Source organism: Oncorhynchus mykiss, chromosome 13 (assembly GCF_013265735.2).
Source record: "Oncorhynchus mykiss isolate Arlee chromosome 13, USDA_OmykA_1.1, whole genome shotgun sequence".
NCBI lineage: Eukaryota > Metazoa > Chordata > Actinopteri > Salmoniformes > Salmonidae > Oncorhynchus > Oncorhynchus mykiss.
Window position 1 is genome coordinate 30793885 of NC_048577.1, and position 144179 is coordinate 30938063.

The 144179-nt window shown below is 42.3% G+C and overlaps 5 protein-coding genes and 1 long non-coding RNA gene across 17 annotated transcripts in view; 2 read left to right on the top strand and 4 right to left on the bottom strand.

Moving 5' to 3' along the window:
* Nucleotides 1–4215: 4215 nt before the first annotated feature.
* Nucleotides 4216–26917, bottom strand: LOC118938263 (calmodulin-regulated spectrin-associated protein 3-like). The gene is made up of 2 exons (XM_036940738.1): nucleotides 26357–26917; nucleotides 4216–4470 (listed from the first exon to the last, which is right to left on the bottom strand). The coding sequence occupies exons 1-2, from the start codon at nucleotides 26487–26489 to the stop codon at nucleotides 4262–4264; spliced, it is 342 nt and encodes a 113-aa protein (XP_036796633.1). The 5' UTR covers nucleotides 26490–26917; the 3' UTR covers nucleotides 4216–4261.
* A 4202-nt stretch (nucleotides 26918–31119) lies between these two features.
* Nucleotides 31120–56589, bottom strand: LOC110485139 (pre-mRNA-splicing factor SYF1). The gene is made up of 19 exons (XM_036940739.1): nucleotides 56429–56589; nucleotides 55975–56123; nucleotides 51653–51776; nucleotides 51242–51439; nucleotides 49103–49237; nucleotides 48843–49007; nucleotides 48355–48499; nucleotides 46841–46992; nucleotides 46245–46364; nucleotides 45999–46130; nucleotides 45451–45582; nucleotides 44598–44711; nucleotides 44130–44292; nucleotides 43455–43645; nucleotides 34326–34448; nucleotides 33662–33827; nucleotides 33288–33414; nucleotides 32887–32993; nucleotides 31120–31414 (listed from the first exon to the last, which is right to left on the bottom strand). The coding sequence occupies exons 1-19, from the start codon at nucleotides 56462–56464 to the stop codon at nucleotides 31347–31349; spliced, it is 2547 nt and encodes an 848-aa protein (XP_036796634.1). The 5' UTR covers nucleotides 56465–56589; the 3' UTR covers nucleotides 31120–31346.
* A 106-nt stretch (nucleotides 56590–56695) lies between these two features.
* On the top strand, nucleotides 56696–58720 carry LOC110486099. Its single transcript, XR_002468032.2, has 2 exons — nucleotides 56696–57002; nucleotides 57203–58720. It is a non-coding gene; the product is annotated as an uncharacterized LOC110486099 (long non-coding RNA).
* A 4395-nt stretch (nucleotides 58721–63115) lies between these two features.
* On the bottom strand, nucleotides 63116–84392 carry LOC110486100 (syntaxin-binding protein 2). 3 transcript variants are annotated; one of them, XM_021557449.2, is made up of 18 exons: nucleotides 84277–84392; nucleotides 80370–80419; nucleotides 80149–80230; nucleotides 79698–79774; nucleotides 79493–79568; nucleotides 79187–79290; nucleotides 78852–79000; nucleotides 76868–76952; nucleotides 75571–75701; nucleotides 75161–75268; nucleotides 74806–74929; nucleotides 72730–72810; nucleotides 71240–71381; nucleotides 70783–70889; nucleotides 70537–70635; nucleotides 68379–68464; nucleotides 65681–65838; nucleotides 63116–63980 (listed from the first exon to the last, which is right to left on the bottom strand). In XM_021557449.2, exons 1-18 carry the CDS (start codon nucleotides 84311–84313, stop codon nucleotides 63901–63903), a joined length of 1776 nt encoding a protein of 591 aa, XP_021413124.1. In that variant the 5' UTR covers nucleotides 84314–84392; the 3' UTR covers nucleotides 63116–63900. The 3 variants fall into 3 exon arrangements, with proteins under 3 accessions (XP_021413124.1, XP_021413123.1, XP_021413125.1); XM_021557448.2 differs by having other exon boundaries at nucleotides 65681–65841; nucleotides 84277–84391; XM_021557450.2 differs by lacking the exon at nucleotides 72730–72810 and having other exon boundaries at nucleotides 65681–65841.
* An 8000-nt stretch (nucleotides 84393–92392) lies between these two features.
* LOC110485140 (protein PET100 homolog, mitochondrial) lies at nucleotides 92393–103540 on the bottom strand (the record flags this gene model as incomplete). Its single annotated transcript, XM_021556209.2, has 4 exons — nucleotides 92393–94358; nucleotides 97199–97231; nucleotides 97610–97696; nucleotides 103517–103540. Coding segments are annotated over 4 exons (240 nt in total), but the record flags the coding sequence as incomplete, so codon positions are not given.
* A 7373-nt stretch (nucleotides 103541–110913) lies between these two features.
* Nucleotides 110914–144179, top strand: part of LOC110485141 (bromodomain-containing protein 4) — a 57522-nt gene continuing 24256 nt past the window's right edge. For 3 of the 10 annotated variants that reach the window (XM_036940741.1, XM_036940743.1, XM_036940744.1), the window contains exons 1-5: nucleotides 123903–124600; nucleotides 136648–137083; nucleotides 141669–141806; nucleotides 142149–142284; nucleotides 143708–144096. In XM_036940741.1, the coding sequence (XP_036796636.1) occupies nucleotides 124497–124600; nucleotides 136648–137083; nucleotides 141669–141806; nucleotides 142149–142284; nucleotides 143708–144096 (1203 nt within the window). In that variant the 5' untranslated portion in view covers nucleotides 123903–124496. Of the gene's footprint in view, nucleotides 111059–111090; nucleotides 111846–111871; nucleotides 112168–118199; nucleotides 118349–118939; nucleotides 119013–123901; nucleotides 124601–136647; nucleotides 137084–141668; nucleotides 141807–142148; nucleotides 142285–143707; nucleotides 144097–144179 lie in introns of those variants that run through there. The other 7 variants (XM_036940745.1, XM_036940748.1, XM_036940746.1 and 4 more) reach the window with 7 other exon arrangements.

Consider the following 144179-nt stretch of genomic DNA (forward strand, 5'->3'; position numbering starts at 1 on the left):
TCTAAAATCTGCATAAAGACTTGTTATAAAAATCAGTGCATGATGACGTAGTGCATTTTTATTTTTCACTTAAGTTTTCATGTACCTAATAACATTTCAATATGTTTCCATTGCATTTTCAACTCTACCACTAAGTTTTCTTTAACAAAAACTGTTGCGTTAAATAGCAAATGTGCCCAATCGGGTCTTGGCACGTGCACTCCAGCCAACAGCTCGTAGTTACAGTGCGGGTAGGCTAGTCTATATGATGAGATTATTATGGATAAGAGTCAGAATATTTGTATGTCAAACAGCAGTCAAGCATCGATCATCAAGCTCATCACCTTGTACTTTCACCACTCTGAAGTTCATCATAACATACAGTGCCTTCAGAAAGTTACAGCCTGAATTAAAAATGGATTAAAAAAAAATGTCTGACCCATCTACACACAATAACCCATAAAGACACAGAAATACTAACTTACATAAATATTCACACCCCTGAGTCAATACATGTTTAGAATCCCCTTTGGCATCGATTAAATCTGTGAGTATTTCTTGGTAAGTCTAAGAGATGTGCACACCTGGATTGTACAATATTTGCACATTCTTTTGAAAATTCTTCAAGCATTGTCAAGTTGGTAGTAGATCGACATTTTCAAGCCTCGTCATAGATTTTCAAGACGATTTAAGTCAAAACTGTAACTAGGCCACTCAGGAACATTCAATGTCATCTTGGTAAGCAACCCAAATATTTGGCCTTGTGTTTTAGGTTATTGTCCTGCTGAAAGGTGAATTTGTCTCCCAGTGTCTGTTGGAAAGCAGACAAGTTTTCCTTTTGGATTTTGCCTGTGAGTAGCTCTATTCGGTTTATTTTTATCTTAAAAACTCAGTAGTTCTTTCCGATGAAAAGCATACCCATAACACGATGAAGCCAAGACCATACTTGAAAATATTAAGAGTGGTACTCAGTGTTGTGTTGGATTTTCCCCAAACATAAGGCTTTGTATTCAGGACATGAAGTACATTTCTTTGGCAATTTCTTTTGTGCCTTTTTGCAAATCCTCCAAAAGTCTTCGCCTCACTGTGTGTGCAGATGCACTCACACCTGCCTGCTGCCATACCTGAGCAAACTCTGTACTGGTGGTGCCCGATCCCGCAGCTGAATCAACTTTAGGAGACGGTCCTGGCGCTTGCTGGACTTTCTTGGGCGCCCTGAAGCCTTCTTCACAACAATTGAACTGCTCTCCTTGAAGTTCTTGATAATCCGATAAATGGTTGACTTAAGTGCAATCTTACTGGCAGCAATATCCTTGCCTGTGAAGCCTTTTTTGTGCAAAGCAATGATGACGGCACTTGTTTCCTTGCAGGTAACCATGGTTGACAGAGGAAGAACAATGATTCCAAGCACCACCCTCCTTTTGAAGCTTCCAGTCTGTTATTCGAACTCAAATCAGCATGAGAGTGATCTCCAGCATTGTCCTTGTCAACACTCACACACCTGTGTTAACGAGAGAATCACTGACATGATGTCAGCTGGTCCTTTTGTGGCAGGGCTGAAATCCAAATATTTTTGGGGGATTTGCAATTTGCATGGCAAAGAGGGACTTTGCAATTAATCTGATCACTCTTCATAACATTCTGGAGTATATGCTAATATGCTATTTGCCATCATACAACCTGAGGCAGTATACTTTGTGAAAATTAATATTTGTGTCATTCTCAAATATTTTGGCCACAACTGTCTTTTAGCCACAGAGTGATGAGTCCATGCAACTTGTGAAGCAAATTTTTACTCGATTTATTTAGGCTTGCCATAAACAAAAGGGGTTGAATATTTATATATTTTTTAACTAGGCAAGTCAGTTTTAACTTCTTATGGGCAGGTGGGATGTTAACTACAGAATTATCAATATTTAATTTCATAAAATCACAAGTGTAATACATCAAAATAAAGCTTAATTTCTTGTTAATCCAGCCGTTGTGTCAGATTTCAAAAAGGCTTTATGGCGAAAGCACACCATGCGATTATCTGAGGACAGCGCCCCGCATGCAAAAAATATTTCAACCAGGCAGGTGCGACACGAAAGTCAGAAATAGCAATATAAAAAATGCCTTACCTTTGATGATCTTCTTCTGTTGGCACTCCAAAAGGTCCCAGTTACAACACAAATGGTCCTTCTGTTCGATAATGTCCTCCTTTATATCCATAAAAACTCAGTTTAGCTGGCACGATTCCACCCAGTTTCCCTCCATCAAAATGCATACAAAATTATCCCCAAACGTCACTGATAAACTTTTCCAAACAAGTCAAACAACATTTATAAATCAAACCTTATGTACCCTAATACATAAATAAACTATAAAATTTCTCTCCGGTTATTGTCTTTACCGGAGAAAAATACCAAAGAACGCGCTCTCATTCACGCACTTGGAAATACTACAGCCAAAATGGGAGCCACCTAGAAAAACTGCAATTTCTGGCTCATTATTCCAAAAACCAGCCTGAAACTTTCTAAAGACTGACATCTAGTGGAAGCCCTAGGAACTGCAATCTGGGAGGACTTTGCGTTATAATAAAAGTGACATCAATTGAAAATAGTGGTCGGCTGAATTTTTTTAGGGGGGCATGGTTTGTCCTCGGGGTTTCCCCTGCCATATCAGTTATGTTATACTCACAGACATTATTTTAACAGTTTTAGAAACTTTAGAATGTTATGCATATCCTAGCTTCTGGGCCTGAGTAACAGGCAGTTTACTTATCATCCTGACGTGAAAATACTGCCCCCTACCCAAGAGAGGTTAAGAACAAATTCTTATTTTCGATGATGACCTAGGAACAGTGGGTTAACTGCCTTGATCAGGTGCAGAACAACAGATTTTTACCTTGTCAGCTCGGGGGATTCGATCTTGCAACCTTCTGGTTACTAGTCCAACGCTCTAACCACTATGGAGTATTGTGTGACACAAAATCTCATGTTAATCTATTTTAAATTAAGGCTGTAACAGAACAAAATGTAGAAAAAGTCATGGGGTGTGAACACTTTCTGAAGGCTCTGTATTGCATCTGTAGTCTAATAAACTGCATGGTTTCCCCGAGTCTAGTGGGAGGACCACACACACCATATCATTGTGTGATTCCATGTTTACTTCGATATGATGGTTATTATATCAATATTTGCACATAAAGTTGTTTCCACCGCTGTTTTTCACATAACACATTTTACCGACACAAACAAATCCCACCATGTCGAATGAACAAAGTATCTGTTGGCATTTATAAAATTGTACCGAAACCTCCTGTTTCCATCACAGCTGTTTTTTTTTTTTTTATTCGGTATGACTTTACTCGCATAAAAACAGTGGACAGAAACGTGGTGAGTGAATAAGACCAAAATATTCATTGTGAATGACTAGAGATGACAAACCAGTTTCTCTTGCTTCAGAAGCTGCATTGACAGCCAGCTACAGGGAGCTCTGGTTTCACTGGTGCTGCGCAGTTTGCCTATTGTTCTAATCTAAGGCCTAGTCAGAGCCACCGATTGTCTAGTAAACACTACCTTCTCCAGGCCTCCAACCCCTCCCTCCCAGTCCTACCAGAATTAAGACTGAATCCCAGCTGGAGTTGCTCTGACATCCCCATGGTCCTCACAGCTGGATCCACTCATCTTCAGGAGATCGGCTTGGGTGAAGGTGGGGGGGTTGGGAAGGACTAGGGAATGGGTCCAGAAAGGGGGTATTTTTTAATGTCGTCTAATCCGTGGAATCAAAGCATAAACAAGACCCACAGGCCAATCCCCTCCACAGCTTTAACATCCCCACTCCAGCCATGGCCAGCAGGCTGAGGGTGACCAGACAATGCCTGTGTGTGCCCAGACGACCAGATCGATCACTGCTGGATGGATTATTGTGACACCAGGACCGGTCCAGTGGCAGTTTCCAGTGCAGCTTCGATCTTCCCTCAATTGAACCTGTGTGTTGTGGCAGTCGTCCCCAGTCACCCCAATCCCATCCCAGGGGCATTACTAATACTGGGAGACTGGTGGCCAACAGTAAAACAGGAATCCTTCTCCTTTTACATATTTCCATAACTCGAATCATAGTCTCACATGTCAGACTAAAAACATAACACAAGACTTGGTTCTGGGTACCAAGATTACCCAAAATCACAATGGACTAAACCATGTCAACATGTCATATGCATATTCCACACCCACTCCCACCTCTTACCATTTTGATTGGTTTATGCCGGAGGTCGACGTCAGACACGGGGACGTCTTGATCATTGGGGACCACGCCCCTGTTGGCGAGGAGCTGCAGCAGGGTGGCGTTGTCTTTTGGAGCCCCTGACCCCCCCTGGTCCCCCTGCAGCAGACCGTAGGTGCGGCAGTAGTTCAGAGGAGAACAGGAGGCGTGTGACGGGGGGCTTCAGGTGCTCCTGCTCATACTGGTCACAGTAAAAGGGCTCCCGCAACTCCACTGGAACATGCTCTACGGACGGAGAAGAGGGACAAAAACAGTGAGTGAAATAATCATGTTGTGGGAGACGAGTACACGATTAATAGGTCAAACCAGCGCATCAATAGAACGCGTTTCCACTGAGGGAGAAAATACTAAAAAGATACCCATACTGCATCCAATATACATTTGAATTCACAATGCAGCTGTGCTGCTGCATGCAACATTTTGAGTTTCACGGTGCGTCGCTTTCAGATGGTTAAGCATCGCACCTGTACCACCATTACTGTACCTCAATTTCAACTCGCAAAGTTTGTATTTCATTCTCATTTAACTTCTCAAAGTATTGCCATACAGGACTTCACAGCTGCCATTGTTCCAACTGTTAACGACAATGACTTAGTCGTCGTGGAGAGTCGATTCCTTGCACGGCTCCTTATACGTTGACTCCCATTTCTGAGTGTCAAGATTCGATTCCGGTAGGATTCAGTATTTTTGGAACGAAGTACGAAGTTCTTCGAAGTTCGGCAACTAATCGAACACTCGCATCTTTCATAGCATGCTAGCGAGGGACGGAGAATGAAGGGAAGGGCACAGTATAGGCAGTAGGGTCGGGAACGATACTACTATCGTGATACACTACATGACCAAAAGTATGTGGACACCTGCTTGTCGAATATCTCATTCCAAAGTCATGGGCATTAATATGGAGTTGGTCCCTCCTTTGCTGCTATAACAGCAAAGTTTAATCTGCTTCATGTTTACATTTTTGATATGGAAAAAAATATTGGCATCATCCCGGCCCTAATGGGCATGTCGGCTACCAGCCAGACAGAATCAGAACCGTGGACTATTTGCAATCAAAAGCTTTATCTCACAATGGCATACTGTATATCGCAGATTTCTTGGCTTGCCATGTCTCGTAACTTCAGTAAATCAGGGCCTATCATCAATGAATAGGCTAGGATATTGAGATGAGCAAGATGCAAAACAAAGTATCTGTGCATGTGCACAGGTTTGCTTCAAGCTGTTCACAGTGTGGTAGCAAGGGCACCAAAGCTCTTAGTTGTTGCGAAAATTGACCCACTATGCTGTTTACTTTCTGCATTTACAAAAACATTAACAATTATAATTAGGTTTGATTTTTCTTAACATTAAGGATCACAATTTAGTTTTAATGTTTAAAATGTCACACCCTTAATACCAGAGGACTTTAAAAGGAATAGTGTGCCATTTCAGATGCAGCCACAATCTCTCAGCAGTGTGTTGTGGATATAGGTTACACAGAACATCAACGAAAAACACAGTTCAAAGTCCTAACAAGATCATTGACAAAACACAGTTTAAAGTCCTATTGTCAGATAAACACACATTCTGTTTATCTCTTAGTATATAATAGAAACAAACTTAAAGAAGTTGGTGTTTCCTCATCAGTTATACACAGAGTATACAAAACATTAGGAACACTAGCTCTTTCTATGGCATAGCTGTCACCTGGATTCATCCTGGTCAGTCGATGATCCTTTGTTGATATCAATTGTTAAAGCCACTTCAAAATCAGTGCATATGAAGGGGAGGAGACAGGTTAAAGAAGCATTTTTTAAGCCTTGAGACATGGATTGTGTATGTGTGCCATTAAGTGACGAGGTATGTCAGTAGGTGCCAAGCGCACAAGTTTGAGTGTGTCTAGAACTCCGACGCTGCTGGGATTTTTCCTGTGCGTATCAAGAATGGTCCAAACCCAAAGGACATCCAGCCAACTTGACACAGCTTAGGAAAGCATTGAAGTCAACATGGGCCATCATCCCTGTGGAATGCTTTCGACACTTTGTAGAGTCCACGCCCTGACAAATTGAGGCTGATCTGAGGGCAACAGGAGGTGCAACTCAATATTAGGAAGGTGTTCCTAATGTTTTATACACGCAGTGTATAGTGAAGGTATAGCGTTTAGTTACCTTGACAGTACTATGGGCATAGTTAGATATGGATAGGCAATGCTAGGCATCTGCCTAAGTAACTACAATCATCTGAGTGAATGAGCTGAGCAGGGTACATGTGAGTTTGTGTGCGCTTGTCGTGCATTTGTGTGTGTGTGTGGCATGTGTCTCGGTGTTGTTTTTCACAGCAAATCCACCCAGCCAATCATAGGGTCTGCAGGAGTCATAAAGTTACACATATAGGCACGATACACTGGTTACAATTAGATATTTTCTGGGGGCTTGTATCAACTCCTCCCTCCATTTCCCTGTCTAAATGTTCATTCAGCAGTTCAGGTCTCATGGTGAACGTGTCATTCTTCCCCCACGGGAACGATACTGTGGTGCATTCCATTTCCAACCCCACGCGTCAGTCCGTTAGTTGCGTCCCAAATGGCACCCTATTCCCTATATAGTGCACTACCTGGGCCATTTTGGATGCGGACAGTATGGAACCACATCATCAGTCTGGGTCAAGAGGAGCATATGAGAATTACCAGACAGAGCCCTGTGGTATTGATAGATAACCAGGGTTGTGTTCATTAGGCTTCAATTGGCCTATCAATTAAGAAAAGCTCAATTTCATTTGCCATTGTGTGCCCCGATGAACACGACCCCAGTGTTTTATTTTTAGCTGAAGGCAGTCTCTGTGGGAAATTATCTTTAAGGTGACTTGTTGGGGATTAATCAGAATAGTTGGGTAACATAGATAAGATGTTTTATTTTCATTATATGCTTGTGAGTTACTTATCATTTAGAATGTATCTTGTTGTACTATAGTGGTGGCCATTTGCAGTTATCTTTTCCTGTCCTGGGTTCAGTTACTTGGGCCGCAGAGAGGGGAGAGGTCAGGCTTGTCTTCATATGTAAACATATCTTTTAAACCATGTGAAGGGATGATTGAGGGGGAACCAATTATCTCTTGGTCCACAATGTCTGTGTGCCAGTCACTGTTGATGCCTGTTGATGAGGTTTTGTTTTATGGTCCTGAGTGGTACCAAGAGCGAGATAAGAACATAGTTTAGGAGACAAAGCTGAACGATAATTTATAGCCAATGCTGTTTGGCTATGTGTTTCTTTACTATAAAGGATCTCAGTTGCAATGTGTAAGCACTCTCAGAGAATTAATTTATAGACACTGAATTAATCTGGGAGTCACAGGGTTGTGATGGAGCTCATATAATTAAAGATAGACTTTATGATAACTCTGACTTGTGTGTGGTTTGCTCTCATGATTTGGTAAATACAGGACATTTCCACTACAGACTTCTGGACAGACCCTAACCCTAAGCTTTGTGGCACATTTCTTTCAGAGCAGCTAGGACAAGAAAGTAACCTGAACCTAGTTAAAGGGCAAACCAAAACACTTGCTGCATCCCAAATGGCACCATATTCCCTTTATAGTGCACTACTTTTGAGTAGCTCTGGTCAAAAGTACTGCATTATAAGGGGAATAGGGTGCCATTTGGGGCAGACACACGGTTTCCACCTCAATGGAGCACACAGCACCATGTAGGAAACTGAATACAAACATGAATCTGAAAACCCACATCCGACACACCCTCTTAACTGGTTTAGCGGTATTCAGAGTGGATGAGACTAGGGGGGCGCAGTGGTCTAAGGCACTGCACCGCAGTGCTAGCTGTGCCACTAGAGATCCTGGTTCAAGTCCAGGAGACCCATGGGGCGGCGCACAATTGGGCCAGCGTCGTCCGGGTTAGGGGCCGGGCGCAATGCACGCTGACACGATCGCCAGGTGTACGGTGTCTCCTCCGACACATTGGTGCGGCTGGCTTCCGGGTTAAGCGGGCATTGTGTCAAGAAGCAGAGGCTTGGTTGGGTTGTGTTGTGTTTCGGAGGACGCGCGGCTCTCGGCCTATGCCTCTCCCGAGTCCGTAGAGAGAGATATATATATATATATTTTTTTTTTTTAAAGACTAGGGCTGTTACGGTGACCCTATTACCGCCACACCGGCGGTCAAATTAGTCAAATTGTAGTCAAATTCCACGAGACCACGATAATTAGGCTTCTACAAGGTCTGATGCTGCTGATGGTCATACATAGCCTACTAAACTTGCTAACTGCCTGGTACTCAGCACTCCATTGTCCCTCTAATCACTCTGACATCAATGCAAATGTAATCGAAAATCTAATCAAACACTTCATGGAGCCCATGAGCTCATGTTGCGCAACATTTCTATAGGCTATGCAGTTGTGAGAGAAAATAGACTGATGGCCTCTAGTAAAAATAGGAGGATTCCCCCATCAGGTTTCTATAGGCTAGGCCTACTATATTTATTTCTCCTCTTTCCTAATATTAAGCGCATTGCTTCTCTTTACAACAGGAGTGTAGCCTGGCTGGCATGAAAATGAATCACGGGAAAAGTGTCCTCCATTCTCTATTTAAGTTCATAGATGTCATGTATTTTTTCCCCCTGCCCCTATTTCGAGACAGGTGCATGATAATGGTCCATTCTAAATCAAAACAAATTTCACATATATTATTTAGTATATGTAAAGACAAGATTAAAATAAGAACAGTCTGATGGGTGACAACATTAGCCTGTCACTTGTGAATTATATATTATCACTTATGAATGATGCCCAGCTTGGGTGCAGTAAGGCAAGAAACAGCACATGCCTATTTTTTTGCACATTTTTCAAATCATAGTCGCACACCTCATGTAGCCTAGCCAATTGGTCTATATGTTTTATTAAGGTTTGTATCAGAACTAAAAAGTGGCCAAATAACTTATTAAATTAAGCACATTCATCTGCTTTACAACAGCTTAACTGGCATGATTTCAAGTTTGATGAAAATAATTTGCACCATAAAAATGCACCTTTATAATAAAGCATAACATTTTCCCTTTTGGTCCCTTTTGAGAATGGTGTTTTCCTGCTAATTGATTGCATTATGGAACATTCGCCCTTATAGCCTACTGCCATGTGCGCATTGCTGCGCTTGGGTGAAGAAATAGCCTAATAGTTTATCAACATTTTAAGCGGAACATTCTGATCTGTTGCATCAGCCTCATTGCATAAAAAAAGTTACAAGTTTTAGGGATGGTAGTGGTAGTGCTAATTTGGGATCTATCGCATCCCACAATTGTCCCAGAATATGTTTGGAATATTACTTTCTCACACAGAGAATAGGTCAACTATTGTACTATGGCGGATAGTAGATTGATATACAGTGGGGCAAAAAAGTATTTAGTCAGCCACCAATTGTGCAAGTTCTCCCACTTAAAAAGATGAGAGGCCTGTAATTTTCATCATAAGTACACTTCAAGTATGACAGACAAAATGAGAAAAAAAATCCAGAAAATCACATTGTAGGATTTTTTGTGAATTTATTTGCAAATTATGGTGGAAAATAAGTATTTGGTCAATAACAAAAGTTTATCAATACTTTGTTATATACCCTTTGTTGGCAATGACAGAGGTCAAACATTTTCTGTAAGTCTTCACAAGGTTTTCACAAACTGCTGCTGGTATTTTGGCCCATTCCTCCATGCAGATCTCCTCTAGAGCAGTGATGTTTTGGGGTTGTTGCTGGGCAACACGGACTTTCAACTCCCTCCAAAGATTTTCTACGGGGTTGAGATCTGGAGACTGGCTAGGCCACTCCAGGACCTTGAAATGCTTCTTACGAAGCCACTCCTTCGTTGCCCGGGCGGTGTGTTTGGGATCATTGTCATGCTGAAAGACCCAGCCACATTTCATCTTCAATGCCCTTGCTGAGGTAAGGAGGTTTTCACTCAAAATCTCACGATACATGGCCCCATTCATTCTTTCCTTTACACGGATCAGTCGTCCTGGTCCCTTTGCAGAAAAACAGCCCCAAAGCATGATGTTTTCACCCCCATGCTTCACAGTAGGTATGGTGTTCTTTGGACGCAACTCAGCATTCCTTGTCCTCCAAACACGGCGAGTTGAGTTTTTACCAAAAAGTCATTCTCCCAATCTTCTTCTGGATCATCCAAATGCTCTATAGCAAACTTCAGACGGGCCTGGAAATGTACTGGCTTAAGCAGTGGGACATGTCTGGCACTGCAGGATTTGAGTCCCTGGCGGCGTAGTGTGCTACTGATGGTAGGCTTTGTTACTTTGGTCCCAGCTCTCTGCAGGTCATTCACTAGGTCCCCCCCGTGTGGTTCTGGGATTTTTGCTCACCGTTCTTGTGATCATTTTGACCCCGCGGGGTGAGATCTTGCGTGGAGCCCCAGATCGAGGGAGATTATCAGTGGTCTTGTATGTCTTCCATTTCCTAATAATTGCTCCCACAGTTGATTTCTTCAAACCAAGCTGCTTACCTATTGCAGATTCAGTCTTCCCAGCCTGGTGCAGGTCTACAATTTTGTTTCTGATGTCCTTTGACAGCTCTTTGGTCTTGGCCATAGTGGAGTTTGGAGTGTGACTGTTTGAGGTTGTGGATAGGTGTCTTTTATACTGATAACAAGTTCAAACAGGTGCCATTAATACAGGTAACGAGTGGAGGACAGAGGAGCCTCTTAAAGAAGAAGTTACAGGTCTGTGAGAGCCAGAAATCTTGCTTGTTTGTAGGTGACCAATCTACTATCCCCCATAGTACAAAAGTTGATAGGCTAGTGCTTTTGCTGTTTGTAAGGCCTACTCATCTTGTAGGCTGACGAAAACTAAATGTGGACAGTTCTTCCAATATCTTAAATGTACACCTCGGAATTGGAGAAGGACATATGCCGGATGTTTTAAGGGGTATTACAGCCACACAAAGGGGATGCAGCTGGGAAATTCGAGGCATAATCAAGTGCTTGTCAAATTGTGAATGAGAGACTGATGAAGTGTGAAAAGCCTGCGCAAATAAAGCAGAGCTCATGACTTTTTCATGCAAATCTTCATTAATCGCATCATGCAGCCTTAGAATGTATTAAAAAATAAAACATATAGCCCAACCTTTGTATCACAACTAAAGTTACATAAATAACTCTAAATTAAGCAAATAGGAGTACATGTTTCGTTGTTAACAGCTCAACACAGAATAGCCGCATGTGCGCACTCCCTCAAATCGTTTGGAGAAAATATACTTTCCATTTTATTCAGCTATGTTCAATTGTATTCTTCATATATTCTTATATAAAATAAATTATATAAAATAATGGCATGGGGGGGATAGGAGGGACCCCATGTGCGACTGACGTGTTTTCCGTTTGCTCCCGTGGTATTCTTAAAGTTTGTGAATTTTGCAGCAGAACCTATTTATTTTCAAATATTAACTTGGTGATCCCTTTCCGTAAAAACCAAGACTACTTTGCTTCCGAATGTCAGCATGTCGACCAAACATAAGGCCAAAAGCATGACTGAGAAAACCCGGCCTACAAAACCCGCTCTCATCACCGCCCTCTCTTGAGTCTGAGGGCCCGGGGACGCACACTTTACCCGGGGGGTGCGGCTTGGCCTGGCGTCGCTGAAATGAACATTCAAGGCCATCAAACTACTATGCTCTGAGATAGTTGAAATGAAAACACAGATGGTTGCTACGATTGAGGCCAGAATACAGGAGGTTTCTGATACTTTAAAAGCAGATTTAACCATCCTGCGGAACGAGACTGTGCCAACAATCACATTACTCAAAACAACAGCTGCATCACACACAACGATTGCAGCACTGGAGACCTCCGCTACTAATGTCTCCGACTTAACTACATCCCTGGAGGCTGAAGTTAAACGCCTAGCTGCGGATATGAAAAAGGTGAAGGAGAGCTGTGTGAGTTTAGAGGGATTCTCTCGCCGCAATAATCTGAGACTTGTATCGGTCCCAGAGTCAGCGGAAATGCACCGCGCCACGGATTTAGTTTCAGGGCTGCTGAAGGATGTTCTTGCCTTAGATGAAAAGCCCCTGATTGATCGTGCCCACCGGTCGTTGCGCCCAAAGCCCCGGGATGGGGAGAGGCCCCGTGACATAATTCTTCGAGTGCACTTTTTTCATGAGAAGATGGAGATCCTCCGACGAGCCCGCAATACCACACTGAGCTTTCAAGGACAGAGCTTCTCCATCTACCAGAACTACTCCCCCACTGTTTCCTGGCAGCGCACAGCTTGTGGACAGGCCAAACGAGTACTTCGGGACCATCCAAGTGTGAAGTATGGACTGCGATTCCCGGCCCGTTTATGGCTCTCATGAGGGTAAAGACTACACATTTGAATCTCCGGATGAGGCTATGGCTCACATTCAACGTCACATCAAGAAGTCTTGAACATGCTCACAGTTCAGCAACTGTTGCTTGCAAACTGTGGATAGTAAGTAACCCACCTGTGGTACAATTATGTTTAGATATAACAGCCTAGTCTTGTATAGTTGGTGAAACCATTCAGGCTTATTTGATGTGATCTAATGTTTTGATCATCTAGTGTGCGTGCCTTACAAGCATTCAGTCATTTTAATTTAATTGTATTAAGGTTTTACTTAACTCCTGTGTTTCTAGGCTGTCTCGATCACCTATTCCGTTTGTTTACACAGTGTCTCAAAATATTTTTGGTTATTTGTTTACTACATCCGTTTGCATTGACCCAGTAAACAGTAAATGTCTCCCGAGGCTACACGGTTTTTGGGGTCTCACTTCAATTTTTAAAAATTTGAGTGTCATTTACGCCCAGCAAACGTTTAACGTTGCGCACACGCAGTTTTTTGGTATTGTTTGTAAGCTGTCTCAGTCAACTAGACTACTATTATAATTACTATTATTTTTGATTGTCTTACTACGATTTCCTTACTTCAAATTAGATTTTTGGCTGAGAGCCTTTATACATTTTACTTATTTTCTCTCTCAATGCCTGTTATAAGACTGGGAATATAATTATATACATCTACAAGTGGTGCTTTTGTCATTCCGTTTGCACAAGGGATTCGCCTTTTTTTAATTTGAAAAAAAAAACATAAAAATCGTTCATTTTGCTTCTTGATCCACTAACAAAACGCAACTTTCAAGAGCGGGACTGTGGGTTTAGGTTTAAGACCGCACTCTCACAGACATACTCTGCGAAGAGAACATGTTCTATTTAGGCTTGTACCTCATTTGGGGAGGTATTGTCTGGGATGGGGGGAGGGGGTGGGGGGGCAGGTTGAATTGTTCAGTTCTAATGTTGTCATTCTGTCTTTTTAGTTTTTTTTCTGTACTTTTTCCAAACATCTACCACTGTACATTATTACTCTGAGACAAGTTATTCTGGGGGTTTTGGGCACTCATTGCTTTTCCATTCTATGCTCTAATGACAGGGATGAATAACGGGAATGCCAGAGGGGCCGAAATAATGTGATAAAGTACATTTCATGGAACACCAAAGGGGTTAATAACCCGGTGAAGCGTAAGAGGGTGTTGACACATTTAAAGGGTTTGAATGCAAATATTGTATTTCTACAAGAGACTCACTTGAGGACTGGTGAGCATTTTAGGATGTGTAAGGACTGGGTTGGTCAAGTGTTCCACTCAAACTTTCATAGTAAATCAAGAGGTGCTGCTATTCTGGTTGATAAAGCTACTCCCTTTGTAGCTTCTGAGGTTATTGCTGATCCTAAGGGACGATACGTCATAGTAACTGGTTTTCTAACCCTCTTGTTTTGGCTAGTGTTTGTGCTCCCAATTGGAATGACAAGTTTAATTTCTTCCTTTCTGTCTGCAATTCCCAATTTAGATTCTCATTCTTGTTGATTTTAGGGGGGGATTTCAACTGTAAAGTGTCCCCAGTTCTTGACAAGTCCTCACAAACAAATACAGGCCCATCTAAATGTGCCCTACTTATTCAATCCTTTCTTCAGAAATATGCTATGTTTGAGGCCTGGCGTTTCCTACATCCTACAGATAGACAGTAATTCCTTTTATTCTCATGTTCATCAAACATACTCCCGGATTGATTACTTCTTTTTGGACAAAAAAAACTTCTGCCCAACCTTCGGCAGTGTACTTACGAGAGTATTGTTATCTCTGACCATTCACCATTAGTGCTTGAACTAGAGTTTCCCCAACGACCTCCTATGTGTTATCAATGGCGTCTCAACCCCATTTTACTCTCAGATAAGGAGTTTGTCAATTTCATTTCTTCTGAATTCACCTTATTCCTAGAAACTAATTCAACACCAGGTATGTCCTGCTCTACCATATGGGAGTCTCTCAAAGCACACCTACGTGGCCAAATTATTTCTTACACAGCCAACCAAAACAGAGTTTGCTCTCAGCGACTTCGGGACCTGAGCGAGTCCATAGCCACATTGGATAACGTTCTTTGCTTCACGGAAACGTGGCTTACTGGAGAGACGCTATCCGAAGCGGTGCAGCCAACAGGTTTCTCCACGCGTCGCGCAGACAGGAAAAAACATCTTTCTGGTAAAAAGAGGGGCGGGGGCGTATGCCTTATGACTAACGTGACATGGTGCGATGAAAGAAACATACAGGAACTCAAATCCTTCTGTTCACCTGACGCTGAGGTCTGTCCAACGCTGGTCCGACCAAGCTGACTCCACACTCCAAGACTGCTTCCATCACGTGGACTGGGAGATGTTTCGTATTGCGTCAGATAACAACATTGACGAATACGCTGATTCGGTGTGCGAGTTCATTAGAACGTGCGTTGAAGATGTCGTTCCCATAGCAACGATTAAAACATTCCCTAACCAGAAACCGTGGATTGATGGCAGCATTCGTGTGAAACTGAAAGCGCGAACCACTGCTTTTAATCAGGGCAAGGTGTCTGGTAACATGACCGAATACAAACAGTGCAGCTATTCCCTCCGCAAGGCTATCAAACAAGCTAAGCGCCAGTACAGAGACAAAGTAGAATCTCAATTCAACGGCTCAGACACAAGAGGCATGTGGCAGGGTCTACAGTCAATCACGGACTACAGGAAGAAACCCAGCCCAGTCACGGACCAGGATGTCTTGCTCCCAGGCAGACTAAATAACTTTTTTGCCCGCTTTGAGGACAATACAGTGCCACTGACACGGCCTGCAACGAAAACATGCGGTCTCTCCTTCACTGCAGCCGAGGTGAGTAAGACATTTAAACGTGTTAACCCTCGCAAGGCTGCAGGCCCAGATGGCATCCCCAGCCGCGCCCTCAGAGCATGCGCAGACCAGCTGGCCGGTGTGTTTACGGACATATTCAATCAATCCCTATACCAGTCTGCTGTTCCCACATGCTTCAAGAGGGCCACCATTGTTCCTGTTCCCAAGAAAGCTAAGGTAACTGAGCTAAATGACTACCGCCCCGTAGCACTCACATCCGTCATCATGAAGTGCTTTGAGAGACTTGTCAAGGACCATATCACCTCCACCCTACCTGACACCCTAGACCCACTCCAATTTGCTTACCGCCCAAATAGGTCCACAGACGATGCAATCTCAACCACACTGCACACTGCCCTAACCCATCTGGACAAGAGGAATACCTATGTGAGAATGCTGTTCATCGACTACAGCTCGGCATTCAACACCATAGTACCCTCCAAGCTCGTCATCAAGCTCGAGACCCTGGGTCTCGACCCCGCCCTGTGCAACTGGGTACTGGACTTCCTGACGGGCCGCCCCCAGGTGGTGAGGGTAGGCAACAACATCTCCTCCCCGCTGATCCTCAACACTGGGGCCCCACAAGGTTGCGTTCTGAGCCCTCTCCTGTACTCCCTGTTCACCCACGACTGCGTGGCCACGCACGCCTCCAACTCAATCATCAAGTTTGCGGACGACACAACAGTGGTAGGCTTGATTACCAACAACGATGAGACGGCCTACAGGGAGGAGGTGAGGGCCCTCGGAGTGTGGTGTCAGGAAAACAACCTCACACTCAACGTCAACAAAACTAAGGAGATGATTGTGGACTTCAGGAAACAGCAGAGGGAACACCCCCCTATCCACATCGATGGAACAGTAGTGGAGAGGGTAGCAAGTTTTAAGTTCCTCGGCATACACATCACAGACAAACTGAATTGGTCCACTCACACAGACAGCATTGTGAAGAAGGCGCAGTAGCGCCTCTTCAACCTCAGGAGGCTGAAGAAATTCGGCTTGTCACCAAAAGCACTCACAAACTTCTACAGATGCACAATCGAGAGCATCCTGGCGGGCTGTATCACCGCCTGGTATGGCAACTGCACCGCCCTCAACCGTAAGGCTCTCCAGAGGGTAGTGAGGTCTGCACAACGCATCACCGGGGGCAAACTACCTGCCCTCCAGGACACCTACACCACCCGATGTCACAGGAAGGCCATAAAGATCATCAAGGACATCAACCACCCGAGCCACTGCCTGTTCACCCCGCTATCATCCAGAAGGCGAGGTCAGTACAGGTGCATCAAAGCTGGGACCGAGAGACTGAAAAACAGCTTCTATCTCAAGGCCATCAGACTGTTAAACAGCCACCACTAACACTGAGTGGCTGCTGCCAACACACTGACACTGACTCAACTCCAGCCACTTTAATAATGGGAATTGATGGGAAATGATGTAAATATATCACTAGCCACTTTAAACAATGCTACCTTATATAAATGTTACTTACCCTACATTATTCATCTCATATGCATACGTATATACTGTACTCTATATCATCGACGGTATCCTTATGTAATACATGTATCACTAGCCACTTAATACTATACTATGCCACTTTGTTTACATACTCATCTCATTTGTACATACTGTACCCGATACCATCTACTGTATCTTGCCTATGCTGCTCTGTACCATCACTCATTCATATATCCTTATGTACATATTCTTTATCCCCTTACACTGTGTACAAGACAGTAGTTTTGGAATTGTTAGTTAGATTACTTGTTATTACTGCATTGTCGGAACTAGAAGCACAAGCATTTCGCTACACTCGCATTAACATCTGCTAACCATGTGTATGTGACAAATAAAATTTGATTTGATTTGATTTGAATTCACCTTATTCCTAGAAACTAATTCAACACCAGGTATGTCCTGCTCTACCATATGGGAGTCTCTCAAAGCACACCTACGTGGCCAAATTATTTCTTACACAGCCAACCAAAACAGAGTTTGCTCTCAGCGACTTCGGGACCTGAGCGAGTCCATAGCCACATTGGATGAGAAGTATGCTACGGATCCTTCCTCTGATCTGCATAAAGAGCGTCAACTACTCCAATCTGAATTCGATGAGCTTTCTACCAGGCAAGCTGAACAGTTACTCTTGCAAGCTCGATACAAAGTCTATGAACAAGGCGACAAGGCCAGTAAACTCCTTCCGCATCAGATCCGTAAATCTGAGGCCTCACGTTTAATCCCACAAATAAGGACCCCGTCTGGTGCCACCACAGTTTTTACATAAAGAGATCAATGATCAATTTAAACAATTTTACTCTGCGCTATACATCTCTGAATCCCCTCAAGACCATTTCCTGATTGACTCCTTCTTTAATGGCTTGAATATGCCTTCAATTGATACAGACTCCCATGACTGTCTAGAAGAAGAATTTACGCTTGAGGAGATTGCAACAGCAGTGACCGCAATGAAAAGTGGTAAATCACCAGGTCCGGACGGTTTTCCAACCGAATTTTACAGGACGTTTTCTGGTCTGCTTTGCCCATTCTTGTCTAGACTATTTGCAGAGTGCATAATACTTCAAAGCTACCGCCTAGTCTTTATCAGGCTTTAATTTCATTACTATTAAAGAAAAATAAAGACCCCCTGGAATGTGGATCCTATCACCCAATCTCACTTTTAAACTGTGATTACAAAATCCTAGCTAAGCTTTTAGCCATCCGCATGGAAGGCTTGCTGCACCAAGTAATACACCCTGACCAGACTGGCTTTGTGAGAAATAGGCATTTATTTTTCAATATTAGGCGCCTTATGAATATACTGTACTCCCCAGCGTCGGGGGACCCGGAGGTGGTGGTCTCACTTGATGCCGAAAAAGCGTTTGACCGCGTTGAGTGGGATTACCTAACAGCTGCCCTTTATAGATTTAGCTTTGGCCCCAAATTCATTGCGTGGATAAAGATGATTTATTTTTCCCCCATGGCTTCGGTACGGACTAATAACTTGTCCTCTGACTATTTTCCCTTGCATCGCGGATCCATATAGGGTTGTCTACTCTCCCCCTTGTTGTTTGCTTTGGCAATCGAGCCTCTCGCCATTGCACTACGCTCTAATGATGCCATTCAAGGTATAATCAGGGCGGGCTGGGAGCAGAAAGTCTCGCTATATGCTGACGACCACCTATTGTTTATTTATAACCCTGATACCTCATTGTCACGTGCCCTATCTGTTCTCAAAAAGTTTGGATCAATCTCAGGGTACAAGCTGAATCTAGGCAAGAGTGAGCTTTTTCCGGTAAACAAGCCTGCTTTAAAGTGCTCTTTTACAAGTTCTCAGTTTAGGATTGTCCGGGATCAATTCACCTACTTGGGAGTAAAAGTGACAAGGAAATATTCTAAATTTGTTTCAGGAAAACCTTGTTGCTCTAGCATACCTTAAGGGAACATTTTGACATTTCGTGTATGGTTAGTGAGAAAGTCCATATTGCAAATGTACGGTCCCTTACTAGACGTCCGAAAACGTTTGTAAAATTTGCGGTCGGCGTCGGGCCGTGCGGTAGGGCCGGACCTACCGGGAAGTCATCGAATGAACTTTGTCGGACATTCGGTTTCCGTTTTATAAAATAAACAAGTTTTGGACCATTTTTTCCGCTATCCCGGAAATTCCCACAAGAGGGCATAAGGAATCATATGGCAATTTGACAAAACATCACGAATCACGACAGGGCCTTATTTTTGCATCACGAAAATGACGACATTTAGAAATGTCCCAGAGTCGCAAGACTAGGTGCATTGCGAATATAGACAGACCCCAACGTTTTTCTCGGACACCAAATGACCTATCGAGCCGAAACTTGGGATTCGGGGTCGCCTCAGCTAGGCCGACACATAACATAAGAAATGGACCCGCAACTAGAACGTAACTACGTGTATGTTTTTTTTATGGTTTGAACCGAAGGCGTTGTGAATTTTGGGCCAGCTCTGAAGTATGTAATAGTTGGCTACTAAACGAGTTGGAAAAAGTGGGTTTGGTGTCAGTTTGTATCAGTTTGGTGTCAGAATGATATCTAATTGACTGATGGACTCTTGTCCACTTGACGCTTGTCCATTTGCAATATGTTTAAACAGTGAGGTACCATCACCAAAAGTGACATTCTGAAATCTACCCTAACGAGCGATTGAGATGAACCAGAATCACTGCAAAGCCATCCCGAGTTCATCGGGCCAGTCAATTTCACATTCCTGCAGGATTTTTATAGCATGACAAATTTGTGATGGTACCTGCCCATTAAAATATATTGCAAATGAACAGTGACTTTGAAAAAGTAAGGAAACATAAACAAATGGACATAATGAAATCACCATTTTTTTATTTTTGGGTTACCAGTTGCACAACAATGCACGTGCATTTGCAATATGATTCTATAGTGAAAAAACATCACCAAATGGACATTCTGAAATCAACCCAAACGAGCAATTGAGATGAACCAGAATCACTGCAAAGCCATCCCGAGTTCATCCGGCCAGTCAATTTCACATTCCTGCAGGATTTTTATAGCATGACAAATTTGTGATGGTACCTGCCCATTGAAACATATTGCAAATGCACAGTGACTTTGAAAAAGTAAGAAAACACAAACAAATGGACATAATGAAATCATGAAAACAATGCGTATCCATCGTCATATTTTAAACTGTCCATAAAGCACTCAAGGATGGCCCCACTGATAGAGGGCCGTAGTAGGGTACTCCCATAGCGGGCATGGACAATAGTAGTCCCAGTAAATGCATTTAAAACAGTATTTTAATTTTTGGGTTACCAGATGCACATTTCAGATCACCAGTTGCACGGAGGAAAATCACAATCTGCATCCATCGTCATATTTTAAACTGTCCATAAAGCACTCAGGACGGCCCCCATGGATCGAGGGACGTAGTAGGGTACTCCCATAGCGGGCATGGACAATAGGAGTCCCGGTAAATGCATTTACAACCATATTTTTGATTTTTGGGTTACCAGTTGCACAACAATGCACGTGCATTTGCAATATGATTCTATAGTGAAAAAACATCACCAAAGTGACATTCTGAAATCAACCCTAACGAGCGATTGAGATGAACCAGAATCACTGCAAAGCCATCCCGAGTTCATCGGGCCAGTCAATTTCACATTCCTGCAGGATTTTTATAGCATGACAAATTCGTAATGGTAAATGCCCATTGAAACATATTGCAAATGCACGTGCATTTGCAATATGATTCTATAGTGAAAAAACATCACCAAATGGACATGATGAAATCAACACAACGAGTGATGGAAATGAAGAACTATCACTGCCCGGCCATCCCGAGTTCATCAGTTCAGTCAATTTTGGCCCCCCCAAAAATTTACTTTTGACTTTGACTTTTGACTTCCTATGAAATCATATTGCAAATGGACAAAACATATGCCTTATGCACAAGTAAAACAAACAAAAAAATTATGATAATACAAGTTGACAAAAGTATAGTTTGAGCAAAGTATAGTTTGAATTTTGAGCATGCCAAATTCGTGATGGTACATGCCCATTGAACCATATTGCAAATGCACAGTGACTTTGCAAAAGTAAGAAAACATAAACAAATGGACATAATGAAATCACCATATTTTTATTTTTGGGTTACCAGTTGCACAACAATGCACGCGCATTTGCAATATGATTCAATGGTGAAAAAAACATCACCAAATGGACATGATGAAATCAACACAACGAGTGATGGAAATGAACAACTATCACTGCCCGGCCATCCCGAGTTCATCAGTTCAGTCAATTTTGGCCCCCCAAAAATTGACTTTTGACTTCCTATGAAATCATATTGCACAAGTTTAAAAAATAAATATGCTAATAACATTTTACAAAAGTATATTCATACAGTTCTTACACATGATTAATTGTCTTAAAATCGAAACAATTTCGAAAAACGGTCCAGAAAGCACTTTTTTTAGTTTTTAAAGTTTTTAAAATAAAATCACATTTTCAACTTTTGACTTCCTATTAAATCATATTGCAAATGGACAAAACATATGCCTTATGCACAAGTAAAAAATAAATAAAAAAATAATGATAATAAAATACGAATAAAGTATGTTGATACAGTTCTTATACGTGTGTAATTGACAAAATTCGAAATAATTTTGAAAAACGGTCCAGAAAGCACTTTAAGGGGTGATAAGTTTTTTACCAAATTTTGACATTTTTTACTTTTGACTTCCTATGAAATCATATTCCAAATGGACAAAACATATGCCTTATGCGCATGTAATTTAAAAAAAAAACAATTATGATAACAAAATTGGACAAAAGTATATTCATACTGTTCTTACACGTGTAATTGACAAAAAAAATCGAAAGAATTTCGAAAAAACGGTCCAGAAAGCACTTTAAGGGGTGATAAGTTTTTGACAAAAAAATCATTTTTTCAAAATTTTGCTTTTGGATGTTGACTTGGGTTGCATTTCCAATATGAAAAACCCCGGTGGAGCGCACTCGCCCCCTGTTGGATTTTTGAAGTGTTACAACTGGCAATTGCCATATGGCATTTGCAATACACTTTGCACGAATCAACGCCACATTGGGTGGTATTGGACATCGTGTATATGGTTTGTCCAATGCCAATATGTTGCCATTCATTTTTGTCCATTTCAGGGGGGTATTCCCTTACATCTTTTACTTTTTGGAATTCGCTACCCCTTTCTTTTATCGGAAGGATTCATGTCATTAAAATGAATGTGTTGCCCAAATTTTTATATTTATTTCAATGTTTACCCATTTTTATTCCAAAATCTTTTTTTATTTCACTGGATCAAACATTCATGCATTTTATTTGGGATGGCAAAGTACCACGGATTGGTATTAAACATTTACAGAAGCCTAGGTCATTGGGGGGTTTAGCTCTACCAAATTTTCAGACATACTACTGGGCTGCAAATTTCAGAGCCCTTCTGTTACTGGCTGCAGACTGATCCTACTGGCCCTAGACCACTCTAGGTCCAGATGGAGTCTGAATCGTGTAAACCTGCAGCACTTTCCTCTGTGTTGTGCTCGTCTCTCCCAGTGTCCCTAGGCAAAAGGTGTGTCAACCCAATTGTAAAGCAGTCTCTTGAAATCAGTTCTGTTTAGCCTTTAGCCTCCGAGGCTTTTCTCTATCAGGCCCAATCAATCAGAACATTTTATTTCCTCCATCTTTGAATGATGGGGCTTTTGGCATTTGACACTCACTAGGCCTCTCCTCACTAGCCCAATTATTCTTTGATGATACATGTTCCTCTTTTTCTCAGCTGCAGGAAAAGTTAAAACTCCCCCAATCCTTTTTCCGCTATCTCCAGGCTAGAAACTTTGTCAGAGCTAACACACCTGGATTTCCCAATAGGCCTGCGAATACAGCTACAGAGAGCATCTTGGAGTTGAACAAGCTTCCTAGGGGTGCAATTTCAGATGTATATGCAATCATTCATGACTTACAGAACCCTTCTTTGGTGCCTTTAAAGACTCGAAGGGAAAAGGATTTGGGGGAGGAACTTGGGGAAGACGCCTGGGAATCTGTGCTGCACAGATCAGAGAAGATTGAAGGATAAAGGGAGTCACCCGACCATGTTGTTGTTTTATCATTACGGTTCCTTGAAATAAGTTAATGGTTATATTTAGGGGACACAATAGCATGGGATAGTTTTCCCAAAAACAACATTCCATATACCTCTCTCCAGCTTTCTGTACTTTCACTGACTTCACAACTACAATGTTTTGCAACAGAAAACAAAACAATCTGTGCTCTTATGGGACAAGTCATGTAGTACCACTCTGTTTCTCAAAAGGTTTTCTCCCAACTGAACACAACCCTGGTGTAGAATACTAGTGTGTCAAACAGAGGAAGATTACAATGGGGTGTGAATGTTCCATTGTGTTTAAACCACAGGGCATTGTTAGCCATATAAACATTTCAGGCAAACTGACTGACCAAGTGAGGGAGGTTAAACTACGGGTGCATCTCAATAGTCTTAAGCAGTTGACCTTCTCGTCTCCTTTCTCTCATCCACTCTGATTCAAAAGAACTGGACTGATGGAAGGAAACACATTGACCCGCCAAGTTGCTAGACTATTGAAATGCAACATAAGATACTGCCTGGAACACACAAGGCATTTTCAGACACTGCACAAGGAATAATAATGTTGAGGCTTTTCCATGCAGTTCCACCATGCACCACCAGGATGTCACTATAGGAAGTGGTGAAAAAAAAAGCATAATGCAAAGTAGGATGCAAAGCAAGATGGATGCCGTCGATACAAGCATAATTTCCCTGTGGGACGCTCCAGAAAGATGAATGACCAGTCTGTGTCACACACATCACCAGGTTGTAACAGACAGACAGGGGAGCAGCAATGGCTAGAAATATACATTTTGCAAATGGGATTTCAGGTATTGGGAACCGCAGTTTTAAAAAGGCCTGCAGCACACCTGCTCTCTTTTTCCATTCACATTTTGTTAGAAAAAAAAATGCTTAGGACACAGAAAGGAAATTGAATATGAGAGAGAGAAAAAAAAGAGTGAGAGTGGAAAGCAGGAATAGGGTAATTAGTCAGTAGTAAATGGAGGATATCAATGTCACCAGGACATTGATATCCACAACCCCTCAAGAGGATAGTATTTTGAAAGCAAACACTAACCTGTCCGACTTTGAGTAAACTGAGTAAACTGAGTGAGTGAGTAAACTGAGTGAGTGAGTAAACTGAGTGAGTGAGTGAGTGAGTGAGTGAGTGAGTGAGTAAACTGAGTGAGTGAGTGAGTGAGTGAGTGAGTGAGTAAACTGAGTGAGTGAGTAAACTGAGTGAGTGAGTGAGTGAGTGAGTGAGTGAGTGAGTGAGTGAGTGAGTGCATTTGGGATGGTGGGTAGCCTAGAGCGTTGGGCCAGTAACCGAAAGGTTGCTAGATCGAATCCCCGAGCTGACAAGGTAAAAATCTGTCGTTCTGCCCCTGAACAAGGCAGTAACCCACAAGGCCGTCATTGTAAATAAGAGTTTGTTCTAACTGAGTTCCTAGTTAAATAAAGGTGAAATACAAATTAACAGGGAAGCAGCCTAACAGGACAGCCTAACAGGACAGGGCATATCTATTGGTCTAGGTGAGGGGTCAAAGGTCATACTCGTGCTGCACACCAAGGGAATTATGGGAGCTGGGTTGCACCCAGAGAGCTCAATACACAAAGGCTCTGTGCCTTTTTGTATTACTCACCAAATTTGCATAATGAGCTCTCTGGGTAGCTCATCGGGTACCACAATTACGGTGGAAAATAAGTATTTGGTCAATAACAAAAGTTTATCTCAATACTTTGTTATATACCCTTTGTTGGCAATGACAGAGGTCAAACGTTTTCTGTAAGTCTTCACAAGGTTTTCACACACTGTTGCTGGTATTTTGGCCCATTCCTCCATGCAGATCTCCTCTAGGGCAGTGATGTTTTGGGGCTGTTGCTGGGCAACACGGACTTTCAACTTTCAACTGGAAGGAGGTTTTCACTCAAAATCTCACGATACATGGCCCCATTCATTCTTTCCTTTACACGGATCAGTCGTCCTGGTCCCTTTGCAGAAAAACAGCCCCAAAGCATGATGTTTCCACCCCCATGCTTCACAGTAGGTATGGTGTTCTTTGGATGCAACTCAGCATTCTTTTTTTGACGAGTTTAGTTTTTACCAAAAAGTTATATTTTGGTTTCATCTGACCATATGACATTCTCCCAATCTTCTTCTGGATCATCAAAATGCTCTCTAGCAAACTTCAGACGGGCCTGGACATGTACTGGCTTAAAGCAGGGGGACACGTCTAGCACTGCAGGATTTGAGTCCCTGGCGGCGTAGTGTGTTACTGATGGTAGGCTTTGTTACTTTGGTCCTAGCTCTCTGCAGGTCATTCACTAGGTCCCCCCGTGTGATTCTGGGATTTTTGCTCACCGTTCTTGTGATCATTTATTTCAATTGACTTATTTCCTTATATAAACTGTTACTGTAATCGTTGAAATGGTTGCGTTTATATTTTTGTTCCAGGAGGGTAGGCGGCCTATATAAAACATAAGAAACTAAAACGGGTTTCGTTTAAATTGTGTAGTAGGCGTATATCCAACAAAAGGATTGTCTTTAAGTGGGTGTGTATGCGCGTCATCGAAAGCGCACGGGTGGTTTTAGTAGCCTCCATGCGCCGTCTACTACCAATATTATAGAGAAACAGACCCTCCTCTATACCTCCTGTTTTATTATATTTGGATACATTATTAAAATCTCACGTTATTTGTTCAGCAGCTGACCTGACAAATAGCCTATGCGTTTGTCAGTGGTGAACCTCGGTTCAGGTCAGGATATTTTATAGTCCAGTCCCTGAGTTGCTAGCCAGCCAAAGTGAAATTGGTTCGATACATTATTTGAAATTAGGCAAGCTGTCAAAACCGATGCCTCGAGCTGGATCTTAAATCGGCTTAAGTCAACTACTGTAGATCAAATAGGCTGCTGTGATCCAAACAAAACAATAGTGCCTCTGTTTTTAGGATGTTGTTAATGATATATTTTAGAAGTTATACAATATTTAGGTAGAACACCTGGGAATCTGAGGAAGGGCCGCTATTCGTGTTAAATGGGGTGCAGAGTAGGACTACATACCACACACGCTCTCTGTCCCACCGCTCATGTACTGTGGGCTATTACTCTTTGTGTGCCCAAAATCGCTGAGTTTACACAACGTGCAGTCAGTTCACCTTCATGCACACGCTTTTCAATACACTGACAGTCAGGGAACAACGCTGGATTACATAGGAGGGAGGGGATGTAGGGAAAAACAGAACACAATATAAACGTTTGGCCACAATAGCCTAAGCCACATACCTGCATTGCCGTAAGATTTAGCCAAGAGCCATCCCACACTTGCGCATATTTTTGCCCTGGTACAATCATACAGATCCAAAGGTGTTATGTCCGGGACTACAAAAGTCTTCCTCGTCGCGTCGGAGTCCACCATAGCAAGTCCGCAGACAGGCCGTGATAACCGGAGGGGGATAGAGACCTAGAAAAATAGTTGGTGGCGAAAGAAGCTTCAAATCAAGCATTCATTATTTTATTCATCCTATTTCATAACACTGGGGCTGAGGCACACGGATGTGGGTAAGCGTTTTCTCAGGAACTATCCTGACACTATGGGCCCCAGCTCATAGTGTCAGCTCCCGTTTCTCTCCTGATTCGACCCCAAAAAATTGTCATAAAATGAAGGCGCGCGCTGTCTTAAAGCCCTACAGAAGCCCCCAACACATCGGGTTATACAATTTATTCACACATATATATATATACATATATATATATATATATATATAAAGGCGTATTATTTTCCGTTTCGCCGTCCCCATTGCTAACGTTTGGTTAGCGCTCTACAGTAGGCTAGAGCCCGGCCGATGACTGATTTCCAGGTGCTCCACAATGGCATCACTCACTCAGCCGACTGGCCAATCGTGTTTGAGGAAGAGTGAAGGGGTGGGATCTTGGTCGTGTGAACCCGACCAGCAGGTATGATGACAGCTCTCGAGACAGGTGCATTAGGTTGGTGAAACTTGCCGAGTTGAGCAAGTAGCCTTACAGGAGGTTTTCATACACTTGTCTCCAAATATTGTCCTCTAACCATGAAACATACCATACAGATAAAAGAAAACACCAACGATGCATTTTGAGAATTATATGCCATGTATAGGCTTTTACGTTTTAATTAAACAGGTGCATAAATGGCCTAGGTGCGATAAATTATAATGCAAGTAGGCCTACTCTGTGGGGTGTTGAACAAAAAGTAGCCCATCAAATTATAAGCAACTTCTATCAAAATAAAACACATGGACTGCCACAAACCCCCAAATTGTACTAAAATAAAACATGTGAAATAGGAGACTATGCCTTAATTTATTTTCTTTACACTTTCCAGTCAACGCTCAAGCTTTGCAAACCACACAGGAAACACCGAATTCTCAGCAGGCACACAGATCTCACAATCACATCACTGCCTTGAAAGTTCCAAGAGCTCTTTCAGCGTCCCTCAGCAGTAACATTGTGTCTGCGTCCCAAATGGTACTCTATTCCTTATATAGTGCACTACTTTCAACCAGGGCCCATAAGGCTCTGATCAAAAGTAAAACACTATGTATGGAAAAGGGTATCATTTGGGACACAACCTGTGAGGATTACCTCAACTATTTTGATCTAATTATGAAAGAGAATAATGCTAAGGCCTATTATTTTCCATTCCAGGTTTATTCCCTTCTCTGAATAACTAATGCGTCCCAAATGGTACTCTATTCCTTATATAGTGCACTACTTTCAACCAGGGCCCATAAGGCTCTGATCAAAAGTAAAACACTATGTATGGAAAAGGGTATCATTTGGGACACAACCTGTGAGGATTACCTCAACTATTTTGATCTAATTATGAAAGAGAATAATGCTAAGGCCTATTATTTTCCATTCCAGGTTTATTCCCTTCTCTGAATAACTAATCGATCACTGAAAACAGAAGATGGAAGAGAATGCTAGGTCTATTTCTTTTTCCGTTCTAGGGTTATTAATTTCCCTTCATAACAATACAAACTAATCAGTAAAAAACTGGTTTAAGGGTTAGTTTAGGTGGAAGTTTACATTATATAACTTTTGGCTACAATTCACAACATACTGCTCAGATCCAGTCTTGGATACGACGTGTTTTTTCCTAATTCCTAAGAATTTTTGAATGCCAGCTAGAGTGAGTGCTAAACAGTTTTTAATCAAAAAACAGTAAGCCAGGGAGGATGACAAGGCTGTAAAATATGGCTCTTGTTGCTTACTACAACTCCCAGCTCCAGTATCAATTAAATATTCCCTATTCACCCAGCGTAACTACTCCCTCTGTTTTTCTAGGGAAGTAAACTCCTCTTTCTGCAGCAAAGCACTGCTGCACAGACTGTCAGTCATGGTGTTGGACTTACAGTGGGAGTTATGTCAGCAGTTTACACATCAATTTCATAGAACCATTGTGAACAGACTCAAATGTCATGCAGGTTGAAATAATCGCAATGCCAAGACATACAACAGACTCAAAAATATGTGCAAGTGTAGGGTGGTAGTGGTGCATGAGGGCACACAGTGTGTTGTGAAATCTGTGAATGTATCGTTTCGCTTTTAAAATTGTATGAACTGGGCCTCCCGGGTGGCGCAGTAGTTAAGGGCGCTGTACTGCAGCGCCAGCTGTGCAATCAGAGTCCTGGGTTCGCGCCCAGGCTCTGTCGTAACCGGCCGCGACCGGGTGGTCCGTGGGGCTAGGGCTTGGTCGGTAGGGGTGTCCTTGTCTCATCGCGCACCAGCGACTCCTGTGGCGGGCTGGGCGCAGTGTACGCTAGCCAAGGTGGCCAGGTGCACGGTGTTTCGGCGCACCGGCGTATTGGTGCGGCTGGCTTCCGGGTTGGATGTGCGCTGTGTTAAAGAAGCAGCGGCTTGGTTGGTTGTGTATCGGAGGACGCATGACTTTCAACCTTCGTCTCTCCCGAGCCCGTACGGGAGTTGTAGCGATGAGACAAGATAGTAGCTACTACACAATTGGATACTACGAAATTGGGGAGAAAAAGGGGTAAAAATTTGTAAAAAAATTTAAAAAATTGTATGAACTGCCACAATTTTGCTGGAGCCCGGGAAGAGTAGCTGCGCTAATGGGGATCCATAAAAATACAATACTGTAGCAAACAGTGATTGTTGCCAATGCTAGTTTTGCTTTAATGCATCACTACATTTGTTGAAAAAAAGAATAGGAAGCGCTGCTAGGATACACTACTAGTAGATCTTTGTATGTTGAAGGCGCTCTTCGGTTAAGGGGTTAATTTGACATAAATAACAAGGAGGACCAAGGCCCACATACAGAGCATGTTCAATAGATACATCTTAAAAACTACCTGACAAAACTTGTGCCAAAACACGTCATTAGTTTTTACGATTTTGTTCTATTGAACATGCCGTCGTAATTTAAACATTTTAACTTTATGAAACGTGCCTTGGTCCTCATGTTTAGAAGGAAATTGAGCATTTACATTGTTTTTAGAATAAGGAGCATTTAAACTTTATTCACAAATCTCATTTTTATTCACTGATCTAGTGCAGACTTGACAATCTATGAATGTAGAGCAAAACACTTACAGTCGACAACATAGTGGCAAGAAAAAGTATGAACCCTTTGGAATTACTTGGCTTTCGGCATAAATTGGTCATCAAATTTGGTCTGATCTTCATCTAAGTCACAATAATAGACAAACAGTGTGCTTAAACTAATAACAAACAAATTATTGTATTTTTATTGTCTATATAGAATACATAATTTAAACATTCACAGTGTAGGTTGGGAAAAGTATGAACCCCTAGGCTAATGACTTCTGAAAAAGCTATTGCAGTCAGGAGTCAGCTAACCTGGAGCCCAATCAATGAGACGAAATTGGAGATGTTGGTTAGAGCTGCCTTGCCCTATAAAAAAAACACTCAGTTTGCTATTCACAAGAAGCATTGCCTCATGTGAACCATGCCTCGAACAAAAAAGATCTCAGAAGACCTAAGATTAAGAATTGTTGACTTGCATAAAGCTGGAAAGGGTTACAAAAGTATCTCTAAAAGCAGTCTATAAATGGTGAAAGTTCAGCACTGTTGCTACTCTCCTTAGGGGTGGCCGTCCTGCAAAGATGACTGCAATAGCACAGTGCAGAATGCTCAATGGGGTTAAGAAGAATCCTAGTGTCAGCTAAAGACTTTACAGAAATCTCTGGAACATGCTAACATCTCTGACGAGTCAACGATACGTAAAACACTAAACAAGAATGGTGTTCATGGAAGGAACCACGGAAGCAGCCACAGCTGTTCAAAAACATTCATGCACGTCTTTAGTTTACAAAAGTGCACCTGGACTGTCCACAGCGCTACTGGCAAAATATTTGGTGTACAGATGAAACTACAGTTGAGTTGTTTGGAAGGAACACACAACAACTATGTGTGGAGAAAAAAGGCACAACACACCAACATCAAAACCTCATCCCATCTGTAAAGTGTGGTGGAGGGAGCATCATGGTTTGGGCTGCTTTGCTGCCTCAGGGAATACACTGCTTGCTATCATCGACAGAAAAATGAATTCCCAAGTTTATCAAGACATTTTGCAGGAGAATGTTGGGCTATCTGTCTGCCAATTGAAGCTTAACAGAAGTTGGGTGATGCAATAGGACAACAACCCAAAACACAATAGTAAATGGCTTCAAAAGAAAATACACCTTCTGGAGTGGCCCAGTCAGAATCCTGACCTCAACCCGATTGAGATGTTGTGGCATGACCTCAAGAGAGCAGTTCAAGTATATTGCTGAACTGAAACAGTTTTGTAAAGAGGAATGGTCCAAAACTCCTCCTGATCGTGGTGCAGGTCTGATCCGCAACTACAGAAAACGTTTGGATGAGATTATTGCTGCCAAAGGAGGGTCATCCAGTTATTATATCCAAGGGTTCACATACTTTTCCCACATGCACTGTGAATGTTTATATGGTGTGTTCAATAGACATGAAAACGTATAATTGTTTGTGTTATTAGTTTAAGCAGACTGTGTTTGTATGTTGTTGTGACCTAGATTATCAAATTTTATGACCAATTTATGCAGAAACCCAGGTATTTCCAAAGGGTTCACATACTTTTTCTTGCCACTGTAGAAAAGATCAACGACGAAGTTCACATTCCATACAATCTATTTTCATCATACATTTTACGGGTGTTGAAGGCTCCATTCGTAGACCATGGAGCTCGTCTGTGATGTCATGTCTGTGGGACAGATACCATCCCAACATTCTGTATTCAATCTTCTCCTTCTTTCAGCCCTCCAAAGACAGCAGTGGGGACACTTTTCTGTTCCAGCTGCACCTCTGGAGAGAGACAAACATAATCAAAGCACACATTTACATAAACACCATGGTAGTGTCTCAAATGGCACCCTATCCTCTATATAGTGCACTACCTATGACCAGTTAAAAAAGTGCACTATATAGGGGATAGGGTGCCATTTGGAACATTGACACCACTCTCAAAGTAAACAGGTCACATGCTTGTTGCAGCCATCACGCTGTGCTGCAAGGCATCTCTCGCTCTCTCAAAGACACACACCTGCTCGTCAAACATTTCATTCCAAAATGTCATTCCAAAATCAAAAACATTTGGGATGAATTGGAACCTAATTGGCCAACATCCGTACCCGCAGCAATGTTCCAACATCTAGTGGAGTTGGTCCCCCCTTTGTTGCTATTACAGCCTCCACTCTTCTGGGAATGCGCTCCACTAGATGTTGGAACATTGCAGCGGGCACTGATGTTGGGCGATTAGGTTCCAATTCATCCCAAAGGTGTTTGATGGGGTTACGGTCAGGGCTCCACCCTGATCTCGACAAACCATTTCTGTATGGACCTCGCTTTGTGGACTGGGGCATTGTCATGCTGAAACAGGAAAGAGCCTTCCCCCAAACTGTTGCCACAAAGTTGGAAGCACAGAATCGTCTAGAATGTCATTGCATGCTGGAGCGTTAAGATTTCCCTTCATTGGAACTAAGGGGCCTTGCCCAAACCATGACAAACAGCACCAGACCATTAATCCTCCTCCGCCAAACTTTACAGTTGGCACTATGCATTCGGGCAGGTAGCGTTCTCCTGGCATCCACCAAACCCAGAATGTGAAGCGTGATGCTTGTGTGAAGGCTGAAGGCTTGTGTGCGCCTGCTTGGCCATGGAAACGCATTTCATGACGCTCCCAACAACAGTTCTTGTGCTGACTTTGCTTCCAGAGGCAGTTTAGAACTCAGTAGTGAGTGTTGCAACCGAGGACAGATGTGTGGCCTACCTCTTCGCGGCTGAGCCATACTGCTCCTAGATGATTTCACTTCACAATAACAGCACTTAGTTGACTGGGGCAGCTCTTGCAGGACAGAAATTTGACAAACTGACTTGTTGGAAAGGTGGCATCCTATGACAGTGCCACGTTGAAAGTCACTGTGCTTTCATCAAGGCCATTCTACTGCTAATTTTTGAGATTGCATGGCTGTATCCTCAATTTTATACACCTGTCAGCAACAGGTATGGCTGAAATAGCCGAATACACTAATGTGATGAGGTGTTTATATATTTATTAATATTTTTTATTATTAGGGTTGTCAAGAAAACAGCTAGAACATATTCAATCAAGTGAAACATTCAAAACATTGCAGATAGAAATGCAATGTATAGAGTTGTCATGCTTCTATATTATATGACAGAATAATTTTCTGTAATCTACACAGTCCATTTCTATGTGAATGTTCTGTAGCATTGCTCCCTCCTGAACAGCGCCACCTAGTGGTGTTGTAACTCACCCTCTGGGCCCTGGTCTTCATCATCACCATCCTCATCCTCAATATCAATCTCATCGGGGTTGGCTTGTTTGGCCAGTTCAGCCAGCTCACTCCGAGATGTGTCACTCCTAAACAAACAGATTCACAATGACACAGAGTGGTTAAGACCAGTATTGAACCATTTCTGCATTGTTGTATTTATATTAAATGACTGCCCACTTACTGGGCCCGTATCCACACAGCATCTAAAAATAGGAGTGCTGATCGAGGATCTGTCCATATTATCTTATTCATTATGATTTAAAATCTTAGATCAGCGCTAATATTCTGAGACGCTTTGTGGATACGGGCCCTGGTCTGCAGTTGGGTTTTCAGAGGACAATGGAAAGGATGCTAAATGGGTGGGGGGATGGATGACAGACCTGACGAAGAGGATCTTCTCTTTGAGTTTGGGTTTGTCCTGTTCAGCCTCGGCAGCCAGCTGTTGGGCCTGCTGCTCCAACAGCTTCATATCATCCAGCCCCAGCTGGCCCGGGGCAAGGTCTGAGACTGCACAGACATAAAATAACAGAGTTATACAGAGGTACACCCTAACACTGATTTAGCCCTAACACTAACCAAGCCCCATCTGGCCTGTGTTTTTCATGAAAAACATTTACAGCTGTAAGCATGACACTTCAAAATCATGTTAAAAATCAACATGGAAGATGACACGAGATTAATTGATTCATCATTAGAGACCGAAGGTGTGGGTGCGTATATGTTTGTATGCGTGTGTGTGTGTGCGCATTCTTACTGGTGGCGTTGGTGGTGGCCTTCATCATCTGTGAGGACATGAAGTTGACCTGTGTGTTGTACGTGGCCTGGACGCTGCGCTTGATTCTCAGCATCTCCCGGATAGTGTCTTCGTTCCCGTGGCGGATCTCAAACTCCTTCCACGTCTGCCAGAACGTGGCCGTCATCTGAAGCAAACACACATACAGGAAGTAAAACTTTTTATCGCTACTGTGCACAAACCTGTGTTTCCACAAATTGAGGAAAGGACTGAAACAGGGAAGGAGTACGTGGATTGTCCAATAAGAACAGCTAGTTTTCTGTTCAATAACATTTTCTTACTGTGTGCGTTACAGCTGGGACAATAAACCACAAATTATCGTCACCGACCATACCGATAACTTATCGCAGGCATTTTGCTTATATCATTAATTATAAGTAGCGTACACTAGAGAAATGTGAAGTTTGAAATTAAATACGTTTGCAGAGTGATTGTTAATTGCCCATTTTGTGGCTACAACCATCAAACTAGTAGTAGTGGTAGCACATTAATGTTATAAACGTATCACTCTATTTATTGTTATCACATCAATTCAGGCAATTTATCGCAATATGGATTTTTTCATATTGCCCAGCTCTAGTGCGCACTAATGAAGAGGACCCTAGGTCAGAGTGTGAGAGCTCACCCTTGGGTCACAGATCTGAGAGCAGTAGGAGTATATGGCTCTGCCCCGGTCGATCTCGCCCAGTTTGCTCTCCATGTCAGCGAAGCGCAGGCACATGTCCCTGGAGTGTTCGTCTGGAAGCACCTGGAAGAAAACAACATATTATATTATATATTCGAATATATTAGTTGCACCATCTCAATAAAGAAAAATCACATGATTAATTTAGGGGTGTCTAACTCATTTTGCCATCGGGGCTGCATTCGTTCTTCAACGAGGTCCGGAGAGCCGAAACAGAAGATGTGTTATCTTTCTTTGCCGTCAGAATTAGCAAAACATTTTCCAATATCCATCTTTTGGGAAATGTTTTATGCTCACTGATTGTCTAGCTTTCATTTCAGTGATTATTAGCGAGCTGGAGACAGTCAAGAAATGGTATGAATGTAGGTCTCTTATAATTTTTACAACGTTTCTATTTGGTTTTAGTCATTTGAAAGTATATTGAGTTTGTTCGCCCCCCCACAATTTTTTTGAATCTATATAAGTTTGGACACACCTACATATTCAAGGGTTTTTCTTTATTTGTACTATTTTCTACATTGTAGAATAATAGTGAATACATCAAAACTATGAAATAACACATACGGAATCATGTAGGAAACAAAAAATGTGTTAAACAAATCAAAATATAATTTTAGATTCATCAAATAGGTGCCCTTTGCCTTGATGACAGATTTGCACACTCTTGGCATTCTCTCAAACCGCTTCACGAGGAATGCTTTTCCAACCGTCTTGAAGGAGTTCCCACATACGCTGAGCACTTGTGGCTGCTTATCCTTTACTCTGCGGTCCAACTCATCCCAAGCCACCCTCTTCTAGGGTTACTTCCGGTCACAACTTGCAGACTTGGCAACAACATGCACAGCAACACGTAAACAACCTTACTTTGCTACCTGACAACTTTACGTTTTTTACTTTTTAATTACCGTTTATATTTTTTGTTTTTCCCTCACTCAACTTTTTCACTCCGGACGCTTTATCTGGACATTGTTCGTCAGGACCTCCAACAGCCGAAGCTAAGTAGTAACATTAACATGATGCCTTCTAATTGCAGTCGCTGTACTCATAATATACAGGAGAACGATCGCCTTATGGCGAGGATAGCTGTGCTGCAAGCCCAGCTTCAGACGCAATCGTTAGGCAAGGGTAATTTCAGTGTAGGAAAGGATGAAACAGCGTCTGTGCCACCAGTAAGTACAGATAGTAACATTAGTATAAATCCACTCGCACAGTCCCCGCAGCTGGACAACTTTCTCACGGCTTCTGGAGGGAAATGCTATAGGAATGCTCAACCGGTGTCGCTCATTCAGCCGACAGAAACTTTCAACCGGTTCTCCCTATTAAGCAACGATCCGGAGTCATTGGCCGAGCCATCTCCCGTTACGGGGTCTGAGACGCCGAAGCTTCCCACCATTAGCTCTGACAAATTGAAAACGCTAGTCATTGGTGACTCCATTACCCGCAGTATTAGACTTAAAACAAATCATCCAGCGATCATACACTACCGACGGTAATGCTAATCTGGAGATGGTGCTGGCTAAAGCTAAAACTGGCGAGTGGAGAGAGTATAGAGATATTGTTATCTACGTCGGCACCAACAATGTTAGGATGAAACAGTCAGAGGTCACCAAGCGCAACATAGCTTCAGCGTGTAAATCAGCTAGAAAGATGTGTCGGCATCGAGTAATTGTCTCTGGCCCCCTCCCAGTTAGGGGGAGTGATGAGCTCTACAGCAGAGTCTCACAACTCAATCGCTGGTTGAAAACTGTTTTTTGCCCCTCCTAAAATATAGATAGATAGATAATTGGCCCCCTTTCTGGGACTCACCCACAAACAGGACCAAACCTGGCCTGCTGAGGAGTGACGGACTCCATCCTAGCTGGAGAGGTGCTCTCATCTTATCTACCAACATAGACAGGGCTCTAACTCCTCTAGCTCCACAATGAAATAGGGTGCAGGCCAGGCAGCAGGCTGTTAGCCAACCTGCCAGCTTAGTGGAGTCTGCCACTAAGCACAGTCAGTGTAGTTAGCTCAGCTATCCCCATTGAGACCGTGTCTGTGCGCCTTAGCAAACTTACTAGGATAAAGACCTCCTCCATTGATGCCATTATTGAAAGAGATCATACCTCACATTTCAAAATAGGGCTACTTAATGTTAGATCTCTTACTTCAAAGGCAGTTATAGTCAATGAACTAATCACTGATCATAATCTGATGTGATTGGCCTGACTGAAACATGGCTTAAGCCTGATGAATTTACTGTGAGAAATGAGGCCTCACCTCCTAGCTACAGTGACCATATCACCCATGCATCCCGCAAAGGCGGCGGTGTAATTAAAAATGTAACGGTAGCAAATTTCAATTTACAAAATAAAAAAATGGCGTTTTCGTCTTTTGAGCTTCTAGTCATGAAATCTATGCAGCCTACTCAATCAATTTTTATAGCTACTGTTTACAGGCCTCCTGGGCCATATACAGCGTTCCTCATTGAGTTCCCATCGGCCCTTGTAGTCATAGCAGATAATATAATAATTTTGGTGACTTTAATATTCACATGGAAAAGTCCACAGACCCACTCCAAAGGGCTTTTGGAGCCATCATCGACTTACTGGGTTTTGTCCAACATGTCTCTGGACCTACTCACTGTCACAGTCTGGACCTAGTTTTGTCCCATGGAATACATGTTGTGGATCTTAATGTTTTTCCTCATAATCCTGGACTATCGGACCAACATTTTATTACATTTGCAACAAATAATCTGCTCAGACCCCGACCAAGAAGCATCAAAAGTCGTGCTATAAATTCTCAGACAACACAAAGATTCCTTGATACCTTCCAGACTCCCTCTGCCTACCCAAGGACGTCAGAGGACAAAAATCAGTTAACCACCAAACTGAGGAACTCAATTTAACCTTGCGCAATACCCTAGATGCAGTTGCACCCCTAAAAACATTTCTCATAAGAAACTAGCTCCCTGGTATACAGAAAATACCCGAGCTCTGAAGCAAGCTTCCAGAAAATTGGAACGGAAAAGGCGCCACACCAAACTGGAAGTCTTCCGACTAGCTTGGAAAGATAGTACCGTGCAGTATCGAAGAGCCCTCACTGCTGCTCGATCATCCTATTTTTACAACTTAATTGAGGAAAATAAGAACAATCGGAAATGTATTTTTGATACTGTCGCAAAGCTAACTAAAAAGCAGCATTCCCCAGAGAGGATGGCTTTCACTTCAGCAGTAATAAATTCATGAACTTCTTTGAGGAAAATATCATGATCATTAGAAAGCCAATGACGGACTCCTCTTTAAATCTGGGTATTCCTCCAAAGCTCAGTTGTCCTGAGTCTGCACAACTCTGCCAGGACCTAGGATCAAGAGAGACACTCAAGTGTTTTAGTACTATATCTCTTGACACAATGATGAAAATAATCATGGCCTCTAAACCTTCAAGCTGCATACTGGACCCTATTTCAACTAAACTACTGAAAGAGCTGCTTCCTGTGATGGCCCACCTATGTTGAACATAATAATCAGCTCTCTATCCACCAGATGTGTACCAAACTCACTAAAAGTGGCAGTAATAAAGCCCCTCTTGAAAAAGCCAAACCTTGACCCAGAAAATATAAAAAACTAGCAGCCTATATTGAATCTTCCATTACTCTCAATTTTTTTTGAAAAAGCAACTCACTGCCTTCCTGAAGACAAACATTGTATACGAAATGCTTCAGTCTGGTTTTAGACCCCATCATAGCACTGAGACTGCACTTGTGAAGGTGGTAAATTACCTTTTAATGGCATCAGACAGAGGTTCTGCAGCTTTCCTCGTGCGCCTAGACCTTAGTGCTGCTTTTGATACCATCAATCACATTCTTTTGGAGAGATTTGAAACCCAAATTGGTCAACACGGACAAGTGCCAGCCTGGTTGAGATCTTATCTGTCAGAAAGATATCAGTTTGACTCTGAATGGTTTGTCCTCTGACAGAATCAAATGTACATTTCGGTGTTCCTCAAGGTTCCGTTTTAGGACCACTATTGTTTTCACTATATATTTACCTCTTGGGGATGTCATTCGAAAACATAATGTTAACTTTCACTGCTATGCGGATGACACACAGCTTTACATTTCAATGAAACATGGTGAAGCCCCAAAATTGCCCTCGCTAGAAGCCTGTGTTTCAGACATAAGTGGATGGCTGCAAACTTTCTACTTTTAAACTCGGACAAAACAGAGATGCTTGTTCTAGGTCCCAAGAAACAAAGAGATCTTCTGTTGAATCTGACAATTAATCTTGATGGTTGTACAGTCGTCTCAAATAAAACTGTGAAGGACCTCGGCGTTACTCTGGACCCTGATCTCTCTTTTGACAAACATATCAAGACAGTTTCAAGGACAGCTTTTTTCCATCTACGTAACATTGCAAAAATCAGAAACTTTCTGTCCAAAAATGATGCAGAAATATTAATCCATGCTTTTGTTACTTCTAGGTTAGACTACTGCAATGCTCTACTTTCCGGCTACCCGGATAAAGCACTAAATAAACTTCAGTTATCCTGACTAGAACCAAAAATATTGATCATATTACTCCAGTGCTAGTCTCCTTACACTGGCTTCCTGTTAAGGCAAGGGCTGATTTCAAGGTTTTACTGCTAATCTACAAAGCATTACATGAGCTTGCTCCTACCGATCTTTCTGATTTGGTCCTACCGTACATACCTACGCGTACGCTACGGTCACAAGACGCAGGCCTCCTAATTGTCCTTAGAATTTCTAAGCAAACAGCTGGAGCCCGGGCTTTCTCCTATAGAGCTCCATTTTGATGGAATAGTCTGCCTACCCATGTGAGAGACGCATCCTCGGTCTTAACCTTTAAGCCTTTATTGAAGACTCATCTCTTCAGTGGGTCATATGATTGAGTGTAGTCTGGCCCAGAACGGAAAGGCTCTGGAGCAACGAACCGCCCTTGCTGTCTCTGTTTGGCCGGTTCCCCTCTCTCCACTGGGATTCTCTGCCTCTAACACTATTACAGGGGCTGAGTCACTGGCTTACTGGTGCTCTTTCATGCCGTCCCTAGGAGGGGTGCGTCACTTGAGTGGGTTGAGTCACTGACGTGATCTTCCTGTCTGGGTTGGCACCCACCTTGGGTTGTGCCGTGGCGGAGATCTGTGGGCTGTACTCAGCCTTGTCTCAGGATGGTAAGTTGTTGGTTGAAGATATCCCTCTAGTGGTGTGGGGGCTGTGCTTTGGCAAAGTGGGTGGGGTTATATCCTTCCTGTTTGGCCCTGTCCTGGGGTATCATCGGATGGGGCCACAGTGTCTCCTGACCCCTCTGTCTCAGCCTCCAGTATTTATGCTGCAGTATTTTGTTTCGGGGGGCTAGGGTCAGTCTGTTTTATCTGGAGTACTTCTCCTGTCTTATCTGGTGTCCTGTGTGAATTTAAGTATGCTCTCTCTAATTCTCTCTTTCTTTCTCTCTCTCTCTCTCTCTCGGAGGACCTGAGCCCTAGGACCATGCCTCAGGACTACCTGGCATGATGACTCCTTGCTGTCCCCAGTCCACCTGGCCGTGCTGCTGCTCCAGTTTCAACTGTTCTGCCTGCGGCTATGGTATCCTGACCTGTTCACCGGACGTGCCACCTGTCCCAGACTTGCTGTTTTCAACTCTCTAGAGATGGCAGCAGCGGTAGAGATACTCTCAATGATCGGCTATGAAAAGCCAACTGACATTTACTCCTGAGGTGCTGACTTGCTGCACCCTCGATAACTACTGTGATTATTATTATATAACCATGCTGGTCATTTATGAACATCTTGGCCATGTTCTGTTGTAATCTCCACCCGGCACAGCCAGAAGAGGACTGGCCACCTGGTTACAGTTGAAAAAAACTTGGTTTCTTCCTAGGTTTTGGCCTTTCTAGGGAGTTTTTCCTAGCCACCGTGCTTCTACACCTGCAATGCTTGCTGTTTGGGGTTTTAGGCTGGGTTTCTGTACAGCACTGAGATATCAGCTGATGTACGAAGGGCTATATAAATACATTTGATTTGATCTCAATTGGGTTGAGGTCAGGTGATTGTGGAGGCCAGGTCATCTGATGCAGCATTCCATCACTTTCCTTCTTGGTCAAACTGCCCTACCAAGCAAAAAGGCAGTAACTGCTCAGAGTGGAACTGAGAAAAATGGCTTTTATTAACCTTGGTATCACAGTAACATTATGCAGTTACTGCTAACAAGGACCCCCATTTTCTCCAAAACACCATACAATAGAGGCAGGATACTTGTCCACGTGATGAAGCATGTATTTAATGTAGCAAAAATGACATTAACTCATTTTTGACCAAGTGAGCAGATGCTGCCTTTTTGCTTGGTAGGGCAGCATAGCCCTTACACAGGTAGGTGTTGGGTCATTGTGCTGTTGAAAAACAAATGATAGTCACACTAAGCGCAAACCAGATGGGATGGTATATCGCTGCAGGATCCTGTGGTAGCCATGCTGGTTAAGTGTGCCTTGAATTCTAAATAAATCACCGACAGTGTCGTCCGCAAAGCAACCCCACACCATCATACCTCCTCCTTCATGCTTCATGGTGGTAACCACACATGCAGAGATCATCCGTTAATCTACTCTGCGTCTCACAAAGACACCGCGGTTGGAACCAAAAATCTCAGATTTGCACTGGTCTAATGTGCCTTGCTTGTGTTTCTTGGCCCAAGCAAGCCTCTTCTTCTTATTGGTGTCCTTTAGTAGTGGTTTCTTTGCAGCAATTTGACCATGAAGGGCTGATTCCCGCAGTCTCCTCTGAACAGTTGATGTTGAGATGTGTCCGTTACTTGAACTCTGTGAAGCATTTATATGTGCTGCAATCTGAGGTGCAGTTAACTCTCATCCACTTATCCTCTGCAGCAGAGGTTTAACTCTGGGTCTTCCTTTCCTGTAGCGGTGCTCATGAGAGCCAGTTTCATCATTGCGCTTGATAGGTTTTGCAACTGCACTTGAAGAAACTTTCAAAGTTCTTGAAATTTTCCGGACTGACTGACCTTCATGTCTTTAAGTAATGATGGACGGTTGTTTCTCGCTGCTTATTTGAGCTGTTCTTGCCCTAATATAGACTTGGTCTTATACCACCCCTACCTTGTCACAACACAACTGATTGGCTCAAACGCATTAAGAGGGAAAGAAATTCAACAAAATAACAAGGCACACCTGTGAATTGAAATGCATTCCAGGTGACCTCATGAAGCTGGTTGAGAGAATGCCAAGAATCCGAAAATATACGTTGATTTGTTTAACACTTTTTTGGTTACTACATGATTCCATGTGTTATTTCATAGTTTTGATGTCTTCACTATTATTCTACAATGTAGAAATAGTAAAAATAAAGAAAATCCTGGAATGAGCAGGCATGTCCAAACTTTGGACGTGTACTATATGTATGTATGTATATAAAACAGCCGGAAGTTAACATACACCTTAGCCAACTACATTTAAACTCAGTTTTTCACAATTCCTGACATTTAACCCTAGTAAAAATTCCTTGTCTTACATCAGTTAGGATCACCACTTTATTTTAAGAATGTGAAATGTCAGAATGATAGTAGAGAGAATGATTTATATCAGCTTTTATTTATTTCATCACATTCCCAGTGGGTCAGAAGTTTACATACACTCAATTAGTATTTGGTAGCATTGCCTTTAAATTGTTTAACTTGGGTCACATGTTCCGGGTAACCTTCCACAAGCTTCCCACAATAAGCTGGGTGAATTTTGGACCATTCCTCCTGACAGAGCTGGTGTTACTGAGTCAGGTTTGTAGGCCTCCTTGCTTGCACATGGTTTTTCAGTTCTGCTCACAAATGTTCTATAGGATTGAGGTCAGGGCTTTGTGATGGCCACTCCAATACCTTGACTTTGTTGTCCTTAAGGCATTTTGCCACAACTTTGGAAGTATGGTTGGGGTCATTGTCCATCACTTGGAAGACCCATTTGCGACCAAAGTTTAACTTCCTGACTGATGTCTTGAGATGTTGTTTCAATATATCCAGCTAATTTTCCGTCCTCATGATGCCATCTATTTTGTGAAGTGCACCAGTCCCTCCTCCTGTTTTTCGTTTAAACATAATGATGGTCATTATAACCAAACAGTTCTATTTTTGTTTCATCAGACCAGAGGACATTTCTCCAAAAAGTACATTTTTTGTCCCCATCTGCAGTTGCAATCCGTAGTCTGGCTTTGAGGTTGTCGATATAGGACTCGTTTTACTGTGGATATAGATACTTTTGTACCCGTTTCCTCCAGCAAGGTCCTTTGCTGTTGTTCTGGGATTGATTTGCACTTTTCGCACCAAAGTAGGAGATAGAACGTGTCTCCTTCCTCAGCGGTATGATATCTGCATGGTCCCATGGTGTTTATACTTACGTACTATTGTTTGTACAGATGAGCGTGGTACCGTCAGGTGTTTGGAAATTGCTCCCAAGGATGAACCAGACTTGTGGAGGTCTACAATTTTCTGAGGTCTTGGAAGATGTATTTAGATTTTCCCATGATGTCAAGCAAAGAGGCACTGAGTTTGATGGTAGGCCTTGAAATACATCCACAGATACACCTCCAATTGACTCAAATGATGTCAATTAGCCTATCAGAAGCTTCACGGAATTTATTGTATGTAAACTTCTGACCCACTGTAATTGTGATACAGTGAATAAGTTAAATAATCTGTCTAAACAATTGTTGGAAAAATTACTTGTGTTATGCACAAAGTATATGTCCTAACCGACTTGCCAAAACTATAGTTTATTAACAAGAAATGGAGTGGTTGAAAAACGAGTATTAATGAATCCAACCTAAGTGTATGTAAACTTCCGACTTTACACACAGGTACATCTCAATAGTCTAAATCAGTGTCCCGTGAGGGGCGTCCAATCCGGCCTGTGGATGGTTTGAGTAAAAAAAAAATATATATATATATATATATATTTTTTTTTTACTCAAACCATCCACAGGCCGGATTGGACGCCCCTCACGGGACACTGATTTAGACTATTGAGATGTACCTGTGTGTGTGTGCATAACAAAATGAGCCACTACACTCTTACCTCGATGGCTTTCTGGTAGATCGCTCTGGTGTAGGTGACACCGTAGATCTCTGCAGCCCTCTTGATGTAGATGTTGAACATGTGATGCCTCTCCGTGTTGTCCACCGCCTGCGTAGCTCTCTCGTACACCGCCATGGCGTGACGCGCCAACCCAAACTCCTCCTCCAGTTTGGCGTACAGCAGGTAGATAGCTGTCAATCACAACAGAAAATAGTTAACATATCACTCGTCATTCCTGTAGCTGGGGGGATAGTACCACATAAATAAGGCCATTATCACAAATAGAACCCAGCAACAAACTGATTATAAAAACTGACTGAGGCTGAAAGATACTTGAACACCCTTTTCATACTATCATGCCAACCTGAACCGTACTGAGCTGGCTCGGTCATGGTCTTTTAACATCTGTCATTCCCAGCACGATTCCTGCAACTGTGGTCGATGCGTAACCAGGCCAGCACAGTACAGCTTGGCTTCGTAGTGTGAAAAGGATTGTATTTTCTTTGGTGCTTCTCAGTACCTAAAAAGCAACTGTGATGATGATGACTTTATTGTATAAGTCAGGAAATTATTTTTTCATTGTACAGCATGTCAACTTAGAGTCTAGACAGACGTCACAAACATGCATTAGACATAAAGACATACAGAAGTCACGTAGACAACAATGTATCTTACTCTTGGCGAACTTGGCTGGACAGCCATCCAGCGCCTGCTCAAACAGGTCCCGGGCCCTCTCCAGCTTCTTGCCCCCGTAGCGGTCGATGAACTTGGTGAGGTAGGTGTTCCAGATGTCATAGACGTTGGGCCACCTGAAGAGGGCGATGCCACGCTCGTACGCCTGCAGAGAGTGCATGAAGACCATCAGCGACAGGAATTTACAACTGATCAAAATGCTGTAGTTAAGGGTGAAGGCATGGTCAGGGTCGTTCGTGTTCAGTAGGGAACTCGGCCCTAGACATGACCCAGTTGTAAAGTAACAGTTTGAATGCAGTATGAGTTAGCGTTTATGTTCTAGGCTGTGAAATGTTAGACTGGTCCCAGTTCAGGCATCATGACAATGACCATAAAGGTTGTCAAGACAGCACAACAGAACTGGGACCAGGCTAGTGAGATGTGTGCAGCAGGGCAGGTGGTTGGTGTCACCTTGAAGCTCTCCTCAAAGTAGTTGTGCTCCTCCAGGAACATGGCGTAGTTGATGATTATCTGGGGCGTGGCTATGCGCAGGTCAATGATGCGGTCGTACACCGCCTTGGTGGACTGACGGGGAGAAACGACCAAGACAAAAGGTAGGGTTGTTAGTTACATCGTATGGTCGTTACATGTTTGGTCCCTAAAACCGGGTCATCACTATGCACAAGATGCAATTTTCAGTTTCTCCTATTCTAACAAGATTTCATCTGAGAGAAGAGCTCACGGAATACAAGAAACGTATAACCTAAACAATGTTAATCAATCCAATCCAGAAACCCTAATGAAGGATTTTTGGGCTCCCGAGTGGCGCAGCGGTCTAAGTGTGGCGCACTGCATCCGAGTGGCGCACTGCATCTCAGTGCAAGAGGCGTCGCTATAGTCCCTGGTTCAGATCCAGGCTGTATCACATCTGGCCATGATTGGGAGTCCCATAGGGCGGCGCACAATTGGCCCAGCGTAGTCCGGGTTTGGCCAGGGTAGGCCGTCAATGTAAATAAGAATTTGTTCTTAACTGACCTGCCTAGTTAAATAAATGTTTTTTTTTTTTTTTTTTTTAATGAAAGCTTCTTGCAGCCAAAACGTTAGTTGACTATTGCGTATACACAGGCAGCTCAATTCTGATCTTTTGACCAATAAGAGCAGATATTTATTTTGCCAATAATGGGGCAAAAGATCAGATTTGGGCTGCCTGTATAAATGCAGGCTTAGATGTGTTGCATCAAAGCTACCTTCTTTTCCTTTCTAAATCAGTGCAATTGAAATACAACGAAGACAGACACCGTAGAGGGAAACATGAAGAAAGTACCTGGAAGGTTCCCATACTCTCCTCCAGGTCAGCCAGCATGGACCAGACCTTCAGAGACTTGTACACTCTGTTCTGCACGGACTCTGACACGTCAAAGTACTCTGCCTTCTTGGACGGGATGGCAGTTGCTTTCTACATATTTGGAAAGAGAGAAAGTCGAGGGATATTTGCACAGACATGCATCCAGTTCATTCATTCATCCCCCTGTAACTATTCCCCAGGTCGTTGCTGTAAATGAGAATGTGTTCTCAGTCAACTTACCTGGTAAAATAAGGGTAAAATAAAAAATGTACATCTATAGAAAGAATATTTGAAACTATGAGAAGAGCAGTCTACATCATAGAATTTGAGATTAGATGAGGGTATTCATTTATTGAAGTTATTAAATAGATACATTAAAAAAGCAAGTACAGGTCAGCCGCCCACACAGCAATGTGTAGCAGTTTAAACGCATTAGAAATAATTCAGGATGACAGAAAAGTAAAAACAAAATGTACGTGTCTTTGGAGTGTGTGACAGTATTTGTTGTGCCTGTGTTTCCGTCTCACCCTCAGTATACGTAGCGCCTGTTCGTAGTTCTCATGGCGTAGCTCCATCTCCCCGTATTCACACCACACGCCAGCCAGGTCGTCAACCTGCTTGTAGTTCACCTTGGTGGCTTTCTCAAAGATGGTCCGCGCCTGATGGTGGGGAAAAGTGGAAAAAGAACATTTAAAACAATAAATAAAACTTAACTTCCTCTTGGGTTGAAGGAGTAAATCTCCTAAATGGGGAAACCTTAGTTTGAGACTCACGTCGTCTAGCTGCTCGTTCTCCTCGTAGAACTTGGCGAAGGAGACCCAGAGAGAGCTGGGTTTCCCTGTAGCCTTCATAGGGTCCACAGTCTGAACTGCCTCTGTGTAGGTGTTGATGATCTGAAAAGGGGGTTAAGAGACACTGTACATGTATGTGAGGAAGAGCATGCAAGGTACCTATTGCCAGCTAGAAAGACTAAGAAACCATGTTAAATGTAAAATCTTTAAACATGTATTAATTGCTACTCTCTACCAATAACACAGATGTAAACTAGCTCGGATTTTTCTCAAACCCTTTTCACATAATTCCAACCTGAAAAGTACTGCGCTGGCTCGGATATTTTCATTTCACATCACAGTTCCAGCTACAACAGTGGACGCGGAACCAGGCCAGGGCAGTACACCGCAGTTCAGTAGAATAAAATGGGTATTAGAGACAGTGCCAAAAAGATGGCACAGTAAGACTAGGGCTAAGAGCTCAGGGCCTGTATCCACAAAGGGTCTCAGAGTGCTGATCTAGGATCTGGTCCCATCTGTTCATATAATCATATTCAGAATAAACTGATCCTGGATCATCCACTTCTGGTTTCAGCTACCTGTCGTGGTTTCCCCTCGTACAGTTTGACCCTCTTATGCCACTCGTGGACGTTGTGGGGATTCTGTCTCAGCAGCACACTGTTCAGCAGGAGGGGCCTGCGGGCGATCAGCTGCTCAAAGCGGGCCAGACGCAGCTCCAGGTCTATGTCCTCTGAGACGGGAAAGGGAACACGAGTTGAGCATAACGACAAAGGCAAAGCATTCACTTGCGGCTGTGATTCCCCCCCTTGTAATATTTATTTACAGTTATTCTCGTTGAGATCAAATCTATTTTTGCGAGAAATTGTGATACTCTACAATCCAGACACACTGGGTGCATCTCAATACTCTAAAATGGCTGGCTTCCCAAGACTACTCTCTTCAGTTGCATTTATGTTGAAGGAACTAGCGCACAAGCATTTCTGTAAACTGTGTACGTGACAAATAACATTTGTTTTAACTCGATTTTTTTTACTCAAAGTCGCAACCAGGATTGGGAAAACAGTAACATGGATACCTAGGTCAGGAATCGATTTCCCTTAACCTTTTTGGGATAGGGGGCAGCATTTTCACTTTTGGATAAATAGCGTGCCCAGAGTGAACTGCCTCCTACTCTGTCCCAGATGCTAATATATGCATATTATTATTAGTATTGGATAGAAAACACTCTGAAGTTTCTAAACCTGAACGCGCTTTTGGATTTGTTTACCAAACGCCCTAACAAAAGAAGATATTTGGACCTAACTGATCGACATTATCGAACAAATCAAAACATTTATGCTGGAACTGGGATTCCTGGGAGTGCATTCTGATGAAGATCATCAAAGGTAAGTGAATATTTAAAATGCTATTTCTGAGTAATGTTGACTACCCAATATGGCGGGTATCTTTTTGGCTGCTTTGTTGTCTAAAGGCTGTACTCAGATTATTGCATGGTTTGCTTTCTCCGTAAAGTTATTTTGAAATCTGACACAACGGTTGCATTAAGGAGAAGTTTATCTAAAGTTTCATGTATAATAGTCGTATCTTTATCATGGTTTATTATGAGTATTTCTGATGTGGCTCTCTGCAATATCACCGCATGTTTTAGAACTACTGAATGTAACGCGCCAATGTAAACTCAGATTTTATCAAACAAAACATACATGTATTGTGTAACATGAAGTCCTATGAGTGTCATCTGATGAAGAACATCAAAGGCTAGTGATTAATTGTATCTCTATTTCTGCTTTTTGTGACTCCTCTCTTTGGCTGGAAAAAATGACAGTTTTTCTGTGGCTTAACATAATCGTTTGTGGTGCTTTCGCTGTAAATCCTTTTTGAAATCAGACACTGTGGCTGGATTAACGAGAATTGTATCTTTAAAATGGTGCAAAATACTTGTATGCTTGAGGAATTTTAATTTTTGTTGTTGTTAATTTGGCTGTTGCGGGAGGGGTGGGGTTCCGCTAGTCCTAGACAGGTTAATAGTTATTTGAGATCTGAGCAGGAGACAAGGAGAGTAAGACACTTTAGACTATTGAGATGCACCTACCTTCTTCATCTTTCCCCAACTCTGAGGTAGTCTCCATCTTGGCAGCGATCATGCTCTCCTCAAACTGGGCGTAGCTGTCGAACACCTGGGTGAAATCTCTCACCGTCACCACCGTCAAGATGGCCTCCTCATACACATCACGAGCCTGGTGGGCCACAACACACAAGCATTCAAATTAGTCTGTGTGTGTGCATCCCAAAAACTGTGAATATATTTATTAACACTTAACTTGCACTACATAACAATGTTGTAAAGCTTCATAACATGCATGATAGCTATTAAAAACGTGTCAAATATATATTATGACAATGTTATGGTGGTGAGTTACCCTATAATCCTACATCATTTCTAATGACCCTGATGCATGACGACAGAGTCAAAAGTGGACTATAAAGATGATCGTCTATAGGGCTCTGGTCACAAGTAGTGCAATACAAAGGGAATAGGGTCATCCCTGCCGTTTGGGAAGCATCTATCCAGACCAGTACCTTTTCAAAATGTCCACTGCGGATGTAGTAGTCAGCCAGGGAGCACCAGAGTTTGCCCAGCTGGTCTGTGAAGCGAGTGAGGCCTCCACGGATGATGGCCCCAACATTCAGAGAGTTCACCTTGTCTGGGTTCTGAGAGATCAGGTCACACAGCTCGTGCCATAGCTGTTAGATATTAACCAAACAAACATGGGGATAACGTTAGATATCAACCACACAACAACATGGGGATAAGGAGGATGAGCCAGACGTGGTCTTACCTGGTAGTTAGACTTTCCCTCCTTGGACACAAAGCTCTCATCGTTGACAACGGCTGCCAGACGTACTGCTGCTTCATCCAGCTTGCCGCAGGAACGCAGGTAATCTATGTACTCCTCCGCATTCTCTGGGGACAGCTGCAGAGAAAGAGAGAGTCAAATCCAGGGGGCTGTTGCAGAAATAACTGTCATTTTGAGAAATATAAACTTTTGGCACATGACAACCAATATATAAATGTAGCTTTCTTTATCAACCATGTATCTAATAATTCTGGAATACGGGCGCAGTGTTCTAAGGCACTGCATCGCAGTGCTAGCTATGCCACTAGAGATTCTTGGTTAGAGTCCAGGCTCTGTCGCAGCCGGCCGCGACCGGGAGGCCCATGGTGCAGCGCACAATTGGCCCAGCGTCGTCCGGTTAAGGGAGGGTTTGGCCAGCGGAGATATCCTTGTCTCATCGCGCACTAGCGACTCCTGTGGCGGGCCGGGCGCAGTGCACGCTGACCAGGTCGCCAGGTGTACGGTGTTTCCTCCGACACCTTGGTGCGGCTGGCTTCCGAGTTGGATGGGCATTGTGTCAAGAAGCAGTGCGGCTTGGTTGGGTTTCGGAGGACGCATGGCTCTCGACCTTCGCCTCTCCCGAGTCCGTACGGGAGTTGCAGTGATGAGACAAGACTAACTACTACCAATTGGATACCACTAAATTGGGGAGAAAAATATATATATATAATTCTGGAATACCACACTGCTGCTTGTGTGGAAGACAAGAAAACATTAAGCAGAGAGAAAATATTTTGAACGCATGTATATGGTCCTGTCCATTCCTTCAAATAATTACAAGAGCTAAATAAATATCTAGGGTTATCAGGGTAATGCATACAGGTAATTCCAATATGAACCCTAGAGGTCAGAGCTCTCTTGACCCAAATATTCAGAAAATGTTTCAGATTTCTAATGATATATGATTTGGAGATTACACACACAACATGACATTGCTGCAATGTTATCACAAGTTAGGAAACTCTAGGAACAGGGCCAGTAAGTAAGCTTTGTCCAAGCCCACTCTAGGTACAAAATCACAGACAAATAAACAACAACAAAAAATCACAGCCCCAGATGGTACCGACAGATCAAATTTGGGGGTCTGACTTATGGACTATAAGGTTGAATAGTTAACTATAAAACCAACAAGGACTAACTTCCAGTGAACTGGATCACGTCAAACCTGGCTGCTTGAAAAGAAGCTGAGAGAACTCTGGAATCAAAAAAAGGTTAGGCCGACCAATACAGGTTACTCAGAGAGGTATCAGAACCCAGGTGAAGGATGAAAACTACTGCATTTCTGATGGTGTCTCTGAGCTGCGGCCTGTCTGTGGCACAGGACGACACCCCAATGACTGAACATGAGGTGGAATGCGCTGCAGAACTCATGCTACATGTTGACTCTGATTACAGAATTCGGAGTCATGGAGGAGAAACCGCAAACCACAGTGGAAAAACTGCAAACCACAATGGAAAAACTAGGAGTCAAAGGTGCTCTTCTCCACTGTCCTGAGAGAGACTGGAGAAATAGGGCCCTTCAGCCAGGAACTAATCTGACCTACAGCAAGGTCATCCCTAACATTGGCAATGCCTACCACCCCCACATAGGAGAGTTAACAGCCCCTGTAAGAGGGGTGTACTACTTCAGCTTCTTCTTTCATGCTGGAGGATCTGAAGACTCCCACACATCCCTGTTCAAGAATGAAGAGTGTATGCCTATTACATCTGATCACAAGTCTAGTACTGATACAGCAGATAACGGGGATGCAGTCACTCTACAGCTGGAGGTGGGAGATCAGGTGTACATACGCCTACGGGCAAATGCACACTGTCATCTATTCCAGGCCTACCTTCTATGTTAAGTGATATATTGTAGGTTTCTGATGTGACGTGTGGTTGGTGTTGTTATAATCTCATAACCAAGACAAAATCTTATCACCATTGTTGAAAATAAATAGTGTGTATTAATGTGAATTCTGATTTGTTATTTATTTATTTTTTAATCCTGTGACTATCTTCCATAAGGTGAGGCTTCCGTGGCTTCAGCTTTGGTTGTAGTTCAATCACAGAGGAGCAAATCTTCTAGAAATGTCCTCTTACCTTGAGGTACCTGCGGTAGACACGGATGGCGGTCTCAGGCAGGGGCAGGTTCCGGGCAAAGCGGAGGTACAGGGGCCAGATGCGAGGGTGCTGAGTGACGGGAAGGGCTCGGAGCGCTCGGTCAAATGTGCGTCTGCTCCTGGTGATCTTACACTGAGACACCAGGAACTGGCAGTAGTCCAGCCATATCCTCGGCATCTAGGACATCCACGGGAAGAACAAGTTATGTGGGATACTATTCCTACAATCTCAGACGACAAAATCTACTTCCAAGTAAAAAATACTCTCACACATAAATGTACTCTGTGATAGTCTGTGCCAATGAATGGACAATGATATTCCTCAGAGTTTGTGCGAGTATTTTCTCTTAACAGGGGATGGACGGACAACGGGACATAAGCATATGCCTACCTTGTGCATGAAAACCAGTGCTCTTTCATGGCAGTTGTTGATCTCCTCGTAGGCTGGCTCCATGATGCACTTCCCTTTGACCTGTTTCCGTCTCTCTCTCAGGTAGTTGTACCATAACTTGTAACTGCAAGGTCACGTATGAACAATCCGTGAACACAGTCATGACATTTAGCAATGCCTAAAACCATAACCCAGACACTGGTTGTTATTGAATACCATACCATTCTATGATTTTCAAATAAGCCTAGATTTTGGGCCGATTTTCCAGAGACTGATTGACAAATGTTTTTAGTCCAGGACTAGGTCTAAGATTTGTCTAAACATCAGCATGTTACCATGGTTACTCCATGGATGTCAGTCTGAAAGAAGTTGCTGTAAAGACACAATAGTCTCAACAAGCCAGAATGTTGAATACAATGATATTTTAACATACTCTACCGGTTGTCCATGCTGTTGGTTCTTTTGGTGGTAGGAAGTGGAGATAAGGTAACCACAGGATAGTGTTGTTTACCTCGCGTTTTTGAGGGCCGGAAGGTTCTGTTGCTTGCATTTTCCATTCTTGACGCATTTCACGCGATGCACAATATGTGAACAATAGCCGGATGTAACCGAATGCTGTCGACCAAAGCGCGTTCCCTCACAGTCAGCTGGAAGTTTTTGTGATATTTGCCAGCTCTTTGCGTGGGACAACATGTGGTCTGTGCTTTGGTTAAACTCGGCCATTGTTGACATATTGTGTAAGTTGCGTGCAAATTGTGTCAGCATTGAAAATATAAAACAGAAATACAAACCGGCATACAGACCAGCGTACTAAAAGTCGGGTTAATAACACTACTCTGTGGATATTTTGTCTCAGAGTAACTCCTACATTAAGACAAAATCAGCAGACAACAGGTCAAGCAGGTTCAAATTAAGTTTATTCAACAGTCTGACTTGTGATGGGACTGGTCACAAAAATGAGACTACATGTTAGAGACGAGAAATAGGCGTCTTCCACTCTCAGATTCGTTGAAAGGCTAGTTTAAGATGAGTCCTGGAAATCAGCCCTACAATTGAAGTCGGAAGTTTACATACACTTAGGTTGGAGTCATTAAAACTTGTTTTTCAACCACTTCACACATTTCTTGTTAACAAACTATAGTTTTGGAAAGTCGGTTAGGACATCTACTTTGTGCATGACAAGTAATTTTTCCAACAATTGTTTACAGATTATTTCACTTATTATTTCACTGTATCACAATTCCAGTGGGTCAGAAGTTTTACATACACTAAATTGACTGTGCCTTTAAACAGCTTGGAAAATTCCAGAAAATGATGTCATGGCTTTAGAAGCTTCTGATAGGCTAATTGACATCATTTGAGTAAATTGGAGGTGTACCTGTGGATGTATTTTAAGGCCTACCTTCAAACTCAGTGCCTCTTTGCTTGACATCATGGGAAAATCAAAAGAAATCAGCCAAGACCTCAGAAAAAATAATTGTAGACCTCCACAAGTCATGTTCATCCTTGGGAGCAATTTCCAAATGCCTGAAAGTACCACGTTCATCTGTACAAACAATAGTGCACAAGTATAAACACCCTGGAACCAAGCAGCCGTCATATCGCTCAGGAAGGAGACACGTTCTGTCTCCTAGAGATTAACGTACTTTGGTGCGAAAAGGGACCTTGTGAAAATGCTGTAGGAATCAGGTACAAAAGTATCCATATCCACAGTAAAACGAGTCCTATATCGACATAACCTGAAAGGCTGCTCAGCAAGGGAGAAGCCACGGCTCCAAAACAGCAATAAAAAAAGACTATGGTTTGCAACTGCACATGGGGACAAAGATTGTACTTTTTGGAGAAATGTCCGCTGTTCTGATGAAACAAAAATAGAAATGTTTGGCTACAATGACCATCGTTATGTTTGGAGGAAAAAGCGGGAGGTTTGCAAGCCAAAGAACACCATCCCAATAGTGAAGCACCGGGGTGGTAGCATCATGTTGTTGGGGTGCTTTGCTGCAGACGGGACTAGTGCACATCACAAAATAGATGACATCAATGAGGGCGGAAAATTATGTGGATATATTGAAGCAACATCTCAAGACATCAGTCAGTCAACACCATAGTACCCTCCAAGCTCGTCATCAAGCTCGAGACCCTGGGTCTCGACCCCGCCCTGTGCAACTGGGTACTGGACTTCCTGACGGGCCGCCCCCAGGTGGTGAGGGTAGGCAACAACATCTCCTCCCCGCTGATCCTCAACACTGGGGCCCCACAAGGGTGCGTTCTGAGCCCTCTCCTGTACTCCCTGTTCACCCACGACTGCGTGGCCACGCACGCCTCCAACTCAATCATCAAGTTTGCGGACGACACAACAGTGGTAGGCTTGATTACCAACAACGACGAGACGGCCTACAGGGAGGAGGTGAGGGCCCTCGGAGTGTGGTGTCAGGAAAATAACCTCACACTCAACGTCAACAAAACTAAGGAGATGATTGTGGACTTCAGGAAACAGCAGAGGGAACACCCCCCTATCCACATCGATGGAACAGTAGTGGAGAGGGTAGCAAGTTTTAAGTTCCTCGGCATACACATCACAGACAAACTGAATTGGTCCACTCACACAGACAGCATTGTGAAGAAGGCGCAGTAGCGCCTCTTCAACCTCAGGAGGCTGAAGAAATTCGGCTTGTCACCAAAAGCACTCACAAACTTCTACAGATGCACAATCGAGAGCATCCTGGCGGGCTGTATCACCGCCTGGTACGGCAACTGCTCCGCCCTCAACCGTAAGGCTCTCCAGAGGGTAGTGAGGTCTGCACAACGCATCACCGGGGGCAAACTACCTGCCCTCCAGGACACCTATACCACCCGATGTCACAGGAAGGCCATAAAGATCATCAAGGACATCAACCATCCGAGCCACTGCCTGTTCACCCCGCTATCATCCAGAAGGCGAGGTCAGTACAGGTGCATCAAAGCAGGGACCGAGAGACTGAAAAACAGCTTCTATCTCAAGGCCATCAGACTGTTAAACAGCCACCACTAACATTGAGTGGCTGCTGCCAACACACTGACTCAACTCCAGCCACTTTAATAATGGGAATTGATGGGAAATTATGTAAATATATCACTAGCCACTTTAAACAATGCTACCTTATATAATGTTACTTACCCTACATTATTCATCTCATATGCATACGTATATACTGTACTCTATATCATCGACTGTATCCTTATGTAATACATGTATCACTAGCCACTTTAACTATGCCACTTTGTTTACATACTCATCTCATATGTATATACTGTACTCGATACCATCTACTGTATCTTGCCTATGCTGCTCTGTACCATCACTCATTCATATATCCTTATGTACATTTTCTTTATCCCCTTACACTGTGTACAAGACAGTAGTTTTGGAATTGTTAGTTAGATTACTTGTTATTACTGCATTGTCGGAACTAGAAGCGCAAGCATTTCGCTACACTCGCATTAACATCTGCTAACCATGTGTATGTGACAAATAAAATTTGATTTGATTTGATTTTGATTTGAAGTTAAAGGTTGGTCGCAAATGGGTCTTCCAAATGGACAATGACCCCAAGCATACTTCCAAAGTTGTGGCAAAATGCCTTAAGGACAACAAAGTCAAGGTATTGGAGTGGCCATCACAAAGCCCTGACCTCAATCCTATAGAAAATTTGTGGGCAGAAGTGAAAAAGCATGTGCGAGCAAGGAGGCCTACAAACCTGACTCAGTAACACCAGCTCTGTCAGGAATAATGGACCAAAATTCACCCAACTTATTGTGGGAAGCTTGTGGAAGGCTACCCGAAATGTTTGACCCAAGTTAAACAATTTAAAGGCAATGCTACCAAATACTAATTGAGTGTACGTAAACTTCTGACCCACTGGGAATGTGATGAAAGAAATAAAAGCTGAAATAAATCACTCTCTACTATTATTCTGACATTTCACATTCTTAAAATAAAGTGGTGCTCCTAACTGATGTAAGACAGATAATTTTTACTAGGATTAAATGTCAGGAATTGTGAAAAACTGAGTTTAAATGTATTTGGCTAAGGTGTATGTAAACTTCCGACTTCAACTGTATATGTGCAACAGTAACTGTCTGTGAAAATGTTCCTGTCTCTAGTTAGAGACAGACTACAAACATTAGTCTGGGACACTACAGTATTTTCCATGAACCTTTAGCAGTGTATTCTTATTCTGGCACTGGAGGCCAAGGGGGGTGTATTTTGGGGCAAAAACAAAACTATGCATGGCACGCACCCCTTTGCCCAGGACCAGGATTGGGAGAAACGTTGCCTCTACCTGCCAGGTAGCTCTTTCAGAGCTCGTTCGTATATCATGTTGAGGATGGACATTGTGCCGTTTTGTTTGAACTCGATGTAACGCATCCAGCACTTGACCGAGTACGGATTCCTGATGATCTCCTCCTCATAAGGCAGGTCATCTTCCTCCTGAAAAATACCATCACAAACCCAGCAAAACGGTCAACAGGAAGCCTTCTCTCCTTCGGAAGTTGAACACTTTTCTCTCCTTCGAAAAACGCGGCACTGTTCTCAAAACTAGTGCAACGTTGCTCGGAGAATAGAAAGGGCAACAATATGCTGTAAATTCACACACAGTAGACTGTACAGTATCTCAAGGAACAGTTTGCCGGGACATTCAAATCGACACAGCCGAGGTCGAGGAGGCCGCATAAATATTACAGCATGCTGAGAGAATTCCACAAGGAAATATCAATATTCATTAAATAACTTACAAATATTACGTCCGGTTTCCCATTTAGAGACGCCATTTTTTATTTTAAGACCAAAATAAACGCCCGTAGTTGTCAAAAGTTCCCAAAAATGTAGGTATTGTTACTAAACTTCCTGACTCCTCCAACGTGTTCAGAATGTAAAATAAACCCCGCCCCGTGTGGAAATAATATTGGGTAGTATAACGGTCACTCAACAGACTATCCAATCATTAGTCACAAAGAAAACAGCATATGTTAGCACTCCAGCCCAGCAGGTGGCGACAGTGGAAAATCTGATATGCTCGTGCATGGACAAAACTAAAGGTGAAATGTTATCAAAACGTCGACAAACACGAACGCCCTAGCCAGCCGCGTAGGCTACTTGGATTATTTATAATGGCTAAAATACAGTTATTGACAATGTTTCTCAACCAGCGCTTAACAGCAGCTGCTAATGAGATATTTGGGGCTGTTGAGAAAACGATAGCAGAGTACCTGGAAGAAGTGTATCGTTCAAAAGAGGAGAACGGCCTCTACAGAGGCAGCTTGATTGATATCGTTCTCAAACCACCAGAGATAAAATTACATAGGACAGGTTTGTCATTAGCTATTACATTTTTTCCCGCTGACATCAATATTATGCGACATTGGCCATCTTTTTTATTTTATTACATTTGAGCACGATACATGTCATGTCTTGCTGAAAGACATTTTGTATTATGTTGCATACATAGGAATGTAATTATGGTCTCATGTCAGCTTTTACTTTTTTGTTGAATCCTTTCTCCTCTCCAGACTTTCAGCAGCTCTCTCTCACTGTCTTCGAAGAGGAGGTTTCCCCTGAGCAGCAACACTGAGCAGGAGTGGAGCCCCAGTCTGGGGCAAGAAGACCCAGAGCCCACACAGATTAAAGAGGAACAACAAACAGGACCCGTCAGGAGGAAGAGTTTCATAATGACACCTTCATAATTAGCTCTGACTGTGTGAAAAGTGACTATGATCAGGAAGAGGACTTATGTCAGCCCTCACATCTTTACCAAACCCAAAGTGAGGAATATGGACAGGGAGCCTCTCTACCTACCACCTCATTGGAACAGATCAAAGCTGAAACCGATGGAGAGGGCTACAGAGTATTAGAGCTAACGAGTGACTCTCAGCCCCTCTCTGCAGTAAATCCAGACTGTTATCCAATCCCAAGTGAGTTGTCAAAGAAGAGGAAACAGAACCTTGGATTAGGTTTAAGCCACTCAAATCAAAGAAAGCACAGAAAATAACAAGCCAAATCTCCGGTATCTGGAAAAAAGGAAGGAAATCCAGTCTCATCCCATTTTAGCCCACACTGTCAAAACCTGTTGGTGTGGTGTGTGTGGAAAAAATGTTACTCTGAGTTTTTTAATAAAACATACACGAGAACACACACGAATATAAACCTAGATTGCCTTTGTGGTGTCTGTGGAAAACAAAAAATTCTTATAGACGATCTCCAAACTCACATGAAAAATATTTTTTGTCACTTATGTGGTCAATGTTTCAACTGGACTAGTAATCTGAAAAGACATATGATGATTCACACAAGGGAAAGATCCCATTGTTGCAGTGACTGTGGCAAAGGCTTCAGGTCGGGTGATTTGTCTGACAAAGCATAGGAGTATTCACACGGGACAAACCGTTTCCTTACCCCGGTTTGCCATCGTCTTTTTAACAGACGAGATAACCTGAAAGTGCATATGAGAGTTCACACAGGGGAGAGACCCTAAATGTGTTCTGAATGCTATAAATGTTTTGCCACGTTAGCTTCACTGAATAAGCACCAGACAATGCACAATGAGGAATGACTGTATGTGTGCACTGATTGCGGTACGCGCTTCAAAGCGCTTGAATCCCAAAGAAGGCACACAAAGAGTGTTCACAAGAAGGAGAATACAACATGACAATGCCTTGTATGGGTTATGGTATCAGACAGAAGTTTGAGGCACATTCTAACCAACATTGGACAGGAGAACAGCCCTTCAGGACAAATGCATTGCATTATGGAATCAGCACAGTAGTATCCATTAGTTAGTTTACCAACTGCAAATAGCAGACAGAGGTTATTTATGTGCATAAAGGGACGCATTCTGTATCTTGTTGACAGCCAAGCTAATTTTAAAAAAAATATATATATATAAATCCACAGTCGGACGCATTTAATTGGCTGGGATGCTGGATCCGGCCTAACCCAAATCCAGGCCTACGTAAACCCAACCACAGAAGTGATCTGTTTAGATTAGATCTAATATTGACCTGTTATGATGGGAATTAAAATTATCTTCTCAACATTCTGAATAAAGTTTGCATTTTTGGCCTCAATTTCTGCTAGTGATTCAATTGTGTACTATTCTGCTTTTCTCCATTCCCATTGGTGATTGAGAGACTTCCATGGCACGTTTGGTCTTTGACTGTGATGCTGCAGACTGAACCAAAGCTATTATCTGCAAGGTTCTGAACATTTCACATGACTGAATACACACTAGGACATTCTTCAAAAACGACTCGACATGAATTAAAAATTCAATGAGAAGCAACAGAATTTCAACCAATCATGTATTTTTTATTGGATAGCTATTAACAAGAGTTACACTGACTTACAACTTGCTTTTCAAAACAAGAACTTTCACATAATGCTGCATTCTCACCTGCAGCTCATCATAAAATGCATAACATGGCTGAAAAATATGACTATATATCAAGACATTCGAGATTCTGATATGGTGGTGTTGTTCCAGACAGTCTTTTTTTTCAATGGGGATACACATCTTGGAAGATTAAAACACATAGGAGCACTTCACCAGGCTTAGTGAGATCTGATCATCTGCAACATGATTGAAATAAACACAACCTGGAACAGACCCATTTTCCACCCTAACTTCACCTCCCTGAGCATGACAAAGTCAGGAATTGCTTGGCTCGTTTCGCTTTCACTCAAAGACAAACAGAAACAACAATAACAGACAATGATAAATAAAAAACAATGAAGAAAGACTGTATTTATATCAACCCTTGCAATTTGTCATCTCTGTACTGCAGCTCAACCTATCTCATCTCCAGATATTCCACATTTGATCGCCAACTATCTTTTCCTGCCTCCCTCCTTCCTGTTTTTTCTTCCATTCCCCTTCCTTGATCCTCTTTGACCCTTCCCTTCTCTAGATCTCCTCTCCCCTTCTCCCCCACTAGTCCCAGACCCTTCTGGAGCTGTGCAATGCCCACTCTCTGGATCCATGTTGAAGGATAGGGGTCTTCCTGGGGTTAAGCTCAGAGTGACCATCAGAGCCTCTCCTGGAGGTCCCAAATCGAGGAACATTTCTGGTAAGGAGCATGGCATTTGTTGTCGACCTTGCGTCCCTGAGTGAAAGAAACGGAAAACGAATTGTAATGTGAATTCTATTGCATTCTTAGTCTTATATAACTGCATTCTGTAACTGCCTTTATGAGTTCCCAAATGAGTAATCAACACAGTGTTGTAGGTTGACGTTTTACTTGTTGACCACAATAGTGACGTACTGTATGACCACACTCTTCAAACAAGTAGACTGTAACCAACATCATGCATAGGCTTACCAGTTGTGGAGTGAAGCACATGAGCAACCTCAATGTTACCTTCAGAGAGAAGATATCACAGTTAATGTCATTAAAAAACAACACAGACAACAATAAAACTATTCTTTCAGAGTTCAGATGTTGAGTATAGCAAGCATAGAATAAACTGATTTAATCATGCTTTCAAAATACAAGCGTCTGATGGTGGGAATGTATAAGAAGCCAAGTTAATAAATCAACATGCATCCATAATCAATAGACAACGGTTTATCAAAATGAGAATGAAAATATATAATGAAAATGAAATATAAGAAAACATGAAAACATTCATATATTTACTTGATCTTCCCTGTTGCGTAGTGACTTGCCTGTCTAACCCACATATGAATACCTCTGAATTTGTTTTCCTAAATGTGCATGTGATGTTATCCCACAATAGCAATAAACATTTCAAGTGAATTTATTTACTTGAGCTGGGGGATCCTGTATGGTCTTATTCAGAGCTAGGGCTAAAGGAGGCTGATCTCGGTGTGTCTCTCTGGGAGTCTGCTGGTTCAGGAAAGGGGCGCCCTCAGAGCATCTGCAGCTGTTGTGTTTTCAGACATTTTCAATCTCTATCTAGCCCAGGCTGTTATCCCCAATTGCTTCAAGACGTCCACTATCCTCCCAGTGCCCAAGAAAGGGAAAGTAACTGAACTGAATGACTGCATCACCTCCTCTCTCCCCGACACACTCGACCCTCTCCAATTCGCCTATCCCCCGACAGATCCATGGACGACGCCTTCACCATTGCACTGCACACTGCCCTCACCCACCTGGACAAGAGGAATGCATACCATCGTGTCTTAGCTCGTCTTAGCTCACAGCATCCGGAACTGAACTCCCAAAGCAACTGGGTCTTGGACTTCTTGACGGCCGACCCCAGGTGGTGAAGTTTAACAAGATTACCTCCTCCACACTCATCCTCAACACAGGGGCCCCACAAGGGTGCATCCTCAGTCCCCTCCTGTACTGCCTGTATACCCACGACTGCGTGGCCTCCCACAGTTCCAACTCCATCATCAAGTTCACTGATGGCACAACAGTAGTAGGACTGATTACCAACAACGACGAGGCGGCCTACAGGGAGGAGGTTGCCAGGTAAACAACCTCTCCCTCAATGTCAGCAAAACAAAGGAGCTGATTGTGGAATTCAGGAACGCCCCCATCCTTATCAACAGGACTGCCATGGAGACGGTCAAAAACTTCAAGTTCCTCAGCGTACACATCTCCAAGGAGCTGAAATGGTCAAACCATACCATGTTCAAGAAGGCACGACAGCGATTCTTTAACCTCAGAAGGCTAAAGAAATGTAGCCTGTCCCCGAGGGCCCTCATAGTGTTCTACAGGAGCACCATCGAGAGCATACTATCGGCCTGCATCACAGCCTGGTACGGCAATTCCACTGCAGCTGACCGCAAGGCACTACAGAGGGTGGTATGCTCAGCCGAATGCACATTGGGTGCACACTGCCTGCCCTCCATGACACCTACAACACCAGGTGTCGCAGGAAGGCCACAAAGATCATCAGGTTCCTCAGCCAAGCCACGGCCTGTTCTCCCCGCTTCCATCACTCAGACGTGGGCAGTACAGGATTATCATGGTTAAAACGAACAGACTGGCCAATACGTTCTACCCCCAGACCATCAGGCTGCTAAATAGCCACCTACCTGCTCCCCTTGTCCCCCTCGTACCTCTTAGAAGTAGGGGCTAAAATGTGCACCCCTTTGGGAAGAAAAACACTGGGCTAGGGGTTGATTTGGAAGTCAGAATAGGGCCTACCTGGGGTGTGACAGCTTGACCGGGTCCAGCCTTCGTCTTCACCCCATCCTGATGACCAGCAGTATCCCCGGCAACAAGGGATGGGTCCCTTGCTGGTCGTCAAGCCGATGCCCCTGGGTGTTGGCCAACAGGTTAAAGAACAGGTCAGCATCTTGTGCTATCAGAAAGAGAGAGATGGAGAAGTGAGAGAGGGGGGGTTGGAGGGGGAAGAAGAGAGAGAGAAAGAGATGGAGGGAGAGAGAGAAATTGAGTGGGACTGAGGGAGAGAAAAAAGGGAGGAGAGAGAAAGAAAGAGGGGAGAGAAAGAAGACAGAACAATCAATACCAACTTTTCCAAGATGAATAGAAAGAACTACTGGCAGCTATTTGTCTGTATATCTGCATTTTCAGTACAGTGCCATCCTTAACAGCATCATAAAAACCCAGAAAAATACATTTTTCAGGAATACATTATCTTCAACCTAGCTTCATTTTCCCCTGAAAATCTGATGTGAGGATCCTGCAAGGGTATTTCTTTAACACCTGCTACGTTAGGTTAGTACAGTACTGACCTGAGGGTATAGTAGTGGTGTGTTTGGGGGTAGAGGGAGTGGTCCCGGTAGGGTTCAAGACAGTGCTGCTCTTCCATACGACCACGTTGGGCGTGACTCATCATGGTGAGGAACTTGTCCTGCTCAGCTGGTGCTCCCTGTTGGACAATAACAAAGAGTTGGTCCTGGGAACTGAACCCCCAATCCTGGTATTGCATGCTCTACCAGCTGAGCTACAGTGGACCATAGCAAATGCCAGATGTAAGGGCCTGTTATATCCCCTTTATCTAATTATAAATGCTATAAATGACTTGAGAAGCATGTGGTGTTTATGAAGACCTCATGAATGCTCAAAGCCTTTACACATTAAAACAAGTGGGACAAATATTTGCTATTCAGACTGAGACATAATGCAGTATTAAGAGGTGAGGTTAAGCATGCATAAGCAATTAAGATCAGTGCCATAAGGTCTCTAATTCTAAACAGGCTTATGGTCAATGTCAATTACATTAAACAAATACCTTCAGCATCGATTGTGAAAGCCATAGAAATGGAAATTAGAATCCATGTATGCAATAAATATAGGGACAGTTTCCTGGACACATAATATGCCTAGTCCTGGGCTAAAAATAATCTCAACCAAGTGTTTTTCCAGGCTTAATCTGCACCCAGACTAGTACTGTTTTTTTCTCCTAGCTTCAAAACCAGGGATTCTATAGGCATTCTCATGGCAGCTAGAACATATGACATTTCAATAAGACACAATGTACAAAACAAGTAAAATGTATGCATATTGTTTATTCATAATTGACTAAAAGACAAAGGCCCAAACATGAAAGTGCATGATTTCAGAGGCACACTACAGTAGTAAAGACATTTAGACATATGAAAACAAATGTAACTTGGGAGAGGCACAAGTATTTAATGGTCCCAACACAAAAGTTGCATCTCAATAGTCTAGAGGCCACTGCTCCTTATGTCCTTTAGTTCATCTGCACTAACAGGACAAAAGGAGAAGAAGCCACTTTAGACTTGAGATGCAACCCATATTTGTAACTCGAAGACAGAGACAGATTAAAATGATCCTCATAATATAAGGACTGTTTTTAATTTAATATTCAGAGCAAAAAATGTCCATCACAGCATTACGTATTAATGTATGTACATAATTTATTTTTACTTCAACCGTAATTAAAGAAATTCAATAAAAAATTGAGAATCAAAAGATACTATCCTTTAATGACTACATCTTAAACCGGCACTTTGTTTTACAGTTAGACGAGTACACAAGTGTCTCATAATGAGCAGACCAGGGTTCAAATAGTATTTGTTCTCTTTCAAATACTTTAACTGTGCTTAATTGAACTTGTCTAACCCAAAAGAACCACTGGAACAGTCCTAAAAGTGCAAACTGCAAATCCCACTGATCTGGCACTCCCAGCAGGCTTAATCGAAACACTCAACATATTTGAAAGAAAACAAGCACAATTTGAATCCAGGTTTGTGTTCAGATCCATTCTCTCTGCAGACTCAGAACAGCTCCCTTCCAGGCCGAGGACATATCTAGCTTTCAGGAGTTGGATCCAGGTCCAGCTTCTTCAGATCATTTAGGAAGCTGGTGGGTGTGACAATGTGAGACGAACCTATAGAGAGAAGGGGAACAGACAACACAGAAACTATAGTAGTACTTTTCTGAAACCCAAAAGATGCTTACATTCGTTGAAGATTCACGACGAAAATGTATGGAGAGAGACAGACTTAGCGGTGCATTTACCAGACATAAAAAAACATGCATGCTGGGGAATATACAGTGCCTTCAGAAAGTATTGACTTTTCCCACATTTTGTTGGGTTACAGCCTGAATTTAGACATGTTTTGTTACTAGCCTACACACAATATCCCATGTCAAAGTGGAATTGTTTAAAAATAAATATTTTAAATTTGTAAATTTTTTTAACTGAAATGTCTTGAGTAAATAAGTATTCAACCCTTTTGCTATTGAAAGCCTAAATAGGTTCAGGAATAAAAAATGTGCTTAACAAGTCACATAATAAGTTGCATGGACTCACTGTGTGCAATAATAGTGTTCATCATGATTTTTGAAGGACTACCTCATCTCTCTACCCCACACAGATAATTGTAAGGTACCACAGTTGAGCAGGGAATTTCAAACACAGATTCAACCACAACAACCAGAGGTGCCTCACAAAGAAAGGCACCTATTGGGAGATGGGTAAAAAAAATAAAAAAAATAAAAGCAGACATCCCTTTGAGTGTGGTGAAGTTATTAAATTACACTTTGGATGGCGTATCAGTACACCCGGTCACTACAAAGATACAGGCGTCATTCCTAACTCAGTTGCCGAAGAGGAAGGAAACCGCTCAGGAATTTCACCATGAGGCCAATGGTGACATTAAAACAGTTAGAGTTTAATGGCTGTGATAGGATAAAATTGAGGATGGATCAACAACATTGTGTACTGATTAAAAATAAACGCAACATGCAACAATTTCAAAGATTTTACAGAGATACAGTTCATATAAGGAAATCAGTCAATTGAAATAAATAAATTAGGCTCTAATCTATGGATTTCACATGAATGGTTTGGGCACAGCCATGGGTGGGCCTGGGAAGGCATAGACACACCCACTTGGGATTTTTTTTTGTGTCCGACCTGGTTCAGTCTGCTTCAACTTGACAGCAGGACAATAACCTAAAACACAAGGCCAAATCTACACTGGAGTTGCTTACCAAGAAGACAATGAATGTTCCCGAGTGGCCGAGTTACAGTTTTGACTTAAATCTACAGCAAGACCTGAAAAATGGTTGTCTAGCCATGATCAACAAACAATTTGACAGAGCTTGAAGAATTTTGAAAATAATAAACATACAAAATGCACAATCCAGGTGTGGAAAGCTCTTAGAGACTTACCCAGAGGTGTAAGGTGCTTCTACAAAGTATTGACTCAGGGGTGTGAATACTTAAGTAAATTAGATATATTTCTATACATTTCATTTTCAATACATTGGCAAAAATGTCTGAAAACATGTTTCCACCTTCTCATTATGGGGTATTGTGTAGAAGAAGAAAAAACAGCCTGAATTGAAAATGGATTACATGTAACACAACAAAATGTGGAATAAGTCAAGGAGTATGAATACTTTCTGAAGGCACTGTAGGATCTTTTAGCGCCACCAGCAGGGGAATCCAAACGAGGGTACATGGTGTGTCATCATTGTAAATAAAATAAAACAATTAAACTGCCTTGCCTGGTTAAAGAAAATGTTAAATAAAATAAAGTGTACACTATTAAGGTTCAGTCCAACTATTGTGTTCCTTACCAATCAGGACCTCCCATTTTCCGTCGGTGGCTCGAGTGACCTCGTAGGCGGAGCGCATCTCAGAGTGGGACACACCTCCGATCATGAAGATGATGAGCCGAGGGCCAGAACGATACTCCGTTGGAGACTTGTTCTTGTGCCATTGTCCAAACCGAGCACTGCTGCAGTATGATATAAATGTAAAACATATAGATACCTAATTATGTACAGATTATCTGCGGCAGCAAAATAAAATAACACATGTAGACTACCATTCAAAAGTTGAGTCACGTCGGCATTTTTGTCCATCAAAATTTATCAGAAATACAGAGTAGACATTGTTAATGTTGCAAATGACTATTGTAGCTGGAAACGGCAGATTTTTTTTAATGGAATATCTACAAAGGTGTACAGAGGCCCATTATCAGCAACCATCACTCCTGTGTTCCAATGACACGTTGTGTTAGCTAATCCATGTGTATCATTTAAAAAAGACAAATTGATCATTAGAAAACCCTTTTGCAATTACAGTTGAAGTCAGAAGTTTACATACATTTATTTGGCTAAGGTGTTTCACAATTCCTGACATTTAATCCTCGTAAAAATCCTGTTTTAGGTCAATTAGGATCACCACTTTATTTTACGAATGTGAAATGTCAGAATAACAGTAGAGAGAACTATTTATTTGTGCTTTTATTTATTTCATCACATTCCCAGTGGGTCAGAAGTTTACATACACTCAATTAGTATTTGGTTGCATTGCCTTTAAATTGTTTAACTTGGGTCAAACATTTCGGGTAGCCTTCCACAAGATTCCCACAATAAGTTGGGTGAATTTTGGCCCATTCCTTCTGACAGAGCTTGTGTAACTGAGTCAGGTTTGTAGTCCTCCTTGCTCGCACACGCTTTTTCAGTTCTGCCATTACATGTTCTATAGGATTGAGGTCAGGGCTTTGTGATGGCCACTCCAATACCTTGACTTTGTTGTCCTTAAGCCATTTTGCCACAACTTTGGAAGTATGCTTGGGGTCATTGTCCATTTGGAACCAAGCTTTTAACTTCCTGACTGATGTCTTGAGATGTTGCTTCAATATATCCACATCATTTTCCGTCCTCATGATTTCATCTATTTTGTGAAGTGCACCAGTCCCTCCTGCAGCAAAGCACCCCCACAACATGATGCTGCCACCCCCGTGCTTCACTATAGGGATGGTGTTCTTCGGCTTGCAAGCCTCCCGCTTTTTCCTCCAAACATAACAATGTTCACTATGGCCAAACACTTCTATTTTTGTTTCATCAGACCAGAGGACATTTCTCTAAAAAGTACAATCTTTGTCCCCATGAGCAGATGCAAACCGTAGTCTGGCTTTTTTTAAATGGCGGTTTTGGAGCAGTGGCTTCTTCCTTGCTGAGCGGCCTTTCAGGTTATACTTTTTTACCCGTTTCCTCCAACATCTTCACAAGCTCCTCTGCTGCTGTTCTGGGATCGATTTGCACTTTTCACACCAAAGTACGTTCATCTCTAGGAGACAGAACGTGTCTCCTTCCTGAGCGGTATGACAGCTGCGTGGTCCCATGGTGTTTATACTTGCATAATATTGTTAGTACAGATGAGCGTGGTACCTTCAGGCATTTGGAAATTGCGCCCAAGGATGAACCAGAATTGTGGAGGTCTACAAAGTTTTTTCATGAGGTCTTGGCTGATTTCTTTTGATTTTCCCATGATGTCAAGCAAAGAGGCACTGAGTTTGAAGGTAGGCCTTGAAATACATCCACAGATACACCTCCAATTGACTCAAATGATGTCAATTAGCCTATCAGAAGCTTCTAAAACCATGACATCATTTTCTGAAATTTTCCAAGCTGTTTAAAGGGCACAGTCAACTTAGTGTATGTAAACTTCTGACCCACTGAAATTGTGATACAGTGAATTATAAGTGAAATAGTCTGTAAACAATTGTTGGAACAATTACTTGTGTCATGCACAAAAGTAGATGTCCTAACCGACTTGCTAAAATTATAGTTTGTTAACAAGACATTTGTGGAGTGGTGGAAAACCGAGTTAATGGCTCCAACCTAAGTGTAGGTAAATTTCCGACTTCAACTGTATGTTAGCCCAGCTGAAAACTAGTCTAATCAAAACAACAGTTGAGTATCTGGAGCGTCAGCATTTGTTGTAGAAACATCAAGGATGATCAATGAAAACAGGATGAACCTGAGCTCAATTTCAAGTCTCATAGCAAAGGGTCTGAATAGTTATGCAAATAAGGAGTCGGTTTTTAGAGATGTTTGCTAATTTATAAATAAAAAAACATGTTTTTGTCCTTTTGGGGTATTGTGTGTGTAGATTGATAAAAAAAATTGATTAATACATTTTAGAATTAAGGCTATAACATTACAAACATGGAAAAAGTCAAGGGGTCTGAATACTTTCAAAATGCACTGAACAACATGAACAAGCGATGTCAACAAACTAAAAATAAAATAACTCCTGGTATGGGGCAGGGGAGATTATTCACAGGCTGTCTAATGGCAGCTTGGATCAACTAACTGTTCACCTCTCCAGCTCACATAACTACAGCAAAGCTCTATTTTCAAGATGACAAGTGAGGATAAAGTGTTAATGTATGTGACCCTTCTGTCTCTGTCCCTGGCTCAGCCCCACCCCTTCCATGTTGTGTGCCCCCCCCCCCCCCATGGTGTATACACACACACACACCTGACAGTCGTCTGCATGGTGTTAATGGGGGCAGGGTCAGAGATGAACGGCCACTGCTTCCTGTCCAGCTTGTCTGTTATGGCATTCTGGGAAAATAGACAGACAGGGTTGGTCAGACTTGGGCTGTGACAGTCATGGCCTTTGGATAACCTTTCAAATAGCAAAACATATAATAAAATACTTTCAATAATCTCCTTCTGACTGCATGTGCTGCCATAGAAATAGAACGAATAGAACAGGCGTCCCTATTCAAGTCAATGATGGCATAATGGGTGGACTGGCGGCCATTGCCAATGTACCCATAGAAGCAAAGCAGGAAGTGTACCCATCAATTGTTGATTCAACTCAGCTGACCTTACAAAAAACACATTCCATTGCATAAGCCACATCAGTTAAACATTTTTGAATGAACATTCTTTATTATCATGGAAATATTGCCTCACAATAGTACCAGTCAGTTCTCATGTAATAAGGAATTTGACCACGCCCACAAATTGGGGAAAACCAAACTTCTTTCCTGTTATTCCCCATTGTACAGGATTTGTTTTGTTATACAGAAACAACAAAACATGCAGAAAAGCTGCTGTGTTGCTCAATGTACATGTAGCCAAGTCAAAAAGTAGGTGTGTGGAAAACATTTAATCACAAGACATTTAACTTGTTTAGTACAGTCCGTTTGTAACTCCACTCACTACTTGTATAGTCTGTTTGTTTGTGTTGTTGGTCTTCGCTAGCTTAATGTTCCAGTCGGTAGCTAGTACTCTCACTCAAGTCGCTGCTGGCTAGCTAGCACCGTCAAGACAGAAAAGGGGATGTGGGAAGCCTTGCGTTTATTTCTAAGTAGTGAGAATGCAAGAGAGTAGGCAATGTTGAAACGTAATCTTTAGACATTTAGTACTTTTCTTCAATGTATTTTTGTAATTGACTAAAACAAGGAAATTGCGAAAAATGTTTTTGCTGTGAGCCACTGGGGTAACCACAGGTTGTCTTCCACACAGACGGGCAGGGTCGCGACGTTCTAATACCGACTGGGTCTATATCAGGAAGTCATTGCGAGTGTACCCATGAGTTTACTAGTCAAATTGCCAAGGTTATAGGTTCCAAGCCACTTCTATTCATTTTATTTCTGTGTGCTGCTGCATTGTGGGGGGTGTTTTGTTGCTTGTTTCAGTAAGGAGCAACAAAGTTTAATCACTTTGTTTAGAATCCACCAAAACGGACTCAACTGCACTACTGCCCGGCCATCCTGTTTTCAGTCAGCTGTTCACAGATCCACCTGTATCAAAATACCCGATCCGGATCCAGAACTGTAAATAATGTCACGGGTCTTATCTTATATTATTGTCACGGTAGAAGTCATTTGTCCAGAAGGACCCATACAGGTCCGAATGGTCCCGAATGGTGTGAATGAGACTTCTCAGAAATTGTATAATTGATGTTGCTTTCCACAAGAGCGGCGCCTGGAGCTTGTTGTTGGCCAAGCATAAGTCATCAAAGCTGCAATTGGCTACAGTCAGAGCCTCCGTGTCTGGCAAAAGTTGGGAGATATCTAATCAATGGAATTAAAATAACGGAATTCATTGTTAAAGGAGAACGAAAGGCTACACCGACCAAGAGGTAGGCTTGCTACGTAATAATCTGAATGGAGTTATTTGTAACTGAGTAAGACGAGAAAGTACATGCAGCCTCAATTAGACTAGCTTCATGTTTGATGCAGTCAAGACAGGTACTATGTATATTGAACTATATCATATTGAATGATAAATAACCTAACTATGGCTGCCATTAATCTACTATAGTACAAGTCTTTCTTGGAGTCTCTCCTTCACTCACAGTTCAGACACACAAGCACGGCCCCTGCTAGAGAGCCACCTCTCTTCCTCACACTTTATCAGCTCTTGTTAATGAAGTATCTTAAAAATGTACTTTTCTGCTGCTTCCCTCATTCGGATCCGACCGAGTCTGGATCCGACCAGGTCTATATGGAACGGGTCTACTTGTCCCGGGTCCGTTCGGAAAGTGTCTCTATATTGAAAAAATATATATACACATATCGGGTCCGGGTGGGAAATCCCCAGGCCCATTTCAGAACAGGTCCAACATTTTGGACCAGTGAAGTCCTCTACCACACTGTCTGTCTATCCTTCCTCTTCCATACCTCCATCACATCTTTGATGGTGGGTGTCCATCGGGAGAGCTGGTACGTGCTCTCCTTGTGCTCTTTCTTCTCAGGCAGTGTTTTCCCAGCATTGGGAGCCTGAAACATTTCACATAATTCAAATATAAACAAGAGAAAAAAGGCTTCACTGTAAAGAGATGCAATTGTTCAATGTGTGAGAGAGAGCAACAGAGACAGACAGTTGGACAGAGCGAGAGAGGGACAGACAGACAGAGCCCTACTGACCCCTGCGATGATGGGGCAGCCCAGGTGCTGTAGGTTGGTGATGATGTTGCTGTTTGCCTGCACGTTGGCGTGCTGGATTAACTTGGTCAGGTTCTCCTCTCCAATGCCTGTGTGTGAGGAGGCCACCGTTATACAGAGTAGAGCTGGAGAATGTAATGACGACTCATCACCAAGTTAGCCTAATCAAAACTGCTTCTTTAGCTAGCCTGTTGTCATTCCACGAGGATCAATAGTAACCACAGAGACCACCATTATATACAGAGAGGAGCCAAATGCTCAACTTAAAGATCCCCATCTGCTCCTCTTTAATTTCAATAGCAGCCATGTGGAGAGTAGTAGCTGTGTCATATCATATTAGAAACACTCATATTGCTGTACCTGCTGTGTGTATCTTGACAATGCACTGACAGAAAGCAGACATTGGGATCATGCAGCCAGTGCCATTCTGTTGACCTACCCTTCTTCTTGTGGAAGATATAGAGGAGTATGATGCGGATCTTGTCGTAGGGGTCGATGTCGGTGTTGAGGAGTACAGGGACGATGCTCTTCATGGCATCCTTCAGGGGTTCCCCATCTACATCAGTCCCCATGGCCAGGTCCTGGGAAACATATGGGGGAAAACAATCAACAAAGAATGATGCCTTTAAGTTCTCCCAAGCTACATCACTGCATTAACACTTCAGATCATAATCCCACAACCAGACCCAGATTACATCACTCCTGGACATGTTAGGAATGTTTCAAATGATCGACCACTAAACCGACTATATTAGAGATTATCAAAAACAAACCTGTGCGGAGCTATTAGAACTATTAAGACCAAAGCAATGCTTGCATCCCAAATGGCACGCTATTAGTAATGCACTAAATAAAGACTAGGGTGCCATTTGGGATGTAGTAATTGTGTTGAGGGAGAAAGTAGGAGCTGTTCTGGGAACTAGGAAGGGAAAGAGGTTATAGAGATGTTTGATGCCTTATGGTGTAAGATTTCTGGAAGACATGGATGGATGGATGTTGTAATAACAGCCTGGCAACATGAATGGTTTTTAAAAGACTTGACATAATGGCATAACAGCTTCCTGTGCATTACTGTAGGTTCAGAGGGGGACAGTTGATCAAGGTGTGCGACACGTCTCGTCTCAAGCCCTTTACACAACATTAGTGAAGTGGATGCCCACTAGGCCGCCAGAAAGCGTCAGACAATGTCTGAGTCTCAAATGGCACCCTATGCCCTATATAGTGCACTACTTTTGACCAGGACACACAGGGCTCTGGTCAAAAGTAAGCACTGGTCAAAAGTAGTGCACTAGAGAATAGCGTGCCATTTGGGAAGCAGCAGCCTATGAAGCTTTTATGAGACTCAGAGAGGTAAAAATAGAGATGGGAACGTGGGGAGGTCAGCACCCCAGTGGAGGCTAGATGGGGTGAGTATTATTATATGATACGATAGTACTAAATATATTACACAACATCATGGTGACCTGGTCATTCATGGTTTAACCACCTAAGGCTAACAACCAGGGATTTGATTATTCAAGACATTCTTTAAAAAAATATATTATATAGAAAACGGATGAAGATATCAGTTTGGGAAAATAAACATTTCAGTGTAGAACGGATGTCAGGAAAGATGGGAAAATTACAGAACACAAACATAATTAAAATGCTATAGGTCACTCTTGAAAAAGAGATGATTCATCTCAAGGGTCTTGCTGGTTAAAAGGTTGAATAAAAATAGCCTTTTTTACACTTCCGAGAATCAAAAACATGCTCCTGGGAGTACCTGCCAGGTCATTTGCATATGGTTTCATAAGAGAGGGAGGGAGCTTGACAGCACCCTATTCCCTATATAGTGTACTACTTTGATCAGATCCCTGTGGGTCTTGGTCAAACGTAGTGCACTATATAGAGAATAGGGTGCCATTTGGGACTTGTGGCAACACTGACCTGTTCCACCTCACACAGCTTGTCCACCGAGGCTTTGAATTTCTTCATGCAGGCCTCAGCCAGGTGCAGGTGAGTGGAGTACTGCAATCAAACATTACTTATTAACTAATAAAAAGTTGATGTCATCACTCCACACTATAATAATACTCCACTTTGTTGTTACAGCCTGAAATTCAAATGGATAAATTGTAGTTTCTCACCCATCTACACACACACACACACACACACACACTACCCCATAATGACACAATCAAAACATGTTTTTAGACATATTTAAATTGTGTGTGGGGGGTGAAATACAGTATCTCATTTACACAAGTATTCACACCCCTGAGTCAATACTTTGTAGAAGTACCTTTGATTATACAGCTGTGGGTCTTTCTTGGTAAGTCTCTAAGAGCTTTCCAAATCTGGATTGTGCAACATTTCCCAATTATTAATTTCAAAATTCTTCCAAGATCTGTCAAATTGGTTGCTGATCATTGCTAGACAACCATTTTCAGGTCTTGACAGATTTAAGTCTAAACTAACTCGGCAACTCAGGAACATTCACTGTCTTCTTGGTAAGCAACACCAGTGTAGATTTGGTTTTGTGTTTTAGGTTATTCTCCAGCTGAAAGGTAAATTAACCTCCCAGTGTCTGGTGGAGAGCAGACCAAACTAGCTTTTCCTCTAGGATTTTGCCTGTTCTTAGCTCCATTCCATTTATTTTTTAATCCTGAAAAATTACCCAGTCCTTAAAGATTACTCTGTACAGGCTTCCTTCATTTCACTCTGTCAATTAGGTTAGTATTGTGGAGTAACTACAATGTTGTTGATCCATCCCTAATTTTCTTATATAAACAGCAAATAAATTCTGTAACATGGTGAAATCCCTGAGTGGTTTCCTTCCTCTCCGGCAACTGAGTTAGGAAGGACTCCTGTATGTGTGTAGTGGCTGGGTGGATTGATACACCATACAAAGTGTAATTAATAACCACCATGCTCAAAGGGATATTCAGTGTCTGTATTATTTTGTTTTTTTACCCATCTACCAATAGGTGGCCCTTCTTTGCGAGGCATTTGAAAACATCCCTGGTCTTTGTGGTTGAATCTGTGTTTGAAATTTACTGCCCAACTGAGGGACCTTACAGATAATTTTGTTTGGTACAAAGATGAGGTAGTCATTCAAAAATCATAAACACTATTATTGCACACAGAGTGAATCCATGCAACTTGTGTAACTTAAGCAAATGTTTACTCCTGAACATATTTAGGCTTGCCATAACCAAGGGGTTGAATACTCAACACAATTTTACATTGTGGAGTATTGTGTGTAGGCCAGTGACAACATTTTAATTTAATCAATTTCAAATTCAGGCTGTAACAAAACAAAATGTGGAAAAAGTTAATGAGTGTGAATACTTTCTGAAGGCACAGTAGAATGAAGAAATGCTACTGGGCATGCATTATAAAAGTGGCCTGCTACACCGGATGCGCAATGTTTGCAGAGGGTAATACGCTCCTATTCATTTAAATCACACACCCCTTGAGTGTAAAATTCACAGGTTTTTTTATGTGCAGCTCACGCCCGAGAACAATGACTTGCCCTTTTGGGTGAGGATCATAGGCGACATTCAGAACAAGACTGATGGTAAATAAGAATTAATGAATTGACTGACTGATGTAAGAGATATTTATATCTTTAGAGTTTAGTCGGGAGATAGTAACGCGTTAAATAACTTTCTGTGGTGCCCCAGATTAATACTTAATTGTTATATGATTAATTTAATCACGTAATAATTGAACGTGGTATGTAATCATGTTAGAAAATAACAGCCAAACACATTAATGACACAACAGTAGCTTGCACTAAGCTTTCAGCGGAGCAGGTAAAGAACATACTGTTTGCTAGTAAAGACATTGGGAACATGGCCCATGTCTTTGACAAAACACCCAGGTGCTTTTCTATATGCTATTAAATGGGAATAGAACACGTGTTGACATTTAGACTGACAGTATGTGATCACTGGAGAGACATGAAAGCCAGTCTCAACCAATCAACTGATTTTAGATGGAAAGACGAGGAATACCCACCAAGCTGAGTTCCTTCTGGTACTGTGGCATCTTCTTCAACATCTGAGACAGGTCTTTGATATTGGCCTTATCAGTGGACATCCTCTTGCTCTCACAGAACACACGCAGCAGCTCCGTCACTTTCCTGGAACACGAACAATGAGCATCAACATCTGACAAAGACTATACCAGGGTTGGGTTCAATTCAGTGTTCAATTAAGAAAGCGTATTCATGATATACATTTCTATAATTCACTTCCTGAATAGAACACGAAACTTACCTCAACCAACTCTGGATCATATCACCTCTTATTGGTCGAGGTTAGATTAGTTAAAAACACTAGTTGTATGCAATCTTGATGATTGTGTGTCTTACTTGGTGACGTCAGCTATGTGCATGTGTCTCAGCTGGATCCACAGCTCATCGTCTTCGTCCAGAAGAACCTCCTTCTCCTTAGAGTCCCCGATCCCAGTCGTCTGATATCTACAACACACAGGGATTGTATTATACAGGGATACCATATGAGAGATACATATCATAATTAGAAGGTAAATATACATTTGTACTATGTATAGCTACATTAACAATAATAATGTCGGAGAAAGGTTATACTCCTAACCTGTAAAATGACTAACTGAAATGTAAAACTAACCCTTAAACAATTCTGAAATTAAGAATTGTTTTGCAGGTCAGGAGTGTCTGTATAGCATTTTCCGTATGTTCATCATAGGCCCTGGTCAAAAGTAGTGCACTATATTGGGAATAGGTTGCCAAACTAAGCCTACTTGTAGATGTCCTGTTTGATGTCCAGAAGGTCATAGACCATGGCCTGGAAAGTCAGCTCGTGCAGAATGGGAGAGATGGGGTCAAAGCCACGATCCACAATTAATAGCTGTGACCTGGCCTTGTCAGGACCCTGAAAACGCATCAGACATTTCATGTCAGGGCAAGAAATGATACCTAGAAATGTAACTTATAGCCTCCCGGGTGGCGCAGTGGTCTAGGGCACTGCATCACAGCGCTAGCTGGGCCACCAGAGACTTTGGGTTCGCGCCTTGTCTCATCGCGCACCAGTGACTCCTGTGATGGGCCGGGCGCAGTGCGCGCTAACCAAGGTTGCCAGGTGCACTGTGTTTCCTCCGACACATTGGTGCGGGCTGGCTTCCGGGTTGGATGCACGCTGTGTTAAGAAGCAGTGGTTGGGTTGTGTTTCGGAGGACGCATGTCTTTCGACCTTCGTCTCTCCCGAGCTCCGTACGGGAGTTGTAGCGATGAGACAAGATAGTAATTACTAAAAAAAACAATCGGATACCACGAAATTGGGGAGAAAAGGGGGTAAAATAAAATTAAAATAAAAACATGAATTACCAGTTAACCACTTCAATGCTTTGGCAGAAAGGACATTATTTTAGGTCAAATCTATTGCCTCTAGCTCCACAATAGAATGTCAGGAATGCTTTTGGGTAACAGGTTTAACCAACAAGTCACTCAGTTAGTGCCACTATCAGACTTTACCACATTCAGAATAGTTCCCCCCCTTAAAGTACAACCCCAATAACAACAAAATATATATTCCTTGTGTATTCTAATACCCATTTCACACTGTACTGCACTGGCCTGCTTTATGCACCCACCACAGTGGATATTTTGTTGTGAAAAAAAACACATCCAAGCCAGCATAGTACAGTTCTGCACGATAGTGTGAAAATTGTATTACTGTGCTGGTACTGAGGCAGAGAGACCATGGAGAAGATAAGAGCAGAAATGATATCAAATGAATACATGCCTTCAGAAGTCCAACACAAGCTTAAGGAAATGCCAGCTAGGAAAGACAGAAAAGGAGAGAAAATGCAGCCGAGCAGAGAGTGTGAAAGATAACAGGAAATCAAGTCAGAAAGTAGAAGTAGCTATGAGAAACTCACAGATGTAAGACTTCCAAAATGTTTCAATAATCATATATTAATCCTAGTATCATAAAGACAAAGTGAATGGTCATTTTGAACCAAGCAGACATGGTACTATTAGTACTGTAAAGAAGTGTTGTGTATTGCATGAGGTGGTGAGGCATTGGTGTCTCCTCACCTCTCCCATGCTGGGGTTGTCTGCTTTATGGGCGTTCAGACGCTGATACACCTCCTCAGCCAGTCTAGCATTCTCCTCAGAACCGCTATGATAGAGGGAGGGAGAGAAAGAGAGGGTAACTTGCAACTGAACTAGCAGAGACACTCAAGTACAGTGGCTTGTGAAAGTATTCATTCCCCTTGGCATTTTTCCTATTTTGTTGCCTTACAACCTGGAATTAAAATAGATTTTTGGGGGGGGTTGTATCATTTGATTTACACAACACGCCTACGACTTTGAAGATGCAAAATACTAATTGTTAAACAAACAAGAAATAAGACAAAAAAAAAAAAAAAAAAAATTGAGCGTGCCTAACTATTCATCCCCCCAAAGTCAATACTTGGTAGAGCCACCTTTTGCAGCAATTACAGCTGCAAGTATCTTGGGGTATGTCTCTATAAGCTTGGCACATCTAGCCACTGGGATTTTTGCCCATTCTTCAAGGCAAAACTGCTCCAGCTACTTCAAGTTGGATGAGTTCCGCTGGTGTACAGCAATCTTTAAGTTATACCACAGATTCTCAATTGGATTGAGGTCTGGGCTTTGACTAGGCCATTCCAAGACATTTAAATGTTTCCCCTTAAACCACTTGAGTGTTGCTTAACAGTATGTTTAGGGTCATTTTCCTGCTGGAAGGTGAACCTCCATCCCAGTCTCAAATCTCTGGAAGACTGAAACAGGTTTCCCTCAAGAATGTCCCTGTATTTTGCACCATCCATCATTCCTTCAATTCCTACCCGTTTCCCAGTCCCTGCCGATGAAAAACATCCCCACAGCATGATGCTGCTGCCACCACCACCATGTTTCACTATTCTCTGGGTGATTTTACGTGTTGGGTTTGCGCCAGACATTGCATTTTCCTAAATTTTAGTCTCATCTGACCAGAGTACCTTCTTCCATATGTTTAGGGAGTCTCCCACCTGCCTTTTGGCAAACACCAAACATGTTTGCTTATTTTTTCATTAAGCAATGGCTTTTTTTCTGCCACTCTTCCGTAAAGCCCAGCTCTGTGGAGTGTACGGCTTAAAGTGATCCTATGGACAGATACTCCAATCTCCGCTGTGGAGCTTTGCATCTCCTTCAGGGCTAGCTTTGGTCTCTTTGTTGCCTCTCTGATTAATGCCCTCCTTGCCTGGTCCGTGAGTTTTGGTGGGCGGCCCCCTCTTGGCACGTTTGTTATGGTGCCATATTCTATACATTTATACATCCGTGGGATGTTCAAAGTTTCAGATATTTTTCAAAGTTTCAGATATTTTTTTATAACCCAACCCTGATCTGTACTTCTCCACAACGTTGTCCCTGACCTGTTTGGAGAGCTCCTTGGTCTTCATGGTGCCGCTTGCTTGGTGGTGCCCCTTGCAGATTCTGGGGCCTTTCAGAACAGTTGTATATATACACTGAGATCATGTGACACTTAAAGTCCACCTGCATGCAATCTAACTAATTGTGTGACTACTGAAGGTAATTGGTTGTACCAGATCTTATTTAGGGTCTTCATAGCAAAGGGGGTGAATACATATGCATGCACCACTTTTCTGTTTTTTATTTGTTTGAATTTTATTCTTTTTTTGATTTCACCAATTTTGGCTATTTTGTGTATGTCCATTACATGAAATTCAAATAAAAATCAATTTAAATTACAGGGTGTAATGCAACAAAATAGGAAAAACGCCAAGAGGGATGAATACTTTGGCAAGGCACTGTACCCAAGAGAAAAAGACATACAAAAAGACCATTGAAGACAGGCTCGCTATGCAAGACCTGTGTGATGAGCTTTGAAAAAGTGACAATTCGCGATCCAGTTGGGGTATTGCTATCTTTTTCCACTATTGGAGGACCAAAAGTATCTCAGATGAGCACCCAATTGCCACTGAAACCTCTGGTTGCACTTGCATGCCTGTATTTATCCGACATGTCTAAGTTAAGGTATGGTGTGTATAGGTACCTGCGGTAGCGGATGGCAGGGTACTCCTTCAGGGTGTCACAGAGGGTGGCGATCTGCTCTGCCAGAGTCTCCATCATTCTGTCTTTATTCCCATCTCCAACTGGACTGTAGAACAAGTGCAGGGAGCTGGGATCGTCAAGGGAAAATACCTAGAATAGTGAAGGGAGAGGAAGGGCATGAGGGAGTGAGACCGAGAGCTTACTTACTGGGCATTTTCACAGGATACTCCTTAGAGCGATCAAACTACCATAAAATGTGTATTTTTCGATGGGAGGCGGCAAGATGCGACCAGAGTTGAGTGAAGTTCAAAGAAGGTGCTGTAGGTAGTTACCCACCTGGGATTCGTACGGCAGGAAAGCCACGTTGATCTCCTTCAGAGTCTTGATGACTCTGGCAACTCTGGACCTCCCAATGTCAGCAAACAGAGCATCTGGGCAATCTGCAGGATAGGTGATTGGCACAAAACCAACTGTTACTTAGAATTATTTTAAAACATTCATGCTTTTAGTAAATTTACAAGGTCCATCTCATTAAGATTTAGAATCTCCTTTCGAGACATGACCAGAATGACAAAACACTACATTTTTTGTATCAGACGAGGGAAGAGTAGTTTTCTAACACTTCAAAACAAATGGTCTTACTGTCTGTAAAGAAGATGTGCGCCGCTTTGTAGGTGAAAGCAATCTCTTTGAAGTCATTGATAAGAGCATGAACTGACTGAGAACATCCGCACACACACACAGGTGAGAGAGAAAAAGAGGAAGAGCATGAGATGGCTTTACAGCAATACAGAATCTGGCAGTTGATGACAGTGAAAGTAGGAATGACAGGGGAAACACTTCTCACCTTCTTTGAAGGAGAGATCAGATAAATGGCCTCCAGGCTGGAGATGGGTTCCCTGCACTTGTTGATGTCCTCCACAACTGTGGGAGGAAAAGGAAGATAAGTTAGTCACTGTACATCCTAACTGAAGAACACCTCCACAGACACTCACTTCCTCACACTATGACCCATACCGGGCGTTCAAATAGTTTATTTCAAATACCGTTTAATTGAGCCTGTCTCGAGTGCCAGATGGGAGGGGTTGGGTTTATACTTTTGGGGCCATTTATTCCATTGCACCAGACAAGCGCAGTCAAGCACAGCTTAAGTATTTGAAAGAAAACAAACACTGTTTGAACCCAGGTCTACTCTGACCCTAGTTTAGAACGAAGCCTGGGGTGTCCCTTGATATAATAAATAGTTGTTGACAAATACAAGTAGCCTAGCCCACTGGCCATCCGATCCTAACACTTACTAGTCACCCCCTCTGCCATGATATCTGACATCTTGCAGCAGGAGGACAGGATTCGCATGCTGATGTGGTCCACAATGAGCACCTGGACAAACAGAGATGGCCATTATCAATTAATATTCAATTGATCATTAGGCTATCATGAAAGACAATTTAACATAGTAAGACATTATGTATTTTGACCTGGATCTTTTCAGAGCAACGCTAAATACTTTTTACAATACCTTCCATTCTCCATCCTTCTTCACACTTTTGATAACTCCATTCAGGATTTCTTAAGAGATGAGGAAAGACGGACAGAGGAAGTATGAAATATTACAGTACCAAAACTGAAATGTGTCCCAACAACTCAGTTGCATTTTAGAGTTAGAATGCGTAGTGGTGTTTATTTTACCTGGGGGCAGTCAATTAAGAACAAATTCTTATTTACAATGACAGCCTGGCAAGAGGCAAAAAAAAAATAAGGAAACAGACAACAGTAGTCTAGGGTCTCTTAAAGTTGACCCAATTGATCCATGTTTTTTCAGATGGCATTTGTTAGCCAGTGTCAAACAGTAACTAATTGGGTAGTAAAAGGCAAAGGAACATGAACTTACACAGGTAGTAGGTCCACATTGTCTTCCTTCACATACAGTTGATCACAAGGCAACCCACAATCAAGTTAGTGTACAAATATGTGGGTGTGTGGGTTGATGATAAGCTGAGCTTCAACTGTGCATGTAGAGAACTTGATAAGGAAGCTCAAGCTGAAAATAGGATTTTATTACCGGCATAAGGCCCGTTTTTCTTTTGAGGCCAGGAAGGAGCTGGTACGATGTACATTACTGTCGGTTTTTGATTTTAGTGATGTTAAATATATGCAGGCCTCAGCCACTACCCTGAGAGCACTTGATTCAGTGTATCATGCAGCCCTCGGGTTCATTACAAATCAGAAACGTCTAACACATCATTGTGCGCTGTTGGCTGGTCGTCATTGACCTTGCGTAGGCTTAAACACTGGTATACACTGATTTATAAGGCCATATTGGGTAAAATGCCATTTTACCTCTGTTCTTTTCTAGTCAGGTCAGTAAATAAATATCAATTACAGTCCCATTCTGATTTGCTTCTAACAGTACCAAAAATTAGGACAGGTCATGGTAGAAATAGTTTGTTACTTAGCACCGTGGTCCTGGAATTCTCTCCTGAACATTTTAAAATGTGATGATCTAGTTTTGTTGGTGGAGTTTAAACACTTGTTCGATGTATATATCATAGAAGAGTAATTGTTTTTAGGCCAGCCGTTTTTAGTCAAGATGTTTGTGTTTTTAATGTAATATGTAATTGTTGTACTGTATGTGTGTTTATAGTTTTGTTTAATGTAGTGTTTAAGGTGTTTTGTCTGAAAAGTTGTTCCCCCTGCTGCTATTGGACCATGTCTCTTGGAAAAGAGATAATCTCAATGAGAAAAAACCTGTATAAAAAAGGTAAAATAAAATTTTACAATTTTTTAAAAATCAACTAGCTACTTGACCTAGTGTTCCAATCACAGCTTCCTTAATAAAGTCAGCAAAATCCAAGGGAACGTTGTAAAAATATGACCCAGGATGACAGCCTCACGCCCAAAACGTCCCACCCTCCTGACCAACACATTCAATGCTTCCTTCAATACTCCCCACTGAGTAAACAGTTTGACCACATCATTAAAAAAAATAAAAACACATCTCGAGCACTGATCCACAACTGGAAAAGACGTTTAAAGGAACCCGAGGGTAGGTCTTCAGACGCGCCCACAACATCAGTCAAATGGTGGTGGGGTCTGATCTTCCACCAGTGCCACGTAGTATCTTTCTAGACAATGTGCCGAACAGTAACTATAGATGTGGCAGATGTACCCAGTGTAACTTTACAAACAAATGCACAATGTTCAATTATCCTACTGTGAAGGCCATTAAGATAAGGGCATCATCACGTTTGAAAAAATGTGATATACCTGATCAAGTGTATGTGTGGTCTATGCAATGTAGGAACAACAAAACGAGCTTTGAAAACAAGGAAAGCAGAACACAGGAGTAATATCAGCACCCTTGACCAGAGAAAGCCTTTGGCTGCGCATATCATGGTGACTCGTCACAACATTAGCTCTTTGAGACACATTGTCATCGAACATGTTGAGACTTCTAGGATGGTGGGCAGATACTGATAATCTATTATTGAGAAGAGAATTGTATTGGAGTCATCGTTTGTGTACCATGTCTCCTAGAAATCTGAACCAGGAGTTTGATAACAGACCATTTCTTACATGAATGCCATTTTGATTTGTCTTGCCTTCCAGGTCATCTACTTGGTAATTTTGTAAATATATATTATTTTCTGGAACTACTACATGGACCCATCTCATTGTTATTAAATTATTAGAGATAAATTGTTTTGCATCCACCATGCATCATGTCCGCAATGGTCATGTGAGGTGAAATATGTATATTTTGGGATTTTCTTTATTTATTTTTAACAACAATCAATACAGAAAGTACATGAGGGAACACAAGTATATATAGATTATATACAATGGACAATCGAGCTCAGGGGTACAATATCACATTACAATTACACAAGGACCTTAAGGGACATACATACCCTTACAATTCTAACAGCTTTTTTGTTAGTAGAGTATTTAACTGTCTTAAAATACAGTTACATTTATTTTTGTAGGGTAAGAAAATGTTTTTTTTTGTTTGTAAATTTACAATTGTGTATATGAAATTTGGCCAAAAGAATAATGAAATGAATTACATAAAAATGTTTCAGCTTATTTCTATCGTAGGTAAAGATTCCAAGCAGTACATCTATCCACAATAGTGTAAAATCTTCATAAATATGTTAAATTATAAATCTACTGATGTCTTGCCACAGTTACATGAATACAATGCCAAAAAGGATGCAACACTGTTTCTGGGTGGTCATTACAAAAGGAGCAATTTGAGTTGATGTTTTCCTTAAACTTCTTCATATAGTGGTTGGCAGGATAATATTTATGAATCATTTTAAAGGAAACTTCCTTAATTTTGTTAACAAGTAGGTGTGTGGCAACATCCAAACTTTTTCCAACAGTTATTATCAATAAATCCATTCCAATAAGGCATGACATAAGGTACAACATCCTGCTGAAACAAGGTTCGTATCACCAAAAGAGAAACAAATCTTTCCTACTGATGAGTCATAAGGGTCAATAGAAGGTAGGCTCTGAGGGTCAGGTCTTGACACGTTCCTGAATAACAGAGCAACACCTGAGGGAATGGCATCTAAAACAATTGCAAAATCTTTAGGTGTTAACAGGGACCTTGTAAAGTGATAAGAATTCCTTGTAACTAAGTAAGAAACCCTCTGCATGTACAAGTTGGCTCACCAATAGGATATTATTTCGGAACCAATATTCTAAAAACAAAGAAGTATTTTTATACCATATATCCAGATTATTCCATATATAATATCTGTGTGGAGAAAAATAATGTTTATAAATTAAGGACCATGACAAGAACCTGCCGATGAAAAGCAGTTTCACTGGAACTTTGTCAATATTATAATTGCAAAACATGAGGTTAAGGCCACCAAAAGTAGAGAAGACATGATGAGGAATATGTATATTTTGGGATGTGAGCACTTAGTTTGTTCGACATGACGAGGATCCGTTTCGAATCGAAACGTTGTCAATAAAGCGGTGAATTGGGAGCTTTAACCGTGTGCGGGACTTCTTGTTCTTCAGTATTCTTCCTTAGCCCAGCACCTGTTTTAAAGGATGTGCGTATGACCACAAACTTTTCTTGAGTCAGCAAAACACTCAAGTTTTAGAGCCTACTTGAAATACTACTACTAGTGATAAGGCATACCCTTCCCAGTCACATTTTACATTTCAATTTTAAATAGCCTAATGACCGCTAACTATCAACCATGGCCAGGCATTACTAGGAAGCAACTTGCTTGAGTGACGAAGGCTATGTATCGCTAACTAAACCAGGCAGTTTGTTTGGATGTTTTCTGTTCTTAATTTTCGTGACAACAAGCTAAAAGCTTGATGGTATAAAACATTCAATATTTCTACCGCCGAAAAATAGAGATTTGATAGTTATAAAATGAACACATTTCTTGACTTACTCTCTCCGACTACCGCCTTCAGTCCACTTGGAGCCATCTTGACACTTCCGTGTTGTCGATATTTTTTCCTGCAACTTTTTAACTGGCTGACATAATCATCACAACACCTACGTCGTGTCCGCTTCGTTTATCAAAGCAAGAAACGTGTCCAAATGCACTCAAAATTAATAAGCAAAGAAGAGTTTCCAATTTTACTAAAGTGTTATTAATATTCTCCATGGGTGCATTTGCATTAAAACAATAGTAATTTACAGTAGGTCTCTGATATAGGGTAGGAGCAAAGAAAATAAGATGTTCTTGTGGTTTGGGGGCGAAACATCTTTATTTCAATATATTTATTTCATTATGATGACTTTCTCTTAACTTTCAGCATAGGAGTGAGTCCCTGTTGATCATCACTAGAAATCGAATTTAGAATCGGAATTACATTAGAATCAACACATGACAATTAAAGGATCAGTTGAGATCCATCTCCAATAGGTTACCTGTTCTGTATATGAGTGACACCAAGGGTTGTGGTGCCATCCTGACCAATAAAGAGTGCAAGTCCAGCTTCTGTAATAGATATAGATACTAAGCATTAGCATTCTCTATTGAGTAATATGTCATGCTTTACATCCTACATAGGCTAGGATTAATCTGTGTTCTTGAAACCAGCATCAAGTTCAAAGCACCTTCCATGGGAGGAGGGAGCTCAAATACTGAGCACAAGCTCTCCAGACAGAGATTTTCAACCACATCCTGGCCATCCAGCCGTGTTTTCTTGACCCGAGTCAACTGACCGGCAACTCTGACTCTCTCCTTTGCCTCCGGGTTCTGACTGGCATGGCATCCAGTCTGGATGCCCCGCTTCATCGCCAGCTGCCTTCTCAGGGTGTCCTCTGATTAATCTGAAATACATTGTGGGGTTCACTTAGTTGTCCAGCTTGTTGTCCTTGTTCACATATCCCTCTAGGAGGCAGTGTCGGGTCACATACCCAGAGCCTGAATACTCAGACAGGTTGAGGTCGAGGTAACCCACCTAATACAAATAACATGGAAATTGGGGAGATATTATTACTGAAGGTGTGAGAAAAAGTGATTCCCTACTGAAAAAACAACCCTCATGCATCTATACCTTCCATGTCTGCCAATCTAAAGGGTCTGGATAAGTGTAAGCAAGCCCTTACTATGCTAAATGTTTTGCATTTGTATTTATTATGGATCCAAAGCAGCAGCTACTCTTGCTGGGGTCCAGCAAAATTAAGGCAGTTTATACAATTTTAAAAACATTACAATACATTCAAAGATTTCACAACACACTGTGTGCCCTCCAGTCCCTACTCCACCACTACCGCATATCTACAGTACTAAATCCATGTGTATGTATAGTGCGTATGTTATTGTGTGTGTATGTGCATGTGTCTGTGCTAATGTTTGTGTTGCTTCACAGTCCCCGCTGTTCCATAAGGTGTTTTTTAAAGCAAATTTTACTACTTGCGTCAATTACTTGGGGTGGCAGGTAGCCTCGTGGTTGGACTTGTAACCGAAAGGTTGCAAGATCGAATCCAAAGCTGACAAGGTAAAAACCTGTCGTTCTGCCCCTGAACAAGGCAGTTAACCCACTGTTCCTAGGCCGTCATTGAAAATAAGAATTTGTTCTTAAACTGACTTGCCTAGTTAAATTAAATACATTTTAAAAATTGATGTGGAATAGAGTTCCATGTAGTCATGGCTCTATGTAGTACTGTGTGCCTCCCATAGTCTGTTCTGGACTTGGGGACTGTGAAGAGGCCTCTTGTGGTATGCATGGGTGTCGGAGCTGTGTGCCAGTAGATTAGACAGACAGATCGGTGCATTCAACATGTCAGTACCTCTCATAAATAAATGTAGTGATGAAGTCAATCTCCCCTCCACTTTCAGCCAGGAGAGATTGACATGCATATTACTAATATTAGCTCTCTGTGTACATCCAAGGGCCAGCCGTGCTGCCCTATTCTGAGCCAATTGCAATTTTCTTAAGTCCTTTTTTATGGCACCTGACACACGACTGAACAGTAGTCAAGGTGCTACAAAACTAGGGCCTGTAGGACCTGCCTTGTTGATAGTGTTGTTAAGAAGCCAGAGCGTCGCTTTATTATAGACAGACATCTCCCCATCTTAGCTACTACTGCATCAATATGTTTTGACCATGACAGTTTACAATCTAGAGTTACTCCAAGCAGTTTAGTCATCTCAACATGCTCAATTTCCACATTATTTATTACAGTATTTAGTTGATGTTTTATGGTTTAGTGAGTGTTTTGTTCCAAATACAATGCGTTTAGTTTTAGAAATATTTAGGGACACTTATTCCTTGCCACCCACTCTGAAACTAACTGCAGCTCTTTGTTGAGTGTTGCAGTCATTTCAGTCGCTGTAGTAGCTGATGTGTATAGTGTTGAGTCGTCCGCATACATAGACACTAGCTTAACTCAGTCAGTGGCATGTCATTAGTCAAAATTGAAAAAAGCAAGGGGCCAAACAGCTGCCCTGGGGAATTCCTGATTCTAATTGGATTATATTTGAGGGGCTTCCAGAACACCCTCTGTGTTAAGTTAGACAAGTAACAATTAACTTTATCCACATTATTGCAGGGGGTGTAAAGCCATAACACATACATTTATCCAACAGCAGACTATCATCAATAATGTAAAAAGCTGCACTGAAGTCTAACAAAACAGCCCCCACAATCATTTTATCAGCAATTTCTCTCAGCCAATCATCAGTCATTTGTGTAAGTGCTGTGCTTGTTGAGTAAGTGCTGTGCTTGTTCCCCATAAGCATGCTGAAGTTATGTTGTCAATTTGTTTACTGTGAAATAGCATTGTATCTGGTCAAACACAATTTTTTCCAGAAGTTTACTAAGGTTTGGTAATAGGCTGATTGGTCGGCTATTTGAGCCAGTAAAGGGGGCTTTACTATTCTTGGGTAGCAGAATGACTTTAGCTTCCGTCCAGGCCTGAGGGCACACACTCGCTAGTAGGATTAAATTGAAGTTGTGGCAAATAGGAGTGGCAATCTGCTATTATCCTCAGTAATTTTCCATCCAGATTGTCAGACGCCGGTGGCTTGTCATTGTTGATAGACAACAGTCATTTTTTTACCTCTTCCACACTGACTTTACGTAATTCAAAATAACAATCCCTAAATTTGCTTATCTTGCCAATGAAAAAGTAATCTATGCAGCCTACTCAATCACTTTTTATAGCTACTGTTTACAGGCCTGCTGGGCTATATACAGCGTTCCTCATTGAGTTCCCTGAATTCCTATCGGACCTTATAGCAGATAATATTCTAATCTTTGGTGACTTTAATATTCACACGGAAAAGTCCACAGACCCACTCCTAAAGGCTTTCGGAGCCATCATCGACTCTGTTGGTTTTGTCCAACATGTCTCTGGACCTACTCACTGTCACAGTCATACTCTGGACCTAGTTTTGTCCCATGGAATAAATGTTGTGGATCTTAATGTTTTTCCTCATAATCCTGGACTATCGGACCACCATTTTATTACGTTTCCAATTGCAATAAATAATCTGCTCAGACGCCAACCAAGGAACATCAAAAGTCGTGCTATAAATTAAATTCACAGACAACACAAAGATTCCTTGATGTCCTTCCAGACTCCCTCTGTCTACCCAAGGACGCCAGAGGACAAAAATCAATACCCTAGATGCAGTTGCACCTCTAAAAACAAAAACATTTCTCATAAGAAACTAGCTCCCTGGTATACAGAAAATACCCGAGCTCTGAAGCAAGCTTCCAGAAAATTGGAACGGAAATGGCGCCACACCAAACTGGAAGTCTTCAGACTAGCTTGGAAAGACAGTACCGTGCAGTATCGAAGAGCCCTTACTGCTGCTCGATCATCCTATTTTTCCAACTTAATTTAGGAAAATAAGAACAATTTTTGATACTGTCGCAAAGCTAACTAAAAAGCAGCATTCCCCAAGAGAGGATGGCTTTCACTTCAGCAGTAATAAATTCATGAACTTCTTTGAGGAAAAGGAAAAGACATGATTATTAGAAAGCAAATTACGGACTCCTCTTTAAATCTGCGTATTCCTTCAAAGCTCAGTTGTCCTGAGTCTGCACAACTCTGCCAGGACCTAGGATCAAGAGAGACACTCAAGTGTTTTAGTACCATTTCTCTTGACACAATGATGAAAATAATCATGGCCTCTAAACCTTCAAGCTGCATACTGGACCCTATTCCAACTAAACTACTGAAAGAGCTGCTTCCTGTGCTTGGCCCTCTTATGTTGAACATAATAACGGCTCTCTATCCACCAGATGTGTACCAAACTCACTAAAAGTGGCAGTAATAAAGCCTCTCTTGAAAAAGCCAAACCTTGACCCAGAAAAGATTTAAAAAACTATCGGCCTATATCGAATCTTCCAATCCTCTCAAAATTTTTAGAAAAGGCTGTTGCGCAGCAACCCACTGCCTTCCTGAAGACAAACATTGTATACGAAATGCTTCAGTCTGGTTTTAGACCCCATCATAGCACTGAGACTGCACTTGTGAAGGTGGTAAATGACCTTTTAATGGCATCAGACCGAGGCTCTGCATCTGTCCTCATGCTCCTAGACCTTAGTGCTGCTTTTGATACCATCGATCACATTCTTTTGGAGAGATTGGAAACCCAAATTGGTCTACACGGACAAGTTCTGGCCTGGTTTAGATCTTATCTGTCGGAAAGATATCAGTTTGTCTCTGTGAATGGTTTGTCCTCTGACAAATCAACTGTAAATTTCGGTGTTCCTCAAGGTTTCATTTTATGACCACTATTGTTTTCACTATATATTTTACCTCTTGGGGATGTCATTCGAAAACATAATGTTAACTTTCACTGTTATGCGGATGACACACAGCTGTACATTTCAATGAAACACGGTGAAGCCCCAAAATTGCCCTCGCTAGAAGCATGTGTTTCAGACATAAGGAAGTGGATGGCTGCAAACTTTCTACTTTTAAACTCGGACAAAACAGAGATGCTTGTTCTAGGTCCCAAGAAACAAAGAGATCTTCTGTTGAATCTGACAATTAATCTTAATGGTTGTACAGTCGTCTCAAATAAAACTGTGAAGGACCTCAGCGTTACTCTGGACCCTGATCACTCTTTTGAAGAACATATCAAGGCTGTTTCAAGGACAGCTTTTTTTCATCTATGTAACATTGCAAAAATCAGAAACTTTCTGTCCAAAAATGATGCAGAAAAATTAATCCATGCTTTTGTCACTTCTAGGTTAGACTACTGCAATGCTCTACTTTCCGGCTACCCGGATAAAGCACTAAATAAACTTCAGTTAGTGCTAAATATGGCTGCTAGAATCCTGACTAGAACCAAAAAATGTGATCATATTACTCCAGTGCTAGCCTCCCTACACTGGCTTCCTGTCAAGGCAAGGGCTGATTTCAAGGTTTTACTGCTAACCTACAAAGCATTACATGGGCTTGCTCCTACCTAGCACTCTGATTTGGTCCTGCCGTACATACCTACACGTACGCTACGGTCACAAGACGCAGGCCTCCAAATTGTCCCTAGAATTTCTAAGCAAACAGCTGGAGGCCGGGCTTTCTCCTATAGAGCTCCATTTTTATGGAATGGTCTGCCTACCCATTCGAGAGATGCAAACCTTTAAGTCTTTACGGAAGACTCATCTCTTCAGTGGGTCATATGATTGAGTGTAATCTGGCCCAGGAGTGTGAAGGTGATCGGAAAGGCTCTGGAGCAACGAACCGCCCTTGCTGTCTCTGCCTGGCCGGTTCCCCTCTTTCCACTGGTATTCTCTGCCTCTAACCCTATTACAGGGGCTGAGTCACTGGCTTACTAGGGCTCTTTCATACCGTCCCTAGGTGGGGTGCGTCACTTGAGTGGGTTGAGTCACTGATGTGATCTCCCTGTCTGGTTTGGCGCCACCTTGGGTTGTGCCGTGGCGGAGATCTTTGTGGGCTATCCTCTGCTTGTCTCAGGGTGGTAATTTGGTGGTTGAAGATATCCCTCTAGTGGTGTGGGGGCTGTTGCTTTGGCAAAGTGGGTGGGGGGTTTTCCTTCCTGTTTGGCCCTGTCGGGGGTGTCATCGGATGGGGCCACAGTGTCTCCTGATAAACATATGTATTCGGTGCAATTAGGGGTACATAAATTAAATTACTTACATTGTGTTTGCCAATGCCCCAAATATCATGTACATTTGATGCAGCATTATGATGACTCATTGTCACAATGGTAGGGATTAACTGAGCTGGTCTTGGATCATTTATGGGACTAGTGTTTAGAGTGTTGGGCCAGTAATCGAAAGGTTGCTAGATCGAATCCTTGAGCTGACAAGGTAAAACTCTGTCGTTCTGCCCCTGAACAAGGCAGTTAACTCACTGTTCCTAGGCCATCATTGTAAATAAGAATTTGTTCTTAACTGATTTGCCTAGTTAAATAAAAAAAATAAAAAACATCTACTAATAATTGTTTCAACGCAGCCTTGAATGCGTGGACAGGAGCCAAGATGATTTGGATGGACTCTGTCATTCCTATAGAGTATCTTCTGTTTCCAGAAGCTATCAATAAAAGTGACTCTAGCAAGTCTTTTAGCAAGATGTGTAATGCCAGCAGTCCGCTGAATCTTTCACACCCGCGGCCCAACGATGGTACTGGACCTGAAATTATTGGCCATTTTTTTGCCTTGGGGCCCGAGTTTCTCACCATAGACCTGCCTTTGATGACAGCTGGTGTTGTTGAATGGGCCGATCTCTCAGGCAGTCACATGGCTGGGAGCTCCGAGGATCCGAACACGAGGTAGAGGCCACTGGAGAGGGAGACAGAGCCGAGGACGAAGACACTGGGTTTGTGCCCATAGGCGACGTTGTTGCCGGTGATGTCTGGTGAGGACCTGCCTTACAACAGGCCTACAAACCCTCAGTCCAGCCTTTCTCGGCCTATTGCAGACAGTCTGAGCACTGATGGAGGGATTGTGCGTTCCTGGTGTAACTCAGGCAGTTGTTGTTGCCATCCTGTACCTGTCCCGCAGGTGTGATGTTCAAATGTACCGATCCTGTGCAGGTGTTGTTACACGTGGTCTGCCACTGCGAGGACAATCAGCTGTCCGTCCTGTCTCCCTGTAGCGCTGTCTTAGGCATCTCACAGGACGGACATTGCAATTTATTGCCCTGGCCACATCTGCAGTCCTCCTTGCAACATGCCTAAGGCACGTTCACGCAGATGAGCAGGGACACTGGGCATCTTTCTTTTGGTGTTTTTCAGTCAGTAGAAAGGCCTCTTTAGTGTCCTAAGTTTTCATAACTGCGACCTTAATTGCCTACCGTCTGTAAGCTGTTAGTGTCTTAACGACCGTTCCACAGGTGGATGTTCAGGAATTGTTTATGGTTCATTGAACAAGCATGGGAAACAGTTTAAACCCTTTACAATGAAGATCTGTGAAGTTACTTGGATTTTTATGAATGATCTTTTTTAAGACAGGGTCTTGAAAAAAGGACATTTCTTTTTTTTGCTGAGTTTAGATGGGGGATTTTATCTCATTTTACTCCACTGAGCAACAATTGTCATATCTTTATCCTAAATGGTACCCTATTCCCCATGTCGTGCACTATATAGGGAATATGGTGCCATTTGGGACAAATATACAGTTTTAAGGCAAAGCCTCTTATTTATGATAAGTTAGCTAACCTTTCGAACTGACAGTCTATACATGCAGTCATCCAGGACTCCAGACAAGCTGTTTTGTCACTCAAACATCTTCCCCCATTGGACTGAGTGGTGCTGGACTTCCAGTCTGCGGGTTACACACACAACTTGATAATAGTATTTCTGTAACTTTGGTTGAATTTTAAGTCGTTCTTCAAATCTTGGATGTTCGCCTCTAATGCTGTCTGTCCTTGCTTCCCTCTGATGTTTTCAGGAGGCAAGAGGACATGAGGAATCGAGGAGAGTTTACAGATTCAAAACATTTTCTCCCAACTGAACACGACTCAGCAATAAAATTACATGTCACAAATCACAACACAGGGGCTTTGTGACATCATACTGTTTCTAGACCAGAATGGTCATATTCCAAAGTAAGTCATCACAAAACAAGCTGAAGAGGTTCAACAAAGAGATATTTAAACTTTAATTAAAAGGACAGAGTTGAAACATACATTTACAAAAGACACATTCTAAATAAAACATTATAAATAACATTCCAAGCCATATGATTCTGTCCTCATATTTCATTCACACATCTTGAGACAATCACACACACACAAGGTTTACCATCACAGAGCAGATCATCAACAGTCAAGTCGTGGTTTACTGCAGTGAAATAAAGCATTTCATAAAAAGCTTTTCAGTTCAAAGGGGTAACTTTAAGGTCCCCCTCCAGCACAACCTCCCAAAGGCTGTATAGTATAGCCTACATGCTCCACGACATCCAAAATCCTCCAACCCCAAATGGCACCCTTTTTCCTATAAAGTGCACTAAGTTTTACCATAGCCCTATGGGCCATGGTCAACGTAGTATACTAAATAGGTAATAGGGTGCCTTTTGTGACAGGGAACATTTTTAAATTTTACCTTTTTATTTATACAGGTTTTTTCTCATTGAGATAATATCTCTTTTCCAAGAGACATGGTCCAATAGCAGCAAGGGGAACAACTTTTCAGACAAAACAACTTAAACACTACATTAAACAAAACTATAAACACACATACAGTACAACAATTACATATTACATTAAAAACACAAACATCTTGACTAAAAACGGCTGGCCTAAAAACAATTACACTCTTCTATGATATATACATCGAACAAGTGTTTAAACTCCACCAACAAAACTAGATCATCACATTTTAAAAGAAAAACAAGCCTTATGCTGGTAATAAAATAACATTTTCAGCTTGAGCTTCCTTATCAAGTTCTCTACATGCACAGTTGAAGCTCAGCTTATCATCAACCCACACACCCAAATAGTTGTACACCAACTTGCTCTATAGTATGTCCAGCCAATGTAGCAATGACATGATTTGTAACATGCCTGGCATTTGAAAATACCATGCATTTTGTTTTAACCGAATTTAGAATCAGCTTTAAATCATACAGATTCTGTTGTATGATGTTAAATGCTCTTTGGGCATTTTCAAAAGCTAAAGAAACTACCACCACTTGAATAAAGAACAGTATCATCTGCTTAACAATTAACATCCGCTGTTTCAATAAGATCCCCGATGTTGTTGATATACAAAATGAACAACTGTGGGCCCAAAATAGAACCTTGAGGAACACCTGAGCACACCTCTATGGATTTACAACCATCCGCCATTACACATTGTGTACGATTTGATAGGTAATTTATAAACCAATCTAGAGCATGACCAGTAATTCCACAACATTTTAATCTTTGCACTAACACAGCATGGTCCACGGTGTCAAAAGCCTTCGACAAATCAATAAAAACAGACACATAATGTAACTTCTTATCAAGAGCACAGTGGATGTCATTTAAAATCTTCAATGTTACTGAAACAGTGCTGTGGCCAGACCTAAAACCTGATTGCATTCCATTTAAGATGTTTTCTTGGAAGTAGGTCTTAAGCTGCCTACTAACTAAGGACTCCAGTACCTTTGGCAGTACAGACAATTTTGATATGGGTCGATAGTTGTCAAGTAGCGGGGGATCTCCACCTTTCAAAAGAGGCAGTACAAAAGCAGATTTCCATAACTTGGGGATTTCCTTAACATCAAGCTTAAGGTTAAAAATACATGTTAAGGGGGAGCAATGATGTCTGTGGCTAGGTGGAGGCGGGGGTCTAGTTCATCAGGGCCAGGGGATTGTTTTTAATCAATTTCTTTCAGGGCTTTACACATGTTCCAGTCCACAGGCCTGACAGTGAGACTGCTCCCCCTCCTGTGGAACAACAAGGCTTCTGATTGGGCATCGTCCTACTCTGATTGTCTCTCTGAACTGTCCTTCTCACTCCTTCTCAGCCTCATCAAAGGCCATCCGTTTCAGTAGCCGCCGCTCCTTCCAGTCTCGCATCCGCTCTTTGAAGTCTTCCAGCTCTTTCCTCTGTAACACAGATCGTTCAGTCATAATCAACCACTGTCAATCAAAACCGTTCATTTTAAACTTTATTGATAGATTTTCAATTATGAGGACAGAGACATTGATAACAAATACAACATACTCTGTCTGTCCTTCGATACCCCACCATCAAAACAGTTCTTAACTTCATACGGCTGCAGGGGCAGTATTGAGTAGCTTGGATGAAAAGGTGCCCATTGTAAAACGGCCAGCTCTTCAGTCTCAGTTGCTAATATATGCATATTATTATTAGTATTGGATAGAAAACACTCTAAAGTTTCCAAAACTGTCAAAATATTGTCTGTGAGTATAACAGAACTGATATTGCAGGCGAAACCCTAAGAAAAATCAAAACAGGAAGTGGCTTCTATTTTGAAAACTCCATGTTCCATAGCCTTCCTTTGCTGGATTTAAAGGGATATGAACCAGATTCCTTTTCCTATCGCTTCCTCAAGTTGTCAGTCTTCAGACATTTCAGGCTTTTATTTTGAAAAATTAGCCAGAACGATAACATCGCGTCAAGTGCGCAACAGAATTTGGACAGCCATTGTTTTCCCCTCTCCTACTGTGAAAGACATTTGCGGTTGATATATTATCGATCGATTATAAAAAACGTTTGACATGTTTCTGTGGACATTATGGAAACTATTTGGAATTTGTCTGCGTTGTTGTGACCGCTCTTTCCTGTGCATTTCTGAACATAATGTGACAAACAAACGGAGGTATTTTGGATATAAAAATCATCTTTATAGAACAAACGGAACATTTGTTGTGTAACTGGGAGTCTCGTGAGTGAAAACATCCGGAGATCAAAGGTAAACGATTAATTTGATTGCTTTTCTGATTTTCGTGACCGAGCTACCTGATGCTAAGTGTACTTAATGTTTTATCGCGCAAAAAATCTGACACGACAGGTGGATTAACAAAAGGCTAAACTGTGTTTTCCTATATTGCACTTGTGATTTCATTAATATAAATATTTATAGTAATATTTGTTGTATGTAGCGCTATGCTATTCAGAGGTTGTTGATGACACTTATCCTGATAGGGGGATTGCAGCCATAACAAGATAAAGGGATATTCTACTCAAAATATTATGTTCAATTGTTTTGGGAGTGGGATATTCCTTTAATCTCAAATCTTTACCCTCCAAAAGTATCACTATTAGTAGGCATTGATATTCGTCATACTTCATTGTTCCCAACTTAAGAGAAAATGTGTTACTTTTATTTCTTATTCTTGGGGGGTATTTTTTAAACTGCATTGTTGGTTAAACAACCTCTTTGGGCTAGGGGGCAGTATTTTCACGTCCGGATGAAAAGCGTGCCCAGAGTAAACTGCCTACTACTCAGGCCCAGAAGCTAGGATATGCATATTAATAGATATGGATAGAAAACACTGAAGTTTCTAAAACTGTTTGAATGAGGTCTGAGTATAACAGAATTCATATGGCAGGTGAAAAACCTGAGAAAAATCCAACCAGGAAGTGGGAAATCTGAGGCTTGTTGGTTTTCAAGTGATTGCCTATCCAATATCCAGTGTAAATGGGGTCAGATTGCACTTCCCAAGGCTTCCACTAGTTGTCAACAGTCTTTAGAAAGTTGTTTCAGGCTTCTATTGTGAAAGGGGAGAGAATAAAAGCATTCGGAGTAAGTGGCTCAGCGAAAGCCATCAGTTGTTTATCGTGCGTGGCCGTGAGCTCCGTTCCCTTTCCGTTCTAATGACAACGGAATTGTCCAGTTGGAATATTATTGAAGATTTATGATTAAAAAAAACATCCTAAAGATTGATTATATACATTGTTTGAGATGTTTCTACGAACTTTAATGGAACTTTGACTTTGTCTGGACTTAGTGCCTGCGCTTTGTGCATTTGGATTAGTGAACTAAACGTGCGAACAAAAAAGGAGGTATTTGGACATAAAGATGTACTTTATCGAACATTTATTGTGGAACTGGGATTCCTGGGAGTGCATTCCGATGAAGATCATCAAAGGTAAGTGAATATTTATAACGCTATTTCTGACTTTTGTTGACTCCACAACTTGGCAGATATCTGTATGGCTTGTTTTGGTGGGTGAGCGCTGTACTCGGATTATTGCATGGTATGCTTTTGCCGTAAAGCTTTTTTGAAATCTGACACAGCGGTTGCTTTAAGGAGAAGTGTATCTTTAATCCTATGTATAACACTTGTATCTTTCATCAAAGTTTATGATGAGTATTTCTGTAAATTGATGTGGCTCTCTGCAAATTCACCGGATGTTTGAGGCAAAACATTACTCAACATAACGCGCCAATGTAAACTAAGATTTATGGATAGAAATTTGAACTTTATCGAACAAAACATACATGTATTGTGTAACATGAAGTCCTATGAGTGCCATCTGATGAAGATGGCCAAAGGTTAGAGATAACTCTTCTCTATTTCTGCTTTTTGTGACTCTCTTCGGCTGGAAAATGGTTGTATGTTTTTTGTGACTAGGCACTGACCTAACATAATCGCATGGTATGCTTTCACCATAAAGCCTTTTTGAAATCGGGACACTGTGGTTGGATTAACAAGAAGTTTATCTTTAAAATGGTGTATAACAATTGTATGCTTGGGGAATTTTAATTATGAGATTTCTGTTGTTTGAATTTGGCGCACTGCCATTTCACTGGCTGTTGTCAAATCAATCCCGTTAACGGGATTTGATCCCTAAGAAGTTTTAAGGGCTTGTAAAGCATTTCACTGTAAGGTCTACACTGGTTGTATCCGGCACATGTAACAAATAAAATGTGATTTGATATGTTGGCATGATAACATGACATTATTCACACACTCACATGCATCTTCTCATCAGGTGGGAAAATCTCCCTCTGAAGGTTGTAGAAAAGATCACCATGAAAGAGGAAAGTAAAGTTTAACATTAATGAACATCAGATAAAAACTACTTATGACATGGTCATACACAAAATGTCAGAATTTGCTTTAGTTTGTCAGAGAGTACTGTCAACATTTTCAGACATTTTCAGACAATATAATAATGTGTAGCCTAAACAAAGTTTAAAGTACTGAAAGAATGAACCAGAGCCTAATAACCCTTTGGACTTTATTATGTATTAGCCTCAACAATTGTTATGCATGTAGCAACTGTTGTCTCCGGCTGAAGCAACCTTAGTTCTATGTACTTTTAATCATTAAATAAAATAAAATGAATCAAATCAACCAATCAATCAAGATAAGACCACACTAACCTTCCTCTTCACAATATATTCTTCAAAATACTCTGCTTGGTTGGAGATCCAGAACATGGTCACAGGGAAAGACAGATACAGCATCATCTGATTACAAAAAAATGCAGACACAATAAACAACTATTTCAAGTCACTACCATCTCTTTGTCAGACATGTTACATGAGTCAATATAATAGATAACAACATTGATTTGTGTATCAGTGAGCACGAATGTCATCAGTCAACAATCAGGCAGTTGGTGCTTTCAAGACAACTGGGACCTCGGGGAAAAAATGACGTCAGTGATCTTCAAGTCGGAACTCTAGAAAGATGCCATTGATTCCATCTTGGAATTCCGAGTTGTATGCTGCTTCAAAGCGATTTTTCCCCAGTAGGAGCTCCCACCCCCAAATATTTGTATTATTTTACTGGGTGTACTAACCGGCTTCACAAAACACAGACCACGTGTAACCATGCCAGTCCAGGACCTCCACATCCGGCTTCTTCACCTGCAGGATCCTCTGAGTCCAGACACCGAGACAGCAGATGAAACTGTGGGTTGGCACAACTGAAGAATTTCTGCACAAACTGTCAAAACCCATCTCAGGGAAGCTCATCTGCATGCTCTTCGTCATCACCATATTCTTGCCCTGACCGCAGTTCGGCGTTCAACTTCAGGGGGTTAATGCAGTTCCATCTACCGCAGTCACGGCTACCAGACGGCACTCAACTTCCTGCTGCAAATGCTCACCTTCGATGGCCACTTGCATGCTGGAGAAGTGTGCACTTCATGGATATATCCCGGTTTCAACTGAACTGGGAAGATAGCATGTATGGCTTCACGTGGGCGAGCAATTTGCTGATGTCAACAATGTGAACAGTGTGCATACTCAGACATGTCACCCATTGAGCCTGTTTAGGATGCTCTGGATCAACATGTATGATGGCGTGTTTCACAATCAACAGCCTGATCAAGTCTATAAGAAGGCGATGTCGTGCTGCATGAGGCAAATAGTGTTCACAACAGATACTGACTGGTTCTTATCCACACCCCTACCTTTATTTTATATGTATCTGTGACCAACAGTTCCATATCTGTATTAGCAGTCATGTGAAATCCATAGATTTGGGCCTAATGAATGTGTCAATCGACAGATTTCCTTATATTAACTGTAACTCTGTAAAATCTTTGAAATTGTTGGATGTTGCGTTTACATTTTTGTTCAGTGTATATATGGAGGACACAGGTATGTGGATTGTTTTTCTAAATTTGAAATAAATTATTTTCTTTATTGTGTACAAAATATATAAGGGTCACTATCTAAATATCAGTCAGAGCGTTAATCAAAGCTCAGAATGCTTATGTTGATCTGACTGAGTTCTAATCGTGCCTGCCTCTTTGCAAATGAGTGGAATCATGAATAGTGGTTTGTTCATTATGTTCGGATGTGTCCCCCAGATTTGCCTTTAAGCAGCACATTCACAACTCTCTGAAATGGCTAACTCCGCCCTCTCGCGGCACAGGCCAATGGCCTGACGCTTCGATCACACTGATAGCGTCAATGCATTTTGGCACACCAGAAGTACATTAATTTCCAATCGAACGCTGTGTTCGCGTTGGAGAAGCAGTTGCAGTGCATTCTGTGTGGTGCATAAGATGTAAGAACGTACGCATCAAAATGTATGCATAGACGGCTTGACAGAAATGGTAGCAGAAGGTGAATGTTGAACTTTTGTTGCACACATATCCAGATGATGCTGCGGACCATTTTGCGCAATAACGCTATCGGTGTGATAGAGGCGTGAAGCAAACTACCCCAACACGCAGTAAGCTCAAGTAGACAACTTGAGATGCCGCTGACAGTGTTTACAAGATGCCGGACAAAATACATTCCCCAAAAGAAACAAAAACATACTGAGAATGAGTGCAAAACTGGTAAATAGTCACTTTGATTATATATACACTGCACAAAAAAATAAAGGGAACACTAAAATAACACATCCTAGATCTGAATTAATGAAATATTATTATTAAATACTTTTTTCTTTACATAGTAGAATGTGCTGACAACAAAATCAAACAAAAATTATCAATGGAAATCAAATTTATCAACCCATGGAGGTCTGGATTTGGAGTCACACTCAAAATTAAAGTGGAAAACCACACTACAGGCTGATCCAACGTTGATGTAATGTCCTTAAAAACAAGTCAAAATTAGGCTCAGTAGTGTGTGTGGCCTCCACGTGCCTGTATGACCTCCCTACAACACCTGGGCATGCTCCTGATGAGGCGGCGGATGGTCTCCTGAGGGATCTCCTCCCAGACCTGGACTAAAGCATCCGCCAACTCCTGGACAGTCTGTGGCATTGGTGGATGGAGCGAGACATGATGTCCCAGATGTGCTCAATTGGATTCAGGTCTGGGGAACGGGCGGGCCAGTCCATAGCATCAATGCCTTCCTCTTGCAGGAACTGCTGACACACTCCAGCCACATGAGGTCTAGCATTTTCTTGCATTAGGAGGAACCCAGGGCCAACCACCCCAGCATATGGTCTCACAAAAGGTCTGAGGATCTCATCTCGGTACCTATTGGCAGGCAGGCTACCTCTGGCGAGCACATGGAGGGCTGTGCGGCCCCCCAAAGAAATGCCACCCCACACCATGACTGACCAAGTCACTACCATCATGACCCACCGCCAAACCGGTCATGCTGGAGAATGTTGCAGGCAGCAGAATGTTCTCCACGGCGTCTCCAGACTGTCACATGTGCTCAGTGTGAACCTGCTTTCATCTGTGAAGAGCACAGGGCGCCAGTGGCGAATTTGCCAACCTTGGTGTTCTCTGGCAAATGCCAAACGTCCTGCACGGTGTTGGGCTGTAAGCACAACCCCCACCTGTGGACGTCGGGCCCTCATACCACCCTCATGGAGTCTGTTTCTGACCGTTTGAGCAGACACATGCACATTTGTGGCCTGCTGGAGGTCATTTTGCAGGGCTCTGGCAGTGCTCCTCCTGCTCCTCCTTGCACAAAGGCAGAGGTAGCGGTCCTGCTGCTGGGTTGTTGCCCTCCTACGGCCTCCTCCACATCTCCTGATGTACTGGCCTGTCTCCTGGTAGCGCCTCCATGCTCTGGACACTACGCTGACAGACACAGCAAACCTTCTTGCCACAGCTCGCATTGATGTGCCATCCTGGATGAGCTGCACTACCTGAGCCACTTGTGTGGGTTGTAGACTCCGTCTCATGCTACCACTAGAGTGAAAGCACCGCCAGCATTCAAAAGTGACCAAAACATCAGCCAGGAAGCATAGGAACTGAGAAGTGGTCTGTGGTCTCCAGCTGCAGAACCACTCCTTTATTGAGGGTGTCTTGCTAATTGCCTATAATTTCCACCTGTTGTCTATTCCATTTGCACAACAGCATGTAAAATGTATTGTCAATCAGTGTTGCTTCCTAAGTGGACAGTTTGATTTCACAGAAGTGTGATTGACTTGGAGTTACATTGTGTTGTTTAAGTGTTCCCTTTATTTTTTTGAGCAGTGTGTATATATATATATATATATATATAGATATATAGATAGATAGATAGATAGATATATAGATAGATAGATAGATAGATAGATAGATAGATAGATAGATAGATAGATATATATCTCAGTCACTAAGGTGGCTAGCAGCCGGAAGACTTCTAAGCTAACGTTAAACGGAGCCTACTGAGGAAGGAGCAAAAAATATGCTACAAAATTCTAATAATAACTTTGCTTTACAGAGAGTAGGCTACTGACGCTCAGTGGTGAGGCTGAGGTGGGCTGAAATGCATGCAGGAGGGAGCAGAGGAGACAGAGAAAGAGAGGGGAAGCAAGCAGAGATAGAGGTTAGTACTGTGGTTCCCAAACCTGGGGACTAGGTGCCATTGGGAGTCCCCTGAATTTTTTTTTACTAATCTTATCAAACAAGTTAAAACAAAAAAAAGATGTGGATATGTTCATATTGAAACACATGGCCTATATTTGCTATAGGCCAAGATTAAAATGCAAACAATACAGTTCTAAAAAATAAAAATAAAAAAAGTAATACGTTTTCGTTTCGTCAATGATGTCAGTTTGAATCATTCCGGGGTATAACATTACAATTGTATAGCTATTAGGCTATGTGTTTGTAGATTGAATAAAGTGAATGAACCTACTGCAGCCAATGTGGTTGCTGGGGTCATTTTTCCTTGTTTTTGCTGTTCTCCAAATAGCATTTTTAAAATGTGTTTTAATTGTATAGAAATTCAGTAAATACGTTTCAACTTTCAAATACACCGAATAAAACTCAAACCCTGGTTACCGCCCTGCTGGTTAAAGGATCATTTGTAGAAAACAGCTAGCTACATTTTGAAGTGTTGCATTTAGAGTCAAGTGGGTGGCCAACGTGGTAAGTCTAAATTAATAAATTTTTTGTTAATCACGTCCATCAATATCGAGCTGAAATAAATAGAACATGGGGCAAACTTTTAGGGTGTAGCGCTGTTTAAACTAACACTATTCAAACGGCACACAGACACTTGGAATAACCTATACATGGTTGGTTAGATGAGAACTTGTAGGCTTATATCTATATTTTGGAGTGTTGGATGTTGATTTCAGGAGGCTGCCATCACGGAAAAGGGAACAGACCACTTTTTCCTGTTAACTTATACGAATCAAGACGTGGCATAGGATATAAACAGTGACAACGGTTGGCTGATATTTAAGTAATAGTTTGACTGTCAAATCGATGTATTGGTTTGAGGCACGCAACTTTTATAGAGACCATGCCGAATTTTCCGTGCAAAAGTGTGTGTAACAAAATCACAGGTACAAAACCAAAAATACTGATCTGATCTGTTAAAGCTGCAATATTAACATTTTGCACAACCCTACCAAATTAATATATATATATATATATATATCTCAATCATTCTCATTGAACACAGGTATAAGATGCGGTAGATATGCTCTATTTGCACGTTATCTATGCTTCCGGTTCTTAAGTTTCGTTTTTGCAAATTTTACATAAGATTTTGTACACCAGCGTCAAACAGCCTAAAATACAATATTTTTGGTTATTGAAAAGATTTCACAGCAGTTTAGATGATACAATGATTCTCTACACTATACATTGTTTTGTCAAATGAAATAATTTTAGCAACCAGGAAATGGAGGCTTGACTTCTGCATATTGCACCTTTAAAGAAATCAATTTTATATCATCCTGATGACTATAAACTTTTAAACTAACATCACCAATCTGAGACAAGAAGGATATGTAATTACACAACATTTTGTGGGTTGAAAATGCAAGCTTGTGTAAAGTAGTAACAAACTATCCACGTTAGGGAAATTAGCACAATATACAATAATTTAATATGGCAAAATAATTTACTTGTCACATGCTTCGTAAACAGGTGTAGGCTAACAATGTTAATTTAAGATGATAGTATGTTGCCCACTCAACCTACTGAAGAATGACATGCATGTCAATCAGCGCTCAAAACTAGAGCCTATTGTCTAGTGTCTGTGTAGCAGCCTGAACGTTTGACATCCCTACTTTTTCGTAGCAGGTTAACTTAAGATAATTAACGTAGCAGGTTAGGCGACTGAGGTTAAAGTTAGGAAAAGGGTTAGCGAATATGCTCTCCTAAACTGCTACGAAAAATCACTATCGAAGTGGCGTGAAAAGAGTGTGTCCCCTAAAATAATATCAGTGTTGTCGAGGACGATGTTACGTGACCACTTGAATAGCTAGCGAATGTACTGTAACGATCTACCACAATACAGAGCATTTCGCATGCAGTCTATTTTCTTGTTGCAGTTAAGATCCTTTACAAAAGAAACATTGTACCCTCGTGTATGCTATTTATCACGTCATTATGATTGAACGAACAAACATATTTTACTCACACGAAACACCTCTATCTTCACCCCCCATGTTTACGCTGTTGCTGACCCAACCTTTACACTGTACTTCCTGGTTTTAGGGTTTCGTCTTTTCATAAAATATCCAATCAGTGACTAGAGTCCCATTTCTTTACGGTCAGCGCTATTCGCGGTCCTTGGTACCGCCTTTGATACTGTAAGCCATAGGTTTATTTTTAATACCCCCCCCACTTTTTTTTTTTTTTTTTACATTTGGAAATGTCTTTATTAAATCAATAAGAACTCTTTACAATGGAAGTAATAGCTCTGTAAAACCACACCACCTACATTTGAAGTCAACAGAGGAGTGAGGCAAGGTTGCCCAATTAGTCCATTCCTCTACTTCTTGACAGCTCAGTTTTTTTGTTGGTTTTTTTTCACCTTTATTTAACCAGGTAGGCAAGTTGAGAACAAGTTCTCATTTACAATTGCGACCTGGCCAAGATAAAGCAAAGCAGTTCGACAGATACAACAACACAGAGTTACACATGGAGTAAAACAAACATACAGTCAATAATACAGTAGAAAAATAAGTCTATATACAATGTGAGCAAATGAGGTGAGATAAGGGAGGTAGGCAAAAAAGGCCATGGTGGTGAAGTAAATACAATATAGCAATTAAAAAATAAATAAAATAAACACTGGAATGGTAGATTTGCAGTGGATGAATGTGCAAAGTAGAGATAGATATAATGGGGGTGCAAAGGAGCAAAATAAAGAAATACAGTAGGGGGAGAGTTTGGGCTAAATTATAGATGGGCTATGTACAGGTGCAGTAATCTGTGAGCTGCTCTGACAGCTGGTGCTTAAAGCTAGTAGTGAGGGGGATAAGTGTTTCCAGTTTCAGAGATTTTTGCAGTTCGTTCCAGTCATAGGCAGCAGAGAACTGGAAGGAGAGGCGGCCAAAGTAAGAATTGGTTTTGGGGGTGACCAGAGAGATATACCTGCTGGAGCACGTGCTACAGGTGGGTGCTGCTATGGTGACCAGCGAGGTAAGATAAGGGGGAACTTTACCTAGCAGGGTCTTGTAGATGACCTGGAGCCAGTGGGTTTGGCGACGAGTATGAAGCGAGGGCCAGCCAACGAGAGCGTACAGGTCGCAGTGGTGGGTAGTATATTATAGTATTATAGTATTCAGAAGCTAGTTAGCTTATTTACTGGCTAATCGTTAGTACTCAGCTAACCACGGTTTGTGGTCATCGGCTGTCCTTTGGCTCGAGAATCTATCGCCAGTTTTGTACGGCGCGGTGCAGCGCAGCACGGCTCGGAACGGAACATACCGGATTTCGGCCGCTGGCTCTGGACATCCATACCTGGATCTCACAGCTAGCTAGCTGCTATCCGTGTGACTATCGTCTTTCGTTGATTCCGGAGCTAACATCAATTGTTCCGGAGCTAGCCAGCTGAAGAGTTCCATCAATCACTCCTGGGCTGCAGTCACCTATCCGGACCCGTTTTGCTGCCTACGCGGAGCCCCACCGGGCCTTCACAGTTGGACTGCCGACGTTGTCTACCCGAGGGAATTGTCCGGCTGGCTCCTCCGGCGCAACGTTGCCTGGGCGCCCATCTGCGGCCTGCTAGCCATTGGCTATCTTATCGGCTGCTATCTGAATAGACAATCGGACAATTTTTATTTTATTTTAATTTATTTATTTATTTTTCTTCTTGGGCCTCTATGACTATATCTATTGTTTTTATTTTTGTTGTTGTTGTGTGATTTGGATTAATCCCCTCTACCACACGGAAACCCACTAATCTACTGACGGAACGCAAGAGTTGGCTAATAACAGACCTCCATTCTATGCTAGCTTGCTCCTATGCTAGCTTGCTACCGATTTAGCTGTCTAAATCGCCGTGACCCCCAACCAACCTCTCCACTCACTGGACCCTTTTGATCACTCGACTGAGCATGCCTCTCCTTAATGTCAATATGCCTTGTCCATTGCTGTTCTGGTTAGTGTTTATTGGCTTATTTCACTGTAGAGCCTCTAGTCCTGCTCATTATACCTTATCCAACCTATTAGTTCCACCACCCACACATGCAATGACATCTCCTGGTTTCAATGATGTTTCTAGAGAAAATATCTCTCTCTTCATCACTCAATACCTAGGTTTACCTCCACTGTATTCACATCCTACCTTACCTTTGTCTGTACATTATACCTTGATGCTATTTTATCGCCCCCAGAAACCTCCTTTTACTCTCTGTTCCAGACGTTCTAAACGACCAATTCTTATTGCTTTTAGCCGCACCCTTATTCTACTCCTACTCTGTTCCTCTGGCGATGTAGAGGTGAATCCAGGCCCTGCAGTGCCTAGCTCCACTCCTATTCCCCAGGCGCTCTCTTTTGACGACTTCTGTAACCGTAATAGCCTTGGTTTCATGCATGTTAACATTAGAAGCCTCCTCCCTAAGTTTGTTCTATTCACTGCTTTAGCACACTCTGCCAACCCGGATGTTCTAGCTGTGTCTGAATCCTGGCTTAGGAAGACCACCAAAAATTCAGACATTTTAATTCCAAACTACAACATTTTCAGACAAGATAGAACTGCCAAAGGGGGCGGTGTTGCAATCTACTGCAAAGATAGCCTGCAGAGTTCTGTCCTACTATCCAGGTCTGTACCCAAACAATTTGAACTTCTACTTTTAAAAATCCACCTCTCTAAAAACAAGTCTCTCACCGTTGTCGCCTGCTATAGACCACCCTCTGCCCCCAGCTGTGCTCTGGACACCATATGTGAACTGATTGCCCCCCATCTATCTTCAGAGCTTGTGCTGCTAGGCGACCTAAACTAGAACATGCTTAACACCCCAGCCATCCTACAATCTAAACTTGATGCCCTCAACCTCACACAAATTATCAATGAACCTACCAGGTACCTCCCCAAAGCCTTAAACACGGGCACCCTCATAGATATCATCCTAACCAACTTGCCCTCTAAATACACCTCTGCTGTTTTCAACCAAGATCTCAGCGATCACTGCCTCCATCCGTAATGGGTCAGCGGTCAAACGACCTCCACTAGTCACTGTAAAACGCTCCCTGAAACACTTCAGCGAGCAGGCCTTTCTAATCGACCTGGCCGGGGTATCCTGGAAGGATATTGATCTCATCCCGTCAGTAGAGGATGCCTGGATCTTTTTTTTAAATGCCTTCCTAACCATCTTAAATAAACATGCCCCATTCAAGAAATTTAGAACCAGGAACAGATATAGCCCTTGGTTCTCCCCAGACCTGACTGCCCTTAACCAACACAAAAACATCCTATGGCGTTCTGCATTAGCATCGAACAGCCCCCGTGATATGCAGCTGTTCAGGGAAGCTAGAAACCATTATACACAGGCAGTTAGAAAAGCCAAGGCTAGCTTTTCAAGCAGAAATTTGCTTCCTGCAACACTAACTCAAAAAAGTTCTGGGACACTGTAAAGTCCATGGAGAATAAGAACACCTCCTCCCAGCTGCCCACTGCACTGAAGATAGGAAACACTGTCACCACTGATAAATCCACCATAGTTGAGAATTTCAATAAGCATTTTTCTACGGCTGGCCATGCTTTCCACCTGGCTACTCCTACCCCGGTCAACAGCACTGCACCCCCCACAACAACTCGCCCAAGCCTTCCCCATTTCTCCTTCTCCAAAATCTGCTCAGCTGATGTTCTGAATGAGCTGCAAAATCTGGACCCCTACAAATCAGCCGGGCTAGACAATCTGGACCCTTTCTTTCTAAAATGATCTGCCAAAATTGTTGCCACCCCTATTACTAGCCTGTTCAACCTCTCTTTCGTGTCGTCTGAGATTCCCAAAGATTGGAAAGCAGCTGCGGTCATCCCCCTCTTCAAAGGGGGTGACACTCTTGACCCAAACTGCTACAGACCTATATCTATCCTACCATGCCTTTCTAAGGTCTTCGAAAGCCAAGTCAACAAACAGATTACCGACCATTTCGAATCTCACCATACCTTCTCTGCTATGCAATCTGGTTTCAGAGCTGGTCATGGGTGCACCTCAGCCACGCTCAAGGTCCTAAATGATATCTTAACCGCCATCGATAAGAAACATTACTGTGCAGCCGTATTCATTGATCTGGCCAAGGCTTTCGACTCTGTCAATCACCACATCCTCATCGGCAGACTCGACAGCCTTGGTTTCTCAAATGATTGCCTCGCCTGGTTCACCAACTACTTCTCTGATAGAGTTCAGTGTGTCAAATCGGAGGGTCTGCTGTCCGGACCTCTGGGAGTCTCTATGGGGGTGCCACAGGGTTCAATTCTTGGACCGACTCTCTTCTCTGTATACATCAATGAGGTCGCTCTTGCTGCTGGTGAGTCTCTGATCCACCTCTACGCAGACGACACCATTCTGTATACTTCTGGCCCTTCTTTGGACACTGTGTTAACAACCCTCCAGGCAAGCTTCAATGCCATACAACTCTCCTTCCGTGGCCTCCAATTGCTCTTAAATACAAGTAAAACTAAATGCATGCTCTTCAACCGATCGCTACCTGTACCTACCCGCCTGTCCAACATTACTACTCTGGACAGCTCTGACTTAGAATACGTGGACAACTACAAATACTTAGGTGTCTGGTTAGACTGTAAACTCTCCTTCCAGACCCATATCAAACATCTCCAATCCAAAGTTAAATCTAGAATTGGCTTCCTATTTCGCAACAAAGCATCCTTCACTCATGCTGCCAAACATACCCTTGTAAAACTGACCATCCTACCAATCCTCGACTTTGGCGATGTCATTTACAAAATAGCCTCCAATACCCTACTCAACAAATTGGATGCAGTCTATCACAGTGCAATCCGTTTTGTCACCAAAGCCCCATATACTACCCACCATTGCGACCTGTACGCTCTCGTTGGCTGGCCCTCGCTTCATACTCGTCGCCAAACCCACTGGCTCCATGTCATCTACAAGACCCTGCTAGGTAAAGTCCCCCCTTATCTCAGCTCGCTGGTCACCATTGCATCTCCCACCTGTAGCACACGCTCCAGCAGGTATATCTCTCTAGTCACCCCCAAAACCAATTATTTCTTTGGCCGCCTCTCCTTCCAGTTCTCTGCTGCCAATGACTGGAACGAACTACAAAAATCTCTGAAACTGGAAACACTTATCTCCCTCACTAGCTTTAAGCACCAACTGTCAGAGCAGCTCACAGATTACTGCACCTGTACATAGCCCACCTATAATTTAGCCCAAACAACTACCTCTTTCCCTACTGTATTTTATTTATTTATTTATTTTGCTCCTTTGCACCCCATTATTTTTATTTCTACTTTGAACATTCTCCCATTGCAAATCTACCATTCCAGTGTTTTACTTGCTATATTGTATTTACTTTGCCACCATGGCCTTTTTGCCTTTACCTCCCTTATCTCACCTCATTTGCTCACATCGTATATAGACTTGTTTATACTGTATTATTGACTGTATGTTTGTTTTACTCCATGTGTAACTCTGTGTCGTTGTATGTGTCGAACTGCTTTGCTTTATCTTGGCCAGGTCGCAATTGTAAATGAGAACTTGTTCTCAACTTGCCTACCTGGTTAAATAAAGGTGAAATAAAAAAAATTAAATAAAAAATATGGGGCTTTGGTGACAAAACGGATGGCACTGTGATAGACTGCATCCAATTTATTGAGTAGGGTATTGGAGGCTATTTTGTAAATGACGTCGCCTAAGTCGAGGATCTGTAGGATGGTCAGTTTTACGAGGGTATGTTTGGCAGCATGAGTGAAGGAGGCTTTGTTGCGAAATAGGAAGCCAATTCTAGATTTAACTTTGGATTAGAGATGTTTGATGTGTGTCTGGAAGGAGAGTTTACAGTCTAACCAGACACCTAGGTATTTGTAGTTGTCCACATATTCTAAGTCAGAACCGTCCAGAGTAGTGATGTTGGACGGGCGGGCAGGTGCAGGCAGCGATCGGTTGAAGAGCATGCATTTAGTTTTACTTGTATTTAAGAGCAATTGGAGCCCATGGAAGGAGAGTTGTAGGCATTGGAGCTCGTCTGGAGTCCAAAGAAGGGCCAGAAGTATACAGAATTGTGTCATCTGCATAGAGGTGGATCAGAGACTCACCAGCAGCAAGAGCGACATCATTGATGTATACAGAGAAGAGAGTCGGTCCAAGAATTGAACCCTGTGGCACCCCCATAGAAACTGCCAGAGGCCCGGACAACAGGCCCTCCGATTTGACACACTGAACTCTATCAGAGAAATAGTTGGTGAACCAGGCGAGGCAATCATTTGAGAAACCAAGGCTGTCGAGTCTGCCGATGAGGATGTGGTGATTGACAGAGTCGAAAGCCTTGGCCAGGTCAATGAATACTGCTGCACAGTATTGTTTCTTATCGATGGCGGTTAAGATATCATTTAGGACCTTGAGCGTGGCTGAGGTGCACCCATGACCAGCTCTGAAACCAGATTGCATAGCGGAGAAGGTATGGTGGGATTCGAAATGGTCGGTAATCTGTTTGTTGACTTGGCTTTCGAAGACCTTAGAAAGGCAGGGTAGGATAGATATAGGTCTGTAGCAGTTTGGGTCAAGTGTCCCAGTTTGAAGAGGGGGATGACCGCAGCTGCTTTCCAATCTTTGGGAATCTCAGACGACACGAAAGAGAGGTTGAACAGGCTAGTAAATAGGGGTTGCAACAATTTCGGCAGATAATTTTAGAAAGAAAGGGTCCAGATTGTCTAGCCCGGCTGATTTGTAGGGGTCCAGATTTTGCAGCTCATTCAGAACATCAGCTGACTGGATTTGGGAGAAGGAGAAATGGGGAAGGCTTGGTTGCGAGTTGCTGTGGGGGGCGCAGTGCTGTTGACCGGGGTAGGGGTAGCCAGGTGGAAAGCATGGCCAGCCGTAGAAAAATGCTTTTTGAAATTCTCAATTATAGTGGATTTATCGGTGGTGACAGTGTTTCCTATCCTCGGTGCAGTGGGCAGCTGGGAGGAGGTGTTCTTATTCTCCATGGACTTTACAGTGTCCCAGAACTTTTTTGAGTTTGTGTTGCAGGATTTGAAAAGTTTTACATCTACTAGTATCCCAGAATTCCTTTACGGGTATTACGATAGATTAAATAATTAACACCTTTGCATAATCAAAACAGCTTATGTTAAAGTTCACAGTTGGCTAGTGTTATGTAAATGCAAGCTCAAAAGAAGCAGTGGCCTGGCTTTGGCCCCAGGTGAGAGCAGGTGCCCATGTAAATGAAAGTTCGAGCCTTTTGGGTAAACGCTTGTGCGTTGCTTTGCCATGTGGTATAATGAACTGAAGTAGATAAACCAATGAAGAAGCTGATAATGTGTAGCGTGATCATTTTTGTTGTGATGCAGCGCATGTGATTGTGAAGACTAAAATGTACGGTATAGCAATGTACTAATGCAACCTGTGCGTGTACGCGGCGTTACGTACTTCACGTTCTGTCTGCGCATGACGTCACCGACGACGAGAGGTGTTTGTTCTGGATCCTGGGAAAGAAAGATCCCGCGCACCTTGACAACCGAATAAACGAGGTAAAACGTATTCGTTTTTTTTTTTTTCACACCGTGTGAATGCACGCCTTTATAAAGTAATGTATTTCACACGAAGCTCCTGTTGAGCACAAATCTAAGGACTTCGTCGTTTGAGGTCGACGTAGCGTGCGCCTACAGGGAGCGAGCGGTCTGTAAAGGCCTGCTACTGAGACACGGGAATTAAACAAGCTAACTAAGATATCCCTTTCTAATATCTCTGACTAAGCTAACAAAAAACGAACCCTTCAGTGTTAACGTTATGCCCTAGTATTGTCTTGATTACATCACAACCTACTTCATTTGGATTTCCACGGGCCTCTCTTAACACAAGATTACAGTAACGTTAGCTAAGCTAACTGTATCAACTAGCTACCTATCATCACTAGTATTAGATAAGTACCTTTCCACAGGTCGTTGACTTGGCTAGTTGTTGGCCAGCTAACAACAACAGTATTGACATCTAGTTGATTAGCTAGCAAGTAAGACAACTAAAGTTGCTTTCGTATGAGCTCAGCTTGCTGTGTTGGATGGTATGCGCGAGACTACCTAACCTTTTGGGAATACTGGTACAAAAATTGTTACGTAGTTAGCTTACATTCTAGAAGAGAAGATACGCAAGAAACACATGATTTTCAGTTCAGTAGGTCGCTAACTAGCTGGATTTTTAACAAATGGTCACTTTCCAAATTTAACGAGGATGAACGTGTTTACTTCTCACATATCTGGCCTGACAATGACAAGTGACTGTTCATACAACGCCATTGTCGTTCCCTCAACTGGATTTGAAGTAGGTAATATTTCGTAACTACGCCAAGGATCCACCACTGTAATGTTAACTTAGCTTGCTAGCTAACGTTAGCTGCTTCGGACTGGACTCTTTGTATATCTAACGAGACTTCGTTTTAAGCGTGTTCTCTTGCTCGGTTTGGCGAAACCGTGACATCTGCACTTATGCAGTTGCCACTAGAGTAATATAGTAACAAAACATTTGAAAAGGCGTTTGGGATTTTGAATAGGGACTTGAAGCTGCTTGCTTGCAGTCGCCATTTTGTGTTGTCCCAGGAGGTCTGAAGAGAAGTGGAAAAACGTTGGTGGTTTATAGAACAGATGTAAGGAAACAAGCCGAATTGTCATATTTTGTTTGTCTAAAATCTCATCCATAGAGTGAACATTGTTGGTGTATTTCAAGTACAGTATCGTAGCCTTGTTTTCCGTGACAATTTCGCTGCTGCTGTCGACGCTGTACTTTCGTTTTGACTGGTTACTCTCGACTTTGGCATACCGTTAGTATCCTCTGATTAGGGTTAGAACAAGCATTTCACGTATTGATGTTGCCCAGGCCTTGTATTTGTATCCTTAAGTACACACACTTCACTTAATGGTATTTTTCCTACTCTATGTACCAGGACCCCTCGGGGGCTGTCACCTCTTTTTCTCTGTTGCATTGCTTTTCTGACAATCAATTGCATTTACCATTAACGTTATTGGTTAAGTTGAATTGCTTTTATGAAGCTTTTAGGTTAGTGTGTTTATGTCCATCCGTATCTATCTACACTGGTACCAAATGCATCTGGATTTGTGTCAAAGGGCAGTGGAAATAGTTAGGGAGCATCCAATAAAATGTGCTGTAAACAGGAGGGGTGTTGAGTTTAGAAGAAGAACAGGAGAATTTGGCTAAACCCTTTGATCAAGTTAAATGTGTGACGACTCCACTATTTCCAGAAAAATGCATGTTAAATATTCACAATATTAGTAGAGCGAGAAAGTTAGGGCTATATTAATTCAGGATGAAAAATAATAATTTTTTAAACTGCTATTTTTTAAACAGGTTAGCACTAAAACTATAAAATGCATAAAGTTCCACGTGAATTCACAATGCAGCTTTGCTGCAGCTGGCAATGGTTTGGGTCCCACAGTGCATCCCTTTCATAAGATTAAACATTGCACCTGTACTGCCATTACTGTATTTCTTTCTCATTTAACTGCTTGCCATACAGGACTTTGCTGCTGTCGCTTGTCTTTTGCTGCCATTTTCCAACTGTTAACAATGATGGCTTAATAGTGGGTAGTTGACTCAAATAATTGATGAATCGACTCCTACGATGTAGTATTTTTGGAACGGAGGAGTGATTAGTTGCCCTACTTCCGAGAACACAGACACTCGCATCTTTCATAGCTAGCTACAGAGGGACGGGGAGAGGGGCACAGTATAAGCAGGTTGACCACCAGGTCGACAGTCAAAACCGTGCACTAGGCCTGTGTATCGGCAATCAAAAACTGTATCTCGCAATGGAATGCTGTATTTCATAATTTCTTGGCTTGCAATGTCTCAAACCTTCAATAAACCAGGGCCTAGCATCAATGAATTGGCTAGGATATTGAGATGAGTGAGATGCAACACTTTGCTCAAACACAGTATATGCGCAGGTTTGGTAGCCAGGGCAACCAAAGAGCTCGGAAGTTGAACCTCGCGCTTCAACACTCTTAGTTGTTGCAGAAATTGAACCACTGGGCTGTTTACTTTCTGCATCAACGTTTTCACTTTGGGATTTTTCTTGCCGTTAAGGATCCCAATTTCTTTTAAAAAGTTTTAACATTTAAACATTCACACCATTTAATAGTAATCGAATACAACTCTTGAATTGAGTTGCGTCCATCCCTAGTGAGGATATTGATTTTGAGGCCTAAGGTGGGGGATGGATAATTTCTTGGCTACATCTGTCTATATGCTGTTCAGATTGTCATTGAGGCCATGTAAGCTATAGGGCAATTCCACAGTGACAGAATGATGCTGAGACTCAGATTTGTCTCTTAAAATGCATGCCAAACAAAAAAAAGCAATGATTGCAAAGTTAAACAAACATACAACTCTATGCACAATAAACACTTTTAACAATTTCCACAGAAGATTTCATACGTTTACTTGAACGGTACAGATGCAAATTTTGGTCACAGAATGCCAGCACAAATAGCAAAAACCAGAATTCTGTTACCGAACATTGCATCTGCACTATTCAAGTAAATTTGTTTTAGTAAAATGTTCTGTGAACATATTAAAAATAGTCCAGTATCATTCTGTTACTGTGGAATTGCCCTCGATCTTACTTGCCCTCCTTGAGAAAATCTGCGGGTACTCTCTGTGGTTAAGTAACCATGGTAACTCCATCCTTGGCCTAGTTGTGGAAAAACCTCAATGGAGGGGAGCGAATGGAGTGGAGGATAAACAAAATCACTTAATTTTAACCTCGTCCTGTTTTAATCATGATTCATTAATCAATAATGATTTACAGTCTTGATTATTACCATGTTATGGTGAAACTATACTAGTCGTCTAATATTAAACAGCTCGTATGGATTTTCTTTCCGTCTCCCTGATGAAATTGTCTGAAAGCAGCTCCTGGAACATTGTTGACTCATCATGCCTCCCTTGTATGCCATTCCATAAAAGCCTTTCAGTAGAGCTGTGTCCGGCATACACTACATGACCAAAAGTATGTGGACACCTGCTTGTCGAACATCTCATTCCAAAATCATGAACATTATTATGAAGTTGGTCCACCCCTTTGCTGCTATAACAGCTTCCACTCTTCTGGGAAGGCTTTCCTCTAGATATTGCTGCGGGGACTTGCTTCCATTCAGCCACAAGCGTTAGTGAGGTTGGGCGATTAGGTCTGGCTCTCAGTTGGTGGTCCAATTCATCTCAAAGGTGTTCGATGGGGTTGAGGTCAGGGCTATGTGGATGCCAGTCAAGTTCTTCCACACCAATCTCGACAAACCATTTTTGTATGGACTTCGCTTTGTGCTTGGGGGCATTGTCATGCTGAAACAGAAAAGAGCCTTCCACAAAGTTGGAAGCAAAGAATCGTCTAGACCATCATTGTATTCTGTAGCGTTAAGATTTCCCTTCACTGGAACTAACAGGCCTAGCCCGAAACATGAAAAACAGCTCCAGACCATTAATCCTCCTCTGACAAATTTTACAGTTGGCACAATGCATTTGGACAGGTAGCGTTCTCATCACTCCAGAGAACGCATTTCCACTGCTCCAGAGTCTAATGATGGCGAGCTTTATACCACTCCAGCCAATGCTTGGCATTGGGCATGGTGGTCTTAGGCTTGTGTGCGTCTGCTCGATCATGGAAACTCATCTCATGAAGCTCCCGACGAACAGTTCTTGTGCTTACGTTGCTTCCAGAGGCAGTTTGGAACTCGGAAGTGAGTGTTGCTCTCGGGTGCTTTTAGTCAACTGTAAGTGCTGTTATATATTTATTTATTTATTTTTGCACTCTGCAGTACTGTTCTGTGAGCTTGTGTGGCCTACCATTTCATGGCTGAGCCGTTGTTGCTCCTAGGCGTTTCCACTTCACAATAACAGCACTTACAGTTGACTAAAAGCAGCTCTAGCAGGGCAGAAATTTGTTGAACTGACTTGTGCCACGTTGAAAGTCACTGAGCTCTTTGCCAATGTTTCTCTATGGAGATTGCATGACTCCCCCTTTCACACCTTTCCTAAAAACAGCAGTCTGATTGCATCATGTGTGCCAATGCCAGGACCAGAGAATGTAGCACTGGGCTGCGTTCAGCATGAAACAACTTTTAGGTTCGTTGAGAATCAGATGTAGGCGTAAATATTATATATTAGAGTAACACACATGCCTCTTACCTGTAGCGGGTGAATCATGTCAGCTCTAGTGGTGACATTTCTATCTGCCATGTACGTTGCACCTTCCTGAATGCGACCCAGATTTGTCTAGACCAGTGGTTCTTAACCTGGGTTCGATTGTACCCCAGGGGTTCGGTGAGTCAGTCTCAGGGGTTCGGCGGAGGTCAAGACACACATCCAACTCATATGATTCGTGATGACACGCCCCGCTTGGCCATCATTGGCTGCAGGTGATCACGCTACATCGCTTGGCCTATCTGTGCTGCAGGGAATTTGGTGCGCTCAGTAGTCGACTTGTGATGGTACGTCTTGTGATTTCTGTCTTAATATTTTAATTCCTTCATATTTACTATGTCGAGCAAAAAAAGAAAGTGGTCAGACGAATATGTACAATATGGATTCACATGTATAACGGAACGTGATGGGAGTCAGCGTCCTAACTGCATGATTTGCAATGCCAAGTTGAGCAATTCTAATCTAGCACCGGCAAAACTAAGAGAACACTTCCTTAAGCTGCATGGAGATGGAAAATACAAGAACACAACGCTCGCTGAATTCAAGGTGAAGAGAGCCAGATTCGATGAAAAGGCTACTCTGCCTGTTCTCAGCTTTGTACCCATCAACAAACCGATCCTCACAGCATCGTACGAAGTTGCTTACCTGATCGCAAAGCAGGGCAAACCACACACCATTGGTGAAACACTCAGAAAACCAGCTGTGTTGAAGATGGAGAATATCATGCTGGGAAAAGAGGCTGAAGTTAAGTTATCCCCAATTCCTCTTTCAAATGACACCATCAGCGACAGAATAGAGGACATGAGCAAAGACATCTTGGCTCAAGTAGTTGCAGATCTGATTTCAAGCCCGGCAAAATTCAGCCTTCAACTCGACGAGACCACAGACGTTTCCAATCTAAGCCAGCTTGCTGTATTCGTGCTCCATGTGAAAGACGCCGTGATAAAGGAAGATTTTTTTTTCTTTTGTAAGCCTCTTACAACAACAACTAAGGCAGCCGATGTGAAGAAACTTGTGGATGACTTCTTCAAAGACAACAAACTTTCATGGGATATGGTTTCTGCAGTTTGTTCGGACGGAGCTCCAGTCATGCTGGGAAGAAAGTCTGGTTTTGGTGCGCTAGTGAAAGCCGATGCACCACACATCATTGTTACGCATTGTATTCTGCACAGGCATGCGTAGGCAACAAAAACCTTGCCTACAAAACTGGCAGAAGTATTAAAAATTGTAGTGGAATGCGTGAACTATGTGCGAACTAGTGCTCTGAGGCACCGCATCTTCAGTGAGCTGTGTAAAGAAATGGGCTCTGAATTCGAGGTACTTCTGTACCATTCTAACGTTTGGTGGTTATCCCGGGGACAGGTGCTGAATCGTGTTTTTGCCGTGCGTGTGGAATTAGCCCTGTTTTTGCAAGAGCACCAACATTGTCATGCAGATTGCTTCAAAAATTCTGAGTTCATTCTCATTTTAGCGTACATGGCTGATATCTTCGCAGCTCTCAATCATCTCAATTAAAAGATGCAGGGTGGTGGAGTCAACATCATCGAAGCGGAGGAAAACCTGAAGGCTTTTCAAAAAAAGCTACAGTTATGGAAATGATGAACAGAGAACGATAACTTCGCAAACTTTCCCCTGCTGGACGACTGTGTAAGTAAGATCGAAGATGTATCTGGAATCGGAGACATTTCTGTACCCGCGGAACTGAAGCAAGCAATTGCCACGCACTTAGATGGGCTTGCAAAGTCTCTCAACGGATACTTCCCTACAAGAGAGTCATATCCAGCATGGGTGAGACAGCCGTTCACGTTTAGTGTTGAGACAACAGATGTCAATGATGAATACCTCGATGAAATTCAGCAGAGCCAGGTTCAACAGCAACTCTTCAGAACAACAACGCTTTCAACATTTTGGTGTCAACAAATGGTAACGTACCCTGTTATTGCTAAGAAAGCTCTGGAGATTTTCATACCGTTTGTTACAACATATCTTTGCGAGCAATCCTTTTCGAGGATGCTGGACATAAAAACGAAGAAAAGGAACAGACTTTGTTGCGAAAATGACATGAGAGTGGCACTTGCCAAGGTGAAGCAGCGCATTTCTGAACTGGTCTCTGAAAGGCAACAGCAGAAGTCACACTAATTTGCAGTAAATATTCATTATTATGTTTTTGTTTTTGTGTGAAAATCATGTTTTGATGATTTTGTTCTTTGAACACAGTGATGTTGATGCACGGTTCATTTTGTGCACCAGTAAAATATATACCTATGATTTGAATTTGAAAATTTCCAATTAAGAAGGGTTCGGTGAATGCGCATATGAAACTGGTGGGGTTCAGTACCTCCAACAAGGTTAAGAACCACTGGTCTAGACCCTAGGGTCTTTGTGCGTGTGTCATGTTTGAGAGTTTGCTTCCCTCTCTCTCGCTCGTGTTCTCATGGACTGTCCTCTCTGTCCTTTTCCCAGGTGTACTCCCCTTTTCCTCATCAGCAGTGTGCCTAAGGGGACTCTTCTCTGGATCAGGTGACGGGCCGGGCCACGTGGCACCTCTTTGCTGAATGAGGCCGGAGAGGAAATGCACTCTCGATTAAGGACCTCCACGCAGAGATACACATGTAAGTTTATCATCTAGCGTACTAGTATATTTTCCTCTGGAACTGACTGAGGGAAAAGTATAGCTTCCCTGGCCGTGTGTGTAATGTGTACTGGATCGTGTTCAGGGAGAAAGCGTTTCAAATTGAAGTGAAACAGGGAGGCACTAGGCTAATAACTGCATTTGTCCAATAAAACCACTGATTGTTGTTGCATGTAAAAACACACACACCCAGAGCCAGCAGATTGGCTGGCTGTCCCTTCTCTCTCCTCGACTGGGGTCCCTGTTGGTTTTGGCTGCTCTGTTGCCCACATGATTAATGGCCTCTGAAGTCTGAAGGCACTTCCTCCTCCTGGCCCACTCATCTCCTCTGTGTGCGAGAGATGGTGTTTAATTCTTCTTGTGTGACTTTTTAAATAATTTTTGCTCTGCATTGTTGATAAGTGCTCATAGCAAGCATTTCACTGTAAAGTCTACCGTTGTATTCGACACATCTGACAAATAACATTTGAATTGTGTGTGTGTGTGTGCCCGAGTGTGTGTGCCTCCGCTGTCTCTGCCTCTCCTGCCTTCTAACCCAACCCCCCCCATCCCATCCTCCCTAATAATGCAGGAAGCCAGACCCAGGCAGCCCCCTCCTCCCCTCTCCCATCCATGACTGAATGTTGCAGTAAGTGCTCAGTAAGGTAGGGCGATATCAACATTAGTCCTGTGTGTCTGTTTGTGTGGTGCGCACATAATTGAGCAGTGACCATCTGGGGTATTGTTTGTAGATTGCTGAGGATTTTTTATTTATTTAATACATTTTTTAGAATAAGGCTGTAACTTAACAAAATATGGAAAAAGTCAAGGAGTCTGAATACTTTCCGAAGGCACAGCTTTTGCCCAGGTCCAAAGCAATAGGGTGCCATTTGGGACGTAGCCCCAGCCTCTATGAATCTGGAGCTTTGTCACTCTGGCAGCTGCTGTATTGTCCCTGGGTAGGGGTGTGTATGGCACGTGGATAGTCTGGGAGGAGGGGGTGGGGCGTGCTGTGCTGCTAGGAAGACAGTGTCTGTAGTACAGAAGGTGTCCTAGGGGGTGTTTGAAATGGCACCCTAATCTCTAAAGTGCATTACTTTGGACCGGTGTATACTTTTGTCCAGAGCCCTATGTTACCATAATCTTTGTGTAGTGCACTACTTTTGACCAGAACTCTATGGGCCCTGGTCAAAGTAGTACACTATATAGGGTGCCATTTGAGACACCCCTACACTGGCTGTATGTGTGAAATCAGATCTGACACATCTCTCACTGATCAAGGCTAGACAACATTATAGAAATCAGTGCTCAGCAAAATTGAATGAACTTAGTGGGAAAATCAACTAAATGTATTGAATTGATTAGAAAATCCATTCATTTGCCAAAGATTGTCATAAGACATGAACGAAATGCGTCAGTGATACATATTTTCCTTCAACTTGCTGAAGTGGCAAAAGCACAGGAATGCCCCTGTCTGTGTCTGCGTGTGTTTGTCTACCACTTTGTGTAGCCTAGGCTAAATCTAAGCCACCCGCAACCATAATAGCTTCATTATTTTATAAAAAGTTCAACCTGCTTTTTTAAAATGCAATAATCACTGATCTGACTTTCAAGTCTTTTTCAAGTAATGAAAATGCCCATTTTGTTATAAAGTTAAGCAGAACCATGCATAATGCACATTCACTAATAATGGCTAACTTGTTGTAGCACTGCAGGCATTATAGAACATTAACACAGGTCTCAAAATCAATCTCTCAAGCACAAACCCACGTGCTAGTGAGCAACCAGCTAATCTTTCTATTTCAAGTTTAGCCAACTTGGATCTATTTGCTAACTGACAAGGTAGAACAGTTGAATTGTTATGAACACACCCTTCTGTCCGTCCTCAACTGTTTGAACAGCATACTAGCCTGTCCACTTGGTTCAGATGTTGAAATCAAGTGGCCTACCTTATTTCTCAGATTGAGAAGCACATGGCACAGGTGGAGATGTGACCAAAAATACATCTCGAGCTTGATTCTTGCGATCCAGGCATTTGGAATATCACGCTAAACATACATTTGAATTAATTTGATGTATCGCCCAGCGCTACCCGATTCTCCTTTGACCATTGAAATGCGCAGTCTAATTGTGTAGGTGTTAAGAAACAAATATGAAGATATATATACACACACACACACACACACAGCCCTGATTGGCTGATAGGATGGTCTAGAGCCCATCCCCTTACTCAGAAGAACAGTCATTGGTCTATTATAATCCGATCACATTGTGATGTAATGATGTGGAACAAAAGTTCCATCCCACACGAAAAGCCTGAAATTCCAAGCTTTTTTTTTCCTCCAAGCATCTTACACAAAATGGCATATCATAATTTTCACAATTTCAGACTGTTATTTCAACCTCGATGTAGAAATAAAAAAACAAAAACCATGTTTTTTTAAAACTGCACTGCCCCTTTAAAGTGTGTGTGTTTAGTGCACTTGATTGATCTGTGCATGTGCCAACACCGGTAGCGCAAGCTTTATATGTCCAAATTCAGAATCAAATTAGTATTTGCAAAAATGAAATGGTCACTAACTGTGGTAAAACAACAATTGGGTTGCTGATTTTCTGCTTTGATCACAAGTCCCATCAGGTAGCCTGATTTCAGATGTCATATAAACAGGATTATTAGAGAGATTGTTCTTCTTGCAAAGCATGTAAATGTTTTAATTGAATTAATATTTGAATTTGATTCTCCACAATCGTATTATTGTGTGCATGTAACCGTGCTCTCTTTCTCTCCCTATCTCGCTTTCCATCTCTTTCTTTGCCTCTCGCTCTCTCTTTCCCAAACTCTCTCTTTCTCTCTCTCGCTTGCTCTTGCATAACACACATTAATCACGTGATTTAGGTCAATTGAACAGTGAACAAATGGTCTGACAGACACCGATATCTGTTCCACACAATACATTTCTACCTGAACATTTGTTCTGTGACGTTGCACCCCCCTGAACAGAGCCTTGATCTGTGCATCAGAGCCATGAGGTAAAGGTGTCGTTCAGTTGGTTGAGCTCAGTCTACTACTCAGGGTTTTCGTTAGCTGTTAATAACCGGCTTTTGCCCATTTAAAAATAATGAAAAAGACGATAAATACAATTGGCACAGGCCACATGTCAGAGAAAAGAAGAAAAAAAAATATGATTTGCTTTTTAATTTTTATGAAGCTTAGACCAACTGGTTGTATGAATTTGGGATCTACCGTCCCAGAGTCTGTTTAGGCTATTTCTTTCTCGACAAGCTGACCAATAGAATATGTCAACCTACTATCCACCATAGTAGAAAACTTTACATAGTTGACATACTCTTGTCTATACCAAAATAAATACAATTATTCATAATAGGCTAATAAAACATGATTTGGCCACAGAGGATCATTAGCTTCCCCTAGCCTGCCTACAGTCACATTGCTTACTATCGGAAGGAAAGGCAGTGCACGCAATTGGTGCTGCAAATATATTATTGAGTTGCACCTGTCAGTGAAAAGTATAGGCCCAGCCAGGCATATGGCAATATTTCCAAATTAAATTGCGGGATAACATAGTTTGGAAAGCAAACGGCTATTGTTGTAAAGAAAATACACTAAACTAAAAAAAAGGACACATCAAAAAAACTTAATTGAGCGAACAACAGTAGGCCAGCGGAGTGCATGAGTGCGCACAGCACATCTTCACTCTCATTGTTGGGTCAGTGCCACAGTTTGTCTCCCCTTCTCGTAGGCCTATTACATGGACAACGTCATTTTTACTGATCTGTTGGTCAGTGTCAGCACCTGGCTACCCAGTAATCTACCCGGTAATCTAATCTACTCATCACATTATTAATAGTAGGCTATCTTACATCAGTCTGCAAATGTGATGATTCATGGAATGCTTTATTATAAAGATGCATTTTTATGGGGAAAATTTGCTTCACCAAACAACTCAGGCTTTGCCAATGCATAGGCTAGTGATTTTTCTGTTCCTTACAAGTCTTGTTGGAAAGGAGAGGAAAAGTAAATGTGGTCAGTTATTCTAACATCTTCAAGGTGCAAGGAAAGGACACACATCCTTGCATCCTCGACTTGAATGTTCTGTTAAGATGAATCACCATAATCTAAATGTGATTTCTGTCATTCTGATTAGGGTGGACACCCTAATCGGGCTACTGGGTCCGGTAAATTTCTCAAATGTCCTGTAAATTAAAATGTTGCTGGTCAAGTGTCTGGTGCCACATTTTCATAACTGAAACCCTGGTACTACTGTACCCTCAGACACCCGGTCTTAATTACAGCACAGCAGGCTTCATTCTCTCTCTCTCTCCTGCAATCTATCTCTCTGGACATGGGTGATCTCTCCCTTTACTTCTGCTCTGTCACTCTTTCTGTCATGCCCTCCCTTAATTTTCTCTCTTGCTTTCTCTCTCCAGTTGTATGTGACGTGGTCTCTTGTCATCATGTTATTTGGTAAGACAGTAGTTGGTGTCATTTTAATGGGTCATGATGAGGTGAATCACTGTTTCTGGAGACAGATGGCTGGCTGATTTACGGGGGGGGGGGGGGGGGGGGATTATTAATTGTCTTCTGGGGAACGCTGTAGCTGTGTGTGTCACACTCTCTCCCGCAAACGCACACAGCCTTGAATGAAATGACTACTTGCTGACAAGTGTTTTATTATGTTCGTAAAGCAAGGGATGCCTTTCTGTTAACTTGTGTGGGAATTCTATTATTCCACAGTATATTGTTGGGCAGTATGTTTGAACAGCCTGTCTCGTGCCAAATTTCTCCCCCGTGTCTGAGTTGATATCAGTTTGTGGGAGATGAATATCCACTGTTTCAAGCAGGATTTATTTCAGCCAACTGCGCCGTCTTTGACCAATGTTTTTATAGGCCTTCCTATTGGCCGCGGAGACAAAATGTTGGTTGTTGTAAAGCTAATTTGTTGCAATTCTACACATTTTGCCACGGTTTACACTGTGTTCTTATGCTACATACTTTATCTCGCTTAAGTTTACTCTGAATGTTTACCATCCTAAAATGTGTTATTTGCAATTTAGCAGTCCCGCTGGCCTTGTGAAGAAGGAATGGATAGCTCGATCCTCCCCTTCTGATAGCACTGTCTTACATATCTCTCTCTCCCTTTCGTTGTTTCTTTTCTTTCTCTCTCTGCATTGACAAAAGCCTGGCCGGCGTGGATGCTTTTGTTTTGGCCTAGTCTAGACGTGCTGCGTGAGTGTGCGCGTGCAGCAGCAGTGTGGTGGTGAGGGAGGGAGGGATGTAGGGGGAAGGAGCGAGAGCAATAGATAAGGTAGCCCTTGGTTTGGTGGGGGTAAGCAGGCTTTGGTTCACAAGATCAGCCCGAAAGGAGAACAGCAAGTGGGGGAGGGGCAGGGTGTTATGGAAGGAGGGAGGGAAGAAGGGTGGTGTGCCAAAGGTGTGGAGGGAGGGAGAGAGAGAGGGAGGGACCTCAAGCTATTGATGGGGGAAAAGAAAAGGGAGGGGTGGAGGGAGAGGGAGGGGTAACAAGCTGTGGGCTGAGACTAGCGCTCAATGAGGAAGCGAAACAGCCGAGCCATTTTCGGTGTTGAATAACCACAGCACGCCGCTTGCTGTGTGTGTGTGTTTGAGAGAGAGAAGAGCTACGAGAGAAAGGAAAGAAGCAAGCTCTCCTGGATATTTTTTTTTTTTACCGGAGCCCTCTCCTTCCTTTCGCACTCTTACTGCTTGTGAGGGGGGAGGCCCGGGGTGGACACACAATGGGGCGAGGAGCCTGTGGCTACTGGGCCGTTGTATTGCTGCTGAGAGGGGGAGGGGGTCGAGCGAAGGAGACCGGCACACACAGCTAACTCAGCCAGCCGGCTCCAGCCAGGCCTCAACAGGCTCAATCTTACCCCGCTCCCTGGCCCTTTTCTGTTTTTTGTGTTTTTTTTCAAGGAATACCCCTCACTTAAACCTGGATCTATGGATTAATCGTGTGTGGATTATTGTTTATGGATTTTGTGAAACTGATTTATATTGGAACCTTGAAAAGAACCCATTTCTCTCTTCCTGTGTTTGTGGGAAAAGGAGAGAAAGGGAGCCAAACTTCTCCTGTTTTCTTTTTTTGCTTTGTGTTGAGGGAAGCTTCTAGATGGATTACAAGATGCATGCTAAGTCTAACGATCTGCTGGATTTTCAGACTCTGGATGCGCTCTTGGAAAAAATTGCACATTATTCTTCTGTCTCTGTGAAAAGGTAACGTTTGGCAGATAGAGATTTAAAAAAAAAAATATATATATATATATATATTCCCTCGTGTTTCCCATTCAAGATTTTACTGAGCTACAGTTGATAAGAGGAAATCAGTCAATTTAAATACATTCATTGGGCCCTAAACTTATGGATTTCACGTAACTGGGAACACACATGCATCTGTTGGTCATTGTTGTCCTTAGCTTATACCTGCTTATAACTCCACTGCTACCATGGGGCACTCTGTTCACAACGTTGACATCAGCAAACTGGTTGCCAACCCAACGCCATACAAGTAGTCTGCGGTTGTGAGGCCGGTTGGACGTGCTAACAAATTCTCTACCGTAAGAGAAATGAACATTAAATTATCTGGCAACAGCTCTGGTGGACATTCCTGCAGTCAGCATGCCAATTGCACGCTCCCTCAACATTTGACATTTGTGGCATTGTGTTGTGACAAAACTAAACCTTTTAGTTACCTTTTATTGTTCCCAGCACAAGGTGCACCTCTGTAATGATCATGCTGTTTAATCAGCTTCTTGATATGCCACCCCTATCAAGTGGATAGATTATCTTATCTTGGCAGAGTAAAAATGCTAACAGGGATGTAAGCAAATTTGTGCAAAAAATCTGAGAGAAATAAGCTTTATGTGCGTATGCAACATTTCTAGGATCTTTTAATTTCAGCTCATGAAACATGGGACCAACACTTCATAGGTTGCGTTTTTGTAAATTTTATTCAGTGTACATAAACTAAGCCTACAACTTACATTTGTACTCTATTAAGGCCACCTAATCTAAAATGTGGAACTGAAAGGGAAATCTCCAGTTTACAGAGAGAGGTCTTTGTTTGTGGACATCAAATATGACCTATCAATGTGTCATTTTCTCTGAAGTAGCCTATTAGTTGAAAGCCTGTGGAAATCATTGGTTTCGGAGGATTGCATTGTTTGCCACCATTCTGCCAGTAACTCTCCTGAAGGGTGATAGGTGTGGGGGGGTTACAGAGAGAGTGGGTTGTATTTGTGGCAGCAGGGCTATTTTCTGGGGGTAATGTATCCTGATTCCTGGAAATGCCTTGGTGAATGAATCGGCCCTGTGAGTTCAGCCTGTGAGGAAGGGAGGGAGGAGAAAGATAGCAAGGGGGTTCCTTTATCTCCAGTTCTCTGTGTTTTGTTTACAAAGTGACTCAGTGAATCGTATGTGAGTGTTATCACTCTCTTCTCTCCAGTCTTGGTGTGTGTTCTCCTCACCCCTTTGTCCTGGCTTTTTGTCCACTTTTAACAGATTATTTTGTGTATTGAAACTTTTTGTCCTGTTGAGCACCACCCTGTGTGTTTGGTGCACCTAGATGCAAAGTCAGAGATGAGTGTTTCACCACAGTGTTCTGTGACTTCGACCACACACACCCAACCTGGTTAATGTAGGCTTGTCACCAGCAGCAGTGCGTGTGTTAGGGTTGGCTGATATACTATATGATAATATTGAGTATTGGTGATATTTGAACTTGACAAATCAAAACTGTGCAGTTTTATCAGTGTGTATCAATATGAAGTCTAAATGAATAAAGCCTCTTTTTTTGTCATACGTGTATTTTTTTAATGAGAAGGCAACTATACTATCATAAATAAGCACAGTGGAATTATTTTTGTCATCAACAATGCACAATGATAATATCAGATATCTGCAATATTTGGAGTAGCATATCAGACCTATTCCAATAGGTCTCCCCAAATATTGCCCAACCCACGTGTGTGCGCATGCGTGTGTGTGGTGTTGAGTCACTCAGAGGAAGCCTGCTTGCCTCTACAGAGCCCCACAGCACACACAGCCAGTAGAGAGAAGGAGGACTTTGAACAGTCAGACATTACGCATGCTTCTGACTCAGATTGGCTCCCTCAAAAAAGTGGGTTTAGGTTCCATGAATGGCATGCCAGATGCGTGCATGAGCCTGCATGCATGTAGGTGAGAGCTGACGTGAGAGGTGAGGCAGTTTGCCTCCCAAATGGCACTGCCTCCCTGGTCCACAGTAGTTCCATATATAAGGCAGGATTCCCCAACTGGTGGTCTGCGAGTGGTTTTAATTTGGCCCCCCAAGTTTCCAAATATTGTTGTTGCATTTTCATTGTTGGAAATAAAAACACCAGGAAATCACCTCCAATTGATTTTAATTCAGCAATTAACAAGGTTTGAAATAATTGTTTTAGTCAAATATTACATATGTTTGGGCTTCTTGTGGTCAATTTGCAGTATACAAATTATTTGTAATTATGTTCTGGACCCTTAACCATCCGCTCAATACAAAAATGGTCCCCCGGCTGAATCTAGTTGACGATCCCTGATGTAGGGAATGGGGCGTTATTTGGGACAAAGACGTAGCCTAAATCCTGGCCAGGCTGACCGAAAGCATGCTGTGCCCATTACGGACTGGGTGAAGATGTGACGGTTCACTCCACTGTCTGACGCACAACATACTTTAGACGGAAAGAGTTAAAATGAAATAGGCTAGACCCATTAGTCTGTAGGCTGTGTATTTCCCTCAACATCATCAAACCAATAGTTTATTTATCCAATGTTTCAGATTTTTGTGGCATAAATAACTAACTACAGTTTGTGTCCAAATATGAAATTCCAGAATGATGAGTACTTTTGACTGCCGACTGCTGTACAGGTGCAATGCTTAACCATCTGAAACATAAGACCCAAACCAATGCTGGCAGCAGCACCGCTGCGTTGTGAATTCACATAAGGAATTTTTGTGGAATAACTATGTAAAAATGTGTTTTGCAGTTTAAAACATCAACTTTCTTTGTGGCCACTTCTCTAGGCACATGTAGTCCACTTTTTTTTTTGCCATTTGGGACCTACCTGTAGCTGCATGTCTCTTACTGCACTGTTGTGTAGAGTGGGATCCTCTGGCCTACTTTCCTACTGGCTGCAGCTACCTCCCCTCCCCAGGTGTTTAAATGTTTTATTTGACCTTTTATTTAACTAGGCAAATCAGTTTAGAACAAATTCTTATTTACAATGACGACCTAAACCGGCCAAACCTGGACGACGCTGGGCCAATTGTGTGCCGCCCTATGAGACTCCCAATCACGGCCGGTTGTGATACAGCCTGGATTTGAACACTTGTCTCTGTAGTGACGCCGCGAGCACTGAGATGCAGTGCCTTAGATCGCTGCGCCACTCGGGAGGAAAACGTGAATGATTATTTACTTTCTAGATGGAATAGATTAGCCTAGTAGATACAGTACATCTATTTTGTAACCTGACATGAGGTGTGTGTCCCTCAAATGGCACCCTATTCCCTATGACGCTAGTCAAAAAGTAGTGCACTATATAGGGAATAGGGTGCCGTTTAGGACAAGATTTCCCTTTTCAAGTGATAGTCACTGATAGATCCTGATTTCCTGGCTACGACTAGGCCCCTTGATAACCAGAGCCGCCTCCTCCCCTCTCTCCCAACATTCCTCGGCAGTCTGTGGTGATCTATGTCCAGGTCAACTGTTGTTCCAGAGCCCAGAGCGGTAGGGGGTATGTGGTAAGACACGCACATCGGTAGGCAAGAAGTCACAACTCTTGTTGGAATCTGCATCTGCTGAGTCATATTTACAAAGTACATCAGAGTAGGAGACAGTGCTGATCTCGGATAAGGTCCCCCCCATCCATATAATCGAAAACTGATCCTAGATCAGCACAGCAGCGCTCCGACTCCTGAGACTTTTTGTGAATACGGGCCCTGGTGTTGTTGCCCTTTGGACCGCAACAGGAAAGAATCAGAGCGATTTATGTATTTATGCTGTTTTCTTTTGAAGTGTGGTCGTGTAATGCACCAAGACTGAGCCCCCCCCCAGTGACCAAACAGTTTAATCACAATGGATGTGTTTTGGCCATCAAGCATTGGTCGGCCATCAAGCATTGGTCAGCCATCAAGCATTGGTCAGCGGCTTTGTCAGCTTCTCGATTAGCCACTTCTATTCCTGGTGAGATTAGTATTTTTGACATGTACATGTCAATTGTCTGTTGGACTACCAGTCTGAAAAGTTTCCTGTTGCCAATTGAAACCAAACGTTTTGCTGTCACTTATGTGAAGTAGGAAGGTGAGAATGGACCCAAGTAGACCTAATTAGGGAACACGTCTCAAATGGCACCCTATTCCCTATAGTGCGCTACTTTTGAACTGGTCATAAGTAGTGCAATACATAAGGAATAGGGTGCCATTTGGGATGCAACATATGTGTAAAGGGGAGGGGGGGGGCTAAATAAACATCTCTTCAAACATGGGAAACTGCAGTAAAACCTGGTGAAAACCAACAGGACTTGTGTGGCATCTTTGCCTGAGCTAATCGTGTTTGCTCTGCATCTTATCTGGTCAAATAGGTTCAGTCAGCAGTTAGTTGAGGGTTTAAGTAATCACACTAGACTAGACCCAATAGTGGAGCAATAGCACACAGTGGGGATAAATTGTGTACTTTGTACTGTGTGTGTGTCCCTGGATTCCCTGATTGTTGTTGCCTGGCTGTTGTGAACCATCTGGTGGTTATGTTTGTGTGTGCTGGTATACGTCGGCAGATTCCTAGTCCCAGAAAACACTCCATCTCCATCCCGGCCCAGCCTGTTGTTGTGGCTAGCTACCTAACGAACACATTGCTACACTCTGTCCCTGTAGAGGGAGCCCTCCTGTCTGTCCCTGACCTGTCAGTCTGTACTTGCCACAGACACCTCCCCAATATCTGTCCTCCTGTGTCTAGGAGCTGGGTGGTGTTCTTCTGTTTATAACAGGGAGGGAACTGTCCTGGATTTGTCCATTATGTCCAATGAGGAGATTTTAAAATGTTTTCTGCGTGCCCCAATGAACACGAACGACCCTGTTCTTTGCGGAGGGGCCTATCAGTTTCTTTCTTATGTCTGCTGCTACTGCTGCTTGGTCCTATTGTCTGTCCCGGTCAACCTCTTTTGTACCTCCACCTCAGTTGAGCACACACACTGTACAACACACACTGTCTGTACCACCCAAATGTATTGCCAGAGGAGCCCCAGCTTCTCCCTCCTTTAAAGTTGCATGGTACCAAAGCCACCACTGTCCCAATCTGCTTTCCGCAAGGGAGTTATGTGGATCTTTGTCTCTTAATGCAGGCTGCTATTCGGTCATCAGCAGCAGCTCTGTCCTGTAACATGTCTAGCATTATATTCAGGAAGTTTGTACTCTGTTATAAGAAACGTTCAATTAAATGTTTTGGGTGGTGCTTTGACCCGAGTGGGAAGTCAAGTAGCAGACAAGTTAAAATTCCTCTTTCCTGTTGTCATCCCATACAGAGGTCAGTCAGTGTGTGGGTGTGTTTCCTCAAGGGAGGCCTTGGCAGTGATCATGTGCTTGGTTAACTGCTAACTTCTCAGAAAGGTGACTCATCAGGAATGTGGTTAGTTCAAGTGAGGTCCACACACTGGTGTGTGCAACTGGCCAGAGTTCTAAACTAAAACCCCTCATGATCAATAATTTATGGTATGGCACGTTGCTCCACTTTGCTGTGTCTTTGTACTCTGTCTCCAACACACTGGCCTTGTGACGTAGTAGCCTGGGAGGGGCAAGGACAGGAAGGGTAGAGGCAAGATGAGGCATGGGAACACTGGGTTCCACCAGCAGCCAGATGATGCCAAATGTACCACACACACACACACACACACACACACACACACACACACACACACACACACACACAAACAACCTCCCACATCCTGAAACAACCTCCCACATCCTGAAACACTCCAGAGACCAGAGATTTCCAAGGAATGGGATAGTCTGTTTCTTACCAGGGACCTGCATAAACCATTACAGCAACACACACAAGCCCTGCCAAAACCCCAGTGATGGCTAACCACTAACCCATCTCTGATCTCTCTCACACACACACACACACAGGGTTGGGGTCAATTTCAGTTCTAGTCCTTTAAGTAAACCAGAATTGGAACTAGTATAGTTTCAGTATAGACCTTGAATTGACAGGAATTTAAATGGAATTAACCCTGACAGCCTTTTTATTTTTTGAGTTTTATGAAGGGCTGGGGGGAGGACCGAAGGCCTGTGTCCCCCTTTTGGACTCAAGAGATTTTTGCGTTTTTGTACACCTTGTAACTGCCATTTTTTTCAATCCAGAGCAAAATTTTTTTTTTTTTTTTTACACAAAGTGGAGCAACGCCTCTCTTGCATTCTTTGGGGAGAACCCTGAAACTTGTAAGGTCAGAGCTCAGAACAGGGATGGTTGATCTTCCTGCAATGCACCAACTCACAGACCACATCTAGTTTAGGTGCGGTAATTGAATGTGGGATCATGATGATGATGATGACGACGCAGGATTTTTTTGTGGGTAGGTTTTGGGGCATGATGGTAGCGCTGGGATGATAAACCGAAAATTAGACACACATTGCCTTCTTACTGACGCATTTAGCATACGTTTTGTAATTTTATGTGATTTTAGTTTCCCAACGTTCTTGTAGATTGTTCTAAAACCATTATTTGTTCAACAGTAATGGCCTGTGCATTATGTTAATTCCTGCCATGAAAGTGTCTGCCTGTTCTTGTTTCGCTGTCGGCTGCTGTATGAGCGAGCCACTCACACCCCTTCCCCCGCTGCTCACGGAGAAGGGGGAGATGCATCGTGAGAAGCACAACCATATGACCGTTGCGCAAAATGCAATTGCGGAGAAAAATACAGTTTTCACAGCAACTACTGTATTAGTTATAGTGAGGTGTCATATCTTTCTGTGAGTATATAATTTAGTTCTCCCCTTTTAATATTGCGTTCATGGCACCATTTTACAACCGGAGTAGGGTGTGGTAGCCTATGGTTTTGATGTGCCCGCAGAGCACGCCATTCGCAGTGAATAAGCCTATCAAGTAGCCTAGGCCTAGCACTGGAAAGTTTTTGGAGTAGCCTACATTTACTGATTAGATTAATCAAGTAGCCTACATGGCTATATAGAAACACTATCATAGTTAGAGTTAGCAATCTAGCTAAGTGTTTTTTTTTTAGTTCGCACTTGCTCATGTTGTGAATAATAGATCAATATGGTCAAAGATTCTGCAAGTTCTCTGAAGAGGCAAAAATACACCTGATAATTCTGGGTCCTATTTTTGACAGGTTACCATCAACATATAAATTATGCATTTCCTGGATATGTTAGATGAAATAGTTTACTTTTTTGAATCATAGGCGACAATCTCAGTTGTCTTACTTTAATTTGCTCTAACTGTTGTGTTCCCATGGAAAGCCAGGTTTTTGTTATATCTGTGTTGTCTTGTTGTGGTTAAAATGTCATACGCTGAGTAGAATGGGGAAATCCCAAAACATTTAGGAAAGTACAGTACTCTACCCGCAAACTGGACTGATGGACTGTACCGAATTTAACTAACATTTGTTGCATAAATGCATACATTTTCCATTCTAAAGAAAAATCTGCTGCTGATGGAGCTCATGAGCTGGGCCTCTGAGCTGACATTTGTGTGTGTGAATATCTGTGGTGTATGCACTATGTAAGCACCTGAGCTGAGCCGTAAGGGAGACTATCTAGTATCTATTGCCCCCCCTAATCTATATCAGATTGGGGGGGGGCAATGTAACCTACTATGTTTTTTGCCACCCCACTGGTTCTGCAATCACCCACTAATTAACAGTATTCTGACCCCTTGACTTATTCAACATTTTGTTGCGCTACAGCCTTATTCTAAAATTGATTTTTTTTAAATCACCCTCCTCAATCTACACATAATATCCCATAATGACAAAGCAAAAACAGGTTTTTAGAAATGTTTGCCAAAAAAATGTATAATGAAATATCACATTTACATGAGTACTCAGTACTTTGTTGAAGCACCGTTGGCAGCGATTACAGCCTTGAGTCTTCTTTGGTATGACTCTATAAGCTTGGCACACCTGTTTTTGGGGAGTTTCTCCCATTCTTCTCTGCAGATCCTCTCAAGCTCTGTCAGGTTGGATGGGGAGTGATGCTGCACAGGTTTCCTCCAGGCGTAACGCTTGGCATTCAGGCCAAAGAGTTCAATCTTGGTTTCATCAGACCAGAGAAACTTGTTTTTCATGGTCTGAGTCCTTTAGGTGCCTTTTGGCAAACTCCAAGCAGGCTGTCATGTGCCTTTTATTGAAGAGTGGCTTCCATCTGGCCACTCTACCATAAATGCCTGATTTGTGGAGTGCTGCAGAGATGGGATAACTTTCCATAAGGACAACCATCTCCCCAGAGGAAATCTGGAGCTCTGTCAGAGTGACCATTGGGTTCTTGGTCACCTGCATGACCAAGGACTTTCTACCCCGATAGCTCAGTTTGGCACAGCAGCCAGAGTCTTGCTGGTTCCAAACTTATTTTATTTAAGAGTGATGGAGGCCACTGTGTTCTTGGGGACCTTCAATGCTGTAGAAATGTTTTGGTACCCTTACCCAGATCTGTGCCTCGACACAATCCTGTCTCGGTGGTCTACGGACAATTCCTTCGACCTCATGGATTGGTTTTTTCTCTGACATGCACTGTCAACTGTGGCACCTTACATTACCTTTCCAAATCATGGCCAATCAATTGAATGTACTACAGTTGTTGAAACATCTCAAGGATGATCAATGGAAACAGGATGCACCTGAGCTCAATTTTGAATACTTATGTAAATAAGATATTTCCGTTTTTTTAAATAAATTTTTTAACAATGTATAAACTGTTTTTGCTTCGTCATTATTGGGGATTGTGTGTAGACAAGAGGATTTTTAAATTTGAATCCATTTTAGTACAAGGCTGTAACGTAACAAAATGTGGAAAAAGAGAAGGGTTCAAAATACTTACTGACTGCACTAGGACAACTTTAGATTTCTGTATCTCATAATCTAATGGTTTTGAATTTTTCGAAGTTTAAGCAGTGGTGTTCTCTGTCTTCGGCCATGCAGGGCTCTCGCAAAAGTGATGTCCTCGTTGTGAAATGATCAACTTTACTCTATCTAATAATGGCCATATAGACTGACTGTTTAAAGCAAAACTACCTAAACTATTGCTGACAGTGAACCTGAACGATCAAAATCATATCAAATGTTATTTGTCACATGCGCTAAATACAACCTTACAGTGAAATGCTTACTTACAAGCCCTTAACCAACAATGCAGTTAAGAAAAATACCTAAAAAAAATAAATAACAAATAATTGAAGAGCAGCAGTAAAATAACAAAGCGAGACTATATACAGGGCGTACCGGTACAGAGTCAATGTGTGGGGGCACCGGTTAATTGAGTTAAAGTGACTGCAAATTAAATATATTGTAAGCCCCCTTAAGGCGGTAGGCTATTAGCCTGATGACATTTCTCCGGTAGTTTACTTTTTTATTAAGGTGAAACAATTTTCAACAGAGTATAGATAACAGTAGCCTACCTAGCAAATTACATATGTTGGATCAATGGCTGTTAACGCACTTACATGCAGTTCGAAACTGAAGGAGAGGACTCATCAGTTGTTACAAGAGATTCGATTTTGAGAAGGTAGAAAATGTAATACAACGTGAACCGGCCATTTGTATCTTAAACATTTTGAATCGTGGACCGATACATATTGGTGAATCGTTACATCCCATGCCTTTCGGTGTTTAGCAGCTGTAGCCGAGTCACCCACAGAGTCACCCACAGAGTCACCCACAGAGTCACCCACAGAGTCACCCACAGAGTCACCCACAGAGTCACCCACAGAGTCACCCACAGAGTCACCCACAGAGTCACCCACAGAGTCACCCACAGAGTCACCCACAGAGTTGCAAAGGGGAGGGTATATTACTGGAAACATTCAAAGTTTACCAGTAAACTACCATTCATTTTGTTAACTTTTAAGGAATATATGCAATTTTATCATTACATTTATTGCTTTTTTTGGGTACTCCAGGTAATCACAGCTGTCTGTAATTATCTCTGTCCCTCTGTGGCTTTATCACGTCTTTAAAATATATAAATATTATTACTTTTTTACAAAAATCAAATCTTTTTTTTTTAAAGCTGTATAACATAATCCTAAATATATAAACCATTAATTTATTGAATACCATTGTGGGTTTCAGTGTTCTTTTTTTGCACACCTTTTATTTTATTTTGTCTTTGTTGTACATGTTTTAGGACCAAACTGATGGCAGTTGTGAAAAAAAGACAGTTGGAAGAGCTATTTTCTCTTGAACCTGACAGTCTATCCACTAGAAGCTCATGGACAATATGGGCACATATAGAAACATGTATACAATATATGAAAAAGTTATTTAAGTATAAATGACCAAAGTTGCCATAGATTACCTGTTACTTACCAAAATGACTGAAGATTCCGGTAACTGGTAATTTAGAGGGAGCTTTGCAACCCTATACAGTGGGGCAAAAAAGTATTTAGTCAGCCACCAATTGGGCAAGTTCTCCCACTTAAAAAGATGAGGCCTGTAATTTTCATCATAGGTAGACTTCAACTATGACAGACAAAATGAGGGGGTAAAATCCAGAAAATCACATTGTAGGTTTTTTAATGAATTTATTTGCAAATTATGGTGGAAAATAAGTATTTGGTCACCTACAAACAAGCAAGATTTCTGGCTCTCACAGACCTGTAACTTCTTCTTTAAGAGGCTCCTCTGTCTTCCACTCGTTACCTGTATTAATGGCACCTGTTTGAACTTGTTATCAGTATAAAAAACACCTGTCCACAACCTCAAACAGTCACACTCCAAACTCCACTATGGCCAAGACCAAAGAGCTGTCAAAGGACACCAGAAACAAAATTGTAGACCTCCACCAGGCTGGGAAGACTGAATCTGCAATAGGTAAGCAGCTTGGTTTGAAGAAATCAACTGTGGGAGCAATTATTAGGAAATGGAAGACATACAAGACCACTGATAATCTCCCTCGATCTGGGCTCCACGCAAGATCTCACCCCGTGGGGTCAAAATGATCACAAGAACGGTGAGCAAAAATCCCAGAACCACACGGGGGGACCTTGTGAATGACCTGCAGAGAGCTGGGACCAAAGTAACAAAGCCTACCATCAGTAACACACTACGCCGCCAGGGACTCATCCTGCAGTGCCAGACGTGTCCCCCTGCTTAAGCCAGTACATGTCCAGGCCCGTCTGAAATTTGCTAAAGAGCATTTGGATGATCCAGAAGAAGATTGGGAGAATGTCATATGGTCAGATGAAACCAAAATATAACTTTTTGGTAAAAACTCAACTCGTCGTGTTTGGAGGACAAAGAATGCTGAGTTGCATCCAAAGAACACCATACCTACTGTGAAGCATGGGGGTGGAAACATCATGCTTTGGGGCTGTTTTTCTGCAAAGGGACCAGGACGACTGATCCGTGTAAAGGAAAGAATGAATGGGGCCATGTATCGTGAGATTTTGAGTGAAAACCTCCTTCCATCAGCAAGGGCATTGAAGATGAAACGTGGCTGGGTCTTTCAGCATGACAATGATCCCAAACACACCGCCCGGGCAACGAAGGAGTGGCTTCGTAAGAAGCATTTCAAGATCCTGGAGTGGCCTAGCCAGTCTCCAGATCTCAACCCCATAGAAAATCTTTGGAGGGAGTTGAAAGTCCGTGTTGCCCAGCAACAGCCCCAAAACATCACTGCTCTAGGAGGAGATCTGCATGGAGGAATGGGCCAAAATACCAGCAACAGTGTGTGAACCTTGTGAAGACTTACAGAAAATGTTTGACCTCTGTCATTGCCAACAAAGGGTATATAACAAAGTATTGAGAAAATGTTGTTATTGACCAAATACTTATTTTCCAACATAATTTGCAAATAAATTCATTAAAAGTCCTACAATGTGATTTTCTGGAAAACATTTTCTCATTTTGTCTGTCATAGTTGAAGTGTACCTATGATGAGAATTACAGGCCTCTCATCTTCTTAAGTGGGAGAACTTGCACAATTGGTGGCTGACTAAATACTTTTTTGCCCCAATGTATGTCTGACAGAGATGCTAATGACTGTCTCTTTCTGTCTGTCCCACCCCACCCTCTTCTCCTAGAGAGCCTAGTGAGGAGTGCAATGGAATCATCGGTGCTCTCTCAGTGGAGTCGTCCGCGCCGCCGTCGAGACTAAACAACTGGTGTCCCGCGGCCTCCGCCGCCCCTACCCCAACCCTTACCCCTGCTCCAGCCCCTGTGCCCGCGCCCCCAGTCACCTCTGCAAGAATGGGGGACGGCCTGGACGCAACCACAGTGCAGATGTCTTCGTCGGGCAGCAGTAGTAGCAGCCAGGGGGTTCAGCCCCAGCCATCCACCTACGTTCCAACCGTGCCAGAGTTTAACCCGCCGCCCCCGGAGTACATCAACTCATCGCAGCCCAAGCGGCAGACCAACCAGTTGCAGTACCTGCTGAAGGTGGTGCTGAAGACCCTGTGGAAGCACCACTTCTCCTGGCCCTTCCAGGCACCCGTCGATGCTGTCAAACTCAACCTGCCGGTGAGTGTTGTGTTTCTGCCTGGCTGGCTGTGGTGTCTCACTATATGGACTAGAAAAGGAGAAACGTACGACCTGAAAATTAGTCTTTGAAAGTTTGTTTAATTTAAAAGTTGAATTCACTAAATATTCTTCAGAGCCGGTTTGGATTGGAGTGTAGCCTGCTTTAGACCTATCCTGACTACCCATCCACATTGCTCTGACCAAACGACTAGTGTTTCTTCCCCACCATGAGTCTGGGTTTGCTTTTCTCCCTGGTATTTTATAAAATGACCGTTCTGATTGGTCCCAGATACAGAAGGGTTGGGCCAGAGCCGTTATTGGCTTTGATACTCTGATTGGTTAGTGACGTTGATGAATTTGTGTTGTACAACGCCCCTCATTTTGACGTCAGCACAAATTTTTGGGGGTGGCAGTTTCAGACTAAATAAATGTATGCAGTGGAATTAATTTCAGGATGAATCATCAGGCAAATTAATTGCATTTCTATTTAACAAATCAGTTGTAGACCAACAGTGAAATGCTTTCTTAACCTCTCTGGGACCGTTCGGGACGTGAGCGTCCCACCTCTCAACAGCCAGTGAAACTGCAGGGCGCCAAATTCAAAACAACAGAAATCCCATACTTACAATTCCTCAAACATAGAAGTATTTCACACCATTCTATAGATAAACTTCTCGTTAATCCAACCACCGTGTCCGATTTCAAAAACGCTTTTCGGCGAATGCACAACATATCATTATGTTACGTCAGCAACTAGTCACAGAAAGCATTCATCCATTTTCCAACCAAAGAGAGGAGTCACAAAAAGCAGAAATATAAATAAAAGTAATCACTAACCTTTGATCTTCATCAGATGACACTCATAGGACTTCATGTTACACAATGCATGTATGTTTTGTTCAGTAAAGTTCATATTTATATCCAAAAATCTGAGTTTACATTGGCGTTCAGTAGTTCCAAAACATCCGGTGATTTTGCAGAGAGCCACATCAATTTTACAGAAATACTCATAATAAACATTGATAAAAGATACAAGTGTTATGCATGAAATTTTAGATCCACTTCTCCTTAGAACTACCCCTCCCGGATCCAGGAGAATTGTCATCAACTGACACTAATTAGCATAACGCAGCGGACAAAAAATATTACTAGAAAATATTCATATTCATGAAATCCCAAGTGAAATATAGTGAAACACAGCTTAGCCTTTTGTTAATCATCCTGTCATCTCAGATTTTGAAATTATGCTTTACAGCCAAAGCAAGACAAGCATTTGTGTACGTTTATCAATAGCCTAGCATAGCATTATGTCCAGCAAGTAGTAAGCAACTTGGTCACGAAAATCAGAAAAGCAATCAAATGACATGGTTTACCTTTGATGAGCTTCGGATGTTTTCACTCACGAGACTCCCAGTTAGACAGCAAATGTTAATTTTGTCCCATAAAGATTATTTATATAGCCGAAATACCTCCGTTTGTACTTCACGTTTGGTTGAGAAATCCACCGGGAACTGCGATCACAGCAACGCTGAAAAATATTCCAAATTAGATCCATAATATCGACAGAAACATGGCAAACGTGTTTTGTAATCAATCCTCAAGGTGTTTTTCAAATTCTATTTGATAATATATCAACCGGGACAGGTGGCTTCTTAGTAGGAAAGAGAGAAACGGTGGCCGCATTTGTCTATTACGCACAAATCACTCTGAGAGCCACCAGCTGACCACTGACGCAATGTTGTCGTTCAGGCTAATTTTTCAAAATAAAAGCCTGAAACTATGTATTGTGACACTAGACACATTAGGGAAGCCATAGAAAAGGGAATCTGGTTGATATCCCATTCACTGCTCAATAGGGACGCATAGGAACGCAGAGCTTTCTAAATAAGAGTCCCTTCCTGATTGGATTTTTCTCAGGCTTTTGCCAGCAATATCACGTCTGTTATACTCACAGACAATATTTTTACAGTTTTGGAAACTTTAGAGTGTTTTCTATCCTAAGCTGTCAATTATATGCATATTCTAGCATCTTGTCCTGACAAAATAGCCCGTTTTACTTTGGGAATGTCATTTTTCCAAAAATGAAAATAGTGCCCCCTAGTTTCAAGAGGTTACTGCAACTGCTGTGTCAGATAAAAAAAAAAAATAAAAAATAAAAAAAATTAACTGAAAGAGCACACCATGCTATCATCTGAGTAGAGCGCTCAGAGTCCATACATATGTCTGCCATGTTGTGAAGTCAACATTAGTCAGAATAGCATTATAGCATACCTTTGCACTCCCAGGAATCCCAGTTCCACAATAAATGTTTGTTTTGTTCGATAATGTCCATTTATGTCAAAATAGCTCCTTTTGTTAGCGCGTTCAGTCCAGTAATCCACATTTATAAAGCGCGTTCACTAGTTTCAGATGAAAAGTCAAAAAAGCTTTGTTACAGTTAGTAGAAACACATCAAACGATGTATAAAATAAATCTTTAGGATGTTTTTAACATAAATCTTCAATAATGTTCCAACCGGACAATTCCTTTGTCTTCAGAAATGAAGTGGAACGTAGCTACCTTTCACGTGAGCGCGCGAGACTGAGCCTGTGGCACTCTGCCAGACCACTCACTCAAAGAGCTCTAACGAGCCCCTCCTTTAGAGTAGAAGCATCAAACAAGTTTCTAAAGACTGTTGACATCTAGTGGAAGCCGTAGGAAGTGCAAAATGACCAATATCCCACTGTGTATTCGATAGGGGCTGAGTTCAAAAACGACAAACCTCAGATTTCCCACTTCCCACCTCAGATTTTTTCTCAGGTTTTTGCCTGCCATATGAGTTCTGTTATACTCACAGACATCATTCAAACAGAAAACACTGAAGTTTCTAAAACTATCCAAATCTACTAATTATATGCATATTCTAGCTTTTATGGCTGAGTAGCAGGCAGCTTAATATGGGCACGCTTTTCATCCAAAATTTCCAATACTGCCCCCTACCCCAAAGAAGTTAGCGGTCCTTTTCCAACTATTTTAATGTTACGGGACCTTTTCTAACAGAGTTAAGATAAAGAACAATGTTTTTTTGTGGGGGGGTAGTGACACGAGGAATAAATACACAATGGATAATGAGAAACAATGAGTCCAAGTAACATTGCTATATACAGGGAGTACCAGTACCAAGTTGATGTACAAGGTAATTAAGGTTGCGATGTACATATACATTGATTGACCAGTTTATTAGGGACACCATCTAGTACCGACTCGGACCCCTGTTTACCTCCAGAACAGCTTGAATTATTCAATCGTTGCTCAATTAGTATCGAGGGGTCTAACGTGTGCCAGCAAAATATTACACCACCGCCACCAGCCTGTACCGTTGACATCATGCTGCATTGGGGCAATGGATTCATGCTGCTTACATTAGATTCTGACTCTGCAATCAGCATGACGCAATAGGAACCGGTATTCGTCAGACCAGACAATGTTTTTCCACTTCGGTTGTTCAGTGTTGGTGATTGCGTGCCCATTGGAGCCGCTACTTCCTGTATTTAGCTGATAGGAGTGGAACACTGTGTGGTTGTCTGCTGCAACAGCCCATCCAATGAATTGTGCGTTCTGAGATGCTGTTCTGCCCACCACTGTTGTGCTGTGCTGTTAATTACCTGTTTGTATCCCGCCTGTTAGCTTGCACGATTCTTGCCATTGTCCTATGACCTCTCGTCAACGAGCTGTTTTCGCACCCAGGACTGCCGCTGACTGGATTATTATATATATTTTTTTGTCGCAGTATTCTCTGTGAACCCTAGACACTGTCATGCTTGAAAAGCCCAGGAGGCCGGCTGTTTCTAAGGTTTCTGGAACTGGCGCGCCTGGCACCGATGATCATGCCACGCTCCAAGTTGCTTAGGTCACTCGTTTTGACCATTCTAACATTCAATCAAACAGTAACTGGATGCCTGTCTGCGTGATTTATGTAGCAAGCCACGGCCACGTGACTCACTGTCTGCAGGAGCGAACCAATTTTATGAATGGGGTGGTATTCCTAGTAAACAGGCCAGAGTGTAGGTAGGAGTGAAGTGACTGTGCAACAGGATAGATAATAGACAGTAGCGTGTGCGTGTGTGGCGTCAGTATGCATGCTGTTTGTGTTATGTCTGGGTAGTCCAGTGTATGTCCATAGTCGGTGCATGCCAGTTGGTGCAAAAAAGGGTAAATGCAGGTTGTCTGAGTAGCCATTTGATTAGCTATTTAGCGGTCTTGTTTAGTTGTGTTATGGCTTGGGGTAGAAGCTGTTAAGGGTCCTGTTGGTTCCAGACTTTGTGCACTGGTACCTCTTTCTTTGCGGTAGCAGAGAGAACAGTCTATACTATTTCCAGTGAGTGATAGTTTTCCCTTTTCTAAGTCACACCCTTACAACTCTGCACCCCAAAAAGCTTTTTTTTTTTTACATGAAGTATTGAGTTGATTATTGATTCTAATAGTGTTTCTATGTGTGGCTGTGCTACCCAAGCACCCAACATGCACACTTGGCAGATTCCTCTGTCTGACTGCGACTGTCTTGTTTTAATTGAATTGTACTTAAAAAAAAAAAAATGTTTTTCAGGACTACTACAAGATTATTAAAGTTCCTATGGATATGGGAACAATCAAGAAGCGACTTGAGAACAGCTACTACTGGAACGCCCAAGAATGTATTCAAGATTTCAACACCATGTTCACCAACTGCTACATTTACAACAAGGTAACGATGCAGTAATGCACTTTATCTGTTGTCAACCACCACCATAGAAATAGAATCTATAGAAAGGGCTTGGAACCACTAACCCTGACAATTTGAATCAGGTGGTTCATTTTATGACCACCACACCCCATATAGTTAGTATCAGAGACGTATATTTAGTTTGGCTAACTTTTAGAATGGACACTGTTTTAGAATGGATGCCTTTTTTTAGGTAGTGCTAGATAAATGTATGTCTAGGTCCTAGGTAGTGCTAGATCTGTGTACGTCTAGGTCTTAGGTATGTATAGGCTTTGGTTTCTGGTACTGTATTAACATGGAGTGTCTGTCTCCCCATGACTGAAGCCTGGAGATGATATAGTGTTAATGGCTGAGCAGCTGGAGAAGATGTTTCTCCAGAAGATTACTGAGATGCCCCAGGACGAGACAGAGATTGCTGTCATGACCGGCAAGGGACGAGGCCGGGGCCGACGGGAAGGAGGTAGGGTACTGCACACAAACACACAGGCACACACTGAAACGCATACACACTCCTGGCCTGGGGTTTCCAATACCCTACTGAACTGTGCTGGCCAGGTTATGCGTCCACCATAGTTGCTGGAACTTTGCTGGAACTTTGCACAGTAGGTTTCAGGTTGTCTTTTGTCATATCTTGTGACTTTTTGGGGGGGTTTCATGTTTCGAGTGTGTAACCTCCACTTTTCATACTAAATAAAAGGAATAATTATCACTGTGTATCATCATCGTGTATGTTTGTGTCAATTAATCCTGGGATGGGTTGCCAATTGGCACCAAAATACATTTAAGTTAATTCAATTTAGGGTTTGGCGGTATCCACGTTTTTATACCGTCATACCTTTTTTGTACCATACCGTGTATACGGTGTTACCGTAAGTGCACACAAGGGGCGCAATTTAAAAATTGAGTTTTTACGCTCAACACTTTAGGCAACAGGGATAGAAGAAGAGAAGTGTTTCCAATTACATTAGTAGACAATTAGTATGCAATGCCTACTCATAATAGGTTGAAATCACACGAGGCAACAACAATGTAATTGGAAACACTTATGTTCCTCTGCCTCTTTACTGCAAAACATAGAAATGCACGATTTTCACATGTTTATTTTGGGGTGGTGCTGGAGATGATGAATATGAAGTATAATTATTTATTTTTTTAACCACATGAAGAGGCCACTTGAGGTCTGGGGAAACATTTGAGAAAGTAACATTTTGGGGTGTACTTACCCCTTTAATTACAGTGCACACCAGCAAAAGGCTGTTATTTAGCTGTGTTGTTTTGGCATGTAATGATAGAGTTCGCTAAACAAATACCCACTGGATTGATGCAAATAATAATGATACCATTCTGCCAGGTCAGCATAGGCTACTTTGTAGTTAATGTTTAATTGAGAATGTTTTTGTGGAAGCCTTTCCATCTACCAGAAGACTTTTCATTAGCATCATGCTAACGGCTGCACAAAGTTTCTTCAGAAAGTTGCAGGAAATGCAAATCAATGATGCATTCTGTTCATGTCTTATGGTAAACTTGGATTAATTGCTACGTTTTCAATACATTTAGTTGATTCCCTACTAAGTTCAATGCATTTTAGAATTTTGTTGAATTCCGTTTTAATGTCTGGATTCCGTGATTTTCGTCCACATTCTACGTATTGCGGATTTTATAGGGCCCTAGATCTTTCTCCAGGAGGGGATTGAATATCTACTGTAACCAAGAAGCTTGATCTTGACATCTAGCCACTTATCTAGCAAGTTAGAAAACCAAATGCATAGTTGGAGCCCTGAGCTGGATATCATTTAATTAACATCTTAGATTTCTTGTAGTTCTACTTATTCAATTTCATTCACACATTGTTCTGTCTCTCTGTGTGTCTCACACCCTCCCAGGTCTGAACTTGAAGCCAGGCCCGACTATGGATTCTCCGTCCACCACCCCCCAGACACGGGGCTTCTCCAGCCACTCCCCAGGCCCTCAGACCAGAGGACCACCAGTGCAGCAACAGACCCAGGACCAGGGGCCACCATCTCTACCTCCTCAGCCCCTCATGCAGGCCCTGCCCTCCCGCGTGCCCCCAACGCTACCTGTCCACACCCATGCCCATGCGCCACAGCTGGGGGCCCCCTACTCACTGGGCCCGTCGGACCTGCCTCTCCAGGCCCCTCCTAAGCTCCCGATTATGACCTCCGTGCCTCCTCCACCCACCCAGACCACTCTGCCCCCCACCTCCATCCAGAGCACTGCCCCCATACTGCAGAACCCCGTGCCCATGGCCAAAGTGAGTCAGATGGAGGGTTTGGCATGCACAGGGAGGGTGCGGGGTATATTGCTTGCAGAACTGGGTTGTGTTTATAATAGAGC

Coding starts and splice junctions, on each gene's coding strand:
- LOC110486100 (XM_021557448.2), bottom strand. CDS start 84,313: ATGGCTCCAAGTGGACTGAAGGCGGTAGTCGGAGAGA. Junction 74,930..75,160: donor CACATAGCTGACGTCACCAA/GTAAGACACACA, acceptor TTCGTGTTCCAG/GAAAGTGACGGAGCTGCTGC. Junction 70,636..70,782: donor GCTGCCCCATCATCGCAGGG/GTCAGTAGGGCT, acceptor GAAATGTTTCAG/GCTCCCAATGCTGGGAAAAC.
- LOC118938263 (XM_036940738.1), bottom strand. CDS start 26,489: ATGGTGGACTCCGACGCGACGAGGAAGACTTTTGTAGTCCCGGACATA. Junction 4,471..26,356: donor TAAATCTTACGGCAATGCAG/GTATGTGGCTTA, acceptor CTCCGTCCGTAG/AGCATGTTCCAGTGGAGTTG.
- LOC110485139 (XM_036940739.1), bottom strand. CDS start 56,464: ATGGCGTCTCTAAATGGGAAACCGGACGTAATATTT. Junction 46,993..48,354: donor GTTGGGGAAAGATGAAGAAG/GTAGGTGCATCT, acceptor TTCCCGTCTCAG/AGGACATAGACCTGGAGCTG. Junction 32,994..33,287: donor GAGAAGATCCTCTTCGTCAG/GTCTGTCATCCA, acceptor CTGTTTGTTTAG/GAGTGACACATCTCGGAGTG.